Raw genomic sequence first — 144179 nt, forward strand, 5'->3', positions numbered from 1 at the left:
ACTCAATTTTCAAACACATAAAAAACAAACTCGGTATGCTTTCTTTTGTCCCCTTTAATTTTATGAACTACAATAAAAGCAAAATAATTTCTGATGACAGAACATGGCTGTCCTCATATTCGAACAAATATAAATTCAGGAATTTATTGTTGGTCATACTTGCTGTTGTGGTTGTCAAGATACCACTATCAATGATAACTACACACCTGTGATAGGGACATGGAATCCATCAATATTGATTTCCCAACAATCCACTAGTATTTGAGTGAGTGAGTGAGTATGGTTTTACGCCGCTTTTAGCAATATTCCAGCAATATCACGGCGGGGGACACACATCGCACCCATGTCGGGAATCGAACCCGGGTCTTCGGCCTGACGAGCGAACGCTTAAACCACTAGACTACCCGACCGCCCCTATTTGATTTGAAGGAAATATATAAGCAATATGGATGTCACGATACAGGGTCACACGATACGATATATAAATATAGATACATAAGCCACGATACGATACGTATCTCGATACTACATATACGACATTTCGTGCGGAAAAAAAAAAAAGAGCCCATAGACTCGCCCATAAAGGTAAAGAAGGACAACTGACAACTGACTATTACCCGTAGACATGGCACAGTCAGGTCAACTATTCTGAATGAGATAAAAATATGAAACAAACAAGTTTACGTATTTCATTATCACACGCAGCAAGAAAAAGCAGTCTTGTTATCGGACCGGTTTAAAGACGACCAAGTAAGCTATGAGGGATTAAAAACACATTTTGCACTTGCTCGATGTGAGATCAACATGGACAATCGATATTGGGTTAAAAGTGGATTGTTTACCAATCTGTTTTCTGAAGCCTTCTTTCATTGACTATTAAATCTCTGATAGCATACTCAGTGACGATAATCATATGAATGGATCACTGAAATCAGTTATGTCTGCTCTACAGGTAGCACCCAGCACTCACACAATTACAATTATAAACGTAGCTGACAGTGAGTAAGGAGGTGTGAAACTTCCCCCAAAGGTCATCATAGGACAGCATCGAGCATCATGATCGCGAACGAAATGTCAAATTAGTAAATTCCTCTGTATATCTACTATAACATTTCTGGAATGACATAAATACGCCTTTTATGGACCCTGAAGCCTTGATTGAAAAGCTTAGTCGCAGGCAAAATGTCTTATGGTGAAATTTGAATAAAATGTATATGCTGAGAAAGACCTAATTTAGAAATGCTGATGTCATATCCTTTAGCTGATGGAATAGTTCTCGACATGAAGGGGAAATTAACGATTGGAAAATCGAAATTACCCCTCATGAGCTGATTTATCATAGCAAGATGATCACCTGATCTTTTCCCATATATATGAATAATGTAATGTTGCACTGGGTTTATGGTTACAAGGGTAGGAGTCGGAGTGAGTGAGGAAATGCTGTTTTACGCCAAGACCTGAACTGTAACATCTGTCTGTAATTATATTGAATCTGGAGAATGTAAACAAGTGGTTGATAGCATGAACAACGGTTCACACAATCCGCGTGCGACTTTTCTAAGTCATACAGTCTTGTAACCGGATTCTCCTTTGATTGGATTTGCCGACCTATCCTGCTCCAGAATCATGAATCCCGTGGACGTTCTGGAACAACCACAAGACAGTCAGCTGTGTTTCTCCAGCCGCAGAGGCTGCAAATGATTACGTATCGGAAGCTTAGTCAAGCTAACAAGTAATTCGTGTTAGGTGTAACACAAGCCTAACTGCCAATAACAATTCTGCTAAACCATCAAGTAGTTAATGTTAACATGGTGCCACGGTGTTACCTTACATCGTCAATAGGCTACAATATAGTTGCCAGTCAGTGACTTGTCATGTGACACAGTGACGGTTTTGAAATATCTGTGGCATGATCTGAATTATAGCGATGACATTCATACACGACACCTGTTTGGTACCCATTTAACAATATCAGCTGTCGTTGTTCAAGCCTTTAATTGTGCTGTGTCGTTTTTGATGTGACCACCCATTTAGCTATGTTATATCTCGATGATCACGTATTTAGCTATATGAAAGGTTGATAATCACCTGTTTAGAGCGGTAAGTCCATTTCTGGTACCCCCTGCTGTGATATTAATGGAATATTGTTAAACATGGCGTAAAGCAATACTTGCCTGTTAAGAGAACGAATACTTCACCCGTATGATTATTATAATTGCAATCATTTGTGACTTAAGCCTTTTATTCGCTTTCACCTTTTAAACATATATAGTCCAAACGGAGCAGCATATTTTCACTTCGATTTTCAAAACGTCATCTTATGTCCACTGATGGTCCAAAAGGGGTTTTCTAATAGAGAATTAACCCTCTTGTAGGTTTCTATTTGCAATCATTTCTATTTTGACATTACCAGGTTAAGAGATGGACTTTCCTGTCAAGATCATTTGATATATAGTGATTTCATTCAGATGATCTGATTGTCGTTATTGCCAGTGCCTCTAGAAACATGAACATGTCCGGTGTGCAATGTTCATATTCTTAAATATCGATCATCTATAACATCCTGATCGAGATGCTGCACAAAACTTGTTCCAAATGAAGAAATGGTCAACGATCAGCTTCCAGTTAATGTAAAATGGGGTTATTACCATTTCTTAGATATGGATGAACAGGCATATTTTACTTCTTTCCGCTTGCTTCATGGGTGATTATACCAACAGAGAGTCGCAGTAAAGTAGCATCTCATCACCACAAATCATATCTTTATGTGCATGTCCATAGTCAGAGCTGAGATTTGTTCACATTTTCAGGTTTTGACAAAAACTCAGCTTTTAAAGGTATTATGTACAGACGGCCTGGTGTGATTTACGGACCAACGCTCGACTTCTCTTTGCCATAAGATGCTTCAGAAACGCCTCAGATAAAGGCGTAAAGGCAAATGCCGTCACATGTTCAGAAGGAAACCCCATATTTCAGTCACGTCCTCCTTATTCAATCAACACTCAAATTTAGGAGTATCCCATGTGGAAAGTGGCCTAGTAATCATTGTAAAGAGTTCTCTTCTTGCAATGGTCGTCTATCTATCCCTAGCTATTTCCGCATGTGGAATAGTTCACATGTAAATTTTATTGTTTGGTAACCGTCTGTTCGCTGAACAATAATGTGTAAATCATACCCATAACCGTATTTACCCCATTTTCTCGATTAAAATGTGTTACTTTAGTATGCATTTACTGTGTTAAATACATTTAAGTTATTTTATCTGTTTGCTGTGCTTTCCTATTGAATTAAATTTTACAAAGGAATAATAGAATAATAGGAATTTTGGGTATGTTATGGATCTGGGTTGGTTGGTTGGTTGTTCTGCTGTTTAACGCCGCACTCAGCAATATTCCAGCTATATGACGGCGGTCTGTAAATAATCGAGTCTGGACCAGACAATCCAGTGATTGATATCATGACCATCGATCCACCCACTTGGGATCGATGACATGCATCAACCAAGTCAGCGAGCCTGACCACCCGATCCCGTTAGTCGCCCATGTTCTTAAGCTTATCATTAATGGGACGGGATGCTGTCCACTATTTTGAGGGGGTGGCCAAGCAGACTGAATGAAGGATCTGGGAGGCGCTTGAGTTCGAGCGCTTATAATTATAGTGCAATCCTCAATGAGTTATTGTTTGGTTATTGCAATCGTGTGAAGAAAATATATTACTTTCGGAACATAGTTCACGTCAAACCTCACGAAACTAAGTGATTTTAAGAAAGAGCCAGCACTGGAGAATGCATGTAATCGAAGACCGATTACTTTTGTATGTACTTTGAAGAATCTTACATCTGATTAAAAACATTAAAGTAACATTTACATTTTAAATTATGTTATCATACTTCTTTTTGAATAATGATAAATATGTGTGCTTGTTTCTATATAGCACAGAAATGGTTTCATGAACAATTTTCAAGGGCAACTGGATAAGAAAGAAGTCCCCGAGCAATGCAAAGCAGCAAGATCACTGCTGGCGTCAGCAGTAAATCAAGATTTTCAATATCTTTGAGTGGCATTTAGAAAATGGTATCTGAACTAAGAAGAATGTACTATGGATCATCAGTTTTTCATGGCAATTGAAGTACTATTTTCATTGTAAAAGGCGCATTGTTTACAAAAGCAGAACACACTTGTTATTTCAATAACTTAAAAAATGAAGTTGCTTTATACCAATCAATTCAAGAACGCCAGATACTACATGTTAAGAATTTTGGAAATTGATGAATGTAGAAGAAACAGTTGAACATATTAATGAAGAAAATAAATTAATTAATTAACAAAAATTAAAGTCAGCTGTAAATCTTAGAAACGCACAATAGTATTGCCTCTAATCCCACGTAACGCACATAAAGCCAGCGGTGTTGACAGCGAGAAATATCTTCCCGTAGGGACGTGGAAGAAATTTGTAAACGTGTTAAAAAAGCAGTTTATTTATTGTAAGAAAGGTTTCTTTGGTCAAACTAAACTACGTTCGGGAGAGACAAGACCATAAATTGGAAGCCCATTGTGGGCAACAAATGCGGCAAATTGAGGGGGTCACTATATCGTGCTGACGAAGAAGCACGTTTAATGATAGAACGCAATTTTATCAAATTACAGATTTATTGAATTTCAGCAACAGAATGGCATTAAAACGATATTAAACGCATAGAAGCAGCCTGGTGAGAGTTAACGAGATCAAAAGAAACAGCTCAGTAAAACTTGATATGTGTGAGGCTATTCTGGCTTTACCATAGCTTCTATGATTTACCCCCTCGGTGTATTAAGTCATTTCTGTCTTCAAGTATGCCTTGTGCTTTATGTGTTGATCAAACCACGTTACCTTCAGATGTATGGTATTGTTGTATTGTATTACCGTCGATGCAACAACAAACGTCACCTTTACAACACTGTGTCAATGTTTGTTATCGGTATCAAATCTCGTTTCACTCATGCATGGAAGGGCAATTTCAGTTTGTGGGCAGGCCGCTTTCATTTCGTCATGTTCATGTTGCAAATTTGTCAATTTTAATATTGGTTACAACCTACTCACTCTATACGGCATACTTCAGTGATATCAACTACGCCACGTTGTGATCCCTGTACAATGCCTCATTCGACCAAGAAACATACTGACGTTACCATAGATCCTATAATAAACTTTCATTGCGGTATTTCAATGCTTTCTGTCTTCAATTTTGATTGTGTTTAATGTGTTCACCCTAACAATGTTACTTTCGGATGTATGGTGTTATTGAGTTAAACAAACGCCGTCTTCACACCACTGAGACGATGATTGTTATCTGTGTCAAGTTCAGTTTCATTCATACATGGCAAGACAATTTCAGTTCGTGAACAGACTGCTTTGTTTTCTGTATGTGTTTGTTGCAAATTAGTTTAGTTCTTTACAAGTAAAGTTTAATGTCTCATACAACCCACTCACTCTTTTCGGCTTAATTCATTGATGTCAAAAACGGTATGTTGTGATCTCTGTACAATATCTTATTCAACCAAGGAACCAACTTTAGACTCTGAAGTATTCATCTTCAAGAGCAGAACAGTAAGCAGATTCTTCAATTCAAATTTAAATTCAATTGTCGCTGACCTGAATGAATTATGGTGCGTCTTCATTGGAGAGATCACATTCTTCGCCAAAAGTGTTTGAACACTCCCCTGTGAATGAATAACCTATGTATCCTCAAGTCGATTTAAATAATTAGCATCTAGCAACAGTCCAAAGAATGTGGAAAGATTAAAGTCATGTGAGTGAGTGAGTGAGTTGGGTTTAACGCCGCTTTTAACAGTATTCCAGTTATATCACGGCGTGTCAGCTTAATGTGAGAGGAAAGCCCGAAGTGATGCAGGTCTTAGACGTTTACCACTTCGGTGAAACCCACGAGCACAGGCATGGTGCTGACAAACCTAGAAACATAATCGGGGTGAACCGGGATTCGAACCCACAACCATAGGTTTCTGGCGTGTCCAGAAGACGTGACTCTGCACAGCGAATCGCGGCGCCTTAGACGACTGGGCCACCCGTGCCCCCTAAAGTCATGTGAGAGACGATGATGTGACTTGGTTGTGACATTACAAAAGACGTCAGATCAAGTCGTCTTACAAGCGTATATCCTGATGTTCATGTCAATAATTGACTGACGGGAAATAAAACGTACATCTTTACATACATACTGTGCATCCTTGCGGATTGTTGTGAGTGACAAAACAGAAGATGTTTGACGTTGGAAAAGAGGATATAAAGCATTCCATAAGGAATGCTTCGAATAACTTACATCAAAATGGATACAACATGTAAAGAAATTACTAAAACGTTTGTTCCAAACTTTAAACACAACTCAATTCATTGAATTTTCATAACATTTCCATTAAACTGTTAATTATATCAACAAGATTACCTTGAACAGAATCCAACAAAATTAATGTGAGTAGTCGCTGGAGTTCAACAAAAATATATTAATCGAAACTATAAAATATCTTTTCACGACCTAGGGGCCTTATTCGGTTCATGTCTAGATTGTGTAATTATTGCCTGTGTCAAACTGATAGTGTTACAGTGTATGTATGTAATTATGGTAATCATCAACAGACACATTCGAATCCATGTGTATGACAAAAATGGAGTTCACAGTCACGCAAAGTGAGTTTTCGAGGACATCTTTCAAATTTTGCTGCCAATTACCTGAACCAAATGTCCCCATACATCAATTATGGCATGTGATCCTTTATGTCATTGATGTCCTTTAAAGCTAGGACATCCTCGACTTGGATCAATGCAGAAGTCGAAGTTTCATTACTTGGATTTAATTTTGAAAGGTAAGTAAATGGCCAGCATTTTGACTTAGAAGTTGTGGTATCAATGACGACCATACCTTTGCTCGTGGTATTCCCCAAAGTGGATGGATGCTATCGCAACCCTAGATCAAGTGTTTCTAGCACGCCCAAAGGACGCAACTCTACACAGAGAATTAGACGATTATGACACTGTGCCCTCGTGTAGAAATAGGATAATATTACACATTGGTAGCAAAGCCGCTTGAGATATAAAAAAAATAGTTAACAACTATGAAGATAATGTTTTTAGAGACCGGGAGCGCGGAGGTAATAAGATTATCCCTCGTCAAACAGGCCATTGCACGAACCGTTGATCAAGGATGCCAACAACAAAAACGGTTATTTATGAAGGGGTTTAGGACCAAATCAATATTTATTTGAATAACTGTATTTTTACACAAATCCAGTTTACTTAATATTCAAATGAATCCTACACTTCTTTTAAAGGTTTATTGTAGAGATATTCCATTTGGTATGCTTCCTCATGTTCAGAATCGACGTGGCATCGTCAATCTCTCATCTATGTAGAAACGAGTGCAAAGTATGCATTCATAAAAAGAGTCGATTGTACGATTCCGACTATATTGTGAATATGTGTTATGATACTAGGCGTTCGCGAAAAGGTGAGTGTATCCTGCCCCAAAAACACATGCAAAGTCAAATCAATTGTTCACATGAAAAAACACGGGAACACGTGGTGCATCGGACATCATTTTTGGTAACTGATGCATCAAATTTGGAAATGTCCTCTACATCTCTACCATAAAACCTTTTGAAAGTTTTACTGAGGTCTTGAATATTGCAACCTTGATCAAACAACTTTGATCGTATGACGTTCTGTGAAGTCTTGGTAGAAAGAGCAAGCTCAATTGTATCTCAAAAGTTGTGAAATGTAAACACCAAAGGCTGGAGGGAAGGGAAAGTTGACTGTTGGAAGGTTGAAGTCATCCCTCTTGTCATACAGTCTTGTGGAGAGTGTTTTGCCACTCTGAATCTTAATGCATAGATCTAAATAAGCAGTCTAATAGGTATCACACTTTTAATACAGATCTGATTAGTCAGATAAAAGTAACACATTTCTACGAGTAAACTGAGGAGCAACAGAAACTATACCTCTCAGTTGATTTTATCATATGTTTTGTGTCCAATTAAATATCTTAGGTTAGCGTTATTATATTAACAAAGGAGCTGTACTGGCGCTTAGTCGGCACTGCTTCTACAAAGTTATAATTAGATATACAGTGAACTACGGTTATAACGAACACGCTTATAACGAAGTGACGGATATAACGAACTATGTTTTTGGTCCTGTCTATTTTCTGTATGTATTCAGTACATTTGCTTATAACGAACTACGGTTATAACGAATTAAAATAAGTGGTCCCTTTGTGGTTCGTTATAACCGTAGTTTACTGTAGTTACTTGAAAAAAGATACTAGTGATGGATATCTTGGGCATCTTATCATTGACAATCAATATATTTGTAGTTTCCGGCACAAATTACATTCGTCTGTACAAAAAGGCCCATGGCCTACAAGTACTGAATAAAGTAAAGGCCTGTTTAGTTGTTTGTGATGTTGTTCATGAATCAGGACACATTTAACAACGTCCTTGATTACCCAATTAGCTATGCCAGGTGTCGTTCATCACCCCTTTAATTGTGTTGGGTGTCGTTGATCAGCCACTGATAGTGTAGCTGTGTCAGGCTGTATAGATGACAACCCATTTAGCTAGGCCGTGTGTCGTTGATCACCTGTTTATCGATATAAATTGTTGGTGGTCACCTGTTTATAGTATAAAGCCCATTTCTGATGTCCCCCTGAAGTGATACAGAGGGAATATTGCCAATGCATCGTAAAACAACACTCACTCAACTCTTCAGAGAACCAATACCATGTGTCGCCCATATGATTATTAACATTGCAATGATTTGTGACTTCTCACATCTTCACGTTCATATACTACACATGCCCTTTGTATTTTCGTTAAATCTTGAGGGAATATACTGTCAAACCTGACCACCATATTTTCACTTGTTTCAAAACGGTATCTAATGTTCATTCACCATCAATAAGGACCTTCCAATAAACAATTAACCCCTTTCAGGTTTCTTTTTGCAATCATTTTCATTTTGACATTGCCTGTCAAAGGGATGGGCTGTCCTGTCAAGATCATTTGATAAATATTGATTTCATTCCTACGATCTGAATGAGGCTATTACCAGTGCCTCTGGAAGCACTAAACATGTCAAACATGCAATATCCATGTTAAATATCGATGATCTATAATAGCCCGAGTGAAATGCTTCCAAATGAAGAACCGGTCATCATGAGCTTGCAGTGAATCTAACATAAGGCTATTACCATTTATTAAATATGGATGAACAGGCACATAATTTTGTTTCTTTCCGCTTTCACGTTTCGTTGGTTGAACAACCTCCAACCAATCACGTATGATATAATCCCAACACCACAAATCACATCCATATGTGCATGCCAATAATCAAAGCTGAAATTTGTTCATATTTTCACATTTTGACAAAGACTCATCGCTTTAAAAGTATTACGTGAAGCCACTCCTATGTGATGTACGGACCGACGACTTCTCTTTGCCAGGAAATGCTTTAGAAAAGCCTTAAATATGGTGTAATTGGAAATGCCACCAGATGTTGAGGGCGGAAACCAATATTTCAATCACGTCTTCCGTATTCAATCAGTAATCCAATTTGGGAGTATCCCATGTGGAAAGTGGTCTAGAAATCATGGTGAAGAGTTCTCTACTTGCAATTCTCATCTAACTACATCTAACCACACCCATGAAGATCCGGGGTAGAATAGGTCTTCAGCAACCAATGCTTGCTATAAAAGGCGATTTTGCTTGTCGTAAGCAGGTTTCGGGTGGTCAGGTTCGCTTACATGGTTGATGCATGTCATCGATCCCAGTTGCGTGGATCGATGCTTATGATGTCAATCACTAGATTGTCTGGTCCAGACTCGATTATTTACAGACCGCCATCATATAGCTGGAATAATGCTGAGTGCGGCGTTAAACAACAAACAAATCTTAGTGCGGAATTTTTCATACAGTGATACATTTTACAGTGATGCAGTTACTTTCTTAAGTACATGTAAATTCATTCAGTGCATTTGTTAAACTATTGCTATAATAATATATTACATTTGTGGTGTCCAACATGCTTGTCAATATCTGCCGATTTGGCTTGCCTCTGTATTTTCCATGGTAACTATCTACTGACTAACAACGTCAACCTTATACATCATGAACAAATACTGTTAAAGTATTATTTCCATGGTTCGACTGAAAAACTCCACAGGGAGTCCAGGATTTCGACAAAAAGGGGGATGCACACTGTCCAAGTTGCAAGTGCGAACACACGTTACTGGTTAGAAAGTGTGAGAAGCAAAGTGATATATAGCCAATGGAGAATCCATGCAACAGATGTGACAGTGTGAGTGGGAACTGGCGATGGTATTGCATTCTATGAGCTCCCGGAGAGCGGAAGGTCCGGGGTTCGATCCCCGGCTGTGTCATACCAAAAGACGTTAAAAGATGGTACTTGTTGTAACCCTGTCTGGCGCTCGGCATTAAGGGGCTAAAACAAGGACTGATCGGCTCCGAGTCAGTCTACAGTGTCTGAGTGGGGTATTCATGTTAAACTGCGGCATGGTATCTCAGTGAGCTAGCACTATAAATCGGCATCAGTCAGGACCAGTACAAGCAGCCACACAAACACACACACGTACATGCACGTCGCTATATAAGTGCAATAATCTTGGACGCGACGTTAAACCCCATTTCACCTCACCTCACATTATTTGAGCTATTAGAACAGTGGGTGAGCTACTCAGGGGGTGAGGTTATCCATGAAGTATCAAATAACAGTAGGCTACCACCATCAACCAAAAATAGACCTCAGGAACAAATACTGCTGTCAGAAATGACATGACTCTACTTGGAAGCTAACTGCCCAGATGTGGGCCTAAATGGTTGTACACACGAAATGAGAAACCAGTTGGTGTCACGGATTAAAATCTGGTCTTTAGAGGCGACTTAATCGGGCGCCTTGTTGATTGTGTGTCTTCGTGCCCGAACGGCGTGGATCGTTGCTCAAACTATCAATCGCTGGGTTTTCTGGTCCTGAATCGATTATTTACATGCTGCTGTCATGTTGCAAGAAGAGTCGTTCATTATTATACAGATCAATGTCGTAGTGGAGCATGTAGTGTATGCCCTGCGCGGGCCCAGTCGTCTAAGGCGCCGCGATTCGCACTGCAGAGTTGCGTCCCTTGGACACGCCAGAAACCTATGATTGTGGGTTCGAATCCCGGTTCGCCCCAATTATGTTTCTAGGTTTGTCAGCACCATACCCGTGCTCGTGGGTTTCAGCGAAGTGGTAAACGTCTGAGACCTGCATCACTTCAGGCTTTCCTCCCACATTAAGCTGATACGCTGTGATATAACTGGAATACTGTTAAAAGCGGCGTTAAACCCAACTCACTCACTCATGCCCTGCGCATCAATGGAATCATTCAAGCGCTTTCTTGCAGCAACCTGATTAACCAGGAACGTGGCCGTCGTACTTTTATTATTGGCTATTAGTTTGAAGTTTCTTTGCCAGCAGACGCAACATCGCTATTGACTATAGGAGTCAAATTGTAATTTATGTAATGCATCAAGTGTAAAAACAAGTTAACTGATCCCTAAAGAGATTATTCACTTCTTGTAGCAACTCAAACAACGCTTAAATACAACAAGGGCTTTCGGATTTATTGCAGAGCTGTTTGCTGTGCTTTATAAATAAATGAAATGATACGATGGAATAATTGCATTTTGGGTCTGGCATAGATCCGGGAGGCGTGAACATTAGGATTTTTGGTCCAAACCTCAATGATTTATTGTCAGGTAATTGCAATCGCGTGAAGAAAATATATCTCTTCCGAAACAAAATTCACGTGAAACCGCAAAAAATTAAGTGATTTAAAAAACACCTCATTTAATCGAAAACAGATTACCTTTTAATGTACTTTGAAGCCCCTCTGATTAAATACATTGAAATGGCATTTACATTTGATTAAAATAATCCCTTTTTTTTTCGTATAATGATAAATGTGTCTACCTTATTTTACATAGCACGGAAATGGTTTCATGAATAACGTACCAGGGCAACTGGGTAAGGAAGTCCCCGAGCAATGCACAACAACTTGTTCACTGAAAGTGTCTGCTGTAAATTACGGTTTTTCCAATATCGGTATTTCGAAATTGGAATCTTAACTAAGGACAATGTAATATTCTTAATGTCAACTGACATGCGGATGATGCCAACATTGGGTCGCATTACCATCCGACAAAGTTTAATTCATTAACTTGAACCAAAATGCACCTTGCCGATTTTCAAAGTAACTACTGTATTCATGACAATGTTTGTTTGTTTGCTTGTTGTTTAACACCGCACTGAGCAATATTACAGCTATATGACGGTGGTCTGTAAATAATCGAGTCTTGACCAGACAATCCAGTGATTAATATCATGAGCATCAATCCACGCAATTGGGATCGATGACATGGATCAACCAAGTCAGCGAGCCTGACCACCCGATCCCGTTAGTCGCCTTTTACGACAAGCATAATCGCCTTTTACGGCAAGCATGGGTTGCTGAAGACCTATTCTGACCAGGAATCTCCACCGGTCCCACGCAAATGGGATCGATGACATGTATCAACAAAGTCAGCGAGCCTGACCACCCGATCCCATTAGTCGCATTAGTACGGCAAGTATTGGTTGCTGAAGACCAATTCTACCCCGGAATCTTGCGGGTCCCATGACAATGTCAGTACATAATCACATACACTGAAATAGGTGCACTGTCTACAAAACGAACTTGTTATTTCCATAATAACAAAAAATACAGTTACGTTTTATTAATCAATTCAATTACGTTTGTTTGTTTGTTGTTTAACGCCGCACTCAGCAACCCATGCTTGTCGTAAAAGGTGACTATACTTGTCGAAAAGGCGACTAACGGGATCGAGTGGTCAGACTCGCTGACTTGGTTGATGCATGTCATCGATCCCAATTGCGTGGATTGATGCTCATGATATAAATCACTGGATTGTGTTGTCAAGACTCGATTCATTACAGACCGCCGTCAAATAGCTGGAATATTGCTGAGAGCGGCGTAAAACAAAAAAAACAACCAACCATTTCGTCATGTGCATTTTGTACTTTCGTCAATTGCAATGTCGGACACAACCCACTCACTCTCTGTGGCATTATTTCAATGATATCAACTACGCTATGTTGTGATCCCTGTGCAAATGTCTTATTCAGCCAAGAAACAAACTTCAGACTGTGGTCATTGACGTACTCATCTGCAAGAGGAGGTTCGAAAGCAGATTCTTGAAGTTAAATTCAGCTTCTATTCTCGCAGGCCTGATTGCCTGAAGCTGCTTCTTCATCAAAGAGATCACACTCTTTGCCTAAAAGGTTCAAACAATCCCCTTTAAATGATCAACCTCTATAGTCACAAGTCCATTTAAATAATTAGCATCTTAGCAGAAAACAGCCCAAAGAAGCTGCAAGCCTTCGGCAAAGATCAAAGTCAAGCGAAAGACGACGATATCATTTGGTTGTAACATTACAGAAGACCTTTGATCAAGATGTTTTCACAGTCACACATGTTGACGGTTATATCAAACACTACATTGGATGCTGAAAAAATCCAATAAGCATCTTCACGATCACATTTGTGCCCCCTTAACGATTGTTGTGAGTGACAAATGATCAGATATTTGACATTTAGAGGAATCTGTATAATATTACCAGATTACGAATGTCATAAATCAAAGGGTGAAAACAAACCATCAATTTCGAAACTTTACAAATAACATAATATATTCCCAAAACAGAGTTTGCATAAACTGTTAATCCAATCAACGCGATGCTCATGAACAGGATCCAACAAAATCACTGTGAGTAGTCCTTGGGGTTTAACAAAGTTATATTAAGGGGACCTTTCTCCACGACCATTTTCGTTTCATGTCAAAATTGAGTAATTAGTGAGTGGTATCAAACCGAAACTGTGTAAGTTTGCATTAATGGTAATTATCAACAGCCACATTATTAAACATTATAACATATGAGTTTACAGACACACAAAATTTGCAGCAACTGCAATTTGCTGGAATTAGTGTCCCTTTGAGTGAGGTCCCAATACGGCAAAAGATCTTTCGTATCACTAATGTCCTTAAAACCGACACATCGATGACACTCGTCGTACATGTTTAATGCAGAATGTTTCATTACATCAAAGGTGGCATTCCTTGAAATTAATTTAAGATCAAGAAGAATTATGGGTTTTGAACATATACCATCTTTAACAATCGTATCTTCAGGTTACATGTTGAAAACTGTAGCATCAGTGAAAAGAGAGTTGATTTTATTCTCGAAATGCAATTGTCAACTTTGTCTTCATCTACATACCATATATTTGGTTTAAGACAAGTAAATTATGGGAAAGCACTTCTGTATGAATAGAGTTAACGCCCCTATGTTTCAGTATTTCAGTTATGTCACATCATGTCAGCTTGATTTGTGGGGAAAGACCAAGATGGCCCACGTTTAAAACTGAATGGTAACACCATAATCATAATCAGGGGGATTCGAACCCATGATTATAGGTTTCTGGCACGCCAAAGGGACACCAAGCATTACAGAGGACCCGTACAGATCCGGGGTAGAATAGGTCTTCAGCAACCCATGCTTGCTGTAAAAGGTGACTATGCTTGCTGTAAAAGGCGACTAACGGGATCGGGTGGTCAGGCTCGCTGACTTGGTTGATGCATGTCATCGATCCCAATTGCGTGGATCGATGCACAAGATTTTATCACTGGATTGTCTGATCCAGACTCAATTATTTACGGACCACCGTCATATAGCTGGAATATTGCTGAGTGCAGCGTTAAACAACAAACTAAGCAACTTTACAGCGAATATCGCCATCCATGCGCCCTGTTGACGAAAAACGGCAATAGTTCACATTGGTTGGAGAATCTGTTGCGATAAAAGAAAGATTGAATTTATGAACACAATGATTTCAGAGATCGCGAGCACGGAGATAATACAAGTATTGCTCAGCAACGAGGCTATTGCAAGAACCACTGACGTTGATTATTGATGTCACACAAAATAAACAGTGATTTATGCAGGGCTTAAGAACAAATCGATATTTTTAAATTTATATTTTACACAAAACCAATTGACTAAAAATGCAAATAAATCACACACTGTTTTAAAGTTTCTTGCAGAGATATTTCATTTGATATGCTTCCCTTTGTTCAGACTATGACTGAAGACATGGTTTTAATACTTCGTCGATTCGACAATACATTTAGAATTTATATTTCAAAAGATTAGAAATCAGAATGTTTTTTCTGCTCGTGAAAACAACTTTGATGTTTTGAAACAAATGACAATAAGTTTAAACCACACAGCATTGTCAATATATCAGCTATATAGCGACGAGAACAAATTATACTTTCATAAAACGCATGTTCATGGAAGATTTAATACAAATCAGATTAGTCAGATAAAGGTAATCATGCCTACAACTATATGAATCACAATAAAAGCAAATAATTTATGATGACTGAACATGATTGAACGCATATGCGAACAAACATAAATTCAGGAACTCATTGCTGGTCGCACTTGGTGCTGTGGTGCCCCTGATTCTACTACCACTGATAGCAATACACTCGGAAGAGGGACATGGAATCCTTCAATATCATTTCCCCTTAACAATCCACGAGTATTTGAAAGAATATTGCTTTATGCCGCATCAGGAATATTCAAGCTTTTCGCGGCGAACACAAGTATTTCATTAGCATTGATATAGATAATCAATCTCTTTACTGAAGCCTTAAATCACTGGTTTTAGAATTACAAATACGGTCTCCGCCAACATGAGGCCCGTGAAGATTCCGGGGTAGAATAGGTCTTCAGCAACCCATGCTTGCCATAAAAGGCGACTATGCTTGTCATAAGAGGTGACTAACGGGATCGGGTGGACAGGCTCGCCTACTTGGTTGATGCATGTCATCGATCCCAATTGCGTGGATCGATGCTCATGATATTAATCACTGGATTGTCTGGTCAAGACTCGATTACTTACAGACCGCCGTCATATCGCTGGAATATTGGTGAGTGCGGCGTTAAACAACAAACTAACAAACAAACAAACATGTGATGTGATATATTTTATTTCGAAATACAGCTATATCTTGGAGGCCTGTAAATATATCGAAGTTGTAGCATGTAAACAAGTGGTTGATATCATGAACAACTGTCCTATTCGGTGTGATTCGGGATATTCGATGGTTGGTTGGTTCGTTGGTTGTTTGTTGTTTAACGCCGCACTCAGCAATATTCCAGCTATATGATCGCGGTCTGTAAATACTCAAGTCTGGAACAGACAATCCAGTGATTAATATCATGAGCATAGATCCACGCAATTGGGATCGATGACATGCATCAACCAAGTCAGCGAGCCTGACCAACCGATCCCGTTAGTCGCAGGCGCGCTCTTACGACAAGCAAAGTCGCCTTATATGGCAAGCATGGGTTGCTGAAGACCTGTTCTACCACGGACTTCATGAGTGTGGTCAGATGAGAATGGCAAGTAGAGAACTCTTAACCAAGCACTGTCACCTTTTACGGCAAGCATGGGTTGCTGAAGACCTATTCGGCAGTAAGTAATGACAATAGATGTATCATATACGGACTTGGAGAATGTAATACACATTATCAATGCTCGTTTTATGGATACTAGTTTGTGAGTGAGTGAGTGAGTATGGTGTTACGCCGCTTTCAGCAAAATTCCAGTAATATCATTGCGGGTCCAAAAGAAATGGGCTCCAGTTAGTGGATTTGCCAGTAATTGACTGAGGACACATTACGTTCTTATCACTGGCCGACCGAAAAGCCCGGCACTTACATATTTTTTATTTATTGGATGCCAAATTCGGTTACGATTACACTTTTTGGAACCATTTTTCCATTCTTATGGAAAAGAGTGCTTGCGAAATCAAAATACAAAATACAATTCAAGGCACCTACCATATATTTGTCGCTCTGGTAACATATGTTTGAGTCTTACATTTGTCCTTTGTGACAATTGACAAATCTGGCCATTTATCACAGCATTGCATACTAACTGAGCGCTGAACACATGGGTGTCGTTGTGTATAACAAACAGCAAACCTATTTCTATATCCATACATCTTCCTGAATCAAGGGAGTTTTAACTGACTAAAAAAAGTCCAATTTCCACCCTACCCGAACTAAGCTGGAATTATGGAGTTATATTTTGGCTGGACTAACGAGCCGGAACATTCGATTCATAAACAACATGGCGACTGCCGAGTTGATTGCAGGGTTTGAAGAGCAAGTGTACCGTGAAATGGGCGTCGACAGATGTTTTCTAAATCTTTTCATGTTTTCAATTAAGGTGCTCAGGTGATTTGATGTACAGCGCGAGGTAAGACCATTTTATTAAAAACAATCTTGATTATCGGGCGCCGCCTTTGTCTCGGAATCAAATGAAAGTAATATAAGAGGTGAAATCTGATTGGTCAATGGGAGGGACAAAGAAGGGACATAACCCGTAATCGTCACTGACAGCGCTACGATCGAACCACGAAATTGCAGCCTAGTTCGGCAAGGGTGAGAGCTGGACTTTTACAATCAGTTAACTCCCTTTCCTTGGAAAGATGTATTCATAAAACAATATCTGTTACAAATATCTGTGACTTCATCATAAGCATGTATTTATGAATCACCGTCAAATAGTGATGCTACAAGGTGTTCGCGAAAAGTTGGGCCTAAACTGCTCCACCAGTGGCACCGTCACAAACACATGCAAAGGCAAAGCAACTATATATCACAAGCAACCATATATCACAAGGATATGTTTATTAATCACTATCAAATAGTGTTGAAACCAGGTGTTCACGAACAACCAAACGTATCCTGCCCACAGGGTCACCAAACACATGCAAAGGCAAGTCAATCACCTGAGGGAAAAAAAGGATAAGGCAATTAACCTCCCGTACACTCGACTCACGACACGTGTAACTGAAATACTCCAGCAGCAGCAGCAACCCTGAAAAACTTTACAAGAAAACTCCAAAGGGCAGTTATCTCGACGAGAGATGTCTGATACATTAATTGCTCTGTGATGATCTGTTTACTGTACTCGACCTGTCGCCATGAAACCGAAAATACGCCGAGGGGAACCGACACCATAAACAACGGAGGAGAAACGCGTTAACGCACAGACAAATGAGCTATATATTACATTGTACTGACTAGTAAAAAAGTGTGAAAGCAATTTTATCATGTGGGTGATTAATCCTACTGAAGAATAGGAGTGTCTACAAATGTCAGTAAAAACGGAATTAAAGTCACGGTGTTGCCGCGAGACCGTTAATGAGATCGCGTAAGATAATTAGAACGGTTGGGCTGCTTATAGCGACCGTAGATGCTTGAATAATGGGTTGGCCAAGTCATCAGTCATTCGACCGCCTCCGTGGTCTAGCGGTAGAGCGTCCGCCCGGAGAGCGGAAGGTCCAGGGCTGCGTCATACCAAAAGACGTTAAAAGATGGTACTTGTTGTTACCCTGTCTGGCGCTCGGCATTAAGGGGCTAAAACAAGGACTGGTCGGCTCGGAGTCAGTATACTGTGTCTGAGTGGGATATACATGTTAAACTGCGGCATGGTATCTCAGTGAGCTAGCACTATAAACTCGGCATCAGTCCGGACTAGTACAAGCAGCCACACACACACACACACACACACAGACACACACACACACAGACACACACACACACGCCGAGCGCCATACAGAGTAACAACAAGTACCATCTTTTAAAGAGAATATTATTACGTCTTTTGGTATAACGCTGCCGGGGATCGCACCCCGGACCTTCCGTTCTCCAGGCGGACGCTCTACCACTATACCACGGAGGCGGTTGGTTATAAGTAGTAAGGCCCCGCAATTCGGCATGCAGAGTTGCGTCCCTTATTTGTATCAGATCGTGGGGGAAAAATTACAACTGTTGGGTTGTTTATGAATAAAGGAGATGCTTAAATAATGCGGTGTGGTCAAGTCATCTACAGAGTTGCGTCCCTTATTTGTGACAGGAATCGCTGCGCAGCCTTGAAAAATATGTATATGATCGTGTCCTATAATTAGAAAAATTAGGCAGTTTATAAGTACCGTAAATACCTGAATAATAGGGTATGAGTAGCCAAGTCATTTCCCTCGCCATGCAACAGTAGCAGAAACCACTCAGCAATCTGGAGAATATTATTTCGTCCGTATTTATGATAAATGAGTTTTACCATTTCAATGGGATCGCTGTGATTTGAATTATCAACCGGTTTCAAATACATTTTTGAGGTATAAATCTTACCAAAACATAAACATATTCAAATCAAGATAAAGGTTTATGACCTGTCCAGTGTGGTATAAAATAACGCCGAATATTGCAAAATATTAGTCGATCTTGCACGTATATGAGTGTTTGTTTTATTTTCTTAGAACATCGGAAACAAAATCAGGGAATCGGCGAATCGGCTCATCCGCGATTTTATACACAAAGACAGAACATATAATAAAACTATTGTCAAATAAAGCAAGCGCCGTTTCGTGTATAACCATAAGCATTATCACGATTATCTCCCTTTCTTTTGAAATGACAATAATTAAATCAACCTTCGTATCGGTGTATTTAACAACCAGCAATCAACATAAAGAACGTTCGACTCTTCTTATCACGCCTCAGCATTCGTAGAGAATATGGCATATGTCAATGTGATGTCTGACCCGTGAAGATCCGGGATAGAATAGGTCTTCAGCAACCAATACTTGCCGTAAAAGGCGACTATGCGGGTCGTAAGAGGCGACTAACAGGATCGGAGGGGCAGGCTTGCTGACTTGTTTGATGCGTGTCATCGATCCCAATTGCGTATATCGATGCTCGTGATATCAATCACTGGATTGTCCACACTCGATTATTTAGAGACCGCCGTCATATAGCTGGAATATTGCAGAGCGTTAAACAACAAACAAACAAACAAAAAATGTGATATCCCTGAAAGTGGTATTAAATCCAAATTCCTCAGCCTTGATCGAGAAGGTCGAGATATAACTGAAATACATTCAGGTTACTCACTTCAAATGGAGAACGCTATCATACGGAAGCCTTTTAGGGCCATTTGTTTTTTATATTTTTTTTCCATACTGAGATAGTATCTTGAAATTTCAACTTCTATATCTTAAAATTTCAACTTAGTACATGTATCTTGAAATTTCAACTCCAATATCTTGAAATTTCAACTTAGTATCTTGAAATTTCAAGATAGTATCGAAATAAATAAAAAACAAATGGCCCTAAAAGGCTTCCGTACTATCATATAAAAAGATATAAAATCTTTCAAAAAATATAAAGGACAAAACCCTGTCCATAGTCACAAGAATTATCTGCCAAAGCAGAGTCCATTGAGCGATTCCGATTTACGAAGCACTATCAAACCCTGATGATACCAGGTCTTTGATGAGCGTCCTGTACCCATCACACAAACAGACAACAGCAAGTCAATTCTTCCTTATAATAGCACGGTAACATATGGTATAAGTCAAAATGGAGAATTGCATCGGACATCATTTTTGTCACTGATGTGACAAATTTGGAAATGTCCTCCACACGTCTACCACAAAACATTTTGATAGCCTTACTGAGGCCTTGGATGTTCTAAAACCTTGATCAAACAACTTTTGATCAACCATTGAAATCTTGGTAGAAAGAGAAGCACGATTATACCCAAAATGTTGAGACATGTAAACACCAAAAGCGTAAACACACAGACGTTTTCGAAAATTCTGTTTCGTAATCTATTCCTCGGATGCTGTAAAGACGATACACCTCTTGGCAAATTACCAGTTGTTGTACGTTGGAAATACTAACTTGATTTCATTTGAGCCATACTGTGCGTTTCAAAGGACACTAAACGCATTAAGTACGCCCATGCATGCATCGGTCTGTGAAGGCATTAGATTGACCGATGGTAATTTGGACCTCGCACACGCGACCTAAGATGTAAAGAACAGTTTGTGCCAACACGGGTCTATAAAACATCTTGATCCATTTATTTTCCTCTTGAGACTCTAATCAAGTGCCACAGGGCCAAAGGGCAGTCTGATACCGGATATCATATAATAAACGGAATACATTCACGTGCTTTTTCAACATCCACAGTATTGCAACTATAAGGATATAACGTAAGCGTGTCACGAAATGGCTTTTCGAACAAAACTGGCAAGATTACAAGATGCATTTCCAAGAATCAAGGCTTCATTTGTAGTCTGCTTTCTGTTCACGTGTCGAGTAATACTCCAGCTTCTCCAACCTTTGATGTCTGCATTTCACATTTAAACTTTTGAGGTACAACCTAGCGAGCATGCTCTTTCTTCGATTAACCAGCTCTTGGGACAATACCATGGATGCTTGGGACCTTTACTACCCACGATTCTAAACATCAGTCTCAGTTTATTATTTTGATAAGTTTGTTTATTTGTTTGTTTGTTTGTTTGTTTGTTGTTTAACGCCGCACTCAGCAATATTCAAGCTATATGTCGGCGGTCTGTAAAATAATCGAGTCTGGACCAGACAATCCAGTGATTCATAACATGAGCATCGATCCACGCAATTGGGATCATCGATGACATGCATCAACCAAGTCAGCGATCCTGACCACCCGATCCCGTTGGTCGCCTTTTACGACAAGCATAGCCACCTTTTACGGCAAGCATGGGTTGCTGAAGACCTATTCTACCCCGGAATCTTCACGGGTATCGTTGCTTGTAATGTCATATAGAACATATAGAATTACCTAATAACAGAACGCCGTGTGGCCGTTTCTACAACATAACTACATGCTATTGTTCTCATTTGTATAGGCCTTGCCGAAAACGCGGAAATACATTTGTATGGGTATTCCCTTATTGTATGGCTATACATGCTAATCAATAGCCTCGGCATGCGTGACGCCCCTTGTATTGCATGATATTGATCAATATACTGTGTATGGGTGCAGCAATGTGACGATTGCAAAGGCGTGGACACGACATGGAGTCGACTTATAACGAAACCTGATTCAAGACGCAATTACAGGTAAAGTAACAACGTATTACTGGTTAGGTGTGCAGTTACATGATGTCCCCTTTCGTAAACAGTAAACGTGTTGGGAATCGGGGTTACAACCATCTTCCCGAGGCAAGAGAGTTAACTGACTATAATAGTCCAGTTTCCACCCTGGTTCGGCAAGGGTGGAAACTGGACTTTTAAAGTCTGTTAACTCTCTTGCCTGGTCTGGCTCACGGACTTGGCTGATTGGTGTCAATGTACCCGACGGTACCCTTCATAGTATCAGTTGCCAAAGGCGTATCAGTACCACAACTGCAGTACAGCAATTGTGACGCTTATCAAAAACAGACCAAATACAAGCAGGTCCGTACAATACGTCTATATGTAAAACATATATCGCAAGAGATCTCTACCGCCTTCTGGGCTTAGCACATTGCAAGTGTAGAACGGTGTGTTCATTATTATCAAAACCAGACATAATCGATCGATCGGTAGGTCGTCAGTTGTTAAACGTCGCACTCAGCAGTATTCAAGCTATATGACGGCGGTTTCTAAATAATCGAGTCTGGACCAGGCAATCCAGTGATTGACACCATGCGCATCGATACACGCAATTGGGATACGATGACATGCATCAACCAAGTCAGCGAGCCTGACCACCCGATCCCGTTACATGCATAGTCGCCTTTTATCTCAATCATGGGTTGCTGAAGACCTATTCTACCCGGGATCATCACGAGTCCCAGACATAATCAAAGACAAAAGCAACAATCAAATAATATCAAACCAATTCGTCAACGATAACATTCACACTTGTTTTGGGGGGCACCCTGCAAATTAAGAATTGATGACCCATACACCCGCCCACCCGCCCAATTTGTGACCGGCCCCTTATAACAAGTCAGCATGTCCATGGAATGGTGAAAACCTACCCGAGAACGATCAGTGTAAGATCTTCAACCTCCATGATGTGGAAATGTTGAAATGTACCTCTTATTGGACTAATAATTAAAAAAAAAATAACTACAGAAAGAAAGAAGGACGACAGACAACACACCAAGATATATAACATGATATATAATGTAACATTACTACTTAAATAAATGGATAAGTAAATGTCAGAAATTTACTGTTTCAATATGGCTGCTTGAAACAGCCATGTTTAACACAAGTTCAGATTTATGTAGGAATTGTTGGCACGATGAATTAATCCTACTGTAATCCTGTGTTTTATGCCTATCAGGGTTTATAATATGTGCTTGAAAAATCAGTTCACATCATTGAAGCAGATCTTTATCGGGCCTGCAGAGACGCAGGCATGAACGAGTTATGTCCCTTGTATGCTATTTATGACCGTTGCGGTGTTTAACATGAAATGATTGAGGAAGAGAATATAGGGATGTCAACTTCTTTATTATGAGGAACACAACGTTTCGTAGTATATGCTTACTCCTTCATATATATCCTATATTACTCTTATATATGTACAGAAGTTATTAATAGGTATGTTGTGTATATATTTCACGTGTCGTGCGGCGGCTTATTCAAACTGAGAATATTAACCGATCGACAGCCTAGTGATTGAGTCGGCCATAAAATCGTCACCTCTGTCGTGATAAAAATGTGATCAAATCGTACGTAAAATTTTCACCAGGCGTCGTGCTTTATTTGTTATTGGTTTTAGAAAATGGCACATGGGCAATGGGGATGGGTAATCGTTTGAAAGATGTAACCAAACTTTTGAAAGAAACTTTCTTTTTGTCTCCCATGTGTATAATAATATGTGTACATACGAAATACATCAATAATTATGAAGATATTGTTTAAAACATTCGTAACTGTAAATTATTAAACTTAACATGTTTGTGTTATTCGGCAACAATCATGAGAGGGACAACGAATCTATTCTTTGAAAAGATTAGTTATGAATTACATAATTATGTATTACATGAATATTTAAACTGAAATGTACCATATTCCATTCCTGATTCTGAACGCACCACATGCAAGTTACAATTTGTTTTATCTTCTGTGTTACCCATGTGCGCTTTATTGTGGCAGCAGAGTGAGTGAGTGAGTGAGTGAGTATGGTTTTACGCCGCTTTTAGCAATATTCCAGCAATATCACGATGGGGGACACCAGTAATGGGCTTCACACATTGTACCCATGTCGGGAATCGAACCCGGGTCTTCGGCGTGACGAGCGAACGCTTTAACCACTAGGCTAACCGACCGCCCCTATGGGAGTATAGGCATGCTAAAAACTACTAAAAACATATTGCGCCGTGGTGATCATCTGAATCAAAGTAATCCTGTTTTGATATAAAGATATTTATTTCCATAAAGTGGAGGGATTGGCAAACAAGCAATTTTTTTTTGCTTATCCGAATGCCTCTCCCAAACATGATACATATACAAATTACAATGTATTGAAAGTGACATGAGAAATAGCATACATTACTTAATTGACATTTAAGATAAGTATTTTTCTGTAAGTGTTTAATTACTGGAGTATCTTTCGTAACTACAGCTACGTTATTATTAATTTACATTCAGTACAACAACATCGCAGTATCATATACCAAAGCCAACATCTCGGACAAAATCTCTAAATCGGCAAGAAGATAGAATAAAACTGTGCACTGATTTCAAAAATTTCAAGATTTGTTACTGTCGTTAAATGTGAATTACCATTTAGAATCGTAGCCTTTTACGAAATGGTACATATTTTCCCTTAATGTACTGATTAAGGGACACGTAAGAAAGAAATAAAGTGCATCTTCCGATGGAAAGCCACAAAAAACATCTCGGGCTGTCGGATATAAATCTGGCAAATTTGTCGGCGTTAAGATCACTCCAGCCAAGCTTGAGACGGGATTGTATAACCTGACAGAATCTTGATCCACAATTTACATCAAAATATATACAATTCTTATCATTGCTTTTTATAAATCTTTTAACACTTCCTTATTGGTGTATTCAATATCTTGTTTTCAATTGCTCTTAACGTGTTACATTTGGTCTAGGAGCTTTTAAAATTCTTAATATTATTAGTTGTTTAGTTTTAGTTTTATTTAAACCCTGAAATTCATCGCATTTGTAAGATAAGATACAGCAATAATGAGAGGGTGGGGCTATTTTCTGAGAAGTCTGTGGGGCTGATGGGGGATTGAACTGAAAGAACTTACATTTGTATCTTCATAAACAATTGTTTATAACATGTCATATTTGGTTTACTAGTTCCTACATGTCTAATATTTTGATAGTTGATCAGTTATATTTTATTTAAGCCCTGACATGCATAACATTTAATGACGGCGACGGTAGTCGCCGGAAAAAGTGCTTGTTCTGAGATTGAACACTGGGAAATTGTTGGGAGCGGTTATTTATGTGTGACAAAGGTTTCCTGAGTGAGTGAGTGAGTGAGTGAGTGAGTGAGTATGGTTTTACGCCACTTTTAGCAATATTCCAGCAATATCACGGCAGGGAACACCACAAAACTATAAAAACGAAATAATCTCGAATGCGACGTTTAAACCCCATTTCATCCCGACTCTAGTCTGGTCTTCGGGGCCCAGTTCCTCAAATTAAGCGATCTTGGGGCGGTCGGGTAGCCAAGTAGTTAAAGCGTTCGCTCGTCACGTCGAGTCCCCGGGTTCGATTCCCAACATGGGTACAATGTGTGAAGCCCCCGCCATGATAATTGCTGGAATATATGGCGTTAAACCTCAACGTCTATTACGACAAACCATGGGTTGCTTGGGACCTATATTCCTACCAGGAAACCCCAAGTGTCAACTTACTGTGGATACCATTCGCCCAACCCGCTGACCTTTAAGAAGACACGGGGCGGTCGGGTAGCCTAGAGGTTTAAGCGTTCGATCGTCACGCCGACCTCCAAGGTTCGATTCCCGACGTGGGTACAATGTGTGAAGCCTAATTATGGTGTCCCCCGCCCTGTTATTGCTGGAATATTGCTAAAAGCGTCGAAAATTGTACTCACTCACTCGAGAAAACACTGTTAGTACGAGAATCTCTCGCATTACAAACTTTGAGGACAGTACGGCGTCAAACAGTATCAGGACACTCGAAAGCAAGTTTCAAGCAAGTCTATAATTCTTCAGCAAGTCTAGATTTATTCAGTTTCAAAATAAAAAGACTCTCTGGGGTCGTTCATATTATAACCTGAAAGTATACACCATGTCTAATAGTGACAACATTGAACACACAAGAAATGTTTATTCGATGGAGATGTATTTGATACGGTTATCACAGTTGTGTTTTGGACCTGAAATTTACAGTTTTTCATCGACTGTTTTTTCCTGATACTACTTTGATAATGTTTGCAATTTTTGAAAAAAAATAGGTTTGTTTTTAAAAAAGATATGACACAGTCCAGAGACGCTAACGCTCTTAAACAAACATTTGGTAACAGCCAATTAGTTACCAGCCAGTGAATCATATGTTTATTCGCCCGTGTACTGTGACCCCTGAATGACCCCTTTTCAACATGCTGCGAATGGGTGTCAGGAGGTCAAGGTTGCTCCCGTGCTACACGTCAGTCAACCAGATGGGTGTATATTTCTTACTGGATGGTACCTTCTGCACAGTGTACTGGTAAGCCGTTTTCCGTGTTTTCGATTTGGGGAACCTATTTTTATATAAACTGGTTCATGTCGTCAACTGCCTGATACAGTAGGTAAATAAGCGGGACTTTTTAAGAACGTTTGGTTTAGTGTTTGTGAAACAAGTCCGGGACACATATGGCCGAACCAGTCGTGTTTACCAGGCAGCCATGATGCTAGACGAGACTTGCGCAAGTCTCTTAGGCAATAATTATTAGTTTAAATCAGTTCTAGATTATGTAAATAATAAGAACATGTTGTCTCTATAAGAGACTGGAGTCCTTCTGTACTGTGAACATACCTAGACTTGCCTTTAGGGAGAAAAGAATAACTACACATCTCTGGACTTCTCTTTCAATACAGCCTTGGAGCAAGGCTACTGGACGAGATGTATTAGGTGATATCAGGGAGACTATTCAGATACAGACTATATTTTTGTAGACTTCCTGGTGAGATCTACGATTGTTGTTGTTGTTTAACGCCGCACTCAGCAATATTCCACCTATATGACGGCGGTATGTAAATAATCGAGTCTGGACCAGACAATCCAGTGATTGACATCATGAGCATTGATCCACGCAATTGGGATCAATGACATGCATCAACCAAGTCGGCGAGCCTGACCACCCGATCCCGTTAGTCGCCTTTTACGACAAGCATAGTCGCCTCTTGCGGCAAGCATGGGTTGCTGAAGACCTTTTCTACTCCGGATCTTCACAGGTCTGAGATCTATGACGTATATACATATTTTGTGGAGACGACATGGTATATGCTGCAACTCGTCATGTTTTAGTAAAGCGGTTATGCTGTTTCTGTTCAATGAATAACGTTGGAAATATTTGCATTTAATGTTGTATATCCCCGGATTAATTTCAGTACTCAGCAAATTAGGACGAAAACCCCATGACTGACATTCGGTATATCAAGAAAAGCTGTCACCATATTTACATGTACTCGGTCTAGTATACCAGTCACCATATTTATATGTGATTGGTCTGGTATACCAGTCACCATATTTACATGTACTCGGTCTAGTATACCAGTCACCATATTTACATGTACTCGGTCTAGTATACCAGTCACCATATTTACATGTACTCGGTCTGGTATACCAGTCACCATATTAACATGTACTCGGTCTAGTATACCAGTCACCATATTTACATGTACTCGGTCTAGTATACCAGTCACCATATTTACATGTACTCGGTCTAGTATACCAGTCACCATATTTACATGTACTCGGTCTAGTATACCAGTCACCATATTTACATGTACTCGGTCCAGTATACCAGTCACCATATTTACATGTGATTGGGCCAGTATACCAGTTACCATATTTACATGTACTCGGTCTAGTATACCAGTCACCATATTTACATGTACTCGGTCCAGTATACCAGTCACCATATTTACATGTACTCGGTCTAGTATACCAGTCACCATATTTACATGTACTCGGTCTGGTATACCAGTCACCATATTAACATGTACTCGGTCTAGTATACCAGTCACCATATTTACATGTACTCGGTCTAGTATACCAGTCACCATATTTACATGTACTCGGTCTAGTATACCAGTCACCATATTTACATGTACTCGGTCTAGTATACCAGTCACCATATTTACATGTACTCGGTCCAGTATACCAGTCACCATATTTACATGTGATTGGGCCAGTATACCAGTTACCATATTTACATGTACTCGGTCTAGTATACCAGTCACCATATTTACATGTACTCGGTCCAGTATACCAGTCACCATATTTACATGTGATTGGGCCAGTATACCAGTCACCATATTTACATGTACTCGGTCTAGTATACCAGTCACCATATTTACATGTACTCGGTCTAGTATACCAGTCACCATATTTACATGTACTCGGTCCAGTATACCAGTCACCATATTTACATGTGATTGGTCCAGTATACCAGTCACCATATTTACATGTGATTGGTCTGATATACCTGTCACCATATTTACATGTGATTGGTCCAGTATACCAGTCACCATATGTACATGTGATTGATCCAGTATACCTGTCACCATATTTACATGCACTTGGTTCTGCGTAGTAGTCACCATATATTCATGCACTTGGTCCAGTATAGCAGTCACCATCTTATCATGTACTTGGTCCAGTATCCCCGTCACCATATTTACATGCACTTGATCCAGCGTAGTAGTCACCATATATTCATGCACTTGGTCCAGTTTAGCAGTCACCATCTTATCATGTACTTGGTCCAGTATACCCGTCACCATATTTACATGCACTTGGTCCAGCATAGTAGTCACCATATATTCATGCACTTGGTCCAGTTTAGCAGTCACCATCTTATCATGTACTTGGTCCAGTATACCCGTCACCATATATTTATGTACTTGGGGACGAAGTCTTGTCACCACTGAAAGAAATGACGTCACATCCCTAGGCTATATATGTAGTTTTTTGTGGCAGTATGGGTCCTTTATAAACAACAGCTAGAGGAAGCGTTGTTTCGACAGTGTCTGTCATTGAGTATCACTATCAAGATCAACTGTTTACAACATGCCTCGGGGTAAGCCGACAGACTCCATGCCTGTGACAGGCCTATGACGTATGGAGACTATTGGTTCGGTCGAATGACCACGGGACATGCGCACAACATCTGGGTCACGCAATGTTACGTGTGATGAGCACATTTGGGGGTGTCAGCGTTTGGTCGAATTCTTGCCCTTGACGAGACTGTGCTTTTGATTGAGGACATATGTCACTCTTTATGGGTGGCTCGTTTGTTTTTAAGAAAGGGATTACGTTGTACATAATATTACACTTAGTGGTACAGGGGTCTCTGTAATCCTCAAAGTGAGGAACAGTTAACTGCATCCCCCCCCCCCCCCCCTCCCCCCCCCCCCCACCCTCCAAACTCCCACTATCAGCAGGGGTCCCCTTGCCAGCTCCCTGGTGTGTCACAGCTGATTCTGATTAGTGACCACAGGCTCTTCTGTAGCAGACGACGTTTGTGTTTGTTTGTTTGTTTGTTTGTTTGTTTGTTGTTTAACGCCACACACAGCAATATTTCAGCTATATGACAGCGGTCTGTAAATAATCGAGTCTGGACAAGACAATCCCACGCAATTGGGATACAATTGGATGCATCAACCAAGTCAGCGAGTCTGACCACCCGATCTCGTTAGTCGCCTCTTACAACAAGCATAGTCGCCTTTTACAGCAAGCATGGGTTGCTGAAGACCTATTCTCTACCCGGATCCTCGCGGAATGAGAACTTGGGGTGGGGTAGTTGTTTAAGGAATGAATATCACCAGAAATTATTATTGAAGAAGTGGTCCTTCAAACATTCTGTCGCATTCTGCATAACCTGGCGTAGCAAAGCAGACTATAGATGCGAGGTGACAAGTAGGATTTAACGTCGCGTCCAAGATGATTGCAACTATATAGCAACGTGCATGCACGTGTGTGTATGGCTGCTTGTTCTAGTCTGGACTGTAATGCCGATTTAATATTGATACTGATACTGATGCCGCAGTTTAGCATGAATACCCCACTCAGACGCAGTATTCTGACTCCGATCCGACCAGACCCCCTTAATGCCGAGTGCCAGGGTAACAACAAGTACATTTTAACGTCTATTGGTATGACGTGGTCGGGGTTCGAACCCACGACCTTTACCACTAGGCCACTGAGGCGGTCGCATACTATATATATAGAAGTACAATATAGTATATAATAATGATGTGACGTTTGTGTGTGAATGAATAAATATTGCATTACGCTCTATCAGTAAAATTCCAGCTATCCGGCTTCTCCGTGTGAGTGATCTGGTCGAGATCTGTTCAGAAAGGGTCAGGCCTCGGACTGGCAGTTCGCGGAATGTCTTGTTGACGGTGAGAAGCAAGCAAGATCACCCCGCTAAGATAAGGAGGTTGCAGCGAGGGCGTGGGAAAGGGGATTGCCTAAAAGTCGGGCAAAGAAAAGTCGGGCCGGGCCGGGCCGGGCCAGCGGGTAATACTAAAAATGGATTGCAGAATAATAAAACGAAACGCGCATATCTAGGCAGATCTCAAATGTCCACAAACGTATAGTTTTGCTCATTTAAATGAGTTTGAATAAAAATGCACCTTCAACAATGTAATAAACTGATGATTATGACTACATACCGTGAGTCTCGTAGAAAAGTCAGTGTCTTGACTGTGTGTATTCTTTGATTAGAATGTTTCTCACCGACCTTAGCGTGTAGGGGTGTGATGTCCTGGGCAGGAAACGACAGTGTTTTGACTACTCTTCTTTCATTAATTAACGTCTTAAGGTAATTAACCTTTACTAATTCGTGTAAAACCAACACAGGATGTTTCGAATTCCTGGAAGTGGATATTCGCGAATGTCAAAGGACTGACACGACACTTGTTAATAACTGTCCAAGCACTTGTAAAGTTCCTAACATTCTTTATATCTAAAGACTAGTATTATATCTAATTATATACCACTTTGTTGTCTCATATTTCAGTAGTTTAAGAAAACACAGAGCTCAAAGTGAAGCCTTTTTCACTCTACATTCTCAACATAGTCTCTATCAGAAGTGTTTGACTTGTGTTGGGTCCGACTGGGCCCGGGCTGTCAAAATGCACTTTAAACACACAAATGTATCATCACATGTCTTTAAATCTATAAACTAGCATCATATCTACCTATATACCACTTTATAGTGTCTCAGTTCGCTGTATTTAAAGAAAACAAGGTGCTCAAAGTGAAGCCCTTTTCCCTCTACATTCTCAACATAGTCCCTATAAAAAAGGTTTGGCTTGTGTTGGGTCCGACTTGGCCCGGGCTGTCAAAATCAACTTAAACCTAACAGATGTATCATCAAATCGATCCACATCTTTCGATTAGTATTATATCTACCTAAATACCACTTTATAGTGTCTCAGATCGCTGTACTTAAAGAAAACAAGGGGCTCAAAGTGAAGCATTTTTACTGTATTTTCTTAAGAAAATCGGACCGAACACTTCTGACTTGGATTTTCTTAAGAAAATACAGTAAAAATGCTTCACTTTGAGCCCCTTGTTTTCTTTAAATACGATGTACCGTGACATTATAAAGTGGTATATAGGTAGATAAAACACTAATCTATAGATGTAAACACATTTGAAGATACATCTGTGTGTTTAAAGTTGATTTTGACGGCCCGGGCCAAGTCGGACCCAACACTTCTGACTTGGATTTTCTTAAGAAAATACTGTAAAAATGCTTCACTTTGAGCCCCTTCTTTTCTTTAAATACGATGTACCGTGACATTATTAAGTGGTATATAGGTAGATAAAACACTAATCTATAGATGTAAATACACTTGAAGATACATCTGTGTGTTTAAAGTTGATTTTGACGGCCCGGGCCAAGTCGGACCCAACACAAGCAAAACACTTCTGATAGAGACTATGTTGAGAATGTAGAGGGAAAATAGAAGTATTTGATACGTTTCAAATCTTATTTCGTTTAACGATTGCTCTTTTACATGTTACCAAGATCAGCGACGCTTACACACTGCTCCACTTTCTGGTTTTCAAGCGATTTACTCCGAATTACTTATTTATGGTGCACTTTTTTGTTTGGTGATTGTTCATTAATGTCATGTGTGTATGTTTCATCAATTATATGTAGGTATGATCGCCGATAATGAAGTAATTAGCCAGTAACACTTTGGCCTGTCTTGGCCCGGCCCGGCCCGACTTTTAGCTGATATGACAAACAAGTTTTGATACGATAACAAATTCCCTGTGCTGATATAGCTGGCTAGACTTGCTCATGTATACGTTTCTAGATTCTTTTTTCTTCTTAATATAACTATATTCCACAGTCATGGTGAAGGACTAGTATTACCCATACTTTAGTTTTTAAATGTACTGCTAACAAGCTAAGGGGACGGCCACGTGTTGTCAGACACTGACACTGATGAATGGGGAACCGGGGAACGCGGTAACCTGTTTCGAGGGTCCCAAGCTCTCTGATACAGCCAATGCAAGTCTATAATGTTTGGCAAGTCTAGATAACTGCAGTATCAGGAAATAAAGAAAGTCTCTGGGCCCCTTTTTATTATACTAGTATTTTATAACTATAATTTAGCAACTGGAGGAGAAGATGGCTGACCAATAGAAAAAAGGGAAAATGAGTAGGGCCGTGACGTAGGAGGGAATTAATGGACGACGGAAACTCCGAGGTGTTGACACTGTTGACTCGATCTAGTTTTTGGAAAGCCATACTAAACCTCCAGTAATTTGACTGGGAGTAAAGCCTTGCGGCCGACGTCTCTTAACAAAGTGACCATAGACTGGGTTGACCAACAATGCTAGAATGAATAAAGCTGTAAACGAAGATCACTCTTTGTGCTTGTTGGAGTAACTACGGTAATAGGTCCAAGGCAATCGGGTACTGACATTGTACCTCTCGCTGTCAGCACCAAGAACGAGGGGATTACCGTAGTTCAGGTGAAGAGGTATACGAATTGCTACCTTCCGAGTACGCAACGCAACATTTACCGTCTATAACGACTTAAAATTACATTGGACACTAGATGTCTGTCTAGAGCAGGGGAACAGCTTCACAACGATTTATTTTCAATTATTTTTCACCAGAAAATCCCTCAAACCATTGACAATTTAAGCGCGTACAGCTTCGCCGAAACCGAATTCAGTTCAGAATCAGTATACATTAATATATACTAGTGATTCAATAATGTGGTTTATTTTCTTATGTCTCTTTTATTGACTCTCGTGAAGATTTTGAATCAGTAACCTGGAACTGGGACTGCGATGGCGTCAATCTCATTAAAATCAGACCTCAGTTCTAGCGAGAACTAAGGTCTGAGTTTAATGAGATTCCGATGGCGTTTGTGATGCGGTGCACGTGGAGTTCATGCTCTTCGTGTATTTACCGGCAGATTGTAAAGTTTGGAATGGAGTTTAGCTTGGAATTACGGAATAGAATTTGGAATGAGACAAATGGAGCATACCCAATTTACAAACAATTAAGTCACCGATCTAATATGCTTAGACAGTTTATAAACAGCTGTCATTAATAAGCTAAGGGACGTGGGTCTCAGCGTATTCCTCAGCAATGCCCACACCGGTTAGAGTAGACTAACATTTAGTCTCTGAAATCTTATATTATACACTATCCTTCTTGACTCTAAAAATTAAAAAAATTCCCTATGCATGCTGATTTAATAGAGCTAGTTTGAGCTGGCTAGACTTGCTTTTGTATGCATATCTAGATTATTATTTTTTCATAAAATAAATATATTCCACGGTCATGGTGCAGGACTACGGTTAGAGGCGAGGAGACATATGCCTACAGTGGACGAGGAAATAGACTTCCAAGTCTCTAAGGCAATAATTATTATTTTTAATCATAAGTTCTAGATTATATAAACAATAAGAACAAGTTGTCTCTATAAGAGACTGGAGTCCTTAGACTGTCCACATATCTAGACTTGCCTAAAAGGAGGATATAATTACTACACATCCATGGATATTTCTTTCAGTAGAGAGGGTGGTCGGGTAGGCTAGTGGTTAAAGCGTTCGCTCGTCACGCCGAAGACCCGGGTTCGATTCCCGACATGCGTACAATGTGTGAAGCCCATTTCTGGTGTTCCCCGCCGTGGTATTGTTGGAATATTGCTAAAAGCGGCGTAAAACCATACTCACTCACTCTTTCAATGAGCCTTGGAGCAAGGTTAACGAGGAAACAGTAACCTATAATGACATATGATAATCTGATGAGGCACAACAGAACACCATGTTCTGTTTTGATATTTATCATGTTTATTATCAGTAAAAAATATATCGATAATGTCTATCCATTATCGCAAATGTTACATAGTAGACTTGCACAAGTCTCTACAGCAGTGGGACTGGGTGCGGTGAGGGGAGCTGTTTGCGAACTGATTGTGGGTTCGAATCCCAGTTTGCCCAGATTATGTTTCTAGGTTTGTCAGCACCGTGTTCGTGCGTTTCACCGAAGTGGTAAACGTCTGAGACCTGCATTACTTCGGACCTTCATCCCACATTAAGCTGACAAGCCGTGATATAACTGGATTACTGTTAAAAGCGGCGTTAAACCCAATTCACTCACTCACTATTATCATTGCGAGATGAGTATATTCCATTTTGTCTCATTCCAAATTCCGATCCAGATTTTCAATCCGAACTCCATTCTCCATTCCACACTTTACGCTGTGCCGTATTTGTCAGAACGTCGGAAGCCACACCGTGCCCTTTGACTTCTTGATGCGTGATGCACAGTTGACGTTGTCGACAGCAACATTGTGTCAATAAATGAATTTCGCTTCATGTGGTCCTTCTTCCCGAGGCAAGAGAGTTAACTGAGTGGAAACTGGACTTTTATAGTCAGTTTAACTCACTTGCCTCGGGAAGATGCATATAATATATATATATACGGTGAAGTAGTCGTGCGTATCTATACATCTAGTGAGGCGACTGCAAAGCACAAATGCGTTCACGAGTGATGGTTGGTTGGTTGGTTGGTTTGTTGTTTAACGCCGCACTCAGCAATATTCCAGCTGTATGACGGCGGTCGAGTGATGGTAGTCCTGCGTCATTTATATATTTTTTAATTTGTTTTACTACAATCATTATAGGAACGTCTAGATCAAACTAAACTAAGACTAGTCTAGAGGAGGAAAGGTTTTTTGAAAAAATAAATAACAATTATTGTTTTCATATACTAAGTGTTAGTCTAGGTTGAAGGAGAAACGGAGATCGAGCTAATGACATGGCCATTATATGCTAATATTATAACTTAAAAGTCAGCCATTCTTACTAAGACTTGCTCAACGAGTCATTTATAACGTCATTCGTCAAAATTAATATGTAATGAAAAAATTATGAATCTGTTGAATCCCGTTGAAGCAATATATTTGGCCATGAATTCAACATTTCAGCGATATATTTAGATTATCATTTTCTCAATAATCGGATTTGAAAAGATATATGTCACAAAGAGGCTAGCATCTTGCTTCTCTGTCTCAAGTGTGCCTTCTGACTCGACTGGGGGGCGGTCGGGTAGCCAAGTGGTTAAAGCGTTTGCTCGTCACGCCGAAGACCCAGGTTCGATTCCCGACATGGGTACAATGTGTGAAGCCCATTTCTGGTGTCCCCCGCCGTGATATTGCTTGAATATTGCTGAAAGCGGCGTAAAACCATACTCACTCACTCTGACTCAACTTGGAGATGAGGATTTCATAACAAGGTGTCGTCACTGTCATGTGCAATATCAACAAATATCAACTCCAACTGTGTGGTGATTATGGGCTAATGTGATTCCACTGTCACACCATTAAAATCATATGCACCCGGCGAGAGAGATCAGATCATCATGTATTGTGCGCATGCGCAGTTGTTTACAACCATGGCAAATATCGATATAGCCTCCGTTTCTTTGGGGGATAATGACGTATTCTCTGAAAATATATAGTGTTGATGGAAAACAAACAACATTTATATTGAAAAGGAGCCCCAGTAAGATGGGGGTTAGAGAACCTGAAGAAATCTAGACTTGCTTCATTTAGTGTTATAAAGCATAATGTACAGTAGGGGCGGTCGGGTAGCCTAGTGGTTAAGGCGTTCGCTCGTCACGCCGAAGACCCGGGTTCGATTCCCGACATGGGTACAATGTGCGAAGTTTTATATTGCTGATATTGCTGGAATTTTGCTAAAAGCGGCGTAAAACTGTACTCACTCACTCACTTATGTACAGTAACGGCCGGGCGGAAGGGAAAATAATATTTGGCAAGTCTAGATTACTATACAGTATCAGGAAATGGGAGTCTCTGGTCTCCCTTTCATTATATCTTAAAACTATAATTTAACAGGTTTTCTTCCTGTAAAATAGTTCATTTCAGAGACAAGATGTTAGTCTAGGACAGTGAGACAGGCATTTCTTAGAAGTTGACGGACTACAAAGTAGTTTGTACATAATTCATCTCTTTCCCTCCTTCAAATACCACACATATATTGTGTACATCTTGACGTGCGATATAGCCACGTTACACTGCACAACAATGTTGAGATATAACGAGGTCACTATGCTCGCCTCAGCCCAGCTCAGAAAATGCGGAACAGATGTCAACATTGTAGTAACAATCAGTTCAAATTGAAAACTCTTGGTGTGATTGGGGCGGTCTTTAAAATAACATATAATTCCCGAAATAAACTTAGATATAAAGTTGTAACAGAAACAAATATATATTCAACAAGAGAACTACACATTGTGGATAGACGCTAGTGAGCCTGCCAGCCTGGGGCTTCGTCTCCAAAATGTGTGTGAAATATGTATGAGGCCATCGAAGCAGTCTACATCTTCAACAGGCGCGTCTAGACACATGTATCTGTCTTTTGTCACGGCTTTGAGAAAGGCTCCATTTGAATTTTATTAAGTAAATATTAGTATTTCATTAACAACGCCTTGGCCTGATTGGGGGTCCCAACTTCTTCCAACACACGTGACAGCCGCATTCGTGACCAACTCGTGTTTTACGGAAAGGGGCGAGTGGTGACGAATGGTTACAGCCGATGCTCCATTGTGACTATGGTTGCGGCTTAAATGCAAAGCACAAAGTTGTTTCTTTTGACTGAACCGGTACGGGCTTTTAGTGTCAATTGAGTATATATTTGCATCTCCGGGTGGAGATGTTGCTATACTGTCAATAAGGCTTTCTTTGTGATGCTGAAAAATCATTCTCAGGCCTTATGGTCTTTAAAACTGTATAGTTCCATGAGATTTGTACAACATGATGGGTTTTTTTCAAAGGAGGACCTCAGCTGATTGTCGTTTTCAGCAACTATTACCACTACACCACAGCAGTTTTTACACACAATTCTATGGAAACATTCAGGGCGTCTTCAAGCATGAGACTGGTGCCGATCTTTTCACATCCATTTGAACGTCTTCTGTAAAGAATTTTTTTTCTATCTCATCATATCAGAATCTATATAAATATAGATAAATTTGAATAGGGAGACGAATTAAATTTCCTAGATAATTCTATTAGTGTTCCAGATAAATTTTGTGAAAATCAAGTTTCAAAATGGGTCCGTAAATAAATACAACTGGGGAATGGGAGGCCTTAATTGACAAGGCCATATAAGATGATGAGAACAGCACTCTGGAGAGTGGACATGTTTCCGAGGCAAGGGTGTTTACTGACTATAAGCGTCTAGTTTCTGGACTTGTAAAGTCATTAATCTCCGGATCCCTTGCCTCGGGAAGATGGAGAGAGGACAGAGCTTGGCTAGAGAGCCCATAAACATGGTAAATATGCCTGTCACTTAAACCTTTATCTCGTCGTTGTTGAATGGGTTTTTTTTTATAGTTTGTCTTTCGATCGGCACATCCGGCAAACTGTAAGATCTGGGGTGTTGAGTGAGTGAGCGAGTTGTGTTTAACGCGCCGTTTAACAGTATTCCAGTTATATCACGGCGTGTCAGCTTAATGTGGGAGGAAAGCCCGAAGTGATGCAGGTCTCAGACGTTTACCACTTTGGTGAAACCCACAAGCACGGTGCTGAAAAACCTAGAAATATAATCGGGGCTAACCTGGATTCGAACCCACAATCATAGGTTTCTGACATGCCCAAGGGACGCAACTCTGCGCAGCGAATCGCGGTGCCTTTGACGACTGGGCCACCCGCGCCAAAACCTGGGGTGGGGCTGGGGTTATGGACTGGGGTCTTGGACTTGTTTGGTTTCACATCATATGTTTTCTGTCTGAAGCTGAGAATGAACACGTGATTATTGACGCACATATAAACAGCTGTGTAGGATACAGCTAGATATTTATCATAAATTAACACTCTGATGAAGACTACAACTAAATAAGTTTTTTAGCTTATAATTGTTATAAATATATCACAATGTATCAATGTTTATCGTCATTATATGTAAAGTACATTATTTTCCATTTAGATAAATTACTCTTCATAGTTATACCACTACTATCCATGAATGATTTTACTGATTTCTTTTGTAAAAATAAAGAATTTCAAATCCTTCTCATATATTCCAAAGCTGGCAAATGAAAATGTCGTCTGCTAGAAAAATCCAGCATCTGTGATTGCTGCCATAATGGGTCCAGACAGATCCCCCAACACAATTTGGGGGTTTTGTTTACATATTTCATCTGCTAATACAAGAGACCCCAGCCCTTACCCCAGCCCAAGACCCAAACCGAATACCTCAGACCCAGACCCCACCTCACCACAGACCCCACCTCACCACAGATCCAACCTCACCTCAGACCCCACCTCACCTCACCTCAGACCCCACCTCACCCCAGACACAACCTCACCTCAGACACAACCTCACCCCAGACCCCACCTCACCTCAGACCCAACCTCACCTCACCTCAGACCCCACCACACCTCAGACCCCCACCTCACCTCAGACCCCACCTCACCCTAGACCCCACCTCACCCCAGACCCCACCTCACCTCACCTCAGACCCCACCTCACCTCAGACCCCACCTCACCCCAGACACAACCTCACCTCAGACACAACCTCACCCCAGACCCCACCTCACCTCAGACCCAACCTCACCTCACCTCAGACCCCACCACACCTCAGACCCCCACCTCACCTCAGACCCCACCTCAGACCCACATCCTTACCTTGTCAGCTTGCTGACGGGGTTAACCTCTTTGGTCATGTGGACAAGGCGTCCGACCTCTGATCAGAAGGTCCGTGGTTCGAAACCCATCACGGGACTCGGACATTTTATGGCCGTCACCTCACCTTAGACTGTACTCACTACTCAAATTCTACAGATACATCATACTGAATACTATTGAATACTATACATGTAGTATTACGCTGATAGATGTGAATGCACAAGTTTCATATTTAAATTTATTATTTGTTATATATTTGATATTATATTAATATTATGTATAGTGCGTCCTCTATAGCTCAATATATATTATAGATCTACATGTGACAATTCTCATCATTGGCCGTCTTGGAACCAATTATATCTCTCGTACAACTTTCGGTTTTGATGCCTTCTTAGAAAATGAGTCAGACATTTCTCGTACAACTTTCGGTTTCCATTTTAGAAAGCGATTCAGAACAAGATCGTGCATTTTGGCAATCTTTTACCCAACCTAGACTAATGCCAATTTTTAAGTCATCACTGCGACTGAGTGTTGCAGTTTTGGACTGAGGCGCGAAAAAGGCGCCCTCTATTGATTGGTTGATTGGTTGACGGGGGACAAGCGCGTGCCTAAAATTCAGCAGTCATATGCGAGGGAAGAAGACAGAAGCGTGGACTAATGGTAATGATTTTTCTTTAAAATGAAACCAATCGCAATGTTTATTTGATGGCACATGTTTATTATATCACGCAGAATAAGGTATGAACAGCATCGTTCGTTGTTTGCAAACAGCGATCAAAAACAAAAATGGACGCCACGCATTTATGTAGCCTTGCAGTGTTCACGAACAGGCGCAGTGTTTAAAAGTTAAAGTACCGAATGTGCGTTTATTGTGGGAAGGGAATGATGTCATCTCAAGTAATATAATAGTTAACGGTGACTTTTTAATGTTTGGCGGATTAATCTTCCGAGTGACCTGACAGACCTGACCTGTTACCGTCCCTTTCCGAACTAAACGCAGTGAAGCCATGTGCAGCGAGGACATATCTTGATATTGGTCTTGACAACTGTTTTCTAGTGTGTCCATGCTTTTAACGGTCTAACTTGACAACTTATGGTTGATAGTCTTTGACATGTTACCGTGTGAAATCATATTTATAGGATTAATCTTGACCTGACAGACGTGTTGTTGTGAAGCAATATGGAACTATAAATATAATATTTATACACAATATAAATGTTTTCCCATAGACTTCTATAGTAACTATATTATCCAGGGTTTTACCTAGACCTACCAGACTAGGAGTCCTCTGGACCATTATAACTTTTTTTCAAGGGCCCTTTCTCAGTAAATATGACCAGTGTACTGTACTGTACCCCTTACTTGAAGGGGCTTTGTCATGTTAAATTTCTTCTCAAGGATTTGGTGCAATGAATATACTGAACAACAAAAGAAATCTAGGGTAGAATGGGGGTAATTTCGTACAGTGGGGTTATTTCGCACACATATTTCCAACGCAATTTACATACCTAATACATCGCTTCACTCGGGACCAATCTATAAATAGTCTGTTTTTTTCCCAATACGTCAATGGTTATTTTTATCTAGTACTGTAACATTCATTGTGATTGGTCAACATTCTGACTTCACTGGGACGCTCCATTGCCGGGAACTGAGGTTTGACAGCTTTTGACAACGTTAGGAAACTGTCGTAAACAACCCAAAACACTGACCGAAAGGTGATATTAAAAGTTGTATACATGTTACTTTCGTTCTAAAATTCAATAAAATTTAACATTTGACATAAATTTAATTGAAAAATAAGCTATTACACAGGAATTTAAAGTGGTCAGAATTACCCCGTCCTTGTTGTACAGGATATTTTAATAAACATAACACGAATATGAGCTTTAGTTTTGTTTAGAAATAGACTTCACAAGTTATCAAATGAGAAAAAATAGTATGAAATAGTGATAAACATTAATCAGTTGCACATAAATAGCAATAATTAATGAAGACAAAAGGAAATCCTGACAAATATTTTGCTAATTTGTAGATGCCCCGAACCTACAAGAAGAAGGGCGTATACAAGCAGCATGATATTATAAAACTGGAAGCTGCCGTTTCAGCGATAAAATCTGGCACAATAAGCTATGACAAAGCTGTTACCCTGTATGGCATCCCCAAATCTACTTTACGAGATCACGTTAAAGGGCGAGTAGTCTGGTGGCACCATTGGCAGACCACCGGCAATCCCAGAAAAATTGAAACAGAAATTGCGGATAACGTTTCCAAAGCTTGCTGCAATGGGTTTCGGGATGTCGAGAAAGCAATTGTTAATTAAAACAGGCCGCATAGTAAAAAGATTAAAAATACAAACACCTTTTAAAGAAAGCATCCCCGGTGTAGATTGGTGGGAAAGCTTCCACAAACGTCAACCTGAACTATCAATAAGACGCCCTGAAAAACTCAGCCAGAGTAGGGTGAGAATGATGAACCGGCCAATAGTTGAAGAGTACTTTCAAACTCTAAACCAAACACTTGATAATCTGGATATCATGGATAAACCAGAGAGTATTTGGAATTTAAACGAAACGGGGATAATTATGGAACACACCCCAAGTTCTGTAATTGCTAAAAGAGGCAGCAAATCTGTTCCTGGCAGAACTAGCAACTCCAGGGAATCCATCACGGTAGTGGTCACTGCCAATGCAAGTGGAAGGTCTCTGCCCCCCATGATCATCGTGAGGGGCAAGAGGAGGAAGGCTTTAAATGCCTGGAATGTGGGTGCTGGTCCAGAGGGGGCTTTTTGGACTTACCAGTCCAAGGCTTGGATCGAAGATATCCTTGCCCAGGAGTGGTTTATGAAAGTATTCCTACCAAACATCCGCGAGGAGAGACCTTAGCTGCTGCTGTTGGACAGTCACTGCAGCCATGAGACCCTGCGTATAATGAAAATCACAAGCGGGTTCAGGGCGTGCGGTGTTTTCCCGTTTAATGAAGATGCTTTGCCTTCAGAAGCATTCATGCCATCGCAGTCATACAAGACAGCCCAGGCGACTCTAGATGAACCCGAGGCTCCAGCTGCTCTAGTACCCCCCTCTGCTCTAGAGGCTGCAGTGCCTCCTGAGGCCCTGGTACCCCCTCTGCTCTAAAGGCTGCATAACCTCCTGAGACCCTGGTAACCTCTGCGCTTGAAGAGATGCTAGAACTTGAGTTAGACGTTGTTAAGAAGGCTCCTTCCGATGCTGAGGTTGTGGCCTCTGCCACTCTTGATAAGGATGCCGCAGACGTCACAGCTGTGTTAGACGGCGAAATCCATCAAACACAATCAACAACTCGGTGCAAACCACCTGGGTTAAGTGCGATAAATGCTCAAGGTGGACACACATTGCTTGCCTTCCCTACACAGTTACACTGGAAGATTTATCAAATGACAAACCATTTTTCTGTCACCTTTGCAAATCTAACAGTAGCGTCGGTGGGGTTGTGATCGCCAGCACTGTAAGGGGTGATGTAAATCAGGCTGGGGTCCATGCAGGTAGCAAAGGTACTGTAAGTCCCCATGGTCCCCAGTATGGTGATCCACCTTCAGTGGCTGGCGATCCATAGCCCGTTTTCTGTAAGTTAATTGTATTTATTGTCACGATATGGCTGAAATATTGCCGATGTGACTCAAAAGTTTAACTCACTCACTCATTATTTAGTGGAGAGAGAGTTACTTACCCAACGTGGGTACAATGTGTTAGGCCCATTTCTGATATCACCCGCCGTTGTATTGATGAATTATTGCAAAGAGCAGCGTAAAACGACACTCATTCACTCACACGCTAGCTGTTTTTCAGTTTCGAACATTACTTAAGTTTTTCTGCTTCTGTATTCGTGTAATGTGTTGAATATTGTAAATCTGGAGAGATTTGCGAGTATGAATGTTCCGCAAAAATTGCAATCGCAATTTGTTTCATGACAGTTATTTTTGCATACAAATAACAAAAAAAAGGAGACATGTCTCTTTAATTCACTTCCCAGAAGTAGTTCTTTAATTAAATGAATTTTATAATCAGAAATGGACTTTGTTTGTTTGATATCTCATTTGAAAGAAAATATATATATATACAGATTTGAATACACTTTCCTTATATCATTTTGCAACTCTGAATTTCACGCATCCATGGTATTGCGTACGATCATCAGGCATAATGAAACATGGTTTTTAGTTTGACCCTTTCTTTTTTGCTCGGCTTGGGGGTTTACCATGGCGACAGGTGGAAATGAGCTCGCTTCTTTTGTTAAGCTTGTTAGCTGTTAGCAATAGAATCTCGAGCTTCTCTTCCATGCATAGGTTGCAAATCCCTGAGTCTCTTTTGTTGGTGTTTGATTTCTTGATTATGTCCCATTTAATTTTGTAATTGGTTTTGTTTCTTTTTAACTTCCAGATGTGTTTGGAGAGTTCTGTCTCTTTTTCATATTTTTCAATTCTGAATGATTTTGTGTGGTTGTTATACCTTGTCTTGAAGGGGCCGCTTGCTAACCCAATGTAGGTTACATCATTGGTATCTGTTGTAACCGTGGCCTTATAGACTACGTCACGAGTGAGGCATTTACCGTTCATTGGGCAATTGGCTTTTTGTCTACAGTTACAGTCTTTTGATTTGGTTGATTGGTTGGCTGACTTCATCACCTTGCTGTTATGTGCCTTGATAATTTGTTGGATGTTTTTCATGCAACTGTAGCTGACTTTAACTGTTGATCTGTTGAATATTTTATTGAGTTTGATGTCCTTTGGAAAATGTTTGTTGATAAGTTTCAGGAAGTGTTTGCCTACATTTGTCTTCACATTCTTGCTGAAGGGGGGTTGTACCAGATGATTTTCCGTTTTCTTTGCTTTTTCTGTTTTTGTGTTTGATCTTTATTTGGGTTTAGTTCGCACTTCGTGTTGTATCCTGCAGCTTCAAGGGCTTTTTCGTAGTATGGTATTGACAGATTGAAAAGCTGCAGGATACAACACGATATCAACAAACATTTTCCAAAGGACAGCAAACTCAATAAAATATTCAACAGATCATCAGTTAAAGTCAGCTACAGTTGCATGAAAAACATCCAACAAATAATCAAGGCACATAACAGCAAGGTGATGAAGTCAGCCAACCAATCAACCAAATCAAAAGACAAAAAGCCAATTGCCCAATGAACGGTAAATGCCTCACTCGTGACGTAGTCTATAAGGCCACGGTTACAACAGATACCAATGATGTAACCTACATTGGGTTAGCAAGCGGCCCCTTCAAGACAAGGTATAACAACCACACAAAATCATTCAGAATTGAAAAATATGAAAAAGAGACAGAACTCTCCAAACACATCTGGAAGTTAAAAAGAAACAAAACCAATTACAAAATTAAATGGGACATAATCAAGAAATCAAACACCAACAAAAGAGACTCAGGGATTTGCAACCTATGCATGGAAGAGAAGCTCGAGATTCTATTGCTAACAGCTAACAAGCTAAACAAAAGAAGCGAGCTCATTTCCACCTGTCGCCATGGTAAACCCCCAAGCCGAGCAAAAAAGAAAGGGTCAAACTAAAAACCATGTTTCATTATGCCTGATGATCGTACGCAATACCATGGGTGCGTGAAACTCAGAGTTGCAAAATGATATAAGGAAAGTGTATTCAAATCTGTATGTATGCTCTACTTTGTATTGAGCACTCTCTTCTGCAATTGGATCATACTTGTGTATATATATATATATAAACAACTCTGGTCATTAGAAAAAACAGTTTATAATATAAAAACAATGACATGAAATGTTATGTTGTGTATAGTATTACATACTGTACGAAATTACCTCGTAAAAAAATAGTTGGACGAAATTCCCCCAGGAAGGTGGGCGATTTTACCCCGGAGGTGGGCGAAATTGCCCCGTTTACGGTAATATTGCACTCTTCCAATGTGTGTGGGCGTCTATGGACCAATCAAATTCCACATTACAGAAAGTGATAAGGCTTATTGACCTTCACCTTCCCCCAATGACGAAAACAAGCTGTAGCTTACCCGGGAGAGCGGTGGTTGTAAAGTATAACTTGGGTGGGCGAAATTACCCCGGTTTACCCTAACTTCATGAAAATTATTCATGACAGTTTCCAAATGAAATGTCAATGATATTTTTTGGAGTTTTTGACATAAGTCTGTATCCAGATTGAATGTTGACAGCCAAAAAATGACACGATATAATGGGTTGCCAAACTCATTTACCAAACGACCATCGTACAAAGTCCCAAAAGCTTTCCATGAAAGCAAAATTCCTTTGTTTCCTTGTGCCGTAAATGATAAACGGCACCCCAGTGTGTGGATCCAGCATTCTTGTATCAAGACTTGCAGCATGCCATCTACATGTTCTAAATGAGCAGATTGTTTATTTATTATGTGAAATCTGTGAACAAAGGATACTGGGTGTTCCTGTCACTTGAATAGAAGTAAATATTTTTGTCAAGGTGACGAGGATATTCAGTACTGAAGCGTTGTTACCGCTCAAATTCATCATGTGATGAAGCTAGTCAACATATTAATAGTAGTGGGACAATACACATGCATTGGTGGATCACAATTTTGTTTACTTCTTGATACAAGTATCGATCACAGCCCCACACTAAGTTAAAAATATAGACTCTTAGTCTTACCTTAATGTTTGCTTTAATAAATGTTATACCAAATGCTGATTAGTTGTGAAAATGACTTTAAAAGGTTCCGTACACCTTACTTGACTCTGCAAAGTGAAAATCATCAGAGTGCCAGGTATTTGGCCATACTGTGTATACACACCTCCGATAAGAGCAGATGCAAGTATCATGTTTGTTTGTTGTTTAATGCTGCACTCAGCAATATTGCAGCTATATGACGGCGGTCTGTAAATAATCGAATCTGGACCAGACAATCCAGTGATTGATATCATGAGCATCAATCCACGCAATTGGGACACGATAAAATGAATCAACCAAGTCAGCGAGCCTGACCACCCGATCCTGTTAGTCGCCTCTTACGACAAGCATCGTCGCCTTTTACGGCAAGCGTGGGTTGCTGAAAGAGCTAATCTACCCAGGATCCTCACAGGTCGCAAGTATCGTGATTAGGGCTGGGATGATACACCAACTGTGCTCTCGGATATGTATCATGATACTTGCATGTGCTCTTACCTGTGGTGCGCAAGTCCTTTCTTTTATAGACACGAAGGTCAAATACTTGGCACTCAAATGATTTACAGTTAGCAGTGTCAAGTATGGTGCAATTGCGTGGATTGATGTCAATCACTGGGTTGTCTGGTCCAGACTCAATTATTTACAGACTGGTGTCATATAGCTGGAATGCGGCGTTAAACAACAAACATTAGTTCTTCACTTCTTGCCATTGCTTGTAATAAGCATACAGGTGAGAATTCAGGAAATAGGTCGAGTGTTGACGATTGAAATTAACTAAGCAACCCTTTGGATATGATGTTTGTTTAACGCTGCGCTCAGAAATATTCCAGCTATATATGATGGTGGTCTGTAAATAATCAAGTCTTTTACAAAATTTGCATTGTTGTAAACCGATAATGAGCCCGGCAGCCCTTGAAACAAATCGTCACGAGATTAAGCAGACTTGCATGAAGTTATATGAATAAATAAAAATTATGATTGTAGATAAATGAAAGAATCAATGGTCATATGAATTTTGTATCTGTATATTTTTACTTTTTGGGGGGTTGGTTGGTCATGCATGACAGAAAAGGTGAAGGAAGTTTTTTGTATGTCAACCACATATGTTTTCAGTGAACAGTAATCTGGATTGTGTTACCAAAGTGCTGCAGCGATGTCGGGTAGAGCTAGAGGCAGAGCACGAGGAAGGGCTCGGGGTGGTACGGACCAACAACAGGCACGTAGGCCAGGGGAAGAGGCTCAAAGGACAGAGGTGAGAGGACATGATTACGCTAGTTGGAATGCAACTGGGGTTTAACTATGTGAAATCCATTTCCTTCATTGACATGATTGGTTTCAGTGAGTGAGGGGCAGTCGGATAGCCTGGTTGTTAAAGGATTCGCTCGTCAAGCTGAAGACCCAGGTTCGATTTCCGACATGGGTACAATGTGTGAAGCCCATTTCTGGTGTCCCCAACCATGATATTGCTGAAAATGTGGAATATTGGTTTCAGTTTATGGAAATTTGTATCAAATTAGCTTGCAGTGAGAACATATATGTGTCGCTATTCTGTTTAGAATAGCATTCACAAGTCATTTTCAGATTATTTGACATTCTACGGGTCTCCTTCAAATATGTACAGTACCGCCTCCGTGGTCTAGTGGTAGAGCGTCTGCCCAGAGAGCGGAAGGTCCGGGGTTTGATCCCAGGCTGCGTCATACCAACAGATGTTAAAAGATGGTACTTGTTGTTACCCTGTGTGGCGGCACTCAGCATTAAGGGACTAAAACAAGGACTGGTCGGCTTGGAGTCTGTATACTGTCTCTGAGTGGGGTATTCATGTTAAACTGCGGCATGGTATCTCAGTGGGCTAGCACTATAAATCGGCATCAGTCCGCACGCACGCACGCACGCACACACACACACACACACACATGCATGTCGCTATATAAGTGCAATAATCTTGGACACGACGCTAAACCCAATTTCACCCATCTCAAATATGTACATATGCTACTCAACATTACCATAATGCTCTGAAACCTTCAACCCTTTGTATGCCTGACCTGTGAAGTTCCGGGGTGCAATAGGTCTTCAGCAACCCATGCTTGCCGTAAAAGGCGATGATGCTAGTGATGGAATTTGCCCCTTGTTGAACCTGTATTGCAATATATTGCGATACAAAGTCGTGTATTGCGATATGACCACAATATATTGCCCAAACCAAATGTTTTCTACTGAGAACATGGGGAAAAAATGAAGAAATTCTTCTGTTTTAAGACTTGTTTTTTTTATATTTGGGTAAAAACATACTTTCCTTTTGACTAGAAAAGACACATTATCATCATGGAGTATTCCAAGAGGAATGAACTAATGGAAGTGTTGTTATTTAGCACCAACTCATCTCAAAAGTCAAAATGATATATTTCTTGTGACTAGTCAAATGCAAACTGAGTAATAATTGTCTGTGTGTCAATTGAATTGATAATTTATGACATAATAAATGAAGTAATATTAAAAACAACAATCCAATTAATAATCAAATGAAAATGCACATTGCACAAGAACTTTGTGATATTCATCTGAATGAACTTTACATGATTGGTAGGTTGAGATGGGGATTGTTTTGTTGATTTTGCATTCAATTTCGTTTCTTCAATACGAGTTTGAGACATTGTTGTTGATGGGCCTATCTTTCCTGCCAAAGTCGGATGGTGTCTTCGAAGATGTGTGGTTACGTTTGTTGTTCCGCCAGCGTTTTTCACAAACGATTCACATTTTCTACAAACAGCAACATTTGTTTCGATTGTTTGATTGATTTTACGCTTTTTCAACCCGATGTGTTGCCACACATCAAATTTACCGCAACTTTTTCTCACGACTCCCCAGTCGTGATCCGCCATTTTATTACCACGGATACGGCAAGATCTCGTAGCATATCGCATTATTATATAAGAAGGGACGTAACTCTAATCAAATGTGACATCAGCTTCATCGATTGCCTTTGAAACAACTAATTAAAACAAGAAATTCAAATAGATAATACTTTTTTTAAATGGCTGCAATATTGAAACTATCGCAATTTGTATTGGACGCGAAGCCATATCGGGGTATACCGCGCACCTCTAGACGATGCTTGTTGTAAATGGCGACTAACAGGATCCGGTGGTCAGACTGGCTGACATCGTTGATGCATGTCATCGTACCCCAATTGCATGGATCGATGCTCATGATATCAATCACTGGATTGTCTGGTACAGACTCGATTGTTTACAGACCACCGTCATATAGCTCGAATATTGCTGAGTGTGGCGTTAAACAAGAAACCAACCAACCTTTGTATGCCTATAATATGTTTCAATTAGCCGTTGAAACAATATTACTTAAAAAACGGCGACAATATTTGAAATTCAGGGATAGAAGTTAGCACTAACCCGCAGCAGTTTTGTTTCGATTTTAAGGTACCAAAGAACTAGTGGAATTTCAAATTGGGAGGGGGGTGCTATTAGTGGTGTAACGATACGGCGATACAGTATTGTATCCCGATGCACAGCCCACGATACGATGCATCGATTTGGAAAGCATGTATCGCGATACATACGATATTTTCATAACAGTTTTACTGACCCAGTACTTTTAAACATGAAATACGTTTAAGTTTCAAAGCCAGTTTGTTGTTTCAGTAAAACATACTGTATTGCTGACAATTTGCTATAACAGTAAATAAACACCTTATATCTTCTTCAACTGTACTTGTGACATCTTTTAGATAGCAGAAAGACATCAACTTGGCTTAGCTTGTACCAGTAAACACTGTATCGTATCGCGACCCCTGTATCGTGATACGTATCGTATCGTTACACCTCTAGGTGCTATTTGTTCCTTTTCAGACTCATACTTTCTTGATTAATTTCCACCCCTGAAATTATAGAATATAGCACAAGCCCGTTAATCGTGTCTTTCAGTGCAATCCTAAAGGTATCCTGAAGACTAGACTAACATATAGTCTCTGAAATGAACATATCATACAGAAAAAAACAGTTGTTCAGTTATCTTAATAAAAATCTAATAAAAAGGTAGCCCAGTGATTCTCCTGATACTGCAGTAATCTAGACTTGCCAAACATTATAGACTTGCATGGGCTGTAGTTGATATAAATGTATCAGAGTCTGTAAGACAGACTACCTGAAGACTACAAGTTTCAGGTTGTGGTTTCTTTTGAGGGTCTTTTTTCGGGATGGCGTGAATGAGAATGACAGGTTATATTATAATTTGGTATTAATGTTATGGTTAGGGCTTGCTAACAAGATCAATAATCCGAATTATAGTCGATGGGAAGATATAGTAACTATTATCAATGAGATTGTTGTCATTGATAATACTTTATACTAACTATAGTGATGAAATAAAGTTAAGACTTACTGACCATCAAAACTTATATTTCGTGTATAATGCGCAACCCCTCCTACACAGCTGTGTTTTTTGGAGAGAGAAAAAAGGTGCGCACTATACTCAAGAAAATACGGTAATTAAAACAATATTAAAAGGAACTTTAATAACATTTATGAAATAAGTTACAAACATAAGTCCAGTAAACAAAGAACACTTTTTATAGCCAGACTTTGTAATTACATTATTAATTTGCGTACTTCAGTATGGATTTGTTGACATGGTATTTTCGGTGTTACCTGCTCACGGCAATGTCTTTCCGTTGGGGGGAAAAACATCAAAACTCATTATTGCGTGTATAATGCGCACCCCCTTCTCCACAGCTGTGTCGTTGTTTTTTAGAACACTATACTCAAGAAAATACAGCAGTATTAGTTTCCCCTTTGTAAGGGTTTTGGTAGACTAACATCTAGTCTCTGAAATGAACACATCTTACATAAAAAAACAGTTGTTCAGTTATCTTAATAAAAATATAATAAAAAGGAGCCCAGTGACTCTTTGCAGTGATCTAGACTTGCCAAACATTATAGACTTGCATGGGCTGTATTTGATACATATTTGTATCAGGGTCTGTAAGACAGACTAGGGTTTTGGTATATGTTATCATTATGTGGACTAGTGGATGAAAACTGTTAGTTTTCTATCGCTGTTCTGATATGTTGGCAGGTGTACAGCCGGGAAGCTGCAGCAGCTCCACCCCCACCAGCTGGGGCAGGGGCGGGACCCCCTCCTGCCAGTGGACGGGCTTCCTACAGAGGTGGGGCAAAAGAGCCCCGGCCTGGGATGGCAGGAGAAGTACCTCGGCCACCTGTCGAGGAGATAGCATCTATGTCCATAGGCACTGGAGATGCTAGCGAGGTGGGAAGGAAGCGATCTGACTTCCGTTACACTGATCTGAACACAAGGCCAGCACACATAGCTGATAAGAGGGGTAGGAGGATTTTTTGTTACCATAGTTACTAGTCCATGCTGTATTTTGGAATTAATTGATTTTTACAAAGCACAGTTCAAACTGACTGTTTCAGTAAACCAGTACACATGTAGATCCGGCTTTCAACTCGCAAGTTAAAATACTGCAGTCTGTTAGTTTCATGAATTCTGCGGCAGAAAGATGTAAGGTTCTTCACAAAGTGGTTTTCTGCAAGATAGCTACATTTCTGTACTGAGTGGACATTTGTTGCATAATTTTCTGCGAAAGCGCAATACAGCAGGCACTGTTACTCGTATTGGAAGTGGTTATAAAATAATGATTTATCATCCCAACTGATTGGTCAGCAAACTCAATCAGTTGTCAGTTTGCTGTTTCTGTGTTAAGTTAGTAAAACTAGATCACACCTAAAAACAAATACTTACTTCAGCTCTTAATTTCTCAAAAAATATTCTGGCCTCACTCTTTCCCAATTTGTCTCAGAATGTAAGAAAGTGAATCTTAATAGGTAAGAACAGTTGAGAGCTGGGACAATGTCATTGGTTTGGGATTAGGAAAAATTGTGTCCAATTACTTGGACCTTTGGACCTTCCAATCAATCTTCATATTGGTCATTATTTCAATTAATCGGAACACCTAGTTATTACACTAATATCCAGGCATATTTTGTTCTTTTTGGTTTTAATGGCTTGAAGTTGAATTCCAAATAAATGCGAATAGTTAAGTAAACAGTAGGGTGTGTTTTTTGGTGATTTCTTGTCTCAGATGTGACACATGAACAGGAGGTTACATAACTTACAATAAGCTTTGGTGAAATGTTGAATGATGCTGAGAGTTAAGGAGTATTTGAATAGTTCATGGTGTTCATTGAAACCACATGTCAGGAAAAATTCTTCTTCTTCGGTTCTTTTCAGAGCTCCAGATAAGCTGCGTATCTGCGTAAAATACGCATCACAAATGCAGAAATATGCAGTGAAATAAATTCGAGCGTATCAAATACGCAACGAACATTACAGATATGCTACAAAAATAAAACTAGTGCGTATCATCAAAATATTGTGAAGTAACCCTGCATATTCGATTAGCAAATCAGCAACTTATTTTGGAATTATATATTGACATTCTGTCAACCTTGCCAAACTCCACGATAACAGTTGCATCATGATCATTTGCCATCACACTTTCTTGTGGAAGTATCGCAGTATTTTTGAGTCATATAAAGCTCTCGAACCCACACGACAACAGTTTGCAGGGACTAGATGAATAGTGTTTTTTAATATTTAACTGAATACCCACGTGTTAAAACTAGTGGGTAACAGAAATTTGAATGCCCAGATAGAATTACTGATCCCCAATGATTTTAAGATGCATGGGTAAAATACCCACCAAAAGCTTATCTGGAGCTCTATCTTTTATCATGTGTCTGATGAAACATCCCTGGAAAGTATGAAAATGTGCAGACTGCCACACACTAGAGGACAGCGTAAGACATTATCTCTACTCCCATAGTCCTTGCCAAACTGCCCAATAGTTAAGGTATCATAAGGACTAGTAGAATCTTTTCCTTTTCAGGGGTTTTGCTATAAGTTATCATTATAAGGACTAGTGGGTTACAATAGTTATTTTCTATCGCGGAGGATATACGGATATTGCTTGAAAATGTGTGCCTGGGCATATTCTAATATAGTTGAGATAAAGTGAAGTTTTGTGTTGCAGGAACCTCGGGCCGTCCCATGCCTGTTTTGGCAAATTTCTTCCGCCTGGAGACTGCGCCGGATTGGATGTTGTATCAGTATCATGTGGACTTCAATCCAACCATTGACTCCAGGAGGTTGAAGAATGGATTGTTAATGTCACATATTGAAAGTCTGCTTGGAAATACTCGGGCTTTTGATGGCATGATTTTGTACTTGCCCAGGAAACTACCACAACAGGTGAGTTTACTTGATAAAGTTGTTTTGTCTCCTTATTCAATGCTACACTGAGCAGTATTCCAGCCATATGATGGCGGGCTGTAAATAATAAAGGTTGGGGCCAGATATTCCTGTGAGCAATTGAGCATCGACCTATGCATTGGAACATGACATCCATCAACCAAGTCAGCAAATCTGGCCACCTGATCCCATTACTTGCCTCTTATGACAAGCATAGGTTGCTGAAGACCATTTTAGCCCAGATCTTCATGGTTGATAAGAAGGCAAATGTTAAGAGTTGTCTTGCTTATCAAGAAGTAGCATTTTAAGGTTTGGTTGAGGGCATGGATACATGCAATTTGGTAAGCATGTGGGGGATTCTGGTTAGAATTGGTTCCCAGAAACCAATGCTTGTCGTAAGAGGCAACTAACTGGTTCAGGCTTGGTGATTCAGTTCATTGCTTGTTAACGTGTCGCGATGGCTGAGATTGTTGCTCATAATATCAATCATTTGACTGTCTGGTTAATGCTCGAATATTTGCAGGCCACCATCATAGACTAAGAGGGGCGTTTATTGTATATACAGGGTTAGATCTTAACACTAGCCCACTATTCCGGGGCTAGTACAAATTACTGCGGGCGAGTACTAATTTCCCTATTTCCCCATTGTTTTAACATTACAAGGGCATCTTATCTTTACCCGGGCTAGTAAAGTTTTTGAGTTCTAACCCTGAGTTAAACAGAGGGTGTACAAGTGTTTAGTTATGTGGATGAATTGTTATATTATTGTATTGTTTTACTAAATTGAGTTAAAATATTCTGACTGTTTTCTTTCAGACAACTGAAGTTTACTCCACCAGGAATTATGACAGTGTACAGATCCGTATTACAATCACGCTTACGAACGAGCTGCCGCCGACATCCCCACAGTTTATTCAAGTGGCCAACATTCTCTTTCGCAAGTAAGTATCATTGTTATCTATAAAGAATGCTTTTGATATGAGATGACAGGGCTTGGGTTAGCTATGTAAAACATGCACCAGTGCAACCTATCCTTGAAAAGTGCAACCTAATAGTTATGTCTACATGCGCCAAGTGAATGCTTGATGTCATCAAAATGGGGGTACTTAAGTTAATGTGCACATTTTCCTATTACGGCTTGGAAGATCCATGTAGAATAGGTCTTCAGCAACCCATGCTTGCCATAAAAGACGACTAATGGGATCGGGTGGTCAGACACACTGACTTGGTTGATGCATGTCATCGATCCCAATTGCATGGATCGATGCTCATGATATCAATCACTGGATTGTCTGGTCCAGACTATTATTTACAGACCACTGTCATATAGTTGGAATAATGCTGTGTGCGGCATTAAACAACAAACAAACATATTACATCTTGCAGTAATACATAATTATTTATGTGAAATCAAGACATTGTATGTTAGTGTCCCAATTGAGTAGAGAGATGGTCATGATGTCAATCACTGGATTGTCTGGTCAAGACATGATTATTTACAGATGGCTGTTTTATAGCTGGAATATGAACGACAAACAACCAGACTCGGATTATTTACTGAGCTATATGCTAATGTTTGTTTACTTTCAGGTACCTCTCCATGATCAATATGAAACAAATCGGAAGGCATTACTTCAACCCAACATTGTCTATAGACATTCCCAGGCACAAGTAAGCATGTTATAGATGATTTGTCTTCTGTTATTCCCTAAGTGTATTTTAGGCCGATGCTGCTGCAAAAGCAGCACTCAACAAATCTGTGACACCACTTTTCATCCCATAAACTGATTATAAACCCGTGATTAGATCTTACATCTGCTCAAACAAATAGAACTACAATTGTCTGAACAACTGAAATTGTAGTTCTATTTTGTAGGTGTCATTTCAAATGCTTTCCGAGGAACTTTAGTTAATACATTTAGATTCCATGTAAATACCTTGTGTGTGTATTTTTCAGATTGCAGGTGATGCCAGGCTTCACGACGTCCATCCTGCAGTATGAGACTTCGGTTCTGCTGGGAGCAGATATTGCCCATAAGATACTGAGGTCGGACACTGTGCTTGACATCATGTATGCCATCTATGAACAGGACAACAGGAACTTCTATGACAAAGTCTTCAAGAAGTTTGTTGGTTCCATTGTACTTACAAGGTGTGTATCACTAATGTAATGATTGGTTAGGATTTCCGTCTTCATTTGTGTGCAAACCTGTGAAAATCTGGGTTAGAATAGGTCTTAAGCGACCCATGCTCGTCGTGAAAGGCAACTAATGGGATCAGGTGGTCAGGCTCATGACTTGGTTGATGCATGTCACCATATCCCAATTGCGTGGATCATGGTGTCAATCACTGGATCGCTGGTCCAGACTTGATCCTTTACAGACCACTCTCATATAGCTGGAATATTGCTGAGTGCAGTGATCAACACCAAACAAACAGTGACTTGGTTGATTGCATGTCATTGTATCCAGATTGTGTAGATCACAATAACCATTCACTGGCTTGCCTCGTTCCGAATCGATTATATAAAGGCCCCTATCATATTGCTGGAATATCTTTGAGAACAGTCTTAAACAAACACTTCTCAAGTAGATATCCACGGTAGATGACAACAATGAGAGAAAAATGTCGAATTGAACTTACCTGAAGTATCGTAGGAAGTTAATCGGTGTTTTTCTTTTGAAGGTACAACAACAAAACTTACAGAGTGGATGATATCGATTGGGACAAGAATCCTCTGGACACCTTCAAGATGAGCGATGGCTCCCAAATCACATACAAGGAATATTACAAGAAGGTCAGTGAAGTTTCAAGATGTTATAAGAGCTATGTTCAGGCTTGTAGATGATTGAAACAATTTCGGCACTGTTACGTGTTGCATGTTAATATACCCTGATGGCATGGATTGATGCTCATCGTTTGAAGTCCATGATTTTGTGTGGCCAGTGTTAACAGTTATTAAACAACATTAACTGGGAGTTAATTACAACTTGTTGACCTCGAGTTCATTTGTTGGGACATGGAAGATTTTATTGAAACTGCACCAAACATCTTGAATTAAGCTAAGTTTTATTCCCTCGGTTAAATAAAATGGGAGGTCGGGGTGAAAGGAGAGATAAAAACCATCCAGCCGTCCAAAGAACCCCGAAACTGTTACATATTTCTTGTTGAATTTTGTTTGTTTGTTGTTTTACATTTTCACGACGACAAGTTGGACTTAAACTGAAAATGAGGGTCGTGCTAGTTTCTGGTGCAGAACTCCAAAACCATTTGAATATTTCTGGATGAAACTTGCTAAACACATCAGTCAAGTGGTGAGCTGGTGCCTTTCGATAATTTGGAATTTTGAAATATACTAAACAGATTATGTTTTTTTTCCCACTGAACTGAAGGTATCCAATGAACCAAAAGTAGGGTATGAGTAGCACCAGACCAGGGCCACGTTCCTCTAAGCGATTGTAGCGCTAAGGTGATCGTAAGTCCCATACTTAAACATAGGCTTACCATCATCGTAGTGCTAAGATCACTTTGAGGAACGGTGCCCTGGGGGATATGTCATCTCCTGATGACTCGTTTTATTTGTAGTTTAAAGAAGAAATATCTTTTTTGAGACTTCGTCTACTCAAAATGTCATACCATCATCTTTCTCATTCAGTCTTACGAGATCACAGTCACAGATGACAAACAGCCACTGCTGGTCTCCAAACCAAAGAAAAGTGACATACGACGAGGCCAGACAGAACCAATCTACCTTCTGCCTGAACTCTGTACACTGACTGGTCAGTAATGAATGCTTGTGAATTTGCATCTGTCCAATATAGACACTCCACTCAGTTTATCAGATGTTGCTGTAGTCGAAATATAGAATTTATATATAGTTTCAGGATCATTTGACTGTATTGTACTGTAGACGATCATGTCGAGAGGCTTTGGTGACCTGACCAGTAGATCGTAACCATATAGCAATTGTAATTTGGGAAAGATGGTAGAAATGTTGTAGTTTAATTTGAATTAATATGTCCATAAATCTCTCATCCAGGCCTGTCTGAAGAAGTTCGGGCAGACTTTAACGTGATGAAGGACGTGGCAACCCACACACGCATTGGGCCAGAGGGCAGGAGTAAACAGTTGACAGCATTCATCAACCAGCTGAATGCGTAAGTTAAAGTGCTTGTGTCCCCTACTCACATTTTTGTATCAATTTGTTAGGCCTTGTACTTAGAGTGAGTGAGTGAGTTAGGTTTTACGCCGCTTTTAACAATATTCCAGCAATATCACGTTGGGGGACACCAGAAATGGGCTTCACACATTGTACCCATGTCGGGATGCGAACCCGGGTCTTCGGCGTGACGAGCGAACGCTTTAACCACTAGGCTACCCGACCGCCCTTGTACATGGTTAGTGAGACCACCTCCGTGGTCTAGTGGTAGTGCGCCTGCCCGGAGAGCGGAAGGTCTGGAGTTCGATCCCCAGCCGCGTCATACCAAAAGACGTTAAAAGATAGTACTTGTTGTTACCCTGACTGGCGCTCGGCATTAAGGGGCTAAAACAAGGACTGGTCGGCTCGGAGTCAGTATACTGTGTCTGCTTGGGGTATTCATGTTAAACTGCGACATGGTATCTCAGTGTGCTAGCACTATAAATCGGCATCACTCCGAACTAATACAAGCAGCCGCATGCACATGGCTATATCAGTTCAATAATCTTGGACGCGACGTTAAACCCCTTTTCACCTCATCTCAATTAGTTAGTGGCTTCAGTACAGATTACATAGACTACTGTTTCGTCTTCCACCTATTTATGGTAATCACCAGCATTCATTCTAGTTGACAAAATAGGAAGGGCCCTATGCGCCAGTGTTTGTTTGATGCCACACTGAGCAATATTCCAGCTATATGACAGCGGTCTGTAAATAATTGAGTCTGGAATGAATCCAGTGATTGACATCATGAGCATCAATCCACTCATTGGGATACGATGACATGCATCAACCAAGTCAGCAAGCCTGACCACCCGATCCCGTTAGTCGCCTCTTACGACAAACAGTCGCCATTTACGGAAAGCATGGGTTCCTGAAGACATATTCTTCCCCGCACAAGTGAATGACGAAAGAGTTGGTTATGTGTGGTTGGTGTGCTTTTTGATTGGCTAATGTCTACTTCCTGTTGGTTGGTCAATGTTGGGAAATCTCGTTCTGACGTGACCTGTAATGAGATCTCTACGAGCACTATAACCTGATCTTACATGTCGGATACTGCACCAAAGCTCCTCATTCCCTCTGATATGATATGCTAGCATAAGGTGTCTCACTTTGCGTTGGAGTTTGCAAACTGCACACTTCCGATGCACATATTGGCAAGTAAAGAATGCTGATGATTTCTCTGTCATAAAGTAAGGCTCTTTAAGGTTATGATATGCGATTTTTTTCTTATTGGAAACCATGTGCCCAACTCTGCCTGTTGGCCATAATTATTGAGAAAGAAGCCAAGATGCCACGCTCCAAAATGACCACTGTCATTACCACTTCAAACCCTCGGCTTCTGACGTTAGATGATTTGCCAATGCTTAGCAATGATGCTTTCTTGCTGCAAGGAAAATGATTAATAGAAACTTTCTGATGTATTTTTGCTTGTTTCAGTGAACCAAAGATAGCAGAAGATATGCGTGGATGGAGACTGCGCTTCCAGCCACAGTTGCTGCCGATACAAGCTAGGGTTGTTCCTCAGGAGAAAATTCGACAAGGCAGGGATGCTGAGGTAGTACTTAAGATTATCTGTGCTTTGTTTGCTTTTCAATGGATGGGATCTTACATTCACAGCCAGCAACTGATGCTTGCCGTAAAAGGCGACTACGCTTGTCGTAAGAGGCCTTGCCTCACACCCATGAAGCAATCAAATGTACCAGATACTCTGTTGTTTGAACGAACACAACCCTTTTCTTTACTGAAGATATGAGGCGACTAATGGGATCGAGTGGTCAGGCTCGCTGACTTGGTTGATGCATGTTATCGTATCCCAATTGCGTAGATTGATGCTCACGTTATCAATCACTGGATTGTCTGGTCCGACTCGATTATTTACAGATTGTCGTCATTTAGCTGAATAATTCTGAGTGTGGCGTTTAACAACAAACAAAACATTCACAGCCTGTGCCAGGAACTTGCCAGGAGGGATCATGCCCCAACTCTAAACATAATTATACCCCCGTTTACGAAGTAAATCGGGGGTATATAACATTCCGTCTGGTCGTCCTTCCGTCTGAGCTTTTGACGGCCCATAACTTTTTAACCATGCACCCTAGCTTCACCAAACTTCTACACCCATTAACCACAATGAGTACTTGTGCCTTTTGCTAGTTTGAAGATTCTGATTTTTTAAATTTTGGCCGTTTCCATGGACACATTAAGAAACATCAAGAATGTATGTTGTGCTAAGCATTGATTATCCCACACTAGATTGAAATATATTTGAAAAAACATGTGTTCATTTGAAACATAATGCATCCTCATGGGGTTACAAAGGAAAGGGCAATTCCTCTGACTTAAAGCAACAGGTATATTTCATTAATTAACAAACTATTTACTATTTGTTGTTGACCAGCGGGGATAACAGGGGTATGTTAGCTTTGCTCACTTCTTTCTTGTTTTAGTCTATTTTAGCGTTGTATGGATTAATATTTCTGAGCTTACTAGACTTGGGCTTTGGACTAGCGGTTAATGTTAGGCTGTATCAGGCAAAAAATCGTCGTACATTATACCCATGATAAAATTGAATAGCATGTGACCAGGTCCAACCACAGATTATGTCAATGTGCTTTTATTTAAGGTTCACTACAAGCAAGAGGATGCTGATTGGTCAAGGGATATGCGAGGCAAGCACTTGCTCGTACCGGTCAGCCTGGAAAACTGGGTAGTCCTGTCCACTCAGAGAGACTCTCCACTGGCACAAGACCTGGTGCAGACTCTGGGCAGGGTCGGGCCACCCATGGGCATGAACTTCAGCAAACCTCTCATGTATGTATTTCTTTCACAGAGGTGTTGGGGTCGTGGATTTAAATATGTACAACTCTTTTCCCCTTTTGAATTTGCAAATGGTATGAAATACATACTAGTAAGGATGTAGACGATCCTTAAAGAAGCTTTCAGTATTTATTTCTGGGAAAATCAGTACGTTCCACAGAAATTGGACATTAACAGGGATTTATTTAGATTTGCTCAGAGGCCGATAATCGTCCCCAAGTGTGCAGCAAATGCCATTTTCACCTATCCCAATTGGGACCGCCTCCGTGGTCTAATGGTAGAGCGTCCGCCCCGAGAGCGGAAGGTCCGGGGTTCGATCCCCAGCCGCATCATACCAAAAGACGTTTAAAGATGGTACTTGTTGTTACCCTGTCTGGCGCTCGGCATTAAGGGGCTAAAACAAGGACTGGTCGGCTCGGAGTCAGTATACTGTGTCTGAGTGGGGTATTCATGTTAAACTGCTAGCACTATAAATCGGCATCAGTCCGGACTAGTACAAGCAGCCACACACATACATGTGCATGCACGTCGCTATATAAGTGCAATAATCTTGGATGCGGCGTTAAACCCAATTTCACCTCACCTCACCAATCCCAATTGCGTGGATTGATGCTCATGTCAATCGCTGGATTGTCTGGTCCAGACTCGATTATTTACAGACCACCGTCATAAAGCTGGAATATTGCTGAGTCCGGCGTTGAACAACAAACAAACAAAAGCATATGCCATTTAAAAATAAAATATCACACAAGGATTGATAAAGAAGGATGAAATGTGCACTGTGTGAGATAGGATAAGTACTTATATAAAATATACAATTTTGAACAAAATAATGAATATCCTAATCTACCTTCTAGCAATGGCCACAGGCAATTTTCCGGTGATTTATCCAGGATTCTAATCTTGTCAACTATTTTGGTTCTATCTGTATACACTAAACACATTGTGCCTATTTCCTTCTATTAGGTGTCAGCTTCAGAATGACCGCAATGAGACCTACCTTCAGTATTTGCGACAGAATATCACAGAGCACACACAGATGGTGATATGTCTCTGTCCCAACATCAAGAAAGACAGATATGATGCCATCAAGAAGTTTTGTTGTGTTGAACACCCAGGTACAATTTCAGCAATCTGCTTTTATCTTGTATATTTATCTTGTATATTCATAGCTGTCAACGACCTGTGAAGATCCAGGGTAGAATTATACTGAATAGGTCTTCAGCAACCCTTGCTTGCCGTAAAAGGCGCCTATGCTTATCGTAAGTAGCGACTAACGGGATCGAGTGCTCAGGCTCACCGACTTGGTTGATGCATGTCATCGTATTCCAATTGTGCATATGGATGTTATCAATCACTGGATTCATTCCAAACTCAATTATTTAATGACCGCTGTCACATAATGGAATATTGCTGAGTTCGAAGTAAAACTGCAGTCATTCGCTCATTTAAAGAGTGGGGTAGCAAAATGGTAAGGATCTTTTATTACAAAGAGTTGTTTGACCCGTGAAGATCCGGGGTAAAATAGGTCTTCAGCAACCCATGCTTGCCGTAAAAGGCGACTATGCTTGTCGTAAGAGGCGACTAACAGGATCAGGTGGTCAGGCTCGCTGACTTGGTTGATGCACGTCATCGATCCCATTTGCGTGGATTGATGCTCATGATATCAATCACTGGATTGTCTGGTCCAGACTCGATTATTTACAGACCGCCGTCATATAGCTGGGATATTGCTGAGTGTGGCGTTAAACAACAAACCAACTGTTTAGTTGGCAAATGTTGTTTGGGTCGTCACAGTAAGGAACTTCTATGTTCTTTTAGTCAGCTATGATTTACGAGGTACGATGAGGAGAACATTGTAATCGAAAACCTTCTGTATATTTCCAGTACCAAGCCAGGTAGTAGTTGCACGGACTGTGAGCAAAAAGCAGATGCTGATGTCTGTGGCGACCAAGATCGCCATTCAGCTGAACTGCAAACTTGGAGGTGAAGTTTGGGCAGTGGAAATCCCGGTAAGTAATCAACACCTACCTAGTGCCGCCCCTAGGGATGCCGAGTTAGAATAGGACCCCACCAACATGCCCCAAGTCTCAAGACATTTTCTGTAAGAATTGCCAAATAGGAATTAACCGTTTCCCAGTTAGAGCTTATACAGAATGACTAATGTTATGACTATGTAGAGGTGATTGTATTTTACTGATATCAACAGGACAAATTAAGTGGAAGGGTTTTTTGTGCTCAGGTTTACACTATTGTATTAAATAAAATATGAAAGCACATAGTTAAAATACCTCTGAATTAAGACACGACATGGGTACAATGCTCTCTGAATTAAGACAAATTGAGCAAAGAAGCAATTCCAATTTGGAACAAACTGATTTTTTGCCTGCCAATGGCACTTAATTTAAAATTCTAGATAGATCCTGCATATAGAGTTGCATATACTAGGGACATGGATCATTGTGGCCATTCAATCAGTGGGGTGGGGGTCCTGGTGTAGATCCCAAGGTAGCTTTCTACATTATAAAAATGCTGTGTTCAAAAATGCTGTTGGACTCAAGTATAGCTCAGCTTGTGAACAGATACATTAATAGCATAACATGAAAAAAAATAAAAGAAAAATGTTAGATCTTTTATCACAATATTAGTTTTGAATTGGGGGGTTACGGGTGGCAATTCGCTGTGCAGTGTTGCGTCCCTTGGGCAAGCCAGAAACCTACGATTGTGGGTTCGAATCACTGTTCAACATGATTATGTTTCTATGTTTGTCAGCACCATACCCATGCTCATGGGTTTCACCGAATTGGTAAACATGTGAGACCTGCATCACTTCGGGCTTTCCTCCCACATTAAGCTTTCCTCCCACATTAAGCTGACACGCCGTGATAGAACTGGAATACAGTTAAAAGCGGCGTTAAACCCAACTAACTCACTATTTTTTAATTGATATGTGATGCTTACTCTCCTCCATGCATGCTGCTTATGTCGACCTATATGCCATGTAATCCATTTGCTGTAAGAAACGCTTTTAATCATGTACAGAAGTGTGAACATGACCGCAAATGAAATGTCGTTATTGTTGGTGGGACAGCTTAGCCATCCAGCAAGCTAGCTGGATCATGTAGTTTGCATGCTGTAGATCGACTTGCACAACTTGCTTCTGCCGTTGTTGTGTGCTCACAATAACGATGACATGCATCAGCAAGCCTGACCACCCAATCCCGTTAGTCACCTCTTACAACAAGGATAGTTGCCATTTACCGCAAGCCTGGGTTCCTGAAAACATATTCTAAAATGAAAGCTCATTTATTTAGGGGTGCCCTTTCCCGGGTTGATTGTATACTGTAACAACTGTTTATTTGGTTACATACTAGTTTGAACAACCAAAACCAAAAAGGAGACTGCCCTCCCACCCTATTTTCAAAAGCCATTGCCTCAGAACCAATTCTTTATTTTTTGAAGTCTTAAAAGAGGCTCAAGGTCCTAATCTTTCTACTTAATAATTAATATCGTTGAAACTGTCTAAAACCAGAATTGGGAACTATGTGTTCCTATTTATTATTATTTTTAGACATTTTCTGTAGATCCGGAAGCCTTGATAATTTCCTGTAATGCTGATGTTAAAACCTGAGTTTAGGGCGTGGCGAAATTGTGGTGCTATTTTTGAAAGCCTCCAGGACCTTTTTGATTCCCCTGCTTTCTGACTGACAAGCATTCTTTATTTTCCCGGTAAAATGTGTTGATTGTAGTTGTAAAAGTAAATTTTGGGTTTCATAGTGTGATTTGACATTTCAGAACTTCTGTGAAATAACAAAGATTTCTTTCAAATGAAAATTGCTATTTTCAAACATAGCTACAGACAATTCTATACACGCCTTCACGATCTCATTGTATCAGCTTTTCAGATCTGTTCATTTTCAAAGACATCGACTGATAATCATCAAAATGTCTTATTGATTTTGTTCCAAAATTTGGTTATGATATAGAGGAATATTCTATTAAATGTTGATAAAATCATGGACATGTCCCAATACGATTTGCTTCCAGTAAAATCACTATGTATTTAGCATAATATTGAAGTTCAGAATCACAGTATTGAAACCTTCAGTAGAACATGCTTTCTTGCTATACGACTTAAATATTCAAACTAGCTGAAAGATTTGATGGTCGTTGGGATCGACTGCTACCACGACTCTGCGAAGAAGGGTCGCTCTGTGGGTGGAGTGATTGCCAGTCTTAACCCGCTTCTCACCCGCTACTACTCACGCTGTACCTTCCAACACAATATGCAGGAGTTGATGGACGGCCTAAAGATCTGTATGAATGGTTGGTTTGACTGGCTGCCTGACATTCAGTTCTTGCTGCGGTTTCAGCAGTGGTGTTTGCATGAAGCTTTAGCATGTGCTTTGAAGATGGCGGAACTGTTCTGGGTCATTGATTGAAACACATTCATGAGTATTTAAAAATATGTCTTTATATTGTGAATATTAAGCATTGTCTGTAATCCACAGTTGATTCAAAGAGGGCCTTTGTGTGCAGTAGAACTTGAAACGTTATTTTATCTTCTTTTAATCAACTGGCAATACTGAAAATTGGTAGTTTCAGGATGTGTTTCTTTCAAACCAGGAGACCTTTGCCATCAACTGTTTTTTCTGATCACTTGTTTTAAACATGCAGATGCAGGAAAAGAAATCACAACTGGTGATCATTGACACGGGCCTCTAAGTTGAACATTTGCAACAGATATTGACAATATTGTTACAATACCATTGATATGATTTTAGTGGCTATGAAATATTGCTGATTTGCTGCCTGTATTTTTAAAAATACCTCCCTCCCTTGTATGTGTCATACAGTGTTTGTCCAGACCATATCTCTAATTCTTATAGGTATGCTTTCATGAAACTTAACATACAAAGACCAGGTTGTCATCTGGTGCCTTTTGCTGTTTAGGAGTTTTTAGAATTTTTATTTTTCCCTCTTTCCACGGCAGCAAGTTTGACTTTTGTCTCTGTCATGGCGGTGTTTTTGTCAGGATCCTGCCTCCGAAACTAGCAGGCATACTTCCATGAAACTATGCAGATACAAAGACCTGGTTGTCAACTTGTGCCTTTTGCTGTTTAGGTATTTTTCAAGTTTGTTTGGGCTGTGGGGATTTGTCATCTTCTGATGATTCCTGTTTAGAAAGGGGTTGTGGGGTAGCCTAGTGGTTAAAGCGTTTGCTCGTCATGCCAAAGACCCAGGCTTGATTCCGGGCTTGATATTGCTGGAATATTGCTAATAGCGGCATTAATTACTTTAAGTAATACGTTACCACTGTTATACCGAGGCTGTTTTCTCCCACAACTTCTGCTATAGCGAAATCTACCACAGAGATCTCAATTACCTCATGCAGCACGTGCGTAGCCACCTAGCTGCCATGTGACACCCTTCACTCTTGTCTCTTCGCTTGCTCTAGCAAGACGTACAATAAACTGCTCAAGCGTTCCTGTTTCTCCGACCATTCGGTGATATTTATTACTGTTTATTCTCTCTAATAAACTGTGCTTTTACGGGGCGTTTGCTGTAACTACGCTTGGAAATATTTTTCCCGCCAAAAGGAAATATTTTTCCTGCCCTTTTTTTCTATATACTTGCGGGGTGTCTCGTATGCACGTTGCGTCTTACGTTCCCCTGTTCTAGTATATCTTGGGGTTTTTACATCACTTATTCCTCTGTATGTTATATGTGTATGTTCTATATTCCCATACTCGTTTGTGACTATTTGTGGTGCGTGTGTTGTAACCATGTTTTGCTCTTTGTTCATAGTACAAACAAAATGTCTGACATGGATGTTTCGCCGTCCTCCACCCCCTCTACCCCCGCAACCAGGAGCTGCGGGGTGTGCCGCAAGCGAGCGCTACCGGCTGTATGTGCAGTCCGTTTCCACCCCTGTGGTGGCCGGTTCGTCCGGTCGGGGTCCCCTTGCGGGTACCACCACCACGGCTGCGGCGGATCCCTTGGCGGCCCGTGGGCTGTCAGGGGATTCCGTCGCTGCATTACTTGCATAACTTGTGGACTCCAAGCTGGCGGCCTTATCTCAGGATAGGCCGCTGGCTGTTCCGTCCCCGGCCACTTTGGTGGCCGCGGGGTCCACCGGTACGGCGGCGGCTCCCGTAGTCACCGGTCCTTCCCCCAAACCGTTGCTCCCGCTATCGGTTAAGGACCGCGTGGCCATGGTTTATGACCTCTTTGAGGACATGCCCCGGCCGCTACCGCGGGGAATCCACGACTGTGGGTTCCTCCGAGGTATACGATGAGTCTTCCGACATGGCTTTCCCCGCATCAACCTTGCTGCGCGGTATCAAGCCTTCCTTGGAGAACGCCTTCGCGGCGGCCTCCGGTCGGGATCTCCCGTTGCCTCCGACGTCGTGGAGAAAGGGTTTATTCCCGGTACATGACGTTGCCTTTCCCGAGGCTGGTTCTACCGCGGAGACCCATGTTGAGCGGTTGGGTGTCCGTGCCCCACCGGCTGCTACGGTAACGCAAGCTACCTTGCACCAGCTGGACGCCCTCGCTCGGCACTCCATGTCTCACGGAGACACTTACTTGGCTGCAGCGGCCAGTCTGGTCGAAGGTTCTCCCACGGACCGTGACCAGCGCATTTACAACTGCCTGCTCAGTTTAAATGCTTCCCTGGAGTACGTTGCCGAGGACTCTCGGCACACACTTGCTCTTGTTGGGTCCCTGCATAGGCGCCTGGGTGCCGCTCCTAACCGGAGCGCGCCCCAGGCTGCTGACGCCGGTAGGTCTAATGGGTCGGGTTCTTCTTCCTCTGGGAAGTAGCCCCGCCCTGAGGGCTCCGGTATGGGCAATCAGCTGCCCTTTCGCAGGAAGACGGGGAACTGGGGGAAGCCCAAGTCGTCTAAGGACGGCAAGGGCCCCTCCAGGTGACTCTCATTGGAGGGGTTCGTATGCCGACAGCGCCAACTTCGGTTGGCCCTAAGGCGAACCCGAGTCACTTGGCCCTGAACAGTTGCGCCTGCCGCAGCCTGTCAGGGCCCCCTTTCCTTCCCCAGTGGGAGCCAGATTCCAGACTTACTGGGAGAATTGGGAACAAGTGTTCGACGACCCGTGGGTGGTCAACACGATTCGGTACGGCTATCGGCTCGATCTCAAAGCGAATCCGCCGCTCACAATTGCCCCATCGGCAGGTTTCTATTCGGAAACCGATCTTCCCTTCCTCGCCGATGCCATCGGCAGGTTGGTGGAGAAGAGGGCAGTTCGGGAGTTAGCTCTACCAGAAATAACACCGGGGTTTTACTCCAGGATATTTCTAGTGCCCAAGAAGGACAGTGCCGAACTCAGAATGATTCACAACGTGAAATCGTTCAACAAGTTCTACCTGAAAGCACTGATCATGAGCACTGCCGGCCGACTGGCTCGGTTCGATCGACCTGAAGGATGCTTATCTGCATGTTCCGATTCACCCGGATCATCACAAGTATCTCAGGTTTGTCTTTCAAGGCAGGCACTACGAATGGGTTGTACTCCCATTCGGTCTTTCATCCGCTCCCTGGCTGTTCACCCGGTTAACCACCCCCATAGTGGGGTTCCTCCACCGGAGGGGTGTCCGGTACTTCGCGTACCTGGACGACTCGCTAGTAGCAAATCGAATGACGGACACCCTGTCACGCCATCTCGTTTTTGCACGTCGGCTCTTGGAGCAATTGGGGTGGATTGTCAATCTCCCCAAGAGCGAGTTAACCTCTTCTCAGAACTTGCAGTTCATCGGAGGTCGGTTCAACACGGTGTCCCATCGCCTCTTTGTCCCCCCAGACCGGTGGCACAAAATTCAGGCGATGATTGCCAAAGTCTTAGCGGTGCAACAGACTGTTCACTTTTGGGAACAGCTGTTAGGGCTACTTGTATCAGCCCAGGCCTGCACCGAACGGGGTCGGCTCCAACTCCGCCCGCTGCAACGGTTTTTAATCCAGTTGTTAGCTACGGAGGTGAACAGTGCGACCGTCGCCCTCCCGGATCGGCTCCGACCGCATCTGGAGTGGTGGACGGTCCCTTACAATGTCGTATCAGGAGTCTCTATGCGGCCCTACCGGGCCACGTTGAGCCTGTATACAGACGCCTCTCTAGTGGGCTGGGGCGCCCATCTAGATGGGGAGGTGAGCTCGGGGCTGTGGTGCGTAGACGAACTAGGTCTTCACATCAATTGTCTCGAGTTCAAGGCAGTGATCAACGCAGTCAATCACTGGAAGCATCGTCTCGTCGACGCCCGGCTCATGCTGGCGACAGACAACACGACGGTAGTGTCCTATGTGAACAAACTGGGGGGAACCCACAGTCACTCGCTACTCGATCTCACGTTCGAGTTTAACGCTCTGGTGGACAGTGTCCTGTGCCAGATACGCGCCCGTCACATCCCAGGTGTGCGGAACGTACTGGCCGACGCTCTATTGAGGCCTCAGGATCCGAGCCCCACAGAGTGGATGCTGAACCCAGTAGTGTTTCAGTGGCTGTGCGAACGTTTGGGTCGTCCGATGGTCGACCTGTTCGCAACGCGGTTCAACAATCAACTCCGGTTGTTTGTATCACCAGTCCCGGACCCGAGGGCCATCGATCACGATGCTCTCGCGTTAGACTGGACGGGCTTGGACGCTTATGCTTATCCGCCGACAGCGTTGATACCACACATTCTAAGCCGGCTCCGAGGAGTTCGCTGTCGAATGTTACTGATCGCGCCCATGTGGCCGAACAGATCGTGGTACCCTGACTTGCTGACCCAGGTCACGCAGTCGCCACTTCCACTGCCTGTGAGACCGGATCTCTTGATCCACCCTCACACCCGTCAGCTTCATCCAAACGCAGGGCAGTTCAATCTGCACGCGTGGATGTTGTCACCGAGCATCTGAGGAGTAAAGTTTTTTCTCGCCGGGCGTCTCGGGCATACGTTAGTATGCATCGTGATTCTACCCAGAAGGTGTATAATGCACGTTGGGTTATTTTCACGAAGTGGTATTGTAAACATCACATTCATTCGGCAGATAAGGTATCTGTGCAGGATATTGCTCGTTTCATGTCTCACTTGCGAGAGACCCGGAAACTCTCCGGGGGTTCCATTGCCAACTATGTCTCGTCCGTTGCTACGGTACGGGACGTTGCTATGGGTACCAGTCTCTCCAAAGAGCCGGTGATACGGGGTATTATCAAGGGTTTCAAACAGCACGATCTTAAGAAGGGCCGCCTTCGGGCACCGGCCTGGGATCTTTCCCTAGTGTTGCAATCACTTACGGAAGCTCCGTATGAACCCTTGCATAGTGCTTCGTTCCGGCATGTGACTTGGAAAACAGCATTTCTCCTCTCCTTTGCCACGGCGGCACGTGTATCCGAAATTCATGCACTCGATGTCGCCAAGGTACGATTCGATAGGGGTGACGAAGGAGCGGTCCGCCTGGGCCTGCTCATGGGCTTCGTCGCCGAGAATTGGGCAAACGGAGAGAGAATTCACTGTAAGATCACTCAAAGAAATCTTACATCCTGCTGATACTGAGGACAGAGCGCTGTGTCCGGTTAGGGCCCTTAAGTATTATCTTAAGGCTTCGAATGAACGTAGACAAGGGCGTGACCGTCTGTTCATATCGTGTAACCCTAATCGCACGGTTGACATAACTCGCAACTCGATTGCGTTGTGGCTTCGTTCTGTCATCAATCTGGCGTACCGGTCTCGGGGGTTACCGGTAGCGGGGTCAAACCCGCACGGGATCAGGGCGCTAGCGGCAACATTTGCCCTACACTCGAATATCTCTGTTCGCAGAATATTACGAGGTTGTTACTGGCGTTCTGACTCGGTTTTTGCCAATCATTACCTCAAACAGGTCGCTGATGCCGTCGTGGAGAGTGTGCACCGTCTTGGCCCGCGGATCGCGGCGCAAGCGGGCACCTAAGGGGTGTGCCCAGCGCAATTCCGAACTCCTCAGGCGTCAGACCTTGCACGGTGGTCAATCTGGGTCGTCTCCAATGTTCCCACTGCCGTGGGTTCAGGAGTTGGGGTCCCGCAAACCAGCGCACTCACACCACAGGTGAGGGCGGCTTTTTGTGTGCTTTGTCCTTATTTGTATTTTGACAATTATGTATTTAATTGTCTGTCGTGTATCCCAACCTTGTGATGCATGCTTACAAATACTGGAATTAGGTCACGCGCCTAATGCATACTTTAAGTAGGCTTGCTCTGGGATATACGGTCTGAATGAAATTAATTTCCCTCTTTTCGACTGTTTAACCTGATCTAAGATTAAGCTCACGCGGATACAGTGTTCTCATCCGCTGTGGCGATGAAATACCTATCCAGTGGGGCCGTTTGGAGTCACCAATCGTTTTGGCAATGACGATTGAGCCTTACGGTATGCGCTTGACAGTCCTTTGGTATTCCTATAGGGTAACGCCTAGCTAGGTGCATGCGCATCGAGTGCTTCCGCCTTGGTGTTTACTTCCGCTGGTCGGAAGGAACGCTAGCAGTCAGGATTCGGGTTGTAGGTGCTCCCCACCGCCTACTGTGGTAGTCAGCCTCGGTATAACAGTGGTAACGTATTACTTAATGTAATTTGTAGAATTTTCTTATTGGGAATATTCTATAAGTAATACATTACCACTGGGCTGCTGCCCGCCCGTCCGTCCCCCGAGCACTTGCTCTCGCAAGAGACAAGAGTGAAGGGTGTCACATGGCAGCTAGGTGGCTACGCACGTGCTGCATGAGGTAATTGAGATCTCTGTGGTAGATTTCGCTATAGCAGCAGTTGTGGGAGACAACAGCCTCGGTATAACAGTGGTAACGTATTACTTATAGAATATTCCGAATAGGAAAATTCTACAAAACTATACTCACAGTCACTCACTCTTGTTTAGAAAGTCATTGAACTCACAAAATATGTCACTTAGAGGGCTGTTGATATGCAGGATGATTGCTTACTAACATCAGCTATGCATGTTGCCAGGAATTTGGCATTGTTACCTCTATTTATTCATTTTTTGTTCATTGTTAATTCATGACCGTTTTTGCACGTTCAGCTGAATAACACGATGGTCGTTGGTATTGACACCTATCACGACTCCGCCAGGAAAGGTCGTTCTGTTGCTGGTGTAGTAGCCAGTGTGAACAAGAATCTGACCAGGTATTACAGCAAATGTACCTTCCAATTCTCCCACCAGGAGTTGATAGATGGTCTTCGGACATCTTTTACAGGTAAGTTGCAATTTCTGTTTTGGCAGAAATAAACCCGTTTCTTAATAGATCCATGCAAGTTTTCCTGGGCTTGATATTTGGCAGTAAGTTATGATGGTTACTGTCTGCAGTGTCACTCGTCAGTGAAATTTCACAATTTCACAGCAATTTTGAAAAAAAATGTGATTATTTCAATAGGCTTGCGGACTTGGTTGATGTATGTCATCGTATCCCAATTGCAAGGATCGATGCACATAATGTCTGCGTATCCCTATTGCGTGGATCGATGCCTATGAAGTAAATCACTGGATTGTATGATCCAGACTCGATAATTTACAGACTGCTGTCATATGGCTGGAATATTGCTGAGTGAGGCATTGAACAACAAACAAGCAACCAAACAAACTTTTTTTTCAGTTATAGTAATTTAAGCATCATGGTAATATAAGGGTTCAGAGCATCACTAATAAACAATGCCAAAGCATTATCACAATGTTTGCTGCTGTCTACTTATGACCGTGGACCTTGACCTTGTGTTGCAAAGGAGAGTAGCCCCCACTTGGACCAAGTGTACAGTCGACAGAATGTCGTCTTTCTCCTTTAACCAAAGCAAACCTGTGTCATTGATTTTGTCTGACTCGTTTTGGAATATTCATAAAAACGGTATTATTTAGTAATATATATATATATGTTTATATGTTTATATTCAGGTTTGAACAATGCATCATATAGATCTACTGCAGCCATTGCAAATTTGTATATTCTAATACTGATTTGATTGTTAATGTTGTCTTGAAGGTTCTTCTTGGCTTATCTTGACGGCCTCATTTATCATGTTTATACATTAAAATATTAGTCTTGGTTGATGTACACAACTGTTTATTTGATTACATACTAGTTTGAACAATCCACTATTAAAAACAGGCTGTCCCTCTCAATATATTTTAAAAAACCATTGCTGAGAACCAGTTTTATTTACAGTTCTCTTAAAGCCTAATCCTTTGAGTTTTTAGCTGGCCCTGTTGGACTGATTTGTAGTAAAATCACAACTTTGTGGACTAGTAAAGTGTTATTGCCCTCATATTTTACTGGCTGTTTAGGACAACCATGAATGGATGCTAAATAGTCCCTGACTATGAAAAACTTACAAAAATATTATCTATCTTGTGTGTATTCACAATGATGCAATGTTACGCAAACATAAACGTTACCTGTTGCAGGGGCGTTAAAGAAGTTCCATGAAGTAAACAACACACTGCCTGAGAAGATCATCGTGTACCGAGATGGCGTGGGAGACGGACAGCTGCCGGCTGTGTATGAGCACGAAGTGCCACAGATGATCCAGGCCATCAAGAAGAGTGGAGGCGCTGAATATGAGTATGTTGCACGTTTTGACCAGGCCCTAAAGAGACGATAATATATGTCAGTTATTGGACTGTTCCATTGAATAGAAAATACTCGCATTAAGGTACGTGGCTATTAGACCTGTTAAGATCTAGACTAGTTCCTCAGCAACCCATGTGGTTCGCAGTGGAAGACTAAACTCAGATTAACTAAACATGAACTTACCTTGCAATCAACTAAAGTGAAATCCCCTTGTAATGTAATGAACAATGAAAATGTTACAAGATAAAATTAAATGGATTTGAAACTTAAAGTGAAGTTACTGTTTGATTAGCATATGTCAACAGTGTAAATGGGTAACTCTCTCAACTATTTCTATTCTATTTCTGTACTATTCTAGTTTACTATTTTGTAACTTCAGAGAGAGATATCCATTTACTACTTGCACATATGAACGCCAGAGGCCAACTGAACTACACTGGGTCCAGAGCATGCACATTTTGCGCTCATCCAGCAAGAAGCACATGCTGCATGCCAACTTTAACGCTTTCCGCGAAGGTGTTTTGTACCCATGAATCAACCGCTGTGTCCAGGAACCCGACACTTGTTCCCAAACGTTTTTCCAGACGCTTCAGAACACCATGCTTGCAATAATAGGCGACTATGCTTGTCGTAAGAGGCGACTAACGGGATCGGTTGAAATTTGCTATACAGATAAGTGTAGTGGTGACTCGTGAAGATCCGGGGTTGAATAGGTCTTTAGCAACCCATGCTTGATGCAAAAGGCGACTTTGCTTGTTGTAAGAGGCGACTAACAGGATCGGATGGTCAAGCTCGCTGACTTGATTGATGCATGTCATCGATCCCAATTGCGTGGATCGATGCTCATGATGTCAATCACTGGATTGTCTGGTCCAGACTGGATTATTTACAGACCGCCGTCATACAGCTGGAATATTGCTTAGTGCAGCATTAAAAAAACAAACACAGTGTAGTGGTGAACTGGTTCATTTTGATGATTTTGGATTTTGAAAAAAAATACTGCACTGAACTGAAGAAAGTGAGGGTGTAAATGGCAATGTACCAAAACTGAAAGTAGCCAAACTCCATGTCTGAATTGCACCAGACAGGTGGGATATGTCATCACCTGATGACAACTTTTTCAACAAACACAATACTTTCAGTCTTCTGTTAAAATTGAAAAATATGTAAGACTTTTGTTGATTTCACAATACTATTATGTTACCACAGGCCCAAGATTGCTGTTGTGATTGTCAAGAAGCGCATCAATGCAAGGTTCTTCGCCAGGAATGGCCCTAATACGGGAAACCCAATGCCAGGAACAGTCATCGACAGTGAAGTCACCAAGCCTGAATGGTAAGTACTTATACCTAGACCACTATTGGTGGTCAGACGATACATGGGTGCATCTTGAGTTTTCATGTGAAAATATGATACACTATAAGTTTTTCTCTGTATCGATACAAGACGATACACTTGCTGAAATAAAATACTTACTATTCTTTTCAATAGCTCGTGAAGCTATTGCTGGAATATTGCTAAAAGTGGGATAAAACCATACTCACTCAAGTTCACTGCTAAAAATACCCTTTACGTACATTTGTCTACAGCTAGCCTTTGAACCAACTCTGAAATGTTTATTGTTCAAAAAGAATTCCATGCAGTTTGACGTATATATGAGTATCGCTCTACGTATTATATCTTTACCTATGAATCTTGATAAGTATCACATCATGATCTTGCTGTATCATTCACCCTGAATCAGTATGGCAGTTTGAAACGACTTTTTTTGTTCATATGCCTTACGGAGCAGTTCCAGAGTTTGATATGTGGTAAAAATGTTATGTCCCTAATTTGGGGGATAATCCTGGTGGTTGTAAAAGGTCTGCAAGTATTCCTTTCAACAGCCAACTTTTCAGCAGATTTACCATTAAAGTAAACCAGTTGACAGCTCTTGCAGTGTTGAAGCTCTTCAAACGAGAGACGGGGCGGTCAGGTAGCCTGGTGGTTAAAGCGTTCACTCATCACGCCGAAGACCCTAGTTCGATTCCCGACATGGGTACAATGTGTGAAGCCCATTTCTGGTGTCCCCCGCTGTGATATCGCTGGAATATTGCTAAAAGCGGCGTAAAACCATACTCACTCACGCAAATAAGGGCATCTCTTTTGTAGATGTACAAAGAAGTTGAGTGAATGTACATTTCCTGGTTTAATGAATTCTGTCTCCTTCCAGGTACGACTTTTTCTTGATCAGCCAGTCTGTACGGCAGGGAACAGTCTCACCCACCCACTACAACATCATCTGGGACAAGACCGGATTGAAACCAGATCACATGCAGAGACTGGCATATAAACTAACACATTTGTACTACAACTGGCCGGTAAGTCCCTTTCAAAACATGAAGCAGATGACACTTCTACATATTCAGAGAAGGTGTAAACTACTACAATTTTATTTAGTGTGCCTTGTATGGGCAAGAGGGAAGAACATTTTTTTATTTCTTAGCATATTGAATAGGTATAGGTTACCAAATGGATCCTCCGGTATTACGGCTTTGTTCACAATATCAGTCACTCGATTGTCTGGGCTAGATTTCGTTGTTACAGGTCGATGTTATATAGCTGGAATATTGTTCAGTGCGTCGTTAAAACAAACAAATGACAAACATATTTATTTAAGAAAAACACCTTGCAACGGGCCGTAAAGATCCGGGGCAGGTCTTCAGCCAACCATGCTTGCCGTAAAAGGCGACTATGCTTGTCATAAGAGATCGGGTGGTCAGGCTCACTCACTTGGTTGATGCATGTCATCGATCCCAATTACGTGGATTGATGCTCATGATGTCAATCACTGGATTGTCTGGTCCAGACTCTATTATTTACACACTACCATCATATAGCTGGAATATTCCTGAGTGCGGTGTTAAACAACAACCAACCAACCTTGCAACGATGTAATTTTTGGGGCAATTCTTTTCTTCTTCTCATCTCCCTGTCCCCGCCCGGCAAGCACACACCACCAAATTATCAGATGGTCAGCCCCTTACCAAGGATCTCAACTACTATAAATGGCCACTGTGTCCCATGCTTTTTGCAAGGTAGACATGTGATTGAGTTAAAATTTAACGTCACATCAGCAATATTTCAGCTATATTGTGACAAGAGGTTAGACATGTATATCATGTCAGACTTGTGTGACATACTTGGGGAGGAACATGAACATCTGGAAACCAAATCACTTGAATCAAATTTACAAAAAAGTCTACTCATTGGTTTAAAAATGCTCTTTATTACTTGCCCGTGAAGAGATCACCCGTTTAATAAACATACAGCTGTATTACACATTGTGTAATACCAAAACGCGTGCTTATGTACTCTCGGAACACGTTTCACGAACAAATATTGAAAGCTCTCAACATCCCTTGGCGTATTCAACGACATTGTGTGTGGAGATGATAGATCACTGGGAGGAGCTTATGTACACTCGATGACCTCAGCAACCTTGTTGCTAGGCTGACGTCACATGGCATTGTTTCGCCGATGGATCTTGCAACAAAATTCAAGAAATTACGTCATCGGGTATTGTGACGTCATTGTAAACTTTGAGCTGCAAGGCCCCGTTCCACAAGGCGATCGTACTCTAGCGCAACGACAGTCGTTGGTCTAAGTTAAATTATGTGAGGTGTGATAGCCTTAGCACTACGATAATTTTGTGGGACGAACGCCTGAAATCTAAAGGTGGACCATTGTATGATATTAAATTCATACGTTTCAACTTTTGACGTGTTTGAAGTATTATTCTGTTAAACTCAATTGGATTATGCCATGCATGGATCGTGTAGGTGTCAGCCTATTTACACTCAACAGTATAATTCTAAAAACATTATAAATGACAAGTAATAAATAAAATACTAAACTCGCTCTCGTGTAAAACCAATTTTATGAAACTCGCGAATAGTTGTGGTATCTGACGAGCGAAAGCGCGTCAGATACCAGAACTATTCACTCGTTTCATAAAATTGGTATTACACGGGAGCTCGTTTAGTATTCTATATATAGATAGTACCTAATGGAGTAAAGATATGTTAAATAACATAGAAAACTTTCAATGCCTGTTGATTATCTAAGTTTCCCCAAGAGAGTGGTCTCAAAATGATAAGGTAGCCTAGTGGTTAAAACGTTCACTTGTCACACCGAAGACCCAGGTTTGATTCCCGACATAGGTACAATGTGTTGAGCCCATTTCTGATGTCCTCTGCCGTGATATTGCTGGAATATTGCTAAAAGCAGCAAAAAATATAACTCACTCACTCACTAACGCAAAATGATTAACCTTTTCAATGCAGAATATGCCAATCTATTGTTACTTCTTGCAGGGAACAATCCGAGTGCCGGCTCCATGTCAGTATGCCCATAAGCTGGCTTTCCTTGTTGGTCAGTCTCTTCATAAGGATCCATCACCATCGCTGTCAGACAAGCTGTTCTTCCTCTAAGGATGAGGAACAAAATGACTTATGAGACAATATGAGAAAAGAGTGCCAAGGACTGTGCAAAGTTTCCAAAGGATACATGTTCAAAACATGGTAATAGAAGTGAAAGGCCTGTGAAGTTTCAGGGCACTGATAGCTGATAAGATGTTGATCAGCTTACTTCTTTTCTGTTTCATGAATGAAAGATTTGTGGGAATGTTGAATAAATTGGTTTGAAAGAACAGGGAATGAAAGTTTTGTTGTTCAAGGGCATTTTTCATTATCATAATATATACATATTTTCAAAGATATGTAAACATTGACGTGAAAGGCCAGTGAGTTTCACAGGACTGTTAGCTGAAAGTTTTTATCAACATCGTTTTTGTTCATGTATTAATGAAAGACCTGTGTGAATGTTGCATTCACTGGTTTGAAATAACGGGCAGTGCAAGTTTTTGTTAGGGACGTGCATGTTTCATTCATCCAAAGCATATGTTAAGTTGCCCTTTGTAACAGAATAACCATTACCTTTTTCATATCATATCATGGCATGATTGTGAGCCTGGTTTATTTTTTAAGAAGTGTAAAGGAAAATACATAATGGTTTAGTTAACATTTGTATGATCGGAAATCTAAATATTATTTTCATGACAGTTTCATCGTTAATTAAATTTTAGAACATGTTTTAGATTGCTCTGTTGGTAACATGGTTACTCTATATTTTGTTTTAGTTAAATGTTGAGTATTTTGCTCTGTATTTTCTTTTACATACTCATTGCATTGTTTGAATGATGTGAGCGTAAAAATAATTATTTTTATGTACTTTGTAAATAAAAGACATTTACAAACTTGCTGTGTAACTGTTACTGTTTTGTGCCTGTGAATTTTTTATCTTAGGTGGTCGTATTCCGTCAGTATCAGAATGGCCCCATGGGAGTGGCCTAAATGTGAATGCCCAGTTACACAGCTTCAGAATGAGGCTAGAACAAGAGATATAGCAATTGCCGTTGGCTAGAACATGGAATAACCCATCCAGAATTCAATAGCTCTCCGAAACCTGTCAAAACGAATACTTGTGTTAATTCAAAAGCACTTTCTTTGCAAGTCTCAAGATTATTTGCACATTGAAAAGACTTGACATTTCCGTCGCGTAACAGGTGTTTTGTTTGTTGTCCCACTCAGCAATGTTAACAATATAGTAACATATTTAGCAAGGACACAAGAGACTGGTAGCCCTACCCAGTAAATTCTAGCTCCACCACCGGGATTAGTTTTCTAAACCAGGTGATAATGACAGGTTAGAGACCTGGGAAGTTGTCTGAAATTTGATTTTATAATGCTGAAAGATCACTGGTTAAAACTAGGCGTCTCTAATGTTTGTGTACAACATAGCTTGATTATGAGTCCCTGTCAAGACGTTGGGGGATATAGGAACGGGTTTTTTCACTCGCTTTTCAATGGGGACATATTTTCTGAAAAACTTTTAAAATTAGAGAAATTAAATTTTACACACTGATGTAATTGGTCCTGATCTTACATGAGTTCGAAAAATGGTGTCATAAATTAATTTAATACAGTTATGGACCTTGCTCAATGCTTTTCGACTAAGTACATGCTGCGTGAAATAGGGACATGTTTTCTTAGAAACTACGATGAGTCCGAAAATTGTGCCATTAATTGTTTTTCCAGTTAATCCCTTGCTACATGTTTTTTTAGATTTTGTGCATAGACAGTTACGGTCCTTGGTCGATGTTATTTTTATTACTTGGTGCATCGTGTCTGCAATGGGAAAGGTTTACTCAGGAACTACTGAAGTTAAATACCCGTGAGGATCCAGGTTAGAATAGGTCTTCTGCACACAATGCTTGTCGTAAAAGGCGACTATGCTTGTAAGAGGCGATTAACGGGTGGTCAGGCTCGCTGACTTGGTAGATGCATGTCGTCGTATCTCAATTGCGTGGATCGATGCTCATGATGTTAATCACTGGCTTGTCTGGTCCAGATTCGATTATTTACAGACCGCCATCATGTAGCTGGAATATTGCTGAGTGCGGTGTTAAACAACAAACAAAACGACGATATTTGAATGAAACTTGGCATTATTATCGAAGAGATACTTTTCAAGAGTGAGTTCGAAACAAATTGTGTTGTTGGACTCAACAAATCAAAGTTGTTTGTTGATATTTTGATCCTGATATGACCTTTGAACATAACGGCGTGGGACCTTGCTCATAATATCAATCACTGATTTGCTAAGACCTGACTTAACTATTTCTAACCAGTCGTTGGAATATATCTGACCGGCGTTAATCAATATTCACTTACTCAATTGTCTTGTTTGAACATTCAATATAAAACTGCCAGTTATTTAACATTAAAGCTTAAACCTAAGCTTCCGGGGTGGTTTTTCAAAGAATGGATGATTAAACATTCAACGCCTTTAATCAATATGGTCAGTTAAAACGAATAGCTATGATTATTTTCATCCCGTTTCAGACAGGTTTGTAAAATAATTGATTCAAGAAAGGAATGAAAAACTATATTTGACTTTCATTTTGCAATAACAATTGTACGTCTCCCTTTCAGAGGAGATTGTCTTGAAGTAGGGACAGAAAAATAAACTTTGGGGTTATTATTTTTAAACTTTTCAGCTCTGTCTACACTACGAAAACTATCCCCAAATAAATTGATGGTCCCTAACTCTTTTGTTGAGTCTATTCTGTCTCCAACCCGAATATTAAATTGTCAGTTAAAACGGACTCGGTGGGAAGGTAAATTGTCTACATTAGTGTGTCACACAATCAACCACTGATTTGCTTCCTTCAAATGTGACACTGGACTCCCACCATACTCACTTGCATACAATCCCGGGGACACGGGTGGCCCAGTCGTCTAAGCCGCCGAGATTGGCTGTGCAGAGTTGCGTCCCTTGGGCACGCCAGACATTGTGGGTTCGAATCACGGTTCGACCCGATTATGTTTCTAGGTTTGTCAGCACCATACCCGTGCTCGTGGGTTTCACCGAAGTGGTAAACGTCTGAGACCTGTATCACTTCGGGCTTTCCTCCCACATTAAGCTGACACACCGCGATATAACTGGTAAAATGTTCAAACGGCGTAAAGCCCAACTCACTCACTCACTCACTCACTGCATACAATCCAAAATTGCAATATGATGATAAGGAGATGAATCCATCACAGCACCATCTCGGTAAGTAATTTCGGGGAAGAAAAGGTCTTCAGCAACCCATACTTGCCGTAAAAGGTGACTATGCTTGTAAAGGCGACTAATGGGATCGGATGGTCAGGCTCGCTGACTCGGTTGATGCATGTCATCGATCCCAATTACGTGGATTAATGTTCATGATATCAATCACTGGATCGTCTCATCCAGACTCTATTATTTACAGACCACCGTCACATAGCTGGAATATTGCTGAGTGGGGCGTTAACAACAAACAAACAAACGTTAAGTAAGCGATTAAAAAGGCGAATTTATCAATGCTTTATTTTCGTTCTTTGGCTGATGATGCGGGTACGGTTGAAGAAGGCAGTCTGAAAACACATCCCTCATGGCACCTGAAAGTAAGACCATGAAATGATTGGTTGTTCAGCAATCTGATGCCAGAACTGATTCGGCAGAGGTGTGGCATTTTGTTTTGGTTGATCGTTGATTCGTGTATGAAATATTAAGTCTGATTATTATGTGAGCGAATCATCTGCGACTTGAATTCCGGTACCTCATCACAAAGCGATTCCAAATCATGGTAAGCTGAGTGTGGTTGCTATGCCATGCAGGTGCTATGATGCGCAACCTCAACTTTACAATAGTCAACTTTCCCTTTTTGTCGAGCTATGCCAGCATCTCCAGCCTTTGCACATTTTGACAACTTGCGCTTTCTACGAAGATTTCAAAGAGCGTGATACGAGTTTGATCTGGGTAAGCCTTGATCAGAAAAGCCTTTTATAAGTATTATGGTAGAAATTTCCAAATTAGAGGCATCAGTGATTTGATTCCATTACCTATTTTGACTTGTACCATATATATTCCCGTGTTTCTTTCAGGTGAACAACTGACTTGCTATCTTCCCGAGGCAAGAGAGTTAACTGACTATAAAAGTCCAGTTTCCACCCTTGCCGAACTAGGCTGGTATATAATTGAGTTACAATTTGGCAGGACTAACGAGTCTATGCATAGTCCAATCAAAATCGCGCACCGAAATCGAAATCCGGTTCGTAAACTGTCGTGCAGATTTCAGTCGACTGCAGGATTTGCAAAGCATGTGCACCGCCAACTCGTTGTAAACAGATATTTTCTATATCTTTTTATGCTTTTAATCAAAGTGCTCACGTGATTTGATGCATATCGCGATGTAAGACCCGTTTTATCACAATATAGATCTTGATTATCGATCAGATCGTCCTGACTCGGCGCCACCATTTTGTGTGAAGCAAACACAAGTGATACGAGAGGTGGAATCTGATTGGTCCATAGGAGAGGCTTAGAAAGGACATAACTGGTCATAGCCAATGGTGGCGCTACGATCGAGCCCAGGGATTCCAGACTAGTTCGGCAAGGGTGGAAACTGGACTTTTAAAGTCAGTTAACTCTCTTGCCTCAGGAAGATTCTGACTTGCCTTTGTATGTGTTTGTGCGGCCGGTGGGGCAGGATATGCTCACTGCTCACGAACACCTGGCATCATCACTATTTAAAAGCAGTTCATAAACATATGCTTATGAAATATAACTTGACTGCTTTCTGCAGAAATTTCATATGATTATGGAAATGTTTTGGTCACTTTCATTCCTATCGGAGATGGGGCTCTGCAATTGGTTAACTAAAATGTTTGTTGGTTTGCACGTTTGTTTGTTGTTGGACGCTGCACTCAGCAATATTCAAGCTATATGACGGCGGTGTAAATAATTGATCCTGGACCAGACAATCCAGTGATTGACATCATGAGCATTGATCTACGCAATTGGAATACAATGACGATAATGTTTCCACTATGCCGTGCTCGTGGGTTTCACAAAAGTGGTAAACGTCTGAGACCTGCTTTACTTCGGACTTTCGTCCCATATTTAGGTGACACACCGTGATATAACTTGAGTATAGTTCAAAGCACCCTTAAACTCAACTCACACACTCTCTTGCTTTTAGAAGGCCTATATAAAGGAGTACATAAAGTCATCTTCGAAATTGTCATCTTGGCCATCTTGTGGAGAAATCCTCCGTTTTTTATGATGTCTCGAAATAGAGTCATGTTGAGGAGATATCTTCCGTTGTCTCTGATGTTTCTGATGTCTCCAATGATGGCCATCTTGAGGAGAAACCCTCCGTTGCCTGTCACGTCTTGGAGGAGATGTTTCATTAGCATCATCGGAACGGAGAGAGGCATCACTGCGATCTAACGCAATCCGTCGACTATTGGGTCTTCGGTGATAATTGTTGTGTCTTTCGAAGAAATCCTCAACCAGATTCCTTTCGTCATCCTGTTCATCGTGTCCTAACATTTCCACCAGCAAAGCTTTGACAAAGACCAGCGTGGATTGTACCTGGGAAACTGTGAACATCAAACATAGTGTTGTAAGTGTACCATTTACCTATCAACCCATGCTTGTCACAGTCGACTACCGGGATCGGGCGGTCAGACTCGCCGTCTTTATTGCCGCATCGGTGCTCATGATATCAATCACTGGATTGTCTGGTCCAGACTCGATTATGTGCAGATAGCCGTCATATATCTATAATACTGCTGAGTGCGGCGTTAAACAGCAAACATAAAACACATTATACATATTACCGCAAATGACTGCAAGGCGGCTGGGTTGTCGTTGAGCAATAATACTTTTTGATAGCAAAGGCAAAAGAATCGTTTGTTTCTCGTTTCCACCACCTTCATATTTGACCCTACCTAACCGTTACCCTGTCCCAATATATGTAAGATATTAAAAGGAGGAAATTTTCCTTTACTGACAATAGTAGTGTCATCAATCAAACCCCTTAAAACAATAAGCAAAATGACCCGTGAAGATCGGGGGTAGAATAGATCTTCAGCAACCCATGCTTGCCGTAAAAGGCGACAAGAGGCGACTATGCTTGTCGTAAGATGCGACTAATGGGATCGAGTGGTCAGACTCGCTGATTTGGTTGATGAATGTCATCGATCCCAATTGAGAGGATCGATGCTCATGATGTCAATCACTGGCTTATCTGGTCCAGATTCGATTATTCACAGACCACCGTCATATAGCTGGAATATCCCACTCCCCATGGTGGATGGATGAATGAAAGGGGTTTAACGTTCTGTTCAAGATTATTGCACTTATATGGCGACGTGGATTCACGTGTGTGCTTGTACGTGTGTCTGCTTGTACTAACCCTCGATACATTCTGCTTGTATAGTGCAAGCCCACTCATGCCGCACTGATAGGGATAACCCACTCAGACACGCCTGCGTGGACTAGTCGGAGAGCGGAAGCATGGTCCGATCATCGGCCGTGCATACCAAAGAACTTTAAAAGATGGTACTTGTTGTTATCCTGCCTGGCACATAGCATTAAGGTGCTCAAACAAGGACTGGTCGGTTCGGAGTCAGTATTCTGTGTCTGAGTCGGATATTCATGTTAAACTGCGCCATGGTGTCTCAGTGGGCGATCATTATAAAGTCGGCAGTAGTCCGGAGAAGTACAAGCAGCCGCACACACACACTCGTACATGCACGTCGCTATATATGTGGTATAATCTTGGGAGCGACGCTATACCCCCTTTATTTCTTAGCATACTGACACTGAACCGACCAGTCCTTGTTTTAGCCCCTGAATGCCGAGAGCCAGGCAAGGTAACAACAAGTACCATCTTTTTACCGTCTTTTGGTATGACGCAGCCAGGTATGGACGTTCTGTCCACTAGACCACGGAAGCCGTCTCCTACAGTGGGTAGTATAACTACACATCTTTGTACCAGTTTGTGACATGAGTAATTCGGAGTTGTCAAACTATTTCCAGCCTTTATTGTTTTTATTGCACACTTACCTTTTCCTTCCAGTTTGGACGATACTGACTCCAACTTGTCGCTCAGCTTCTGTTGTTCTTGAAGCATGGTCTCCACGACGTTCACAAGGGAAGACATGTCTCCATCTGTAGTGAAAGTGCTCGTCGTTCAATCCCTTATGTTTCAGTGCAGCTAAACATATTTCATAAATGACTTTGTATTTATTGAATGACATGGTTTATTACTTCTTGGGTCGTTTGTGGTTTTTATCTATTCTGATCATTATCATCGTCGTCATTGTTCTTCTTTCTAGCGGTTATGCTGAAACTACCATCATCATTCCTACTACTGAAACCTGTTATCCATAATATAAAGTGGTATTTATTACCGGTGAAGATTACGGGGTAGAATTGGTCCTCAGCAACCCATGCTTGCCGTTAAAGGCGTCAATGCTTGTCGTAAGAGGAGACTAACGGGATCGGATGCTCAGGCTCGCAAACTCCATTTTTTACAGACCGCTGTCATGTAGCTGGAATATTGCTGAGTGCGGCGTTTAACAACAAACAAACAAACAAACAAAACTTAAATCCGCATTTGATATCTTGGAAGTCAAACCATTTGCGGTTTGTAAAATCCCATTCATGTGAAGACAAACAAAGGGGCCGGTAGTCCAAGCAACTTCCTTCACAAGCATCGGATCTCATTGGTCCTTTGTCTGTGATCACATTAGACTAAACCAGTGGCCGAGTGTCGGAACTGGGTTACACCCTTCATGCCTCAGTAAAGGTTACAAAAAGTTTTAGGCAAGATTGTGGAGGACATTTCCAAATTTGTCCGATACAATTGCTTATTTTGACTCGTACCATATGTTCCCGTGTTTTTCGGGTGAACAATTGATTTGCCTTTGCATGTGTTTGTGACGGATGCCACCGGATGGGAAGGATACGCTCAGCGTTTTGCGAGCACTTCTATCATCACTACTTGATAGTGATTATTAAACACATGCTAATGAATCAGCTGGAATCGTGCAATGGTCTCTGCTTTTTAGTAGATATTTCTTATGATTGTTGAAATTTCTTCTTAAACGTCTACGACAGTTGTCGTTTTCGTAATTATATATACTGACACACCGTGAGATAACTTAAATGTCCAAACGGCGTTAAACCCAATTCACTCGCTCATAAAACAACTAAAAAGAAACTACTCGCCCGTGTTGGCCTGACTGATGTTCTTGGTATTTGCCGCTGGATCCTGAACATCACCAGTTCTTTTTCCACCTATTCCCAGAGAATGCCCAGCGGTTCCCAGAGAATGCCCAGCGGTTCCCGGAGAATGCCCCGCGGTTCCGAGAGAATGCCTAGAGGTTCCCGGAGAATGACCCGCGGTTCCCGGAGAATGACCCGCGGTTCCTGGAGAATGTCCAGTGGTTCCCGGAGAATGCCCAGCAGTTCTTGGAGAATGCCCAGTGGTTCCCGGAGAATTCCAAGCGGTTCTTGGTGAATGCCCAGCGGTTCCTGGAGAATGCCCAGCGGTTCTTGGTGAATGCCCAGCGGTTCTTGGAGAATGCCCAGTGGTCCCCGTTGAATGCCCAGCTGTTCCCGGAGAATTCCCAGCAGTTCCCCGAGAAAGCCAAGCGGTTCTTAGAAAATGCCCAGTGGTCCCCGGAGAATGCCCAGCGGTTCCTGGAGAATGCCCAGTGGTTCCCGGAGAATGCCCAGCAGTTCTTAGAGAATGCCCAGTGGTTCCCGGAGAATTCCAAGCGGTTCTTGGTGAATGCTCAGCGGTTCCTGGAGAATGCCCAGCGGTTCTTGGTGAATGCCCAGCGGTTCTTGGAGAATGCCCAGTGGTCCCCGTTGAATGCCCAGCTGTTCCCGGAGAATTCCCAGCAGTTCCCCGAGAAAGCCAAGCGGTTCTTAGAAAATGCCCAGTGGTCCCCGGAGAATGCCCAGCGGTTCCTGGGGAATGCCAAGCGGTTCTTGGAGAATGCCCAGTGGTCCCCGGAGAATGCCCAGTGGTTCCTGGAGAATGCTCAGCGGTTCCCGGAGAATGCCCAGTTGTTCCTTCAGAATGCCCAGCGGTTCCTAGAGAATGCCCAGCTGTTCCGTGAGATTTCCCAGCTATTGCTTGAGCTGCTTTTCCGGCTGTTCCTTGAAGGGAACACACGACAACAACAGCAGACAGGAGAAGAGGCAGAAGCTGAGACATGGTGCCTCGCAAGCAGTCTCTCTGGGGTCTGTGAACCTGGGTCAGCAATTTATACGTGAACAGTAATGTGTTTCAGTGTTTCAGCCTGGGAAATGAACAGTACATATTTTTTTACTCAAGGTTAAGAAGTGTATGTGGTAAATAAGTTAGACGTAATTACTATAAACAAATATCAAGTTACGCCCTTCTCAGTTTCGATATGAGGTGAGGTGAACGTCCCGTTCAAGATTATTGCACTTATATTGCGACGTGTGTGGTTAAAGCGTTCGCTCGTCTCGTCGAAGTCTCGGATTTGTTTCCCCACATGGGTACAATGTGTGAAGCCCATATCTGGTGTCCCAGGCCGTGATGTTGGTGGAACATTGCTATAAGTGACGTGAAACTATATTCTCTTACACTAATGGATTCTGTCCCTACAATGTGTTAGATACGGTTAATGCATCTGCCAAAATCAAAATACATTGCAGTTGAATCGATTATAGTATAGTTTTCGATACCCCTAACTACACAAAGCTAATGAGTATTCTCGAACCAAATACATTAGTAACATTTCTAGATATTGGTTTTGTATTAATATTGTATCAGAATACATTTTTGAAATGTTTTATGATACTTTTTATACTTCAGGCGTTTGACGTCAGTAAGTAATCACAATACAAATACCAAAAATAATAAATAATTAAATAATCAAAATACCATAATGATCTTCATTTCGTGACCATATAAGCTGACTTACTGTTACAAGCGGCGTTAAACCCAACTCACTCACTCACTCAAACACTCACTTATCATCGTCATCAGGAGAGGTGAGGTGAAATAGGATTTAACGTCGCGTCCAAGTTTATTGCACTTATATAGCGACGTGCATGTACGTGTGTGTGTTTGTGTGGCTGCTTGTACTAGTCCGGACTGATGCCGATTTATAGTGCTAGCTCACTGAGATATCATGCCGCAGTTTAACATGAATACCACACTCAGGCACAGTATACTGACTCCGAGCCGTCCAGTCCTTGTTTTAGCCCCTTAATGCCGAGCGCCAGACAGGGTAACAACAAGTACCATCTTTTAACGTCATTTGGTTTGACGCTCATCGTCATCAGACGGCGTGGCTCGTTACGTATAATATCCATACCGATTTGTTTGGTCCATACTCTGAGGCATACGTCATACAGCTGGACTATTACCAATTTCTGTTTGTGGTTTAACGCCGCACACCACAAAATTCTAGCTATCTTATCGAGCCCAGACACGACAATCCAGTGATTGACATCACACGCATAGATCTACGCAACTGGGATAGTATGACATTCATCAAGTAAGTCAGCGAGCCTGACCACCCGATCCCGTTAGTCGCCTCTTACGACAAGCATGGGTTGCTGAAGACCTATTCTAACCCGGAACGTCATATCACTAAGCGTCCTTGAACAACAAATAACAAACAAAAACAAAAACGGAAATGTGAATGCTGATGCATCACAAACTCATACCATACGATTGGGTCGCTTTATTCAGCATTCATCCAATAACGAGACATGGAGGACACGGCGCCACGAAACACGCAATGGGGACGCATTTGATGGGCTCCAGCGACGCCTTCAGTATCTCATCAATCAGGTTCCGTTCAACTAAAAGGTACAAAACACCGAGTCTTCACTATTTACAGATCATTGTTGGTTGGTTGGTTGGTTGTTTAACGCCGCACTCAGCAATATTCCAGCTATATTACGGCGGTCTGTAAATAATCCAGTGTGGACCAGACAATCCAGTGATTGATATTATGAGCATCGATCCACGGATCTTCACGGATCTACAGTTTGTTACAAAACTTTTAAAAATACCTTTGGAGGAAAGCCTGGCATAGTTCTACCCTGAGACAACACTACGATACAATACTGTCTTCGGATTTAAAAAATCATAATATTTCAAAAGAATGTTATTTGTTAATGGCTTCTTGTCAGCCGGGTATCGGCGGGTGAAGGATTCTCAGCAGTAGTAAAATTCTTTGCGTTTATATGCCCAATATAACGACCGGTGAATAGTTTAACAGTGCACTGATATCTGACTATGAACGTGGAGACACTACGTTATGGATTTTAACTTCCCTCAAGGTCTTGACGGAGAATGTAAGCCCGGGGAGGAGGGAAATAGGGGAGAATGTAAGCCCCGGGCTTACAACCTCCGTCAACAAGACCAGAATTTTCCAACTCCCCGGGCTTACATTCTCCACCTAGACAGAGTTTACATCCTACTTATGAAGAAATGCCAGGAAATATAAGAAAACATCGACATACCTTATAGTGAAACAATACAGTGTATCGCGGTATAAAAGGAATTCGCTCAAAGCGTGCGAGGGAAAAAGCACGTGCAGCCTGGACTAAATGGCGTCATGACATGATAATCTGAACAAATTATCATTACCTGCCCCGGTAACTCAGTGGGAAGACAGTGGGTTACAAAACTTAACACGATATGTGAAGTTGCAGGTTCGATTCACGTCATGGAATTTTCATGTTTAAAACAAATTTCTGACTTTTAACCAATCATCGAACACAAGTGTGTTCACATCAAGAGGCAGGTAAAAAAACCCGTTAAATTTCACGGAATGCCCGCTTTCGCGGGCAATCTTAGAGAATAACTCCTTTACGGGTCTACCCGAGAAAAGTCGTACCTATATTTATTATAACATAGTGACATCGTTAGAGGTTTATACTTGGACTTCTGGTCTTCAGGGTCCGTTCAACGAAGCGATCGTAGCGCTAAGGTGATCGTAACACCCATACTTTAACACAGACTTAAGACAGTCGTAACGCTACGATCACTTTGTGGAACGGGCCCTAGGACGATTTTTGCACTAATATATCGACGTGCATGTGTATGGGGGATGTTTGTGTATGTATGTATATATATATGTGCTCGCGATCGTGCGCGCGTGCGTGCTTGTGTTTGTACCAGTCCGGGCTAATGTCCAGTTTAAAATGGACACCCGACTCGGACAATGACTTCAAGCGTACCAGTCCTTGTACCCAATTAATGCCGGACCGCCTCCGTGGTCTAATGGTAGAGCGTCCGCCCGGAGAGCGGAAGGTCCTGGGTTCAATCCCCGGCCGCGTCATACCAAAAGACGTTAAAAGATGGTACTTGTTGTTACCCTGTCTGGCGCTCGGCATTCAGGGGCTAAAACAAGGACTGGTCGGCTCGGAGTCAGTATACTGTGTCTGAGTGGGGTATTCATGTTAAACTGCGGCATGGTATCTCAGTGGGCGTGCACTATAAATCGGCATCAGTCCGGACTAGTACAAGCAGCCACAGACACACGTACATGCACGACGCTATATAAGTGCAATAATCTTGGACGCGACGTTAAACCCAATTTCACCTCACCTCACCTTAATGCCGACCATCAGTCATGGTAACAACAAATATCATCTTTTAAGGTGTTATTGTATGACGCGGCCCGGCATCAAACCACCTTTCTCTCTCCAGGTGGACGCTCTATCTTCTACAACATGGGAGGCGGTTCAGAAATGATGTGCAATTAGCAGGTCCGAAAGAGTTTCGGAACAAGGGGTTATCCAACTTGAGAACCTCACGTAGCCCATGTGGGACGGAATCGTACAATGGACTCTGCTTTTCTTATGATTACCTTTATGGTGATATTTTCGCTTTGATTCAATAGAAAGTCACACACTGACCGGCAGGTGCTGCTGATGCCACCATCATCACGACCAGCATCATCGCCAACAACAGTACTGTTTTCATATTGCTACGGAGAGAAGAGATGCCTGGTTAAAAACAGTATAATTTTGTGATTCGCAATGTGTGATTCATCTGAACTTATGAAGTTGATAAAATTTGAACTAAATTATAAGTTGATTTGAAAGCGTATGTAGAGCGGAGGGGTGGTCTTGTGGTTGAAGCGTTCGCTCGTCCTCACATGGGTACAAAGTGTGAATCACATTTCTGGTGTCCCTCACTCACTCACTCACTCACTCACTCACTCATTCACTCACTCATACGAGGAAGATTCAATTTTGTTTTGAGTCAACACATACTGGCAACATGGTCCTCTCTATAGTGAGGCGGTTAAGGCTGGATTTTAGTCAAAATTGTGCACTTTGGGTTTAAAGCACCAAACTTGGCACACTTTGGCATACATTGAACATTTCTGGATATGGATCCATCTCAGCAGCGCCACCTGGTGGTAGAAAATCCAAGATGGCCGCCAAAAGGGTTAAAACCTCATGACAATTTATATCCAATATAACATCATTATTTTGTCAATTTTAGTCATTTATATAAATTTATTGCAACAATGTTGTATATAATTCAAATCTAATATGCAGCGCCCATTGGTGACGTAGAAAACCCAAGATGTCCGCCAATATGAATTACATCTTCATAAAATGTCATAAAAGTATCATTTGTTCATTGCAATCATTTCAATCAAATCTGGCTTTAAAACAATTCCAAGTAATGCTTGTCCTGAATTATATGATGAAGTTCCTTATCATGTTTGGTAGATTTGCATATTGAAATAGTAGAAACTGCCGAACAAAAGAAAGCATACACCCATGTTTGCTGGTATCTAAAAATGAAACATACAAGAAATGTTTTTTCGATGGTAGTGTATTTGATACGGGGATGATAATTGTGTTTTGGACTCTAAGTTTGCAGTGTTTCGGCGACTGCTTTCAGCCTTGTAACGTATAATGTTTGGTCAAATCCAGTTTTTAGAGTATACTTTCTTTTGCCCGGTGGTGTACATGTGTCTGTGCCAAAGCTAGCTTCGTTTCATCGGAGTGGTGGCCACGGTCTCTGTCAGGTAAGGCGACTACTAGACACCTGTTAACCTCGTTGCATACACTTGACAAATGGTGGATATGTTATAAGATTTTATACATATGGCACTGATAGCAACGACATGAAAATATAGCACAAAATATGTGGTCAGGATTTTGAATATTCTTTTGATTTTGACAATCATATAATCCGGGTGAGGGAGCTTCTATCACATAGGTTGGTCCTTATCCCATAAATTTGAGTCCGGTATTGGGGGCGAAGGAAGTCCACCATATAAGGAGCTGAGAACGAAAATCGAGAGCACACTGATTAATTGACCGGGACAGTAGTAGTAGTAGTAGTAGTAGTAGTAGTAGTAGTAGTACCCTTGAAGATTCCGGGGTAGAATAGGTCTTCAGCAACCCATGCTTGCCGTAAAAGGTGACTATGCTTGTCGTAAAAGGCGACTAACGGTCAGGCTCGCTGACTTGGTTGATGCATGTCATCGATCCCAATTGCATGGATCGATGCTGATGATATTAATCACTGGCTTGTCTGGTTAAACAACAAACCAAACCTAAAAAACGTAGTAGTAATGTAGCGCTTCGAACATACATTTCATGTGGAGTAATGGCGTTTACACGCGGATTATTACTACTACTACTACTACTACTACTACTACTACTACTACTACTACTAGTACTGCTACTAACGAATAGTTAACTCGGGGCCATACATTTGGTTCAAAGAAACAGATTAGAATATCCCCCTCCCCTATGTCCAATAAACCTATGCTTGTCATACGAGGCGACCTAATGGATCCATGGTCATACCATGGGTAGATGACGTGTCAGCGTTACCTGACGGCGTGTCTCGTTTCCAATAACACCAATCACCGGTGTGTCGTGTCCAGACTCGCTTATTTACAGACCGCTGTCAAGTAGACGGACCACTGCTGAGTGCGGCGTTATACAACAAACAGACAAAACTGCAAAACAACATATGTTAAGAGTAGAGAGTTACGACCAACTTACTCCTTCGCCCGCGCCTAGCAACAAGTGACGTTATCTCTCTAATCTAATATTGCGTTTCGTGAGAGCATTTGGCAATATCTACGGAGGAGCAGTAGTGTAGTAATTCCGAAACACCAAGTGGCAACATGTAGAGAGGAGTGTTCAAACTGACGTACCCGTATATCTGTATTTTTGGAGAAGAACGTTCACTCTGGCGCATGGCGAACTAAACTTACGGCCAAAAGAAACTTCACCATTTTATAAATGATTATTGCAAAAATTAAAAACACAAGTTCAAACTAAATCAATGCAAAACATATCGACCAAACACAACAATACTCTGTGCAGAAAGTGATACACGTACATGGCACGTTTTCTTGTATAAAATGCGAAAAAGTAAAAAACACGTTCCGTTTGGGATGCCGCAACTACACATTCAATAATGATACGGACGGCATGTCAGACACTCAAACTGATAAAAACACATACCACAGAAATGCCACAACGAACACCCGAAAAACGCGAGCGGGCCCTGTGTATGATACAGATGGGAGTCACCCATTGACACATTTCTAGAACGTTTGGTTGATCCCGTGTTGCTGTAACTAACCTGATTCAACGTTACAGACAGACTGGTCAGACATCAGATAGGCCAAGAACAGGCAGATCCAGGCTAACTATGCCCAATGAAGACCGGTACTTGCGTACTTTGCATCTACGGAATCGATTCCCATCAGCGACGAGTGAGTGCGTGAGTATGGTGTTACGCCTCTTTTAGCATTGTACCCATGTCGGGAATCGAACCCGGGTCTTCGGCGTGACGAGCGAACGCTTTAACCACTAGGTTACCCGACCGCCCCCATCAGCGACGAATGCCTTAAGACAGATGGTTATTCGACAGACAGTGGCCAGGTGTTGTTATAATGTGGATTTATGTTCATAACTAACTGTTCTGATGGAGTCTTTGTTCATTAGGTATTTATATGTATTCGAAATAAATTAATGCATCTTTCAATATATATTCATGAAGACGTCTCTTCGACTGTAGATTGATTAACAAGTTGCATGCACATGTTTATGCAAGGTGCACAGTTTGAGATATTTGAGTGTTTGTTATACTCACACACGTTTTAAAAAAATGAGAACAGCATACAACGAATAACGCTTACATCAACGTATTACGTCACGTACAGAAGACTTGCTTGGCACATCTACCTAATCGATACCAAAATGCCACATTAACAACTCAGACATATCCTTGGTTGTGACCAATCAGTTGCAGAACCGTATGAAACCCGTTGAGGCAGCATTACACCCGGCTCTGAGGTCCAGAAATACGCCCAATTTTGCTTCACCGTCATGTACACCTAGCTTGGTGTAGACAGCATCTAAGGTTCAGAAGACAAAACTGGGACAGTGTACTGTTCACAGATGTGTCTTGGTTTCATCTGGATAGCTCTGATGGTCATGTATGGGTCCACAGGTGTCAAGGAGACTATTTTAGCAACGCATGCGTTGCTCTACGTCGTCAGTTTTCGGTGTGGTATCACAACTCGTGGGAGAAAACAATTCTTCACCGTTCATGGCAATTTGAATTGTGTAGGCTACCGGGACGACATTGTCCGAGATCATGATCTACCCTTTGTGCAAATGCAGGGTTGTAACGTCACGTAGCAGCAGGATAATGCCCGTCCACATGTTACGCTACCGGGACGACATTGTTCGAGATCATGATCTACCCTTTGTGCAAATTCAGGGTTGTAACGTCATGTTGCAGTAGGATAATGCCCGTCCACATGTTTCGCTACCGGGACGACATTGTTCGAGATCATGATCTACCCTTTGTGCAAATGCAGGGTTGTAACGTCATGTTGCAGCAGGATAATGCCCGTCCACATGTTACGCTACCGAGACGACATTGTTCGAGATCATGATCTACCCTTTGTATAAATGCAGGGTTGTAACGTCATGTTGCAGCAGGATAATGCCCGTCCACATGTTACGCTACCGGGACGACATTGTTCGAGATCATGATCTACCCTTTGTGCAAATGCAGGGTTGTAACGTCATGTTGCAGCAGGATAATGCCCGCCCACATGTTGCACGTGTTGTAACAGACTTTTTGAGGCATTATAACATTGCTGTATTGGCATGGCCGGCTGTTTCTCAAGACCTCGTCCCCATGGAACATGTCTTGAGTCTGATGGATCAAGATCAATTCTAACCCGCATCTTCTTGGATAAGACAGTCATGTTGGGCTAGGACATAACATCTATAGGCGACCATAATATATGTTTGCCGTAAAAGGCGACTATGCTTGTCGTATAAAGCGACTAACGGGATCAGGTGGTCAGGCCCGCTGACTTGGTTGATGCATGTCATCGATCCCAATTGCGTGGATCGATGTTAATGATGTCAATCGGGTGGTCAGACTCGCTGACTTGAGTGATGCATGCCATCGATCCCAATTGGGTGGATCGATGCTCATGATATTAATCACTGGATTGTCTGGTCCAGACTCGATTATTTCCAGACCGCCGTCATGTAGCTGGAATATTGCTGAGTGCGGCGTTAAACTACGCAAATGGGATACGATGACATGCATCAACCAAATCAACGAGGCTTACCACCCGATCCCGTCAGTTGCCTTTTACGACAAACATAGGTTGCTGAGGACTAATTCTAACCCGGGTCTTTACGGGTCATCCTGAACATCGAGTGTTTCTCGACAAGGCTGCAGAAAACTTGTAGAAAAGGTTGCCAATATATTCCTTTGATGAAAGTAACACAAGTTGAGTTATTCTCAATCATTTATTTCGTACTGCGACTCATTATGCCCGTGAACGGCTGAAGATGTAGAAGATTCCTGGAAGTAAAATACAAATATATGAAAGGAATATTAGGTGATATAATTGTTAACGTTACTATCAAATTCATTAAACAGTATACGATCGGACATCTCTATTTTACATATCTGTGTGTGTGTGTGTGTGTGTGAGTGTGAGACAGAGAATATATATATATATATATATGTGTGTGTGTGTGTGTGTGCGTGTGAATATGTATATATATATATTTATGATATTTGTATAACATTTACATTTATATTCACACACACACGTGTGTGTGTGTGTGTGTGTGTGTGTGTGTGTGTGTGTGTGTGTGTGTGTGTGTGTGTGTGTGTGTGTGTGTGTGTGTGTGTGTGTGTGTGAATATAAATGTGAAGGTTATACAGATGTCCAAGTTCAATTCTTAATATATCCTTCACAATGATCACGTTTTCATCTTATGCAATGCACTACTTACCCATGTTAGATCAGTCCCCAGGATCTAGAATTTCCACTGTTGTCTCCAGCAGGGGGTTGCTTTGGAACAGGATCGCTCTTATGCGAAGGGGGAGGATCACCATTAAACATAGGTTGAACTAGATGATGAGATGGCAGTGAAGTGGCAGGACCACTCTTCTGAGGAGGAGTAGGAGGAGGAGGATGGCGGCCACGAGGAGGGGGCGGAGGAGGAGGATGACGTCTCCTGTGATGGGGGCCAAAACGGGGTAGAAGGCAACGGTGATAATCTTCTTCTACATTCTTGTCCATCACATGTTTGAGATTGTGCAGTGTGGCGTTGATGTCCAAAACTGAAAACATTGAATAGTCATGTAGAATGTCATGGTGTATGTTGTTTGTATGTTGTTTAACGTCGCATCCAACAATATTCCCATTATATGATGACACCTAACATAGCAACCGTTATGGATACAGTATGTCGAGCCCATTTCTGGTGTCCACCACATGATATTGCTGGAATATTGCTAAAAGCGGCGTAAAACTACATTCACTCACTTGACACAGTTGCAACAATGAAGCTCAAAAGCGAAAATGAAAATAGATTTTAGAGTCGAACTACATGTATGATGATCCTTCAACAAGGGATGACTATGTTCTCTTCGATCTTAAAAGCAAATAGGGTAACAATTTGGTTATAATTATGTTTCTAACATATTTACCACTTATAGTATTGGTAAATAAATCTAGTTAGATAAAATATAGCATTTACATCTGGAAAATTGAATCATATTTATCACATAAGTTTCTGAGAAATTGTTCACTTATCATCATGGCAAATAAATGTAACCAAATGAAGATCGTTCAAATGAAAAAGTCCTTCAACATTTCATAAATGCATTACATTGTGAATATATCCTATTTCCTGGATGAATCAGGTTCCGATCTTCCATACTCCTTCTCAGTTAGGATGGTTTTGGCCTAATCAAGATATAATGCCTGTTTTTAAGATTATTAGCAGTGGGCACAACTTCTGAAATCCTAAACATTTCGTAACGTTCGTATCAATGAACACAGCTGATAAAAAAAATATATTGATGAGTTTTTGTGCGAAAATATTACAATTTTGGTCGAACTGATCCACGCAATCAAACTACAATAAAACTATCGTTCCACAGCTATAAAATTATGCCATATCAATTTGCATGCTTGTTTGTTTGTTTAACGCCGCACTCCGCAATATTTCAGCTATATGACGGCGGTCTGTTAATAATCCAGTGTGGACCAGACAATTCAGGGATTGACATCGTGAACATTGATCCACAGGAGGTAATTTGTCGGCACTTTCAACATTCAAACTAAGTCCAAATTGACATAGCAGAAACAGACTATAGGCATTATGCACTTGTTCTCACCTGTCGTCAAGGTGTCATAGGTCACCTTGATCTACTTACACCTGGTTATGCCCTGTTTCACAATAGACTATTTTATTCACATTTTTACACACTTTTACGTGTAAAAAGGCATAAAAACATTTGATACGCTGTATTTGTGCCACGGCCCAATTAGTACTAATTTAGTTGTTTGAATATTTACATATTTTGTATATTAACTGCATTTATTTAAGATCTGAGGTCGAAAAAACAGGTTTTTTTTATTTCCGTGAGCACTTAGTTTCAGTGTGATTCTAAATATGGGAATGACAATAGCTGCGGTAACCATTCGCTGTCCTGCTCCCTCCAAACGATTTGATTTGTTTTTTTATAGGAAGCAATACAGAAGTTCAGTTGCCGCATCTCGGTTGGCAACAATATTTTCCTTGAAACTGGATGTTGAACTTCCGGGTAGAATAGGTCTTCAGCAACCCATGCTTGCCGTAAAAGGTGACTATACTTGTCGTAAGAGGCGACTAACGGGATCGGGTGGTCAGGCTCGCTGACTTGGTTGATGCATGTCCTCGATCCAAATTGCATGGATCGATCCGCATGTCAATCACTGGATTGTCTGGTCCAGACTCGATTATTTACAGACCGCCGTCATATAGCTGGAATATTGCTGAGTGCGGGATCCGAATGTCTCCATGTCTCTGTATGCAAAGGGATTCAGTGTGAAACCAACAATAACAAAACAACGAAGTGGTGTACCACTGACATTTGTATAATACAATGAACTACAACAAACCAAACAAATGTTGAACTTACTCTGTTGTTTCAGTGTGTGAGTCGAAATGCCCTCTTTGATGACCTGTTTCTGCTGATTTTGCACCATTGTCCGTATACTATTGACAAGGAAGGCCACATCGTCCTTAAGTGTATCTGAAACAGCAATCATTTTGCTCGTGATCTACGCTGACCTATGTTTGCTCAGTTCAATCCAGTATTGACCCGTGAAGATCTAGGTTCATGATGTCAGTCACTGGATTGTCTGGATGTGACTTGACTGAGCGTCGCGTTAAACAGCAACCAAACTATGGAAACACTCCATGAATAGTGTACAAGAGGTGACTGGTAACTTTTGAGCCTCAAAAAGAGGGAATTGCATAAAAGTCCATATTTTGTTGAGGACAGATTATGAGTGAGTGAGTATGGTTTTACGCCGCTTTTAGCAATATTCCAGCAATATCACGGCGGAGGACACCAGAAATGGGCTTCACACATTGTACCAATGTCGGGAATCGAAAACGGGTCTTCGGCGTGACGAGCGAACGCTTTAACCACTAGGCTACCCGACCGCCCCAGGACAGATTATGATGTCATAAAGGTATATCCACAAAGATTTATTGTTTCGTAAAGTCAGTAAAATAAGCAGGGATCTGTGCCTTTTAAAAATTGGACAAACTTAAGTAACGTGCAGTGATCAAATACCTACTGAAAAAAGGGCTTAATACTAAATGTCAGCCATGAAGATATGCGTACAATCTGAACATAGAGCATCAACGCCAGGGAATAGCTTGTTCCGATTACCCTTCAGTGATGACACAAGGTGTTCACAAAAAGGATAAACATCTCCTGCTCTACCTGTAGCACCCGCCACTCAAACAATTTGCATAAAAAGTATGTGTCTGTTGCCTTACCCTTCAGTGATGACACAAGGTGTTCACAAAAAGAATAAACATCACCTGCTCTACCTGTAGCACCCGCCACTCAAACAATTTGCATAAAAAGTATGTGTCTGTTGCCTGACGCCCCACATGAGACCCGTGAAGATCCGGGGTAGAATAGGTCTTCAGCAACCAATGCTTGCCGTAAAAGGCGACTATGCTTGTCGTAAAAGGCAACTAACGGGTTCGGGTGGTCAGGCCCGCCGACTTGGTTGATGCATGTCATCGATCCAAATTTCGAGGATCGATGCTCATGATATCAATCACTGGATTGTCTGGACCAGACTCGATCATTTAAACCGCCGTCATATAGCTGGAATATTGCTGAGTGCGGCGTAAAACAACAAACCAACCAACTAACAACCACTGCCATGCGACGGCGGCCTGGAAACAGACCAGACATTCAAGTGGATATTTTAGATCTGTCTTTATCCCCTTAACCTTAACAAAAGGCCACACGGAAAAAGAAGGTTACACTTTGATGTATCTTCCATAAAACATAACTATTTTCAATCCAATCTCATCAATGATTTTGTTGAAGTTTGTGTTTTCTTAAATAACAACATATATCAAAATACAAAGAGAGTCTTATCTGTTTCAAGATCCAATGGCTTATTAATCAAAGCAACTTAATCACGATTCGCAGTAAACCCAAAACTTAAGAAAAATAAGAGACACATTTTGAGGACCCGTGAAGAGAATAGATCTTCAGCGACCCTTGCTTAGCGTAAGCTGCGACTATGCTTGTCGTGAGAGGCGATAATCGGGAACGGGTGGTCAGGCTCGCTACTTGTCATCGTATCTCCATTGCGTGGATCGATGCTCATGATGTCAGTCACAAGACTGTTTGGTCCAGACCCGCTTATTTACAGACTGCCATCATATAGCTGGAATATTGCTGAGCGCGGCGTTAAACAACAAACAAACAAAACAAATTTTGAGACATCACCAGATCATATGCTTGATGCTTCAAAGCAACATGGTTTACATCTGCTCCAAACTTCGAACATCATTGGCCAGTTTTTAGTTGGTTGGTTGTTTTGATGTTTAACGCCGCACTCAGCAATATTCCAGCTTATGACGGCGGTCTGTAAATAATCGAGTCTGGACCAGACAATCCAGTGATTGATATCATAAGCATCGATCCACGCAATTTGAATCGATGACATGCATCAACCAAGTCGGCGAGTCTGACCACCCGAACCCGTTTGTTGCCTTTTACGACAAGCATAGTCACCTTTTACGGCAAGCATGGGTTGCTGAAGATCTATTCTGCCCCGGAATCTTCACGGGTCCAGTTTTTAGTCACACGCATGGTGTGTGATGGATGCGTATAACAAGTTTCAAACACACATCTGGAATATACTTCGTAAAACCTTTCCATTTACGAAACATCCAGGTCTTATTCAAAGAAGAAGCAAAATGCAATAATATACAAACCTCTTACAGTTATGTTTGATTAATCTCGAAAATGACATAGGCTAGAACTAAATTTGGATGATGCATAGATTATTTCACCGAAGAGTGTGTTGTGCTAAACGTTAACAGCAGTTTTACTGCATGTACACCCGTGCTAAAATGTTTCACAGAACTTTTACAAGTTTACATTTTATTTCTTTGTGTTAGCTGACTTTTAATCAAATCACCCAGTCACTGAAAGGTGACTCAAAAAAACAAAGGTGAAACCTATTTTGTTAAGGACTGAGAGTTATATTGATGAAGGTAATAGATAATAAACGATTTAGCTACTCGCCTTTATCCGCAGCCACTTGGCCCTCTACATTGGTTGATTGTCCTGCTGCTCCCTGAAGGGAACACCCAACAACAGCACACAGGAGAAGAGGCAACAGCTGAGACATGGTGCCTCGCAAGCAGTCTCTGGGGTCTGTGATCCTGGGTCAGCAATTTATACCTGAATCGTAATGTGTTTCAGTGTTGCAACCTGGGAATGTTCCACTGAAGGTTAATCAGTTTATTTAGACTCAACAAAATAGGAAAGTTTACATGTTCTGAACACGCATATGAATAGTGTTCCATTCAGCTAATGAAGGGTCAAGAAGTCGTCGTTAAAAGTCTTTTGGAACGGTCTTGAGCAACCCGTACTTGCCTTAAAAGGCGGCTATGCTTGTCGTAAAAGGCGACTAAGGAGATCGGGTGGTCAGGTTCGCTGACTTGGTTTGATGCATGACATCGATCCCAATGGCGTGGATCGATGCTCATGATGTCAGTCACTGGATTATCTGGTCCAGACTCGATTATATACAGAGCGCCGTCATATTGCTGGAATATTGCCGAGTGCGGCGGTAAACCAGAAACCTACCAACCAACCAACAAAATAACGTACCTTGTTTTTCTCTGAAGAATCGCGATTCTTAATGAACAGTGTATAGGTGTATGGAGTGAGTGTGTGAGTTAATATTTAACGCCACATCGGCAATATTTCAGCCATATCGTGACGAGAAGTACATTAATAATACAGAAATGTATACACTATAAAAAGCTGTCAACGAAGGACAGTACAATAACTAGAATATCACAGAATATATTTAAAACTAGTTGAGAATATATAAAAGACATAAGTATCAGAGAACACAATATAAAAATGGGCTAGAGATCGCCAGCAACTGAAGGTAGATCACCATGCTAGGGTCCATGGGGACTTACAGTACCTTTGCTTCCTGCATGGACCCCGGCAGGATTTATATCATCCCTTCAGTCACTGGCGACAGTGTGCCAGTTAAGCCAAACTAAAATGACGAATATTCTGCGATTAAAAACCTGGCATGCAGAAAAATACTTCGAATGATATGGGACTTACATACCCTCTTAGGGGGACAATAATTTTACGCTACTTCAACCCCCCTCGAGGGTACAGCCACTAACAATCATAGTTATGAATTTTGCACTACCAATCTTTAAAACAATACAACAATTACATCAAAATTTATGTATAAGTTCTATTTCTTTTAAAAAACATAGTATTAAATGAGAGTTAACTTTACTAAAAAGGTCCTTCACTGTTTTTACACTGAAATATTTATCCCTTGTGATGGAAAAATCAATACAGTCAAGCAGGACATGCTTGACCGTGATTCTTTCATCACAAGGGATACAAAACGGAGGATCCTCACCCTTTAATAAATATTCATGTGTATATCTCGAGTGGCCAATACGACATCGCTGCATAATGACCTCTTCAAATCTGGACTGACAGCCCAAGTAGGTGTAACCAACATGGGGTTTAATTTCGTGTAATTTATTGATACCTACTTGGGTGTCCCACTTCTTTTGCATCAGATCACAGATGTAAGATCTAATTATAGGTTTAAAATCACTGTATGGTAAAAGAAGTGGTGTCACAGATTTGTCGAGTGCTGCTTTTGCAGCAGCATCAGCCAATGTGTTACCAACAATCCCAACATGGCTTGGTAACCAACAAAAGACGATGTCATATTGGCCAGTCGCAAGATCATTAAATAATTCAAGAATTTCAATTAAAAATGGATGTTTACATGACAGATTTTTAATAGCCTGAAGGCACGAAAGTGAGTCTGAAAAAATTATGAATTCTTTATATTTGGATTTGTTCTTGATATATTTTAGTGCCGTTAAAATGGCGTGTGCTTCTGCTGTGAATATGGAACTATTATCGGGTAATCGTGAAGATACTGTTCTGGATCCAATGATGGTGGCACTAGCAACTGCGCCACCATCCTTGGATCCATCTGTAAATATAGATTTATATGTGTCATAAGTGTTTCGTAATTGATTGTATTCTTGTTTATAAATAAGGGGATTTGTATCAGATTTCTTACGTCTAGTTAATGTGAGGTCTACAGTTGGTCTTACCATCTGCCAAGGAGGCGATGAAAAAAGTTTTGTGGGAGCTATATCCTGAAAGTTAATGTTCGCAGCAGAAACGACTGATTTAATTCTTATTCCTAGTGGTGGAACAAGAGATGTTTTCTTATAGTAAATATCTTCGTTAAGAGGATTAAATACGCAATTGAAAGCTGGATTTGACTGATTAGAATATAATTTAGTGATGTACTGTAAAGATAGTTTCAGACGGCGTTGTTTAAGAGAAGGCTCATCCGCTTCAACAGACAGACTTGGATTAGGAGAAGTGCGAAAGGCTCCAAGGCAAAGCCTCAGTCCTTGGTGATGGATAGTATCAAGTTTTTTTAAATTACTTTTACAGGCTCCACCATAGACGATGGAGCCGTAATCAAGTTTTGAACGGATCAGTGACCTGTATAAATGTAAGAGGGTTGTTTGATCCCCTCCCCACTTTGAATTAGAAAGAACTTTCAATAAATCCAGCGCCTTCAGGCATTTAGCTTTAAGTGATTTAATGTGTGGTAAGAAAGTTAAATGGCTATCAAAGATGAGTCCCAAGAATTTGGCCTCCTTTACAACTTTGATAGGGGTGCCATTCAAAAATAATTCAGGGTCTTTATGCGGTTTATATTTTCTGCAGAAGTGTATACAGTTAGTTTTAGACATAGAAAATTTGAACCCGTTTTCGAGAGACCACTTATGAATTTTATTGAGACAAATTTGTAACTGCCTCTCTATGGTATGTATATTTTTACCACAACAAGATGCATTAAAATCATCCACGAACAGTGAACCATCCACTGAATTACTTAAAACCTTGGGCAGACTATTTATTTTAATACTAAACAAGGTGACAGACAAAATACTGCCTTGTGGGACACCCTGATCCTGATCATAATGGTCAGACAGGGTGGAACCCACGCGGACTTGAAATTGTCTGTCTGTTAAAAATTGTGATATAAAAAGAGGCAACCTGCCTCTCAAACCAAAATCATGTAAATCCTTTAGAATGCCATGCTTCCAAGTAGTATCGTATGCTTTCTCAAGATCAAAGAAAACTGAGACTACGTGTTGCTTATTTACAATAGCATTTTTAACAAAGGATTCTAATCGTACCAAATGGTCGATAGTACTTCGATTTTTTCGGAAACCACATTGAATATTGCTAAGAAGATTGTTGGTTTCCAAATACCATACTAATCCATTATTTACTATTCGTTCCATGGTTTTGCAAACACAACTGGTTAACGATATAGGGCGGTAATTTGAGGGATCAGTATGATCCCGGCCAGGTTTTGGTATCGGTACCACAATGGCATTATGCCATGGAGGAAAATTCCCTGATGTCCATATGTGGTCAAATATATCTAAAAGCGTCTCAAGACATGATTCGGGCAAATGCTTGAGTAACTGATAATGGATATTATCATCCCCTGCAGCAGTATCATGAGCTTGCTCAAGAGCAGTATGTAGCTCATGCAATGAAAATACTTCATTGTAGTCTTCACCATTATTTGAATCGAAATTAACCTTTTTCTTTTCTTGTTGTTTCTGATATCTCTGAAACTCGGGAACATAATTTGATGATGAAGAATTTTTGGCAAGAGTCTCGCCAAGTTTATTTACAATGGCAGATTTATCAGTTATTAATTTGTCACCGTCTTTAAGATGGTGTACAGACGATTTAGAACCTTTACCTTTTATTTTTTGAACCATGTTCCACACCTTGGACATGGGTGTGCGTGAATTAATTCTGGAGACATAATTCCTCCAAGATTGACGCTTATTATGTTTATATATGGAGTTGACTCGAAAACAACTGGATGGGATCTGGTACATTTGTGAAGTGGTCCGGTTTCAATTTTTCAACACATAATGTTGCATACAAGGACCAATTGGCCTTTGTAAAATTCCACCTTGACGAAGGTGGGTCATCATTCGGTTTCATTGTTTTTAGGACAGTAGGAAAGTGATCACTTCCACAAAGGTCATCATGCACAGACCAATCGAACTCATTGTAAATATTTGAATCAGTGAGGGACAGATCGAGTGCAGAGTAAGTTCCTGTGGCAGGATGTAAATAGGTGCTGGAATCGTCATTAAATAAACATAAGTTATTATCAGATAAAAAATCCTCAATAACTTTCCCCTTATTGTTTGTAGTTGTACTCCCCCATAGAGGGTTGTGCCCATTTAAATCGCCCATGATGATACACGGCTTAGGGAGTTGATCATACAAATGCTGAAGATCAGACAGTCGAAGTGCAGACGAAGGTGGAATATACAAAGAGCACAAAGTGAATGCAATGTGCAAGGTAAGGCGGATAGCAACAGCTTGAAGAGTAGTATTTAAAGGAACAGCACTATGGAATATGTCCCGTCTGACTAAAATAGTAGAGCCTCCAGTGGCTTTGTCACCCGGAGGAGAAAAAGAATGATGACAATTATACTGCCTCAGATCAAATGTATCCGTATGTTTAAGAAATGTCTCTTGGAGACATATAGCTGACGGCTTAAAATCTTGAACTAGTACTTGTATCTCATTAAAATTCTTACGAAGTCCTCTGCAATTCCATTGTAGTAAATTTTGAGAGCAACTCATGGCGGCTCAATCGGAGAACGTGAACGGGGTGAAGGTCCCTTACGCTGTAAAGACAACGATGGAGACACTTCCATATCGAGAGGTTCAAAGGTGTTATGAACCTCGACAGGGATTGTTGAAGGCGCCTTCAGATGTTTAAGGGTCCTTAATTCCTTTTTACGCATTTTTTTTCTCTCTTTCCTGGTTAACAGATGAGGGTCAATCTCAGTCTCAGACTCAGGCTGTGGTTCAGGCTCAGGCTTTGGCTGTGGTTCAGGCTCAGGCTCCAGAGAGGGAGGGGTCAATTGGATATCAGTCTGTGTTTCAGACGACGAAGTTAATTCCTCGGTTGTGGAATATAACATTGTCTGTTTATCTGAGACCCAGGAAATAGCTGTCTGACAAGCATGATCAACAGTTTGCGTAGGAGAAGAGACTATGGCAGAGTAAGATTTTGACTGTGAACTGTTTAGAGGTTGTTCCTTTACCAATTTTTTGGCATCAGAAAAGGAAATATTGTTTGTGTATTTGATTTTTATAATTTTGGTTTCTCTTTCAAAGACTGGACATTGTTTGGAGGAAGACATGTGCTCACCGTTGCAGTTCGCACATCTGATGGCACCTGTGCAATCAGAGCTTTCATGATTCTTACTGCAACGGGAGCACACTGCAGAGCCACGACAGGACTTGGCGCCATGGCCAAACTGTTGGCACTTGAAACATCGCAGAGGATGTGGTATATACACATCCACACCGATGTTAAAATAACCAGCTTTGATTGAGGTTGGGAGTTTAGAAAGAGCAAAGGTAAATAAATAGGTGTTAGTGTTTACAACACTGTCATGATCTTTTCTTGTAAAGCGTTTAACAGCTGTTACACCTTGAGATTGGAGTTCCTGAGCAATCTCCTCTTCTGACATGTCAGACAGGCATTTCGCTCGGTCGCGGACAATGCCCCTGCAGGAATTTAAAGATTTATGAATAGATACTGCAATAGCAGTATTGGCAAAATGATGAGCATTTAACAAATTAATGGATTGTTGTCTCTTGGAACATTCTATCAAGAGAGAACCAGACCGGAGATGAGTGACGTTTTTAACGTCACCACAAATTCCTTGAACTGCCTTTGAAACTACAAAAGGATTGATCTTGAGAGGCACACCATCAATGCCTTCTACAACTAGAAATCTTGGCCACGAGTCAATATTGGCTGGAGAAGATTCATCATCAGAAGATGAAATAGTATCCACGTCAACATGTCTTCTCTTGTTTTTGCTACGAGAACCAGTGTGTTGTGGGGTATCCATAATGAGAGAGAGAAGTTTCGACAACCCTGCTCCCCACCCACCATGGAGTGTCAACAAGGACGGTGCCACAGTGGAAGCCATGCTGCAACACCAGGGCTACAGGGGTGTTATACTCCAGAAATAAAGACATAAATAGCTGTCGTTAATGAAAGGAAGAATGTCAGGCTGGTTCGGCCCATGGCATTTTCCTAAAAAAACACAGAATTCAGTGGTCCGTATCACCAGATTGGCCCATGAGCCACCGCCTTCTGGCATAAGACTCTAGGCAAACGTTTACATAATAATTTGGGAAGTCAAACATGTAAGACATGACCAAGACCAAATAATACATTAATAGAAATCACATTAGTGCAAACACGATATTATGCACAGGGCCTGGCATGACCAGCCGATTGATAAGACCGGGCCCATCTTACCACCCGTCTAGGCGAAGTAAGGGTCGAAGTAGTGTGTTGGGCAAAGGAACACAGTTCCAGGAACCAGTGCCCTCAACTACCAGACTCCCGTCCTCCGCCGACACAGGGACGCAACCCACGGCAAACGGGCTGCCCACTTTGGTCGCCTCTTACGACCAGCAATGGGGTGCTGTGGAAATATTCTACCCCGGTTCCACACGGGGGAAGAGCTATTAGCGCTACCCAGCACTCACCACGAGGAGGTTGCTCTTCACGAGTGCCTATAGGTGTATGGAGTATGGGTTGACATACATAATAGGGGTACGTGTTATCATGTGCCGAAAAACATCCTAAAACGTCTTCTGAAGAGCCACTGTGGTTTTACATCCTTAACTATGTTGCAGGTGTTTCCATTCCCGGAATATTTTTTCACCAATTTGTCTTAACCTCACCACAGACGAGTGTACAAGAGTAATGTTGAAACATCATAAAATTTTACCTTAAAAATTCAGGTGAGCTACAGAACCTCTGGCTCTATTTTTGAAAATTAAAATCGAGCATTATTTAAGAAACGCGCAGTAGATACACGTAGATGTATTAACAAATAGTTGGGTTAACCGTGATATTGGTACAAAGGTGGGTAAAACCCTACTCACTAAATTTATGTTATTAATGTTCGTGTCAGGAAAATACTCGACGTAGTTCTCTCAAACAAACCTTGAGCTCTCTCACATTCCAGGTGATATTTCACATACTGAAAGTACCCTTAACCCTGCAGTAATTACAGCGACCTTCAACAAACAACAGCTAGTTTTGAAAAGACCATAAACTCACACATGTGCTTGATCCACTGTACCTGTATGTGAAATGTCAGATTGCAATCACTGGAAACTGCCTTCTCTACAACACTGTATTTTGTTAAACATGATTTGAACTCATCTGTGTCAAACGCCACCATTGAAATGTATTGTATTTTGTGGTCCTATACCATGTCTTTACAGTTAAAGAACAACATTGTATTCCTTTCAACTACGTATCATGAACGCACGTTGCTGCCATAGTGCAATCTCGGCATTACAGAACATAATTGTGAGAAAGCACAAGCCATAAAACTAGTGATCTAAAACGTCAACAACGACATAAGCAATTAGATTAGATTATAATTTAACAAAGCCTAGTGCGACAGCACCTTAACAGTGCAGGGTTGTCAGTAAAGCAACAAAACCCTTTCCATATCCAATAGAAATCGTTGCATTAAGCAGAGTCGATAGTACGATTCCGACTGTACCTTAAGCATGTGTTTATGAATTACTGCCACATAGTGATGATAACAGGTGTTCGCGAAACAAATCTCACATATTTGCAGATTGGTAAAGCTCCTTTCTTTCCTTGTTTGGGCACTGTCCATAGGAGTGAGTGAGTGAGTGAGTTATAATTTTACATCGCATTGGCAATATTGCAACCATATCGCGATGAGATCAAGTCGATTATAATAAAATTCCTGTCGACAAAGGACAGTAAAACAGTGAGGTAAAATCACAGTTTAGATATAAAACAAACCTGATCTATATTAAAACAAAGAATTGTTCAGTCAATTAGTTTATATAAATCAAAACCAGGCTATAGGCCACTGGCACCTTACAATCGGACCCGTGAAGATCCCGGTTAGAATAGGTCTTCAGCAACCCATGCTTGCCGTAAAAGGTGACTATGCTTGTCGTATAAGGCGACTAACGGGATCTGGTGGTGAGGCTCGCTGACTTGGTTGATGCATGTCATTGATCCCAATTGCGTGGATCGATGCTCATGATATCAATCACTGGATTGTCTGGTCCAGACTCGATTATTTACAGACCGCCGTCATATAGCTGGAATATTGCTGAGTGCGGCGTTAAACAACCAACCAACCAACCAACCTTACAATCGGGGAGTACCCAATTGGGGATTACTGCCCATAGGACATATGAAGGATAGAAAGTGATCCTTGTTGATGAAATCAGTTTTTGTCTTTGTGTTGTTTAACGCCGCACTCAACAATACTCCAGCTATATGACATTAGTCTGTAAATAAGTGACAGGCTGTTATTATGATGACATTTTGTTGTTTTTTGCCGCACTCGGCAACATTCCAGGCTGTAAATAATCGAGTCTGTATTAGACTGCATTGACTGACATCATGAGCATCGATCCACGCAAATGGTTTGGTTTGTTCTTTTACGCCGCACTTAGCAAAAGTCCAGCTATATGACGGCGGTCTGTAAATAATCCAGTCTGAACCAAACAATCCAGTGATTGATATGAGCATCGATCCATGCAATTGGGATCGATGAAATGCTTCAGCCACGTCAGCGGGTCTGACCACCCGATCCCGTTATTCGCCTCTTACGACAAGCATACACTGTAAAACTTTACCGTGAATTACTACGATAAAAGTTTGGCAGCCATGCTGCCGGTACAAAACCAGTAGCTTTACGGTATGCCACAATTATTTATGCCTGTAGAATTCCAGTGCATATACGGTAAAATGAAGTTATCATTCTATTCTCTAGTCATAGCTATTCTAGGGGACTTAAAACTGTTGTAATCCTAGAATCGCTTTGTCCAAATATGGTCTTGTTTACAAGCTGTTATGACCGCCACAATCATTCTCTAATCTTGCATGGTAATACAGCTTCGAACATTCTGGTGTTAGTTGAATCTTTGAACCAGATGATTCATGTTTTCTTGTTTGTAGTGTGAAACTATTCTTTTCTTACAACAGTAGTATTAAATGTCAAGAATAGTTCACATCACAGTAGATATACCCTCTTGTATTTCGGTCAGTTTAAGGAGGAATATGACAAAACACAACATTGCATGTGTGAATAGCAACTGTAGATTGACGTAAAAAGAAACGTTTCCTTATATTCTGTGAACTTTCAAGTATGTAAACAGTAACATATGGCCATCTTTTTTAAATTCTGAAATATCTAAGTAGACATGTTTATTAATAATCATGAATTCTGTCACAATATAACTAACTAATCAATCTGAATTTGCCTAAACTGGGGTGTGAAGGAAACATTTGTAACATGAACAAATGCTCTTATTTGAATGACTCCAAACACAACCAGAGTTCCATAACCAAAACATGTTTGCCTCTTGCACAGTTGCCCAATACAACCTGAACACAACTCATATCGAAAAGTAGCCCAGCCAATGTCCAGTGTTCTAGTGAATCCAATTACACTACCATGGATGATGGTCACCTTAAATGATAAAAAAAAGTAAAGTCTTAAAGAAACCCTCAAAGGGAGACTAATCCAGAAAAGAAACTTCAAGTTAAAAATCCAAGAAGATTTAAGTTTTGAAAATATTCAATATAAATAAAATCTGATAACACGAATATTCTGTGAAGGAGAAACCTTGAAATATAAATTTCAATGAATCTCGAGTTATGTTTTACTAAATGACACACAATCAAAACTGACCTAGTCTCTAGCATGCAATAACAAACTTGTTCCTTTCATTTATTGCTCCTACACGCTGTTCAAATATTTCCAATCTGAAAGTAAGATATCAGTTTGCAGTGAAATTCTCTACTTAAATGTTGAACTCTAAAGAAATGAATTCACGACACTCAGTTAACAAAACTGTCTCTTACAATTCTTAAAAAATTCCTTAGTGAAAATATCAATAAGCATGCTGCACTCACAAACAGTACTGATATATCCTCAAGTTTAACAAAATCTCTGCTGCATTTTGAACAGGCTATGGGTCTGATTCCAGCCACTGAAACTCCGCAAGAGCGTTGATTAAACTGAGACCCTTGGGGTTAATCTGAGTCTTCTTCTTCTTCCCTTGGCTGATGACGTTTATTAATGTGGTAGGTACTCATGTACGTAAGTACTTACTTCAGCCTGAAACAATGTACGTACGGCATATGCAAATATAACATAGAATCTAATAAATATATACAATATGTTATAGTTACTCTTTGAATTTCTAAAATAGAGATATCAATTTCATTAAATAAAATGTAACTTACTTTACTTTACACAATACATCAGATGTATCCGTACAATACATCAATGCATCAATGCACAGATACAAAATATATCAATCTGATAGTGATAATGAACATACTGTATGTAACTTTGGTAAGAATTACAAATCATTGAATATAGAATATTTATACAATATCTAAGATGACATTACAAGACAGTAGACTGGGCCGGCAGTGTGACAATTAGTGGAAGTTAGGCTGAGAGTAAGCTTACTTAATGTTACAGAGCTATGAAATGAATGTTTAAGGTATTAAATACTAAGGTATAAACCATAACTAATATTATAACTAATAATATATTCTTTTAATGTTAATATTGTAATAAACTAACTAGTTAAAATGGTAATAAGGCCATAAATTAGAAAATTATTAAGGTAATAAATCTTAACTAAAATGGCAAACTATCATCCTTTTAGCTATGCTCTACTTCTAATTTGAGTTCTAATTTGACTGGCCAGTTGGGATCAGTGTTTATGTTATGAATCAATATTGGACCCGGACTCTTCGGTGAGAATGACATGGATGAATCCACACTGGATGAAGGTGATGGGACACTACTTGATGGTTGTGCTGAAATTACACACTATTCTTAAATGGACAAATTAAGTAGTATCATACTGAGATTTGGTAACTGCAAACATAAAACCCTTAAGGCTTAGCCAAAATAGTTGTGATTCCAATTACTTGATCTACCACAAATATTTTACTTTTTTATGAGCATATATATAATTGTTCTGAAAGAAAAACCAATATCAATAAAAAATACTTGATTCAGGATAGGTACTCAGCTTCAGCAACTCTCAAGAATAACCAGTTTTACCATAAGAAGCTGAAAGAAGAAACATTAGATTGTGTAATTGTGCATTAGCTATGAAATATATATAATTCTACTCACACACTGAATGGCTAAGTAGCCTCCTTGCATGAACAGGTTTGACTCTCCCCGCCAGATCATCCTGTGTCACCCACTTCAGGTCATCATCCACTTGTGTGACGCCTAAGATATTCAGGACATCTACAATATTGTTCAAAGTGTCCTCATCCAGGTTACCCGTGAAGATTCCGGGGTAGAATAGGTCATCAGCAACCCATGCTTGCCGTAAAAGGTGACTATGCTTGTCGTAAAAGTCGACTAACGGGATCGGGTGGTCAGACTCGCCGACTTGGTTGCTGCACGTCATCGATCCCAATTGCGTGGATCGATGCTTATGATATCAATCACTGGATTGTCTGGTCCAGACTCGATTATTTACAAACCGCCGTCATATAGCTGGAATATTGCTGAGTGCGGCGTCAAACAACAAACCAAACCAAAAAACCAGGTTACCAATAAGATGAAGTACATGTCTCTGAAGACATTTCTAATCCTCAGAAATCCCACTGGCCATTGTTAGCGTTGACAGTCACTCTGATAATTAATGCTTCAGGGAAACGTAGCTCGTCCCTGATTCAAAATAGGTTTCCTCTGTATAGCAATCTGCAAACTGAGAGAGAGTTAGACACTGCACACAATACTCGTGATCAAGTGAACTTTGATCCATAGCATCAATGTATGTGCATACAATTTCATGGAACCAAGAAATACACTGTAATTCCTTCTACAAATATGTCTTTTCATAAGAAGTTGGTTGGCTGATCACCAGTGTGTTTCCCAGTTTGTATGTTATAACTCTTATGCAAACATTTGTTGCCTTCATAGAGTTTAAACCAGTTAAGCCACATCCTGACTGAACAGCTTTGATGTTTTCTGAATACATTTCAGAGTGAAAGGGTAAAGTATTTACACTTCAAATTCATTTGGAAACAGACTGCCTGAATTGCATAGAGCCCGCAAAAGATGGTGTTTTTGAGAGAGTGTTTTTGCAAGAATGTTATAATTCTGAAGTTTCCTAGCACATTTCTTGAAGTATGAATATTTGCTTTCAAATCGAAGTGTCAAGAGGCGCATCAGAGGCCCACACTTCAAAATCAGTTCTGGATAATGTACCAAATAATGGTGCTTTGGACGCATCTGAACATTAAAAATCAATTTCCTTTCATGCAATTAATCCTCTATAACAGAATTCAAAATTGCAATTTGAAAAATTTCAAAACTTTGGGTACAGACAATTTCTACCAACTCTACTCAAAGGGAAAAAAGCCCAAACCCTGTCCTCTGTCAGCAACATATTTTCCAACTAACAGGGAAAATAGTCTGATAAGTACCCAGTTCTATACTCTATGTCCTGACATTCTATCTGAGGTGGGGTTTACAGCACAGGGCTTGTCAAGGGCATCATAGCAAGTGTTTGGAAACCAAATCAGTCTTTTGTTTAGCTGATCATAGGTAAGCCATCTTTTGGTGATCTCAAAGTAATCAGTGACCAACTTCATATCATAGGCAAGAATACCTTCAAATAAGTCATGCACTATTCAGGGTGGCAGTCAACTTATTACATGAAAGTGATGTAACTCATTAAAGATAGAACTTTGCTTTATTCCTTTGTGATTGTTAAGACCTTCACTGAGCACTATTTGTACACTTTCTTGGTAATTTTCTTGGGTTCTTTTCTCACCTCTAATGGCACAGGATTCATGAAGCATGTCTGATCTTTCAACAAGGCAGTATCTACAAACATGGTTTCCACTATAACTTTCCACAAAGCCCCAAACACTGCTTGAACTCAAATTATCACCCAGAATGCAAAATAAGGAACCTTAAATGAAAATATCATTTCCCTCATCCAGACCAACATTTTCAAAATGTTTCAAATCCTTCACCAAAAACTTTATCTGGACCAAATTGTTTCAGGTCTTTTTCATGACAAAGTATAACTAATTGCATATAGTCAATTGTGGAGTAAATTTTTTTCTCCTACAAGCTTGTGCTTTCTTTCAGCTGAACCCAAAGGATTTACAACTTCAAATGCATCCTGGTACAAAATAATCTGAAATGAGTCCATATGTGTTTGAAAGAATGCATTGCGTTTAAACAGGGAACCCTGCAATCTGGTACTTTGAAAGACGTGGTCTTAAAAACCCTCTCAAGAGGACAATAATTTTACACTACTTGAACCACCTTCAAAGACAATTCCATTAAACTCAGATCTTAGTTCTCGCTATCGCTAACAAAGATCTGAGGACATCCCATTACGGTTCACGTCAGAACAACCTTTCATCCGACCAATCAGAGCATCGCTTACCAGATTATGAAAATGACAGTCGGAATGTGATTTCTTATCAACTTTAACTCCGAACGATAGCTACGAGTTTAACGACTGAATCCATACAATCTAGACCATCTATTAGCAATTCCAGATTGTTCTTTTGTTCAGGTTTCAAATCTGTAATCGAGAATTTGTCAAAATATGTTTCGAAGCGTAGTCGCCAATTTGAAATTAGTGCCGTAAAGCACGAGAAAGCTGCCTTCTGATTGGTCATTCCATTGGTCGGTCAAAGTTTGCACAAGGTCAGTCTGACATGACCCGTAATGGGATGTCCTCAGATCTTTGTTTAGCGGTAGCGAGAACAAAGATCTGATTTTAAAGAGATTGGGAACCCTGTCGAATGTCATGAAAACCTGAGTGCTGCTCACAAGATACGCCAATGTTATGGTTTGACATGTGTAATCTGTGGTAAGTATATATGCTTGACAATGTTTTGAGAATTGAGACATACTGAAATGTTTTTTCCTTCTCACTTTCTTCGCTGAAACCCAAAGCTACTTCCTCTGGGGGTACATATGGTAAATGTTATTTGTAGAAAGTTGACCTACACTTTGCTGATCTTAAAGGGCCTTTATTGCAAGAAGAAAATATATCTGATGCTCTGATGTCAAACCTGATGTCATTAATGATGACATCTGAAATCTACGGAAGCGTACGGTGATTTTTTTACTTGGTATCTCCTACGTAGGACTTAGTATCTCCTACATATGACTTAGTATCTCCTACGGAGGACTTAGTATGAACTAGAATATCTATATCCTACGTAGGTCATGGTAGTAGGAGATATTAAGTCCTACGTTGTAGATACTTAGACAAAAAATTCACCGGGGCCCTACTATGCTTTCGTAGAAATTCAATTTGACTTGAGTCTCTCTATGATTCGACTCTGTACAATGTTATAGCTAAATTCATGAAGAGCTTGGTATTCCGTTATAATATCTTGAATCATAGATACGGGTAGCAAGTGTTTTGCTTCCGGCTTTAAGTAGAACTGAGAAATATTTTTCAGGAACTGATTTTGTTATAGTCTCATCTAAATCAGCATCCTCATTTTCACTTTCATCATGTGGACCTGTTGTCTGTTTGTGCAGACATGCAATTATGACCATTATTAGGGCTCCCTGCCTACCAGGCAAGAGCCCTATTGTAATTGTTCGATTTATTATTATTATTTATCATTTATTATTCCGGCGTTTTTTGTTCCAATCGTAACTAAAGAACCAGTAGCCAGAAGCTACTGAAAATTTGCAGCAAGATAGCTTAGGTCCTGAATCAGATACCACACAAATCTCAAGGCTCTAGGCTCTAGGCTCAAGGACTAAGGGCAGGTAACTCAAAACAATTTCAAAAATTGCAATTTCAGCAGCTGATATCTCCGAAACTACTGCTCCAATGACTTCCAAATTCCTTGTGCAGCTGCGGGAACAGATGCCCAACAATTTCGCCTCGACGGTCAATGTCGCTAAAACGCACCGTTTGGCAGCCATATTGGATTAAGTGTTTTGGCACTGTTTTTTACCATTTTTCTCAGTACTAGTCTCCCAAAATCTGCTCAACTCAAACTACCAGCTCAAAAGCTACCAAACGTTCCATACTTTGTGCCCATACTACCACATCGCAGCAAACATACGTATGTCATCTGTTGACCTGATACTGATAGCCCATGTCCTGGAGATTCCAGAACACCAGACCGTTTGACTGTAGCTCAATTGACGTCGGAGCTACAGCCATTTGAAAATGGTACTCTTTGCCCCCCCCCTCCCCTGTCATAAACTTGCCAAATAGCAGAACTCCAAACACCTGTAACTCCGAAACTACCTGTCCGATTTCGTCCAAATTTCGTGTGTATTTGTAGAGTGGAATTGCCTGTTACGAAGCCCAATAGTAGTCACTTCGCATACAAGACGACGGAGAGAGAAATGATACATAATTAATATATAACAACATCTTTCAACATATTGCACCTAACCAGATAATTCAATAACTGGCAGACTACGTACTCTTTGGTATTTACATGGGGAATTCGATATTGAAATGTAGTCACAAATTACAAATCCTACATACATCAAACTCTTATCTCACGTGGTTTGAAAATGTCATTTTGTGGTGGTGACAAAGGTGCTTTACGACACTTCAAACATAAGACACTGAAAGAAGCAGCCGTAAAATTTACAAGAAAGTCCCGTTCACTGCATTTCAATCGACAGCAATACTCGTGCATACGATTCCGTTCTCTTGGCGCTATACGCTACATTATTGTCGGTAGACCAGTGGTATAGGTTTATTTATATAACACATTAGTACGTAAACTTTATGTCTGGTTTTCTGCTATGGACTACAGAAATCAGTTATCAGGGTCAATGAGATACAGCTGATGGACAACGCAAGCAGAAACGGACTATAGAAATACATTTCCGTTTGCGCTCGTATGTTCAACGGTTCTGCATAGAAACTTGGTGTAAATATCGACATCGCATGTTTTGTTATGTCAAAGCTCATATCTGCATAAATTGGCGCGAATTCACAATACACATTGTCAAGCAAAGAACTGCGCACACATGTTTATTGGCCTCACAGCGTGTCAGCGTACCTCAGTCCCATGCGGCTGGGTCGCTCGGGTGCATATTGGAACGTGATCCACATCCACGGTAATGGTAGAGCGAGGCAGTGGTAGCGCTATAGCGGATTACATAAGCTGCTGGCAGCGGGGTCATCCGAGAGCCACGTGTGGGCTCCTCCAATCAAAACAGGACCCTACCTCCCCCACCCCCGAGAACACCTCCTTCATAAATCTTGTTCGGACTATGGGATTTACGGTAGGTTTGTGATTGAAAGTTTGATATTCCTGAACTCTCCGATTAATTTACTCGTTCTTGTCATAATTGTATTACCGCAACTTAAAGTTTAGGAACAGACGGGTTATATGTTAACTTCATGTTTTGATAGTAGCGATTTCTATAGTCTGTTTCTTTATGGATTTTCTTCACGCTGTTTTCAGTAGTCTCTGCCAGCAGAAAGCACGCATTTTGTACGTTTGTGATTGAAAGTTTAATATCGCTGAACTCTCCGCTTAATATACTGGTACTTGTCTTAATTGTATTACCACAATTTCAAGTAATAACAGACCATTTATATGTTCACTTCGTTTCGATGGTAGCGACTTCTATAGTCTGTTTCTGTATAGATTCTCTTCACGCTGTTTGTAATATACATTCTGCCAGCGGAAAGGGCACAGTTTCCCGTACTTTCACAGTAGATCCATTCAGTTGCTCCCTGTCTAAAAGGATCGTTGTACAACATGTTTGGTTTTCTTTTTATAAAATGCCTTGTTTTTCCTTGGAATGGATTTTCGCACTATCAAATTACCCTTTTATAATACGAACCTGTTCATTATTGATAATTCCATTTCTTTCTGAAACATCCCAGATATAATGCCAACTTTAGGGAGTATTTTTATTATGGTTTACAAACCAGTCCCTTTCTTAACTTACTTAAGTGCTATGATCTCTATTGCGTTTACAGCTAATCTACTTTTAAACTTTGATCACAAACGCTTGGAAGACTGGCGTTTTCTTTGCTGATTGATTGAATTGCTTCAACAAGGAGATGACAAGAGGTGACCGACATGTGTTGTTACTGTTAGATAATGTCCCAAGCAATCTCATCCCTGAGCACGGGTCAAATTACAAGATCCATTTCCTACATATTACAATAACAAGTCACCAACACCTCTGCATGCTGGTATCTTCCATTCTTAACAGGTCCAGAGCCAAAATGGGAATTTTTTTCTTGGTCAAAACGGACCGGTGAAATGTTCTATTGATAATCCAGATCATATTATAGTCGTACACAGTATAGCACATATCCTTCCTCTTATCGGAATGCACTTATTTAACAACAGGAATAAATGCCTTAACGATAATAGATTAGGGCCATTAAGAACTCAGTTTCAAAGTTTTTTAACACTCTGTATAACCAAAGTGCTATTTTGTAAAATGACTTCTATGAATGGAGAACAGGGTCCGCTGCTACAAATTACGATAGGGAGCCCGCCATCGCTGTTTGCAGCTATATTCTACGTTTGTATTTGTGATATTAGCTCTGTGAACTGAATCTGAAAACTCTGATACTGCATGAAGCTTGTGCTTTCTGCTTATGTGAGATGAGAATGTTGATTTATTTAGAATTTTGGTATTACATGATTTGAATGGACAAATAATAGGATCTCTTCTGTCTAAATGTTGTCGCAAATATTTCAAGAGCTCATCAATAGAAGAGAAGTCACTTTCACAAAAGCTTTGCCTGCACACAAGACGTACATTCACATGTGACTGACCGTGTATTGACCTAGGTTGACTTAAGTTTGTTTTAAACTTGTGATCACGTAATACGTGTGCCCGAAACGCACTGTACGCGCGAATTTTACTTACACAAAGGTCTTGACAACAGAGAAATAAAATATTTCTGTGTAAACGATAATGTCTGACATACTGCCGTAAAACACAGGTCTCAAAATTAAATTCTTTGCAATGATACGTCATACCATTTGTCAAGAACAAAAATACAGAAGTACACCATAGAAAACCTAAATATCAAACATGTGAACCCTTGATTTGCATACTATAGACATCGTATGTGTACAAATTACCAACAGATGAGTCTTGTGACAGCAGATTCTGGAACGATTCTTCTCAGGGTAATCAAGGTCAACGTAAAATGGCGGCAGCGTGGATTGCAGTTGTGAAGGGGGTTTATGTTCATCAGGCACTGATGTAATGGGGGGTTATGTTTATCAGGCACTGTTGTGAAGGGGGTTTATGTTCATCAGGCAGTGCTGTGATGAACGAACAGAGCCTTGGTAATTGTTAATATATTCTAGCCGTAAAAACGTAACTGTGCTTCACACAAGGTTAAAAAAATATTTATTATTCTGAAATTAAATAATGCATCCTTCAATATATATTGATGAAGGTATATCCTCGACTGTATTTGCAATTTGCACGCATATGTCAATGCACGGTGGACAATTTGGATGTTTGCATGTTGGATGAACATGATACTGTGAACAGCACACAATGATCGTTTAGCTATCGGGTGCACATGAAAACTCTTCTGAAAATAACGCTTACGTCGACGTGTGACGTCACGTCAAGAACACTCGCTTGGCGCATCTACCTAATCGATACCAAAATGCCACATTAACAACTCAGACTCCTTGGTTGTGACCGATCAGTGGCAAAACCGTATGAAACCAGTTGAGGGAGCATTAAACCCGGCTCTGACGTACAGCCAATTTTGCTTCCACGTCACCGTCATGTACACCTAGCTTGGTGTAGACAGCATCTAAGGTACAGAAGACAAAACTGGGACAGTGTACTGTTCACAGATGTGTCCAGGTTTCATCTGGATAGCTCTGATGATCATGCAAGGGTCCACAGGTGTCTAGGAGACTATTTTAGCAACGCTTGCGTTGCTCAACGTCGTCAGTTTTCGGTATGGCATCACAGCTCATGGGAGAAAACAATTCATCACCGTTCATGGCAATTTGAATTGTGTACGCTACCGGGACGACATTGTTCAAGATTCCTGGGATGTGACCGTTTGAGGGAAAATAACATCCGGCCGTGACGTCATGACATGCATCAACCATGTCAGCGAGCCTGACCACCCGATCCCGTTAGTCACCTCTTACCGCCTGTTACGGCAAGCATGATTTGCTGAAGACCTATTCTAACCCGGACCTTCACGGGTGTTATGTCAGATGTTAGGTACTTACTTATACTCCTGATACTATATACTCCCGATGTCAGATGTTAGGTACTTACTTATACTCCTGATACTATATACTCCCGATGAAAGGTTTTGACAAATGATTGCATGACCTTAAGGTCAAGATCAGTATAAACTAGGCGTCGAAACATATTTCTGTTCAACGTCGCACTCAGCAATGTTTTTTAGTTATATGGCGGCGGTCTGTAAATAATCGATGGACCAGAAACTCCTGTGATCGACGTCATGACCATCGATCTGCGCAATTGGGATACGATGACATGCTTCAACCCGATCCCGTTAGTCGCCTTTTACGACAAGCATGGGTTGCTGAGGACTTATTCTAACCCGAATCTTAACGGGTGGATAAACCTGAACATCGAGTGTTTCTCAAGGCTGCAAAATAATCGTAGAAAGGTTGACAATTTATTCCTATGATGAAAGTAACACAAGTTGTCATATTCTCAATCATTTATTTCGTACTGCGACTCATTATGCCCGTGAACGGCTGAAGATGTAGAAGATTCCTGGAAGTAAAATACAAATATATGAAAGGAATATTTGGAGGCAGATTTTTTAACGTCACTATGAAATTCATTATGTTGTTGTTGTTGGTTGGTTGTTTAACGCTGTACTCAACAATATTCCGGCTATATGACGGCGGTCTGTAGATAATCAAGTCTGGGCCAGACAATCAAGTGAATGATATCATGGGCATCGATCCACGCAATTGGGATACCATGTCAACGAGCCTGACCACCTGATCCCGTTAGTCGCCTCTTACGACAAGCATAGTCACCTTTTACGGCAAGCATGGGTTGATGAAGTCCTATTCTACCTCGAAATCTTCATGGGTTTGAAATTTATTAAACAATATTTGAGCGGACATCTCTCTTTAACATATCTGTGTTGGTGTATATAAGAGGGGCGTTCAATAAGTTTTGCAACTTCAATATAAGACCAAGTGGCAGAATATCTTTTGCACTAAGTTTTTTATTTTTCAATATAATCTCCATTCACCTCAATACACTTCTTCGGGGGCACGGGTGGCCCAGTCGTCTAAGGCGCCGCGATTCGCTGTGCAGAGTTGCGTCCCTTGGGCACGACAGAAACCTATGATTGTGGGTTCAAATCGGTTCACCCCGATTATGTTTCTAGGTTTCACCGAAGTGGTAAACGTCTGAGACCTGCATCACTTCGGGCTTTCCTCCCACATTAGGCTGACACGCCGCGATATAACTGTAATACTGTTAAAAGCGGCGTTATACCCTACTCACCCACACTCACACAATACACTTATTCAATTTGACCTTCAAGCTTTTAATACCACTTTTATAGGAATCCGCAGATTGGCCCTCTTACCACGACTCTGTGGCAGCCTTTACGCCCTCGTCATCCTGGAAGCGTCTTCCACTTAGGGCAGATTTCATTTGCTGGAACAGGAAATAGTCACTGGGGGCTAAGTCTGGGGTGTAGGGTGGGTGATTTAACTGTTCGAATCCACATTCACATATGGCGGCCTGTGCCAATTCTCGACTTGTGAACCGGAACGTTGTCATGCAAAAGTAGAATACCACATGTTAACATCCCACAACGTTTCTGGCGAATAGATTTTCGCAATTCTTTCATTAATATGCCACTTGCATCCCAAAATATGGTGGCCATTACCTTGCCAGCCGATGGTTGAGTGCGAAACTTCCTTGGAGGCGGAGAATTGGGGCGCTTCCATTGCATGGATTCCAATTTAAACTAAGCGGCAAAAGAAAGTATAGGTTGGCAATTTGTAATTTTCCTAAAAAAAGCGATAAATAGTGGAAAGTGGGTATTGGGAATATGACTGCCCAGAAACAGGTACCAAAACACACCTCACCCGAACGCGCCACCTTTGACGGCGCTCATGCGGTGACAAAAAAATGGTGAAACAGGTTTCACGCATATGGCATAAACTGCATGTTTGCTGTATGAATGCGTTCGTCTGCAGGGTATAACCACACGTGATGAAAGCACACAAAAGAAATGCCACGACTGTCAGAGAGAGAGAGAGAGAGAGAAGAGAGAGAGAGAGAGAGAGAGAGAGAGAGAGAGCTATTGGTATGGCCGAACTGGGGGCAACACATGTCCAAGTTGCCAGAACGTTTGGTTGTACACTATTGACAGTAGCCAGGCTGATTCAACAGTACAGGCAGACAGTGAGGACACAGGACAGGCCTAGAACCGGACGACCCCAAGTGACAACACCACTGGAAGACGGTCAGATACGGCTCATTCACCTGCGCAACAGATTGGTGACGGCGACGGCGACGGCGACGGCAGCAACAGCGTTGGGACATCCCATTAGCCAACCTCCAGCACGACGACGACTTAGTGCTGCTGGAATACGAGCGTATCGTCCTTTCCGAGGAATGGTACTGACTGCTCAAAATCGACGCCTGATGGCTGCGATGAGGCAGGTTCGACGCTGGCAAGTGAGAAATTGGCGTCGATAGCTGTTTACTGATGAAAGTCGGTTTAACTTGTTTCGAATTGACGACAGAGAACGAGTTTATCGACGAAGAGGGGAACGTTTGGCTCCGGCGTGTATTCGAGAGGTCCATCCATTCGGCGGGGGAGGTTTCATGGACTGAAGACTGATTTGGTGATTATACAGGGAAACCTGAACGCTGTGCAGTGCTGAGACCAAGTGTTGCAGTCAGTTGTGCTTCCGTTCTTACAAAACCAACAGCAGGGGACATTATTTCAACACGACAATGCCAGGCCCGATACTGCAAGACTGACTCGGAACTTTCTAAACCAACAGAACGTCACCCGATATGAATCCAATTGAACATCTGTGGGACCATCTTGATAGACAGATTAGAGTACGCCATCAGCCTCCCGTCAACAGACAAACATTGCAGCAGGCCCTGAGAGGCGAGTGGCAACAGATTCCAGTCCACCTCATCAGAAGACTGACGTCATCGATGAGGCGGTGTATCACAGCATGCATTGAGGCAGCTGGAGGTCATACACGCTATTGAAGGCAACTGTGTCCACAATGAACTTGTAGTGGGTCTGACAATTTTTTGGTGACATTTCAGACAACTTTTGAAAATGAAATTTCTTACCCAATCATTGTCTACCTTGAGCTTACATTACCTGTGATTGCACAATTTCATTCAAACTGTGGTTGATCAATCATTTGTTACCCCTCCCTAGATTATATTATAATTCACAACAAAACCTTTTCTTGTTTTTTTATCGATCATGGAACTCGACCTATACTTTATTATGCCGCCCAGTTTAGTTTCTGGGTCCCAGTGGTGGATCCATGTTTCATCACCTGTCACTAGACGATAAAGAAATCCTGCTTCATCAATGGTAAAGAGATCCAGGAGGTCTCGACAACTTTCAGTTCTCTGATGGCGACCTAGAGCTCTGAGGTTTCTAGGTACGCATCTTGCAGATACCTTGGCCATACCAAGATGCTCAACTGATAATTGGAACTCACTAAAAAGTTCAGATACGTTCCCTCGTCGGTCAGACAAAATTCTTCTTTCTATAGCAGCAATGGTTTCCGGTTGGGTGGCATCTTAAGGCCTGCCTGACCTTGGGTCATCGTCTATGGATTCCTTACCCCTTTTAAACTGTAAAGACCAACGGCAAACTGTGGAATAGTCAGGAGCATCCATACCCACCACTTTGCACATGCGATCATGGATTTCTTTTGCCTTGCATCCCTCCTTGGTAAGGAACTTTATTACTGCACGCTGTTCATATTTGAGAGAATCCATGATTGTGACCACCCTTAGGGGAATGAAGTCATCACATCTAACTTATTGTTGTGTCTGGAACATGTTATGACACGTGTCAACCTGATGATATGACTATTGTCACACCTACCACAAGTTGACATTGTTTGTGTAAACACAAATGCCACAGTTGCAAAACTCATTGAACGCCCCTCGTATGTGTGTGTCCGTGTATGTATCTGTATGTGTGTGTGTGTGCGCGCGCGCGTGCGTGCGTGTAAGATTTGCTCATTACCATGCTGCATTCTATGTAGCTAACCCAATATGAATGTGATACAAATGTCCATGTTCAATTCTTAATATATTCTTCACATATCACGTATTCTTCTTATACAATGAAATTCTTACCCATGTTAGATCAGTCCCCAGGATCGAGACCTTCCACTGATGTGTCCAGCAGAAGGTTAATAAGGTGGTGGAGGAGGAGGAGGATGACGACGGCCATCAGGTGGAGGAGGATGATGACGACGGCCATAAGGTGGTGGAGGAGGAGGAGGATGATGATGATGACGACGGCCATCAGGTGGTGGAGCAGGAGGATAGCCATAAGGTTGTGGAGGAGAAGGATAGCCATAAGATGGTGGAGGAGGAGGATAGCCATAAGGAGGAGGAGGAGGACGACGGTGATGATGTCTCCAGTGTGGGGGAGGAGGAGGTGGAGGGCATGGCCGAGTATCTTCTAGTACATGTTGGTCAATCACTTTCTTGAGATTGTGCAGTGTGGCGTTGATGTCCGAAACTGAAAACATTGAATACTCAGGTTGAATGTCACGTTGCAACTTTTTTTTTTTTTGTAAGTGTTTCTTCTAGGATGCGGAATTATTATTTTAATAATTTTTTATCTCATTTCCCACAAAACCAAATATTGATGTATCATAAAACACCCATTTACAAGAGCTTTTTTGCGGCGTTACCTGTTCAAACGTATTTAATTTCGATGCTGAAAGCTTCAACTGTGGCGAATATCGCTATCGTTGTAAACAAGGAAGTGACAATGTGAGTGAGTGAGTTAGAATTTAAAGTCACATCGGCAGTATTTCAGACATATCGTGACTATAAAATGTTATACATGATAAATACAATTAGACTATATAAAACCCTGCCAACAAAGGCCAGTAGAATATTAAGATATATCACAGATTAATATTTATAAAACTAGTAGGTTACCACAGTTAGATATCGCTGTATATAAGAAGACATTATAAAATCGGGCTATTGATCAACAGTGACCAAAGTTAGGCCACCATACTAGGGATCGTGGGGGCTTACGACACTCCTGCTACCTACACCGTTCTCCAGCAGGATTTACACCATCCCTTCAGATGCTGGCAATGATACTCAATAGCTATCAATTAAAATAATAAAAAAAACTACGTTTTAAAACTGTGGTAGGAATAAAGTACTTTAAATGATGTGGTCTTACATATCCTCTCAGGGGGACAATAATTTAACACTACTTCAACCCTCTGAAGATATAGCCACTAACAATCAAAGTTACAAATAAGACACTCCCAATATTACAAAATTTAACACACAAAAATCTACACATTTTCAAAATAGAAACGGTCTATAGATCGCCATCCTCTGAAGGTAGATCATAGTACTGGGGACCATGGGGACTTACAGTACTTTTGCTACCTGCATGGGCCCTAGCAGGATTTACATCAACCCTTCAGTTGTAAGTGATGATTGACAAATTTAGCCAAACATTAAAACAACACATATTCTACGATTAAAAAACGGGGCAGAAATAAATATACTTTGAAAGACGTGGTCTTACATACCCTCTCAAGGGGACAATAATTTTACACTACTTGAACCACCTTCAAGGACAATTTCATTAAACTCAGATCTTAGTTCTCGCTATCGCTAAACAAAGATCTGAGGACATCCCATTACGGGTCACGTCAGAACGACCTTTCATCCGACCAATCAAAGCGTCGCTTACCAGATCATGAAAGTGACAGTCGGAATGTGTTTTTTAATCATGCCACGTCAAAAATGTTAACACGGGGTATTCCGAATGACAGTTACGACCCGTACGACTGATTCCGTCAAATTATCATCTATCTCTCGCTTCCGTGGGAAAAACATTTGAATGGATGAGGCGTTGCACAGTACGTGGGAAGCACTGCCATACAATCGCAATCATATAGTAGACATTCCAGAATGTTCGTTTGTTCAGTTTTCAAAATTTTAATCGAGAACTGTGTCAACATATAGTTCCAGCGTAATCTGAAACGGATGTCGCCAGATTGAAACGAGTGACGAAAAGCTCGAGAAAGCTGCTTTCTAATTGGCTGATGTCGGCTTCTTGTTAGTCATTTCAGTGGTCGGGAAAAGTTTGCGAAAGGTGGTTCTGACGTGAACCGTATTGGGAAGTTCCCAGGTCTTTGTTAAGCGGCAGCAAAAACTTTGATCAGATTTTAATGAGATTGTTTCAAGGATACAGCCACTAACAATCTCGGTTATCAAATATATTCTACCAATTACAAAAAAGTCCTTTATTATATAGAAAACATATCAGTCAGAATTTATCAATCTATTCAATTTCCTTGTAAAAAAAACCAAGAATTAAATGAGAATTTATGTTAAAAAGATCCTTGATGAATGAAACTTTGAAATACTGATCCCTTGCGATGGAAAAGTCAACACAGTCTAGCAGGACATGCTTGACTATGATTCTTTCGTCACAGGGGATGCAGAACGGAGGATCCTCACCTTTTGAATGAATATTCATAACGAGTATAACGAGAATGGCCAAAACGACATCGTCATAGAAATGACCTCTTCAAATCTGGACTGACAACCCAAGTTGGTGTAACCGATATTTGGTGTAATTTCATGTACTTTATTTATACCTACTTGGGTGTCCCACTTCTTTATCATTAGACAGAGTTGCGTCCCTTGGACACGCCAGAAACCTATGATTGTGGGTCAACTCATTCACTCCCTCATTCTTTTGCATTACATCACGGATATAAAACCTAGTCACGTGTTGTAATATTGTGACAGAATGCGAATGAAAACCTAACGTTTATATAGCCCAACAAGTGATGCTGCATGTGCATGTCATGTTGGTGTGTTTCGGCGCCAGACTCACGTGGTTGTGTGTTTGCGATTTTTCCATCTTATACCAAAGTTCAGCAGTAGATCATTCTTTCCACACAAATCAATCCCAATCCATGCAGTGTGGATGTGTCCAAAGGCACTGTAAGTCCCCATGGTCCCTAGTATGGTGATCTCCCTTTAGTAACTGACGATCTCTAGCCCATTTTAATCTTGTGTTGTTCACTAATACTTATGTCTTTTATATATTCTCAACTAGTTTTAAATAGTCTCTGTGATATTCTAGTTATTGTACTGTCCATCGTTGACAGCTTTTTATATTGTCTAAATATGTGTATTATTAATGTACTTCTCGTCACGATATGGCTGAAATACTGCCGATGTGACGTTAAAGTTTAACTCACTCACTCACTCAGTGTGGATGTCTGCAACACTCTGTCAGATATTTAAGATTTTACTATTTAGGCCTTCTTTTATTCCAGAGTATATGTCAACTCATTATGAACTGTTTTCAAAATTGACAATACATCGACCAAGGTCTATGAACTCTCTTTTTTTCAAGGGAGGACAATAGTAATAACTATGACTATGTCAACACAACTATAATTGTCATTAACGACAATTCGTGAATGACAACATAATGTCTAAACCTGTTTATGTCATTATGGGGCGGTCGGGTAGCCTAGCCTAATTATCCGTAAACTTGGAAAAAACTAAAATTGTGATCTTCAGAAAAGGTGGTCCAATAGCGTCGAAAGAGAGATGGTCATTCGATGGTCAGTTAGTCAATATAGTAGATCACTACACTTATTTAGGAATCTGGTTCTCACACACAATGAATTGGAAAAAATGAGCCCTTGACTTGTCCTTGCGTGCAAAGAAAGCTTTAATAAGTGTAATGTCTATTTCTCATAAAGTGGGATCGATGTCACCTAATATCTTCTTTAAGCTTTTCGATACCCAGATACAACCAATTTTATTGTATGGTTCTGAAGTATGGGGATTTCAACGTTATGACTGTTTAGAGAAGGTTCATTTATTAGCATGTAAAAAGTTTCTTTGTGTCGGATCTTCTACATCAAATTGCATGGTTTATGGTGAATGTGGTAGATACCCATTATATATTAATTCTCAGATCAGATGTTTAAAATACTGGTTTAAAATTCTTCATATGCATGAACAACGTCTCCCCAAATTAGCCTATAACATGCTTCTACATTTAGATAACATGGGAAAGAATACTTGGACATCGCATATAAGAAATCTTTTATTTTCGCATGGTTTTGGTTTTATATGGCTATGTCAGTCAGTTGGAAATGTAAATATGTTTCTTAATGAATTTCGGAATCGGTCCATAAATATGTTCTACCAAGAATGGCACTCCACTTTAGAGGATAGTTCGCGTTATGAATATTACAAAACTTTCAAGACTTTACTTCAACCAGAAATATATTTATCAGTACTCACTACGGAAAACTTAAGAAAACAGTTAATTAAATATCGACTTGGTTTGCTAGACCTATTTGTAAATGAAGGAAGAAAACTGTCCATTGAAAAAGTGAAAAGAATTTGTCCATTGTGTAAGCTAGAGATAGAAAATGAAATTCATTTTGTGTTTGTCTGTCCATTTTACAATGATCTCCGAAAGAAATATATAAAAGATTATTTAATAGCAATGTCACCGATAAACGCCTTTGTAGTTATGCTGACGACAAAGAACGAATCAAATATATTAAATCTTTCTCTTTATATTAAGCATGCATTAGCCAAAAGAAATGAATTAATCAAACAACGTGTATATCCCAATGTGTAACAAATGTAATTGTATCTACATGCGTAACTCTTTCTTGTATATGGGCCGGTGGCCTTTTGTACAATAAACTTCTTTGACTTGACTTTTAGTGGTTAAAGCATTCACTCGTCACGCCGAAAACCCGGGTTCGATTCCCTACATGGGTACAATTTGTGAAGCCCCTTTCTGGTGTCCCCCGCCGTGAAATTGCTGGAATATTGCTAAAAGTGGCGTAAAAGCATACTCACTCACAAATACCAGATGCTGATACCTGAACTTATATAATGTATTTTACTAGAATCTGTATGGGTAGGTATGTAATATGTAATTAGTACTGTTAGCATTATTATCAGTTTACTATTAGGACTTGAGTAATTGGGTTCTTACAATTTAATGGGAATTATGTAATCGCTTTTGTTTATGTTTGCTTTGTTATCAATTATTTTCTTTACCTATCTTTTGTGGGTCTATCATTTCTACTTCCACTAATGCTCATGTTGTGAGAGGTTGCCAATAACTGCGGTAACCGATCTCTCTCCTGCTCCCTAAAAACAATTTAACTTTTTTTAAATATTTTTTTTAAAAGAAGCAGTTTAGAGATACGGTTACCGCACCTGAGTTAGCAACAATATTTTCCTTCAGACGACATAGTCAACTTACTGTCTTTCACTGTTGAAGACGAAATGTCCTCTTGGATGACCCGTTCCTGCTGTTCTTTCACCATTGTCCGTACACTATTGACAAGGAAGGCCACGTCATCTTTAAGTGCATCTGAATAAAACAATCATTGCTCGTGATCTAAACTGACCTACGTTTACCTTAGGTCAAACTAGAATTGATTGGTTGGTTGGTTGGTTGTTTTACGACCACACTCAGCAATATTACAGTTATATGACGGCGGTCTGTAAATGATCGAGTCTGGACCAGACAATCCAGTGATTGACATCACGCGCAATTGGGATACGATGACATGCATCAACCAAGTCAGCGAGCCTGACCACTCGATCCCGTTAGTGGCCTTTTACGACAAGCATAGTCACCTTTTACAGCAAGCATGGGTTGCTGAAGACCTATTCTACTCCGGATTTTCACGGGTCCTAGAGGCGACTTACAGGACTAATATATTCCCCAGATCTGCCTTACTTTATTCAGTGCGGCGTTAAACAACAAACCAACCAACATACGACGCAATTGAGATTACATGCATCAACCAAGTCACCGTAAAAGACGAATATGCTTGTCGTAAGAGGCGACTAACGGGATCGGGGGGTCAGGCTACCTGACTTGGTTGATGCATGTCATCGATCCAATTTGCGTGAATCAAAGTTCATAATGTCAATCACTGGATAGTCTGGTCCAGGCTCGATTATTTACAGACCGCCGTCATATAGCTGGAATACTGCTGAGTGCGGCGTTAAACAACAAACAAACCAAGTCACCAAGCCTGACCACCCGATCCCGTTAGTCGCCTTTTACGGTAAGCATTGGTTGCTGAAGACCAATTCTAGCCCGGATCTTCACGCGTCGCACCAATATGCAAATCTTTTAGAGTGATGTTTGACTAATCACGAAAACGTCACAAGCTAGAACTAAATGTTGCTGATGCATAGATAAGTTCTGTTCAACTTAAACAGCAGTGTTATTGAATGTACAACGTGCTAAAATGTTTCACAGAACGTTTTCAAGTTTACAACCGTTTCCTTTGTGTTCGAGTAAGCTGACACGCCATGGTACCACTTATAACGACTTTTGACAATTTCGCCCATTCACTGAAAAATACCTCAATGAAACAAAGGTGAAACAGATCTTGATGAGGACGGAAACTTATATTGATCAAGAGAATAGATAAAAACGATTAAGCTACTCGCCTTTAACCGCACCCACTTGGCCCTCTACATTTGTTGATTGTCCTGCTGCTCCCTGAAGGGAACACCCAACAACAGCACACAGGAGAAGAGGCAACAGCTGAGACATGGTGCCTCGCAAGCAGTCTCTGGGGTCTGTGATCCTGGGTCAGCAATTTATACCTGAATCGTAATGTGTTTCAGTGTTGCCACCTGGGAATATTCCACTGAAGGTTAATCAGTTTAATTATACTCTACAACATAAGAAAGTTTACATGTTCTGAACACGCATATGAACAGTGTTCCATTCAGCCGATGAAGGGTCAAAAAGTAGCCCTGAAACGTTTGCAAAACATTGAGTTTGTTTGTTTGTTAGTTGTTTAACGCCACACATTGAGCAGGATTAGTGAACACCTGGTGTCATCAATATTTGATAGTGATTCATATTGTTTTTGTGTTTTCGTTTGTTGTTTAATGCCCGGATCTTCACGGGTCCAGTGATTCGTAAACACATGCTTATTGTTTTTTTGTTTAACGCCGCATTCAGCAATATTCCAGCTATATGACGGCGGTCTGTAAATAATCGAGTCTCGACCAGACAATCCAGTGATTAATATCATGAGCATCGATCCACGTAAATGGGATCGATGACATGCATCAACCAAGTGAGCAAGCCTGACCACCCGATCTCGTTAGTGGCCTCTTGCGACAAACATCGTCGCCAACCATGACAAAGTCGGATTCGTACAATCGAGAGACCCGTGAATATCCGGGGTAGAATAGGTCTTCAGCAACCCATGCTTACGTAAAAGGCGACTATGCTTGTAGTAAAAGGCTACAAACGAGATCGGGTTGTCAGGCTCGCTGACTTGGTTGATACATGTCAATCCCAATTGCGTGGATCGATGTTCATGATGTAAATCACTGGAATGTCTGGTCCAGACTCGATTATTTACAGACCGCCGCCATATAGCTGGAATATTGTTGGGTGCGGCGTTAAACAACAAACAAACAGACCAAACAATCGAGCATGTTAAACATGCATTGAGTTATGTATGTTCACCGCTGTGTGGTCTGTTACCGACGTTGGACAACGTCATATTTAGAGGTGGGTAAGCCTTGTGATTTAAGGCGTTCGCGCGTCACAACAAAGGCCGAGGTTCGATTCCTCACATGGTTATACTATATTATGTGAAACCCATTTCTGGTGTCCAAGCCGTGATATTGGTAGAAAGGTGCGTAAATCCCTTGTCGCTCAAACAAGCCATAATCATTGACAGATCGTTCAATCGGTTCTCTCAGATAATATTAGAACCAACTGCTTGTCACCCTGTAGATTGGTTCATTCTGGACAGAGGCCACCTTCAGGCACACGTTCAGCTGCGGTGTTTCAGACCGCTAAGATTACACAATGATGTTCCTAGTTTTTCTCTGAAGAGTTGCGATTCCATATGAACAGTGTATAGTTTTGGGAAAGGAAACACCATTGTTTGGGTTGACATATATATTTGAGGTTTATGTGATTAAGTGCCGAAAAACATCCCCTTTACATTTTACAATTGTCCACCCCTTGTGTCCCCGCGGTCGCTGCGGTGGGAAAGTGCGTAAATTTCTATTCACTCATTTTGTTACTAAAGTTTACAACACAAAACACACCCCGTCACCCCACAATAAACATAGTTCGGCAACTCCTGTCGGGAATAATGTGCATGTTTTGATGTAGCCACTCAATAAATCCTGATAAACCTCTCTCACAAACATTCCAGGTGACATTTCACATACTGAAAGTATTCGGACCCCTGCCGTAATTATAGCAACCTTCAACAACAATAGCTAGTTTTGATAGGACCATTAACTCACATTTGTTGGGTCCACTGTACCTGTATGGGAAATGTCAGATTGCTATCACCGGAAACTGCCTCCTCTACAACACTGTATTTCGTTAAATAGAACATAGTGTAATTTTAAATCATCTGTATGAAACACCATCGTTAATATGTAAGGTATTCTGTGGGTCTATGGAATGTCTTTACAGTTGAAGAACAACACTAGATCCTTTCAATTACGTGTCATGATCACCTGTAGCTGCCATAGTGCAACCTCAGCATTACAGGACATAATTGTGAGAAAGCACTACTTCTCAAGCCATAAGGTTAGTGATTCAATACGTCAACAACGACATAAGCAATCAGTTTGATTATTATTGGCTTTGTGACGGCGGTCTGTATGTAAATATAGTCAGGACCAGACAATCCAGTGATTGGCATGATGTTTGTTGTTTAACGCCGCACTCAGCTATACGAGGACGGTCTGTAAATAATTTCATTTAGTGCTTCTCACTAAATGGGTTTGTTGAAACCATAAGGCACCTCTTTGTTTACCTCCCTTACATCATTTCCTCTTCCAATCTCCCGCAACTTAAGTCATAATTCTACTTCCTATGACGTCATCAAACTTTCTTTTGCGTCATCACCATCGTCCGTTAGTTCTGTCAAAATTTTCTGTACCCAGTTTTTGTACAGCAATTCTCAACTTTTGGCTCTTCGGCTCTACTTTTCGGCTTGTGACTGCTAATTTTGACTCCTCTTCACCGATTATAATTACTCCTCGTCTTCGACTTTCTCTTTCGCCATACACCGCGCAAAATGCCACCAAAGCGTAAGGCATCGGTGAATCACAAGCTGGTGAGTACCGGAGGACTAGTACTGCAACTGGGTTGGTTTGGTTTGTTGTTTAACGCCGGACTCAGCTATATGACTGCGGTCTGTAAATAACCGGGTCTGGACCAGACAATCCAGTGATTGACATCATGATCATCGATCCACGCAATTGGGATCGATGACATGCATCAACCAAGTCAGCGAGCCTGACCACCCGATCCCGTTAGTCGCCTTTTACGACAAGCATGGGTTGCTGAAGACCCAATTACGTCTAGTGTTGATTAGCAACAACAGCTACAACTCCGGGTGAGTTACCAAACTTCGTTTCAAACGATAGGCCCCGGTCTGCAATTCTAAATGTCAACGTTTATTCTTCACTTTTATTGCAATCACTTGCCCCTGTGGCAGCCCCGGAACCTCCCACTCTGGCAACCACAGCTAATCAGCTATCTCAACACTTAGGTGCCATCATGGAACTTATTACAAATAATGGTTCCTCCGTCATCTTCTAGGCCTCTTCTTAACAACACCCCAACGGGGGGGGGGGGGGGGGGGGGGGGGGTGATGACCTACGTTACTGATAATTCTGTCAGTATTATTCAGGCCGCGGCCGATCCTGGAATTCCCTCTGACGTCACGGCCTCGCCGATTGGTCACATGGGAGATCCCCTCTCCTACATGGCCGACAACATTGGCGCACATGTCAAGCAAGCCATGAAGGAAAATATTTGGAAAGGGGTAAATGTGGATCTGGCTGTGCTGTCCCCTAAAGCGAACGAAGCTGAAGCAGATGAAGGTACTCTTAGACTAATGACCGACAGCACAGGTAAGATGACGCTGACGCAAGTACAGCCTCAAAGCTTGCCAGGCAAGTCGCTTGGCATCGGTGCATGGACAACATCCCTTCATGTTTTCATGTCAATATGCACTGAGAAACATGCCTCTATTCACACGGCGGAGGGCAAGCTGTCATACATGGAGCTATAAGTAACGTAGCATTCAGATTCGGTGGCGACGGGTGGTCAACGTATGACAAACAGTTTCGTCACCGAATGGCGCATGACCCGATGAGGCAATGGGGAAGAATCGACGGTGAATCGACGGCTACATAATTCCGCATTAAAGCAGGTCAAGGAATCCATCTGGCACAGTAGGAAGTATTACTACTTCAGTTAAGGTTGGTTTGTTGTTAAACGCCGCACTCAGCAATATTCCAGCTATATGACGGAGGTCTGTGTAAATAATCGACTCTGGGCTAGACAATCCAGTGATTGATATCATGAGCATAAATCCACGCATTTGGGATCGATCACATGCATCAACCAAGTCAGCGAGCCTGACCACCCGATCCCGTTAGTCGCCTTTTACGACACGCAAAGTCACCTTTTACGGCAAGCATGGGTTGCTGAAGACCTATTCTACCCCGGAATCTTCACGGGTTTCAGTTAATGAATTCCCATAAAACGTTCGTTGGGATTTCAAAAGGGATCGTGCCTCAGGTTTGCATGTAAATTTCCACATAAATGTGGAAAATGCGGGGATACATCTCATGGAGTCTCAACTTGCTTTTGAGCCACAAGGGCCATTAGGCCCGAAGCTAGCTTACCCAGCAGAGCAGACAATTCCACTCAGGCAAGATTGTCAACAGCACCAACACCAGTAAGAATTAAAAATTTGAAGCCTTATTATGCCAGTGTTCACAAACAACAGGCAGTGTCATTGTTTTCTGGCTTTCAGTATGGTTTTCGACTGAGGTACCAAGGCTTTTAGCACATACAGATTGGCAGACAACTTGAGGTCAAGCACAAGGGCCCGAAGCATGATTTGAACTGTAAATTACACCAAATGACAAAACTTTTAAGGACACAGTTCATTTACAGAACCAATATTATTTTATTGCTGAGGGAAAGAGGTAAACAGCCTCTTGATATGATTATTTCTTAAAAAATGTATTATGATGGTTCCAAGCCAATTGATTATTGCATCACTGTTAAATCAGTAATAAATTCATTTTCTGCATGTCATGATCAAATGTTACCAGAAAGAATTACACATATTCTGATCTGCTTCATTTCATTGGAACATACAAGGGCTTTCTCCTTGGAGACTCGACCCGTGAAGATTCCGGGGTAGAATAGGTCTTCAGCAACCCATGCTTGCCGTTAAAGACTATGCTTGTCGTAAAAGGCGACTAACGGGATCGGGTGGTCAGGCTCGCTGACTTGGTTGATGCATGTCATCGATCCCAATTGCGTGGATCGATGCTCATGATATCAATCACTGGATTGTCTGGTCCAGGTTCGATTATTTACAGACCGCAGTCATATAGCTGTAATATTGCTGAGTGCGGCGTTAAACAACCAACCAACCAACCAACTCCTTGGAGACTCGGGATATCCATGCAAGTCTTACTTAATGACACCTTTCCTCACAACCTCATGCCGGGCTGAAGAAAGATATAACAGAAGTCACTGTAGAACTAGAGAGTTAGTAGAACAGCGTTTTGGAATTTTAAAACCAAGATTTTCTTGCTTACACAGTGGATTAAGAACAACACCTCATAATGCTTGTAAAATTATACCTGCCTGTGTGATTCTATATAATATTGGTATTGATAGAAAAGAGAAAATACATAATGATATTGAGATGAATGATAATGTCAGTGTCCATGTTGCTGATGAATGGACAGGTAGCAATGTTCGTAAACACTTGTGCCAGTAGTCTTTCAGCTAAATGCTTGCAAGTATTTTGATCAAAACTGTTTCCCAAGAACAAAAACTTTTCGACCTAGTGCCGGACCCATCACCAAATAACTTATTACATCTGCTTGTGATTACATTAGTGATTTACCTTTTATAATAAAAATAATCAAATTAACATACTGAAATGAAAACAATGTTATTGTTTTCTTATTGAGTAAGTTCTGTTCTTATTTATTCATTGTTTAAATTCCTGTCACATATTTTGATAATGCTGGCCTTCAGCTGCACTGATGTACTTGTATCTGTTAATTAGTTTTCATATGCTGATACTTGTATAGACTGTAAATGTCGAACCTCTTTGTTTCAGGTTGGCATACTGCTTTTTGGCCTCCTCAACTGTTCTTTTCAACCTCTCCCGATTTTCTGTTACAATAGAAATACAGACCATCATGATAATGTTACTCAAATGAAGAAATTAATATATTTTCCTTGACCTCCCACTCAGCAAATTGCCTGTGTAATTTTTATGTAATATGCAACAATTAGTTGTATTACTGACTTACCACTAATGGTGTTTTCAATGCCTCCAATTTTCACCTATCAACAGGTAGGACAGAGATATAGACATGATTCTTCATTATCATGGACCCCATGGCCAAAACTTAAATATTTGTATTATACATAACTGTTTGTCCAGTGTTAAGTCACTGTAATTGTGTCAATGTTACATAAGTGTGAATTACATTTTAATGTATACAATACCAATATGCTGGAGTATGTCAAATGTATGCATCCATGTACCTGTCTTCATTCATGTGATTTCAGTTGTTTCTTAATGTTACATTTAGTGTGACATACCATTAATTAAATCCATTAATTAAATGAGTAAAAGTGTCCCAATGACATCAAAATGTAAATACCAAAAATAAAAACATGTTTTGCACTTAAGTTATTTGTTATTGCAACATTTATTAATAATAAGTATATTAACACAAAATACATGCAGTGAATAATGATTTTTGATGTGTTTGCCTTCGACCGGAATCTAACCGATGTCTAAAGATTAATCTTAAGACTCCCATTCAAAAGCTTCATTACATCTAACTTAAATAGTATAAATAAACACTTTGATATCATAAACATCCAAGTATGAACCCATCACACATGTTAAAATAATACATGTGTGAACCCATCACACTTCTTGAAATAAAACATGTTTGAACCCATTACACTTGTTGAAATAATAAATGTGTGAACCCATCACACTTGTTGAAATAATAAATGTGTCAACCCATCACACCAGTTAAATTAATAATTAAATGTGCAAATCCATTGCACTTGCTGAAATAATAAATGTATGCAAATCTAACTCACTGCAAAGGACGTTGAACCCGATACTTCTCAGTCCTGCTTCAGACATCAATGGGAGCAGAGCACAAGCAAGTTTTTAATGTTTTGCAAATATTTCAGTACCTACCTCATGATGATTCTTGGCCAGAGATGAATCACAATTCCAAATATGTACTTGTGTTTCCAAAAATTCATTTATCTAATGAGACATATCTCTCTCCTAAAACAGTCCAGTAAAGATTACAGAAACGTATATATCATTATTAATATCTTATTATTATCATTATTATTATAGTGAAAATACAGTAAACCCCAATCACGACCCTCCTGCAGCTAAAGCCTAATGAGGTTTTCCCGATGACAAGGCCCAGATATACCTGAAACTTCCAAACTTAATTGGGCAACTCTAAATCATCTCGCTGTGGCTATTTTTGTGTGATACGTGTTGATAATGAGGTTTTCCACTTCCTGTTTTGGATTATGCATATTCAGTATGCATACGACCTTGGCTGCATGGGTCATGCGACTTTGCCTAAAAAAATTGATTCTTTTCTAAACAATTTTGAATGGAGGTAGGGACACTTCCACAGAAAATATCATCCAAAGAGTTAACGTGTGTATACTTGCAAGTAGTCGTAAGAAGTCCTGTATTCGATAATGCGATGAACTATCGTACTTAGATTTGTATAAGTAAACGGTCGACAGGTGTGTGGATTACGAGATTTGCCGACACCGCGATAATAGAGTCATACTATAACAACTGCAACTATGTGACTTACGCATTTAGGGCCTTCACCACCTCCTCCCAGGCTTGTTCTTTGATTTTTCCTCCCTTCTGCGTGCCGCATCCTTTACATTTTCCGAACAATCGATCTTGAATTTTGTTCACATTGTCAATGAGTCAAATTCGCTCTTCTTCAGTCCAATTCGGCCTCCGTTTGCTTTCTGCCATCGCGGATATGTTAGCAGGCGACAAAACGTAACATCACGCGCATCCGTGTTTACATTGTCAAATCTCGCGCCAAGGCCGCTTACATCGCATAAAAAAAACAACTGAGATCGAACTTAAGTCCTGAGTATAAACAGTTTTTTTTTAAACTCAGTTTGAAATTTGAGTAAAAACTTAAGTTTGTTTCTAGAAATCGGGGCCAGGGTCTGTCATTGGTTGGTTTTGTTGTTTAACGCCGCACTCGGCAATATTTCAGCTATAAGACGGCTGTCTGTAAATAATCGAGTCTGGACCAGGCAATCCAGTGATTCGGAGGATTGATGACCTGCATCAACCAAGTCCAATGAAGAACGATCCCTTACCTTAAAACCTGGAGACAATGCATGGGAACGCTCTGTTTGGGAAGCAAGATATGGTTTTAGTGAGGCTATAAGCTCAAATATTGCATGACGTAGTAGCCGGCAGCGCCGCATGATGCTGTGATCATCGAGCGTGTCATGCAAGTACTCTACTTCGGTCTCGAAACACCCTTGGTCGTGACCGTGTTGCCATTACTTCTAATAAGCCAAACAAAAAATATGCCGCCATCTTGATACTAAAGTTACCACAGAAATGTTTGATTTACTAAAGGAACTGACCACTCATCATTTTTTTCTTCACTTTACGAGATATTTTCACTAAGATAGCTTTGTGGATCGCTTAAGATTTTTGTCATAGAGTTACGACGGGTTTTACGATGATTGTGGATCGGGGCCCTGATCCCGTTAGTCGCCATTTACAGTTTGGTTTGGTTGGTTGTTTAACGACGCACTCAGCAATATTCTAGCTGTAGGACGGCGGTCTGTAAATAATCGCATCTAGACCAGACAATCCAGTGATTGATGTCATGAACATCGATCCACGCATTTGGGATACCGAATCTGCGAGCCTCATCACCCGATCCCGTTAGTCGCCTCTTGCGACAATCAGTCGCCCTTTACAGTTTGGTTTGGTGCGGCGTAAAACAACCAACCAAACCAAAACCAAAACATTCATTTAGAACAAAAGATAGAGATAGATTGATGCGAATGACTTGTTGACAAGTTTAAACATCGGTTTGCACTTGTCGAGGAGCTTATCACCAGGCTGTCTTCGGGGAGTTGGGTCCGCGTTATCACTTGCATGAATCGACCCGTGAAGATCCGGGATAGAATAGGTCTTCAGCAACCCATGCTTGCCGTAAAAGGCGACTTGGTTAATGCATGTCATTGATATCAATTGCATGGATCGAGGCTCATATCAATCACTGGATTTTCTGGTCCTGACTCGATTATTTACTGACCGCTGTTATATTGCTGAGTGCGGCGTTAAACAACATACAAACCAATCCTCTCGTCAAGTATCTCTTTGACTTGGGCAACAATTGTCTCCGGACGGCGGCAGTACCTGTGCAGAGCGTGCCTTTGTCATATAAGACCCGTGAAGATCTCGGGGTAGAATAGGTCTTCAGCAACCCATGCTTGCCGTCAAAGGGGACTATGCTTGTCGTAAAAGGCGACTAACGGGATCGGGTGGTCAGGCTCGCTGACTCGGTTGATGCATGTCATCGATCCCAATTGCGTAGATCGCTGCGCATGTTAGTGGAATGCATGGCGCTTGCATAAAAGTCAACTTTTGCATGGAATGCATGCTTTTCTGTAGCAGTTGCGTTTATGTGATTTGATTCCATACATGTACTACAATATTGAAAACCAAACTTTAATTGTTTGAAAAATAGTTACACTAAAATATTGGTGTCACAGGAGCTTTTGTTGTTGAGTTTACATTCATTCAAAACAAAACATACCGATAGTTTGATGCGAATGACTGGTTGACAAGTTGAAGCATCGGTTTGAACTTGTCGAGTAGCTCATCGCCAGGCTGTCTACGGGAGTTGGCTCCGTGTTATCACTTGCATGAATGGATCACGCGGAGCAACAACTGAAAACGGTTTCTTGTCATCACCTCCCCGAAGTCTGGTGTCCTGGGAAGTCTACAAAAATCACAAGCATTATTTAGCAAATAATACCTACAAATACTATGTTATTTTATAAAAAGTGAAATATACAAGACAAACGAAAATAACTAGAGTATAACCAAGGCTCCTGATCTCCTAGTATGTCATTTAATAAAACCTACTAATGAAAGGGAGAATAACCAAAAATGAAATCACAACCCTCGGTGAAATTGCAATGTTGTCAATTTGTGACATCATGAGCAATGGTGACTATGCTTGTCGTAAAAGGCGACTAACGGGTCAGGCTCGCTGACTTGGTTGATGCATGTCATCGATCCCAATTTCGTGGATTGATGCGCATGATACAAGTAACTGGATTGTCTGGTCCAGACTAACAGACCGGCGTCATATAGCTGGAATATTGGTGAGTGCGGCATTACACATCAAACCAACCAACATCATCAATTAATGTTTCCATGAAACAAAATATATACATATTAATAAATAACACGATTATCAACAAATATATATACATTTGATAGGCGAATGTTTTTTTTATTTTTTTGCCAACAAAATAATTGTCAACAACCATAACAGTAAACAGTAACATGAACATGATAAATATTTTAACAGGACAAACATGTGCAATCTTTTAATCATGAAGACCTGGGTAGCACGTAATTGTAAAATTTACAAATGAATGGTAGCTTTCGAAACATGGAACAGGGCACATGTAAACACTGCAGCTCTTGCCAATGAAAACGGTCTGATGCCTTCTTGCAGATCTGTTTGAGCATACCACACAATCGTTGCACAACATATTACCTATTGGGGTCTTTTCCTGTGTCTTACCTGGGAAATGGCGAGCTGTAAGTCTGGCAGGACGCCCAGGTCTTCCACTTCCAAGTCGCTCGTATCCCTCCAGGAACTTGGTTGCAATAACCAATCTAAATTTCTCCGAATTGACCCTCTTACCTGTAGATGACAAGTGCATTGTTGAAAGAGAGTTCCATGAGGTACAAAAATACCCTTTTACAACACCTGTGGAGCACCATGTATTACTGCAGGTGCTTGTCTGCCAGGTCCACGCCTCCCATGTGCTGACTGCATAACTGAACTGCTTTTGGCTTTCTTACCTCCCTGAAGCAGTTTGGTGCAGACCTTGATCTTACTCTTTCAAAAAACTCTAGAACCATTGTGAACACTGGTCAAAAGGTTTACTTTTCTTTTATCTGTCCATGTGATATACAGGAATTCATTATCACGAAAGAAATGCGAATCATTACCAGCCTTTGGTGGAGCATCCTTGACAGGCTGCGGTACATCCAGTCGGTAGGCCCTCAGTGTTCCACAAGCACCTGTCTGGTTGTCAGATAGTTCCTGGAAAAGAGTGGGAGAAGTGAAAAAATTGTCCATGTACACATGGTGACCTTCACCATACTGTGGTTGACACAATGATGTAACAACCTCATACGTCAAACCATGCGGTCTACCTCCCTCCTGTCTCCCTGTGTAAACCTGCCAGTTCCAAATGTACCCAGTCCTACTATCTGCCAGACCCAATGACTTGATCCCCCACTTCTGTGGCTTATTTGGCATGTATTGCAGCAAACCTGTTCGACCCTTGTATGCTATCATACTTTCATCAACAGATACCTCCCTGTCTGGTTGAAAGTGCCTCTGCCAGCCTGAAACAAGAATTGTCATCAGTGGTCTTATTTTGAATAATTTGTCAAGCCTTGGATCCTCTTTGGCATTGGCATTTAAATGAAAAAACATCGTAATCTGTATAAACCTATCCCTGGACATGATAGCTTTGAACCTTTTACATTCAATAAGTGGGTCACATGACCAGTAGGATTCATAAGATTGCTCTTTTGACAGGCCCATCACTAACAAGATAGATATGGAAGCCCTCATTTCGAAGGTGTCAACATTTTTCCAGTTATTCGCACGTGAATGTACTTTGAACGTGTCCATGTTATCAGCAATAAATTGCGCCGCATAACCTGTTGGTTTCAGTGACAAGTAAAGCAAACACTTCATCACTGAAAAAAAGTGAGAAGGCATCATACTCTCTTACATTTTCACAAATATTTCTTTGCCCCGGTCGATCAACAAAATCTCTTAGCCATGGTGTTTCACTGGCTCCGACTGAGGGGTCCTCTACAAAATCTTCTTCGGCGTGTTCAATGTCCCAATTGTCCACTTCTTCCAAAAACACGTCATCAAACCCGAAAAAATCGTCATCCCTTCGCTGTCCAAATTTCCCGAAAATCTTCGATCGCGGAAGCCATGATGTAACTTCAAACGTTTATTTGCCTTTGAGCGGAACGCAAAGTAATTCGAAAACTTTTAAAATTTCTATCAACCGTGACCACCCAGGTCAATTAGTAATAAACAAGTGATTATGTTGACAATAGATAATTACGTCATTTCCCTTAAGTTTGGCGGGGGAAAAATTCCGGAAGTTTCTCGAAGCAATCCATTTTATCTCGGGGCGTTGCTGTCCGCTTTCAGCAGGTACGATAAAATTGCAAGTATTTCGATATGTTTTTAATATACAGCATATTTTGTTGTTGCATCCTTCAGTCATAAAGCTATAGCGACTGACGGAATCGGGTGGTCAGGCTCGCTGACTTGGTTGATGCATGTCATCGATATCAATTGCATGGATCAAGGCTCGTGATATTAATCACTGGATTGTCTGGTCCAGACTCGATTATTTACAGACCGCTGTCATATAGCTGGAATACTGCTGAGTGTGGCTTTAAACAACATACCAATCCTCTCGTCAAAATTCTATTGACTTGAGAAACAAATTATCTCGTCAAAAAATCTCACTGATTGGGTAACCATTGTCTCTGGACGGCGACAGTACCTGTGCAGAACGTGCCTTTGTCATATAAAGCATGATATAAAGGGCAGGACTGCAAAAGTAACTATCCAGGATGACGTGATGGCTCGTGTTGACGTGAGGCTGCATCAGTTCCACGACCACCCGGTGTTCAACATTCTGTTTCCCGGGTGGTCTGGCACATCCATGTTTCCTGCCCAAGGCCCACATCTTCAAACCCCACTGGTCTTTCTTCTTGTTGGCCAGGTACTGCTTCAGCTTAATTGTGCCCCCCCCCCCCCCCCCCTCCCCCCCTTGAAACCAACGACCCTCTCATCCACACAAACATCTCGGGACAGTCTGTAATATATGCAAACACATATGTACATTATGCATGTTTTCTCATGATGGATAATGCCCGTGAAGATCCGAGGTAGAATAGGTCTTCAGTAACCCGTGCTTGCCGTAAGAGGCGACTAACGGGATCGGGTGGTCAGGCTCGCTGACTTGTTTGATGCATGTCATCGGTCCCAATTGCGTAGATCGATGCGCATGTTGTCAATCACTGGATTGTCTGGTCCAGACTCGAGTATTTACAGACCGCCGTAATAGAGCTGGACTATCTCTGAGTGCAGCGTTAAGTAACAAATAAACAAACGATCTTCAGGCGATAACATGTTTTTATTCCGATTCTTGGGTAGTGTTATGCATGGGGCTTGCTTAAAAGTCAACTTTTGCATGGAATGCATGCTTTTCTGTAGCAGTTGCGTTTTAGTGACTTGATTCCAAACATGTACTACAATATTGAAAACCAAACTTTAATTGATTGCAAAATACACTAAAATGTTGGTGTCAGGAACTTTTGTTGTTGAGTATACATATAAACTGGTTTACATTCATTCTTTTAACATACCGATAGTTTGATGCGAATGACTTGTTGACAAGTTCAAGCTTGGGCTTGAACTTGTCGAGGAGCTCATCACCAAGCTGTCTTCGGGAAGTTGGCGCCGCGTTATCACTTGCATGAATCACGCGGAGCAGCAGCTGAAAACGGTTTCTTGTCATCACCCCCCCGAAGTCTGGTGTCCTGGAAAGTCTGAAAAAAGTCTAATATATGAAATAATCTCCACAAATACTTTTGTTATTTTATTAAAAGTGAAATATACGAGACAAACGAAAATAACTAGAGTATAACCCTGATCTCCTAATATGTCATTTAATAAAACCTACTAATGAAAGGAAGAA

At 41.1% G+C, this 144179-nt stretch overlaps 3 protein-coding genes and 1 long non-coding RNA gene across 7 annotated transcripts; 1 reads left to right on the plus strand and 3 right to left on the minus strand.

Annotated features, from left to right (window-relative positions):
- The first annotated feature begins 22055 nt into the window (after positions 1-22055).
- LOC139456219 (piwi-like protein 1) lies at positions 22056-78167 on the plus strand. Of its 4 annotated transcripts, none has more exons than XM_071237800.1 (19): positions 22056-22128; positions 47211-47349; positions 51192-51456; positions 53170-53387; positions 54204-54328; positions 54978-55058; positions 55345-55539; positions 56073-56184; positions 57043-57166; positions 57427-57544; positions 59026-59143; positions 60212-60399; positions 61372-61523; positions 62293-62417; positions 71464-71638; positions 72838-72994; positions 74213-74338; positions 75216-75363; positions 77359-78166. In XM_071237800.1, the coding sequence occupies exons 2-19, from the start codon at positions 47251-47253 to the stop codon at positions 77473-77475; spliced, it is 2643 nt and encodes an 880-aa protein (XP_071093901.1). In that variant the 5' UTR covers positions 22056-22128; positions 47211-47250; the 3' UTR covers positions 77476-78166. The 4 variants fall into 4 exon arrangements, with proteins under 4 accessions (XP_071093901.1, XP_071093902.1, XP_071093903.1 ...); XM_071237801.1 differs by lacking the exon at positions 22056-22128 and adding an exon at positions 26669-26718; XM_071237802.1 differs by lacking the exons at positions 22056-22128; positions 71464-71638 and adding exons at positions 40002-40080; positions 64557-64731 and having other exon boundaries at positions 77359-78167.
- A 9936-nt stretch (positions 78168-88103) lies between these two features.
- LOC139455390 (uncharacterized) lies at positions 88104-92494 on the minus strand. The gene is made up of 3 exons (XR_011652473.1): positions 92465-92494; positions 90344-90414; positions 88104-88276 (listed from the first exon to the last, which is right to left on the minus strand). It is a non-coding gene; the product is annotated as an uncharacterized lncRNA (long non-coding RNA).
- A 2770-nt stretch (positions 92495-95264) lies between these two features.
- Positions 95265-107801, minus strand: LOC139455391 (uncharacterized). The gene is made up of 5 exons (XM_071236950.1): positions 107785-107801; positions 100581-100720; positions 97929-98042; positions 95750-96080; positions 95265-95309 (listed from the first exon to the last, which is right to left on the minus strand). The coding sequence occupies exons 2-4, from the start codon at positions 100684-100686 to the stop codon at positions 95755-95757; spliced, it is 546 nt and encodes a 181-aa protein (XP_071093051.1). The 5' UTR covers positions 100687-100720; positions 107785-107801; the 3' UTR covers positions 95265-95309; positions 95750-95754.
- A 16360-nt stretch (positions 107802-124161) lies between these two features.
- Positions 124162-130592, minus strand: LOC139454845 (formin-A-like). Its single transcript, XM_071236466.1, has 3 exons — positions 130487-130592; positions 129279-129389; positions 124162-124496 (listed from the first exon to the last, which is right to left on the minus strand). Exons 1-3 carry the CDS (start codon positions 130590-130592, stop codon positions 124162-124164), a joined length of 552 nt encoding a protein of 183 aa, XP_071092567.1.
- Between the last annotated feature and the right edge of the window lie 13587 nt (positions 130593-144179).

Source organism: Haliotis cracherodii, unplaced genomic scaffold (assembly GCF_022045235.1).
Source record: "Haliotis cracherodii isolate W230 unplaced genomic scaffold, xgHalCrac1.p SCAF_11, whole genome shotgun sequence".
NCBI lineage: Eukaryota > Metazoa > Mollusca > Gastropoda > Lepetellida > Haliotidae > Haliotis > Haliotis cracherodii.

What these genes read in the sequence shown, in the direction of transcription:
- LOC139456219 (XM_071237800.1), top strand. Translation starts at nt 47,251, where the DNA reads ATGTCGGGTAGAGCTAGAGGCAGAGCACGAGGAAGGGCTCGGGGTGGT. An exon ending in GCCAACATTCTCTTTCGCAA is followed by an intron (nt 54,329 to 54,977) that starts GTAAGTATCATT and finishes GTTTACTTTCAG; the next exon opens with GTACCTCTCCATGATCAATA. An exon ending in GACAAGGCAGGGATGCTGAG is followed by an intron (nt 59,144 to 60,211) that starts GTAGTACTTAAG and finishes CTTTTATTTAAG; the next exon opens with GTTCACTACAAGCAAGAGGA.
- LOC139455391 (XM_071236950.1), bottom strand. Translation starts at nt 100,686, where the DNA reads ATGTCTCAGCTGTTGCCTCTTCTCCTGTGTGCTGTTGTTGGGTGTTCC. An exon ending in CCAAGTGGCTGCGGATAAAG is followed by an intron (nt 98,043 to 100,580) that starts GCGAGTAGCTAA and finishes TTGCTGTTTCAG; the next exon opens with ATACACTTAAGGACGATGTG. An exon ending in TCACACACTGAAACAACAGA is followed by an intron (nt 96,081 to 97,928) that starts GTAAGTTCAACA and finishes CAATGTTTTCAG; the next exon opens with TTTTGGACATCAACGCCACA.
- LOC139454845 (XM_071236466.1), bottom strand. Translation starts at nt 130,592, where the DNA reads ATGTCTCAGCTGTTGCCTCTTCTCCTGTGTGCTGTTGTTGGGTGTTCC. An exon ending in CCAAGTGGGTGCGGTTAAAG is followed by an intron (nt 129,390 to 130,486) that starts GCGAGTAGCTTA and finishes TGTTTTATTCAG; the next exon opens with ATGCACTTAAAGATGACGTG. An exon ending in GTCTTCAACAGTGAAAGACA is followed by an intron (nt 124,497 to 129,278) that starts GTAAGTTGACTA and finishes CAATGTTTTCAG; the next exon opens with TTTCGGACATCAACGCCACA.